The sequence below is a fragment of the Plecotus auritus genome (genome assembly GCF_963455305.1).
Source record: "Plecotus auritus genome assembly, chromosome: 12".
NCBI classification, from domain to species: domain Eukaryota; kingdom Metazoa; phylum Chordata; class Mammalia; order Chiroptera; family Vespertilionidae; genus Plecotus; species Plecotus auritus.
Genome location: NC_137778.1, coordinates 7,238,644 through 7,382,822, shown reverse-complemented (window position 1 = coordinate 7,382,822; position 144,179 = coordinate 7,238,644). Strand labels below are relative to the sequence as shown.

The window sequence follows — 144,179 nt, the reverse complement described above, 5'->3', positions numbered from 1 at the left end:
ACAGCATATAATTGGGTCATGTTTTTGTATCCATTCAACTACCCTATGTCTTTTGATTGGAGCATTTAATCCATTTACATTTAATATTATTATTGATAATTACTTATTTGTTGCCATTTTAATTCTGTATGCCTCTGTTTCTCTCTCTCTCTTTCTCTCTCTTCTCATTACAGCAGTCTCTTTAGCATTTCTTGCAGTGCTCTTGTGGTGGTGATAAATTCCTTTATCTTTTTTTTTTTAATTTCACCATCTATTTTGAATGATACCTTTGCTGGATATAGTAACATTGGTTTCAGATACTTGCTTTTCATTACCTTGAGTACTTCATGACATTCCTTTCTGGCCTGTAGAGTTTCTGATGAGAAATCAGCTGACAGCCTTATAGAAGCTCCTTTGTAAGTAACAAATTGCTTCTCTCTTGCTGCCTTTAAGATTCTCTCTTTGTCTTTAATTTTTGGCATTTTAATTATGATATGTCTGGATGTGGGCCTGTTTGGGGTTTTCTTGCTTGGGACTCTGTGTATCTTGAACTTGTTTGACTTTTTCCTTCACCAGGTTAAGGATGTTTTCTGCCATTATTTCTTCAAACACATTTTCTATCCCTTGCTCATTTTTTACCCCTTCGTGTAAATAAATTTTTCTTTATTTACACAAATATTATTACATTTTATGTTGTCCCACAGCTCCCTTAAGCTGTCCTCCTGTTTTTTAATTGCGTTTTTCCTTTTGGTTCTTTGATTGAGTGATCTTTTCTATCTTGTCTTATAATTCACTGATCCAACCTTCAGCTTCCCCTAATCTGCTGTGTATTCCTTCCAATGTGTTCTTTATTAGTGCTATGTCATTTTTTATTTCTGACTGTTCTTTTTTCATAATTACTCTATCTTTTCTCATGCTGTTAAGCATCTTTACCATCATTATTCTGAACTCTATATCAGATAAATTTCTTATCTTCATTTGATTTATCTCTTCTTCTGGAGAATTCTCTTGTTCCTTCATTTGGGGGTTATGTGTTTGTTTTTTGTCTCCCCATTTTTGGGTTTGTGTTTACACTGAGTGGCCAGATTATTATGATCTCTGACTGCATAATAATCTGGACACTCAGTGTATTTGTATCTCAAATTGGGTACCAAAAGTATTCTAGACTTTTGCTGGAGATCAACCACCTATTCGCCCTGAGCTTTCTATCAGCCAGTGCAAAGGGGAAAGCTGATTAGGTGCATCATTTATATTATCTTTGATATCAAATAAATGAGGTACTCAAGAGAAGTACACTGAGTGGCCAGATTATTATGTGTTCAGAGATCATAATAATCTGGCCACTCAGTGTATGTATTAGGTAGATCTGCTACAACTCCCAATCTCTAATGCAGGACATTAGAGATTGTTTCTGATTGACACTGAGTCCCCTGTTTGGGGCTATCAACAATCCACAGCTTGTGGCTCCCTCTGCTGGGGCTGGATGCCTTTGGAAAGGACAAGATATACACCAGGGTCTTCTTTTCCTAGCTCTAGGCTCAGATCAGACAAATACTCAAAGCCTCCAAAGGCTCAGAAGATCAGACAAAGACTCAAAGCCTCTGCCTGAACTCTGATTGTTATCAGCCTTGATTGGCCTTAGGCCATGGACCACAGGGTAGGGGAAGAGTTCTTCCAATAGGGTGTGGTAACTGCCTTTCCCCCAGGCCAAAACCACCTGGAAAGCAAAGGTCCATAGGAGAAAGATGTTCTCTGCAGCATGAGGGAATGACTCAGCGCAGGAAACCCAGGTAGCTGCCCTCCAAGCTCCAACCCTAGAGCCCCCAACCCTGGACTCTCCTCACACAGCTCCAGTTCACTCTGCCCTTTCTCTGCCAGAGCCCAAGGTGAGTGGCTGCACAAGAAATTTTGTGCATTGGCCCTTTAAAAGGGTACCTGCCTTTCTAGTTGTCTCTGGCTGGCTGACAGCAACCCTGCTGCTTTTCACAGCCCGGTGTCATGTGAGCTTCTTTCTCAGTTCTGGTTCTCTGGGTTGGGGTTTAGACCCCAGAGTTCCCAGTGGGAACCCCCCATAGATGAGATATCTCTCCGGACTGTCAGCTGCTGTCTGTGGGAGCTCAGCCACCCCTTTCAAGTCTCCACACTTCCTACCAGTCTCTATGCAGTCTCCGCTTTCGTCCTTGGTTATCAGCTTCTCCCCAGCTAGTCTTCAGTTGATTTTTCAGTGTGGTTTTCCTGTATTTTAATTGTATTTCCAGTTTGGTCCTGGGAGAGTGTCGGTGTAGCTTCCACTCACTCTGCCACCATTTTTAATCTGAGGTTCATTATTTTAATTACTCATGCCCACCTCCAGAAAATCAAGAGAATGATAGACACCAAATGAAAAAGTGACCACCACATGCCCGGCACTGTGACGAGCACCTTGCTTGCATTAATATCGTTTAGTTCTCCCAACAGCTCTATGAGGTGGTTCCTCATCTTACCTATGTTACTGCTGAGAAAAGGCTCAGAGATTAAGTAACTTGTCTAAGGTTGGATGGCTTATAAATAACAGACAGGGGATTTGAACCCAGGTCTCTCCAACCACAGAGCCAGAGTTCTGAATCAGTCTACTCTAGTTCCTTGAAAACAAAGATTTGCAAGCTTGAAAGCAGTTGTGACAAGGTTTGAAAACTATGGAATTTTTCCTTTATTTAAAAAGGAATTTTTCAATGTTGTATTACATTTGCAATTTTAAAAAGAGGCAACAAAATTCTAATGTTTAAAAATTCCTTTTTCTCAATATGCTGCTCTTAACTAGAAATGATGCTAAAAAGTCCTTCAAGTGGTTTATAATTAAGTGTCTTAGTCCTTATATAATTACATCATTAAAAGATGTTTAGAGTCACTTTTTAACCCAATGGAATGGTTTTATCATGGTTAGTGCCAAGGTAGGCAAATGGCTGGATGGCTGGATGGATGGCTGGATGGATGGATGGATGGATGGAGAAGAGGAGGCTATTGGACTTCCTCCATGTGCTTCATTTGGGACCATTGCCACAATTAATTGCTTTCTCTAGTGATTCCAGCTAGAATGTTTCACTGAAGCTTTCTAATCTATAAGCTTGGTTTTACAAACTACTCAATTATCTTAGCTTTTCCCTCTTTCCTGGACTGACTTCAGGTCAGCCTGCTTCACTGGTGTGACAACACAGGACTCCCTGTTCTTGGCTCCATACATGATCTCATGCAGCATGCAGCTCCACTTCCCCAGATGTCTCTGTGTCTCAGGGAATCACCTGGTGGTTAGGAACCATAACTATTCAGAGAGAAAGGAATTAATCTTGCTCCTTATCAGCTTTTGCAGGAAGAGTGCTCAGTAGACTTGCCAAAGAGCCTTCTAGAACTGTTGAAGAGAAGAGCTTCATTTGAGTTTTGTTTGAAGGGAGGAGCCAGCTGACAGTGGTTTTCCAGGATTTCTAAGATACTTTGGAAATTATTGCTGTATTTAATTGGTCAGTGCTCTGGGAGGCAACGTTTGGTGCACAGAAAAGGTCAGAGGCTGACCTTAACCCTGTTCCTTCCTAGAAGGAGTGGCATGGTATGGGTATTTCCCTTTCTCTAGCAGCTTATGCCAATAGACAGCAGGCTAGCAAACTTCATGGCTGCCATGTAGGATCATTTGAGGAATACCAGGAAACACCCCATAACCCTACCAAGGATGCTTCTCAAAGGAGCTATGGAGACTGCAGGACATGAGAAGTTCAGAGTCAGTCTAGGGAAGACCCCAGAAGGGGAGAGATCCCCACATATTGGCTTTGGGGTCTGGAAGGATGGCAGGAGCATCAGTGGAACTGACAAGAATCTGGGGAGGAAATCTTCAGATTATCCTCCAGACTCCAGTGCCCTGAACTGGATTTGAATTCTGGAGGAGACAGGGAGGTGGGGAACTTGGTGAAGACCTTAGAGTGGGCAATCTCAACACCAAAGACCAGGTAAGGGCCAGAAGGCACTTCCAGTGGGCGTCTGTCTTCACAGACCACACTGAGCCATGTCCCCAGCTCACCTCCATGGGCCTAAGTTACACAGCACATTCATCAGCTCAGGAAGGTGGCTGGCTGGCATGAATTCTTAGGGTAAAAATACTGGATAAAACCTGGGCCTGAATCTGAGCTAGAGCCACCTCACAGCCTAGTTTCCTTTTGTCCCCCCTCAACCCCTATAACCCCAACTCACAACAGAGCTGTCTGGTCGACTGGTTTGCTCAGTCTCCATATCAGATACCTGTCCCTGTGGGCTTCCTCATCTCACCAACTGGGTGTTTTTCCCAGTGCTTTCCCCAGACCAATTTTAGACTCTGTGATCAGTTCTCCTAGGAGATGTTTCAGAGTTGGGGGAAATTTTGTATTTTCATTTTATTTTTGTGGAGTTCTTTTTTTTTTTTTTACTTATTCAGATAAATGTGCTTACAATGGCTCCAAGTGGTCAAGAAATCTGGCCTGCCCTTCAGTAACCTGACCCTGTAGGTCTGTCTCAGGTTATAAGGACCTCTGGTCAGAGGCCGTGATGAGGATGACAATTGTCTGAGAAGTCAGAAGGCTTGGGCACCCCAGCACCAGGCACCTTCAGGCAGGTCACTTTGCGACATCTTGCCAAAAAGTGTCAGGAGAGTAGCAAGTCTTAGGGGCACGTTACCAATTCCATTACACTTCCCATGAAACATTGCCTCTGGGATAGACCAAGGCAAGGGCAACAGGAGAATCCTGGGTGACCACCATTTCCTGCCCCTCACCCCCATCATCTGTGACAAGCAGCACTCCCTTCCCTGTGGCGATGTGGGGCCCACCCTGAGACTGAAAAGGACCACATGCTTGTGGAAAACAGCTCTCCCCAAACAATCTCAGGTTGGCTGCACAATGAGGCCATCTCCCACTCTTAAATAGGAGGGTGTAACATGCCAAATATTAGTAATTTGTGTCCTTTGTCTTTTTCTCTAATTTAGGTTTATCAATTTTGCTGATCTCTCAAATATCATTGATTTTCTCTATAGATTTTGTGTTTGCAATTTCATTGCTTTCTGCCCTTTTTTTCTGCTTACTTTGAATTTAATTTGCTCTTCTTTTTCTTTTTTCTTTTTTTTAATATATTTTATTGATATTTTACAGAGAGGAAGGGAGAGGGATAGAGAAATAGAAACATCGATGAGAGAGAAACATCGATCAGTTGCCTCCTGCACACCTCCCACTGGGGATGTACCCGCAACCAAGGTATGTGCCCTTGACCAGAATTGAACCCGGGACCCTTCAGTCCGCAGGCTGACGCTCTATCCACTGAGCCAAACCGGCTTCGGCTGCTCTTCTTTTTCTAGTTTCTTTTTAAATTCTTTATTGTTTAAAGTATTACATAGAGTATTACATATGTCTCCTTTTTCTCCCCATTGACCTCTTCCCGCCCCCCCCCCCCACCTGCCCGGCACATGCCCTCAACCCCCTAGTGTCTGTGTCCATTGGTTATGCTTATATGCATGCATACAAGTCCCTTGGTTGATCTCTTACCTCCCCACCCCCCCCTTCCCTCTGAAGTTTGATGGTCTGTTCCATGCTTCTCTGTATCTGGATCTGTTTTTGTCCATCAGTTTAGATTATTGATTTTTAGGTATTTCTTTTCTAATATATGCATTCAATGCTATAAACTTCTTTGTAAATACTACTTTGCTGCATTCTACAAATTTTGATAATTTGTGTTTTCATTTTCATTTTGTTCAAATATTTTAAAAATTGTGTTGGGATTCCTTTCTTTAACCAGTTTGTTATTTAGAAGTGTGTTGTTTAATCTCCATTGGAGTCTCTGGTTATTTTTCTTTTATTGATTTCTAGTTTAATTCCACTGTGGTCTGAGAGCAGATATTGTATGACTCCTGTTCTTTTAAATATGTTAATGTGTATTTTATGGCCAGGAAGATGCTGTTTTGGTGAATGTTCCTTGTGAGCTTGAGGAAAAATGTGTATGCTGCTATTGTTGGATGAAGTACTCTATAGACGTTCCTTATACCCAGTTGATTGGTGGTGCTGTTGAGCTCCACTCTGTCCTTACTGATTTCCTGCCTGTTGGATCTGTCCATTTCTGATACAGAGGTGTTGAAATATGAAATTATCCTATAAAATAAAAGGTTAATATGCAAATCGACCGAACGGCGGAAGGATCGGTCGCTATGACATGCACTGACCACCAGGGGGCAGACGCTCAATGCAGGAACTGCCCCTTGGTGGTCAGTGCACTCCCATAGCGAGAGCGCCGGTCAGCCAGAAGCCGGGTTCATGGCTGGCGAGCCCAGCAGCAGTGGCGGGAGCCTCTCCCACCTCTGCGGCAGCACTAAGGACCCCTCAGGGGTCCCAGACTGCAAAAGGGTGCAGGCCAGACTGAGGGACTCCCCCCACCTCCCCCACCCCCGCAACCCTGCCAAGTGCACGAATGTTGTGAACTGGGCCTCTAGTAATAATAGATTTATCTGTTTCTCCTTACAGTTCTATCAGGTTTTGCCCACGTATTTAAAGCTCTGTTGTTAGGCACATACATGTTAAAGATTGTTAAGGATTGTTATGTCTTCTTAGAGAATTGATCCCTTTGTTATTGTGTAATGTCCCTTTTTTCTCTGATAGCTTCCCTTGCTTTGATGTCTGCTCTGTCTGAAATGAATATAGCTAATTTGTTTTCTTTTGATTAGTGCTAGCATGTTCTTTCTTTCTCCATCCATTTACTTTTAATCTATATGTGTCTTTATACTTAAAGTGGCTTTCTTGTTGACAACATACTGAGTCTTGTTGTTCTTTTAAAATATATTTTTTATTGATTTTAGAGAGGGAGAGAAAGAGAGAAAGAACATTAAGGATGAGAGAGAATGATTGGCTGCCCCTCACATGCGCCCCACTGGGGATGGAGCGTGCAACCCAAGCATATGCCCTGACTGGGAATTGAACAGTGACCTCCTAGTTCATAGGTCAATGCTCAACCACTGAGCCATGCCAGTCAGGCTGTTGAGTCTTGTTGTTAATCCACTCTAACAATCTCTGTCTTTTAGTTGTTTCATTTAGACCATTGATATTCAGCGTGATTATTGATGTAGTTGAATTAATATTTGTCATTTTTCTTACTATTTTCTATTTGTTATCCTTGCTCTTTGTTGCTATTATTGCCTTACACTCTTTTTCTGCCTCTAGTGGTTTTTTATTTTCCCTCCTTTCTTAGTATATTAGTTGTACATCTTTTTTTTTTTTTTTTTTTTTTTTTTTGGTTGCCTTAGATTTTGCAATATACATTTACAACCAATCCAAGCTCACTTATTGCTTCATGGGTAGTATGAGTACTTTATAATAAAAAAAACCCTAATTCCTTTCTCTTTTCCTTTATATCGTTACTGTCATATATTTCACTTATATACAAGCACAAATGAGCATATGTGTGTGTGTATATATATATGTGTACACTAAAGGCCCAGTGCATGAATTTGTGCACCAATGAGGTCCTTTGGCCTGGCCTGTGGGATTGGGCCAAAACCAGCTCTCTGACATCCCCCAAGGGGTCCAGGATTGTGAGAGGGCACAGGCCAGGCCAAGGGACCCCACCAGTGCACAATTGGGGCCAGGGAGGGATGCAGGAGGTTGGCCAGCTAGGTAGGGACCATGAGAGGGCTCCAGGGTGTGTCCGGCCCATCTCACTCAGCCCTGATTGGCTGGACCCCAGCAGTAAGCTAACCTACCAGTTGGAGTGTCTACCCCCTGGTGGTCAGTGCACGTCATAGCAACTGGTGGACCTGTCGACTGTCTGCCCCCTGATGGTCAATGCATGTCATAGCGAGCGGTTGAGCAGCCTTAGCATATCATTAGCATATTATGAAAATGGCTCCCACACCTTTGCTTTGATTGGTTGAACTGCCGACTGGACGACCAGACACTCAACTTATTAGGCTTTTATTATATAGGATATATATACATACATACATACATACATACATACATGATATATACATAAGCACACATAACTGAATACATTATTTCTATTTTTTAAACAATATGCTATATGTTAGATCAATGATGAGTAAGATAAATACAAGTTTTTATTTTACCTTTATTTATTCCTTTTCTGATGCTTTTCTTTTGTTTATGTAAATCTGAGTTTCTGATCTATATTACTAGTATTTTCCTTCTTCCTAAAAAACTTCTTGTAACATTTCCTGCAAGTCAGAACTACTGGCACTAAATTCCCTTAATTTTTGTTTGTCTAAGAAAGTCTTTATTTCTCTTATTATCCTGATCTCCTTATGGAGGCCCTTTTCGAGAGTGAGTTTGAGCTGTTAAAATGGACTTTAAAAACATTAGCCTGGTGCCCTAGCTGGTTTGACTCAGTGGATAGAGCATCAGCCTGTGGACTGAAGGGTCCCAGGTTTGATTGCGGTCAAGGGCACATGCCCAGGTTGGAGGCTCAGTCCCCAGTGGGGGGTGTGCAGGAGGCAACCGATCAATGATTCTCTCTCATCGTTGATGTTTCTATCTCTCTCTCCCTCTCCCTTCCTCTCTGAAATCCTATATAATAAAAGCCTAATATGCAAATTGTCTCATCAGGCAGTCATTTGACCAGGCGTTTGACCAGGAGACCGGGAGTTCAACCACTCGCTATGACATGCGCTGACCACCAGGGGACAGTGTGGAACATGGTGGGCATCGGCGATGCGGCAGTGGAGGTGCTGCTAGCCCCGATGGGTCCCGATGAGAGCAGGACCGTGGCAGGATGGTGGAGCAGGTGAGCGGACGGGTGCAGGCGGGGGCCTGATCACCTCCCCCGCAATCACCCTGCAGATGGTGACCAGCAGCAGCAGGGGGCAGGACTGCTGTCCAGCTCCCAGGTGCTGAGGGAGCCCGGTGGGGCTCTCAGCCCCGACCAATTGCCCCACAGGCGGGATGGTGGAGCAGGTGAGAGGGTGGCATCAGGCCAAGGTGGGGTGCCAAGCAGGGCTACAGGGCTATGAGGCTGGGGGTGCAAGCTGGGGCCCGATCTCTGCAGGCCACCCCAAGGGACCCCACCCATGCACGAATTCGTGCACCAGGCCTCTAGTAAATAATATATTTTATTAAAAAACAAAACAAAAAACACTAGCCTGGTCTTTTAAAGACTCCTTGTGAGCACCGTAATAACATCTTTCCAAGGTTTAATTCTTATAGCATAACTCATGGAAAAGCACATCACCTTTTTTTCTGTTACTTCTCCTCAACAAAAATTTAGACCCAAGCTCAAAAATAAAGGCAGTCCCTCCAAACAACCACAGAGCTCACTAAATTCTACCACATTGTATCCAGCAGGGAAGTTGGGTTTCTGACAACTGATCTGCCCTTGCCCACCCACCTCTCTATGGCTTTGACACCAGGACCTGCCTGCATGTAGGGGTGTTCTCTGAAATTACGGAACAAATCAGAAATAAGAGGTCCATTCACTCAATAAAGTTCAGTCATCCAAGTTTCACTTTGACCTACCTTACCCAAATTTGGGAGTGACCTGACGAAACTTCCTTTCCTTTGAACTCTAGGAAGAGTTACCGGTTAGAACTGCCCAGAAAACTTGGTGCCCCTTTGCTGGAGACAGCAAATAAGGGGAGCACGTTTCTGCAGTTGTACCAGGGTTTGGCCAAAGTTACCACACAGCTCTTTCCCGGCTTTATGGTCTAAGCATCTGACTCGAAGTTCTTGGGAACAACAAAGTGATTTAAGGCCTGAGGGGAATGAGCAATTCACAAGACACAGAAAGTCCCGTTAAGACAGGAAGCCTGTTGGTTCCAGATGCCTGATCTAGTCTGCAGAGGCAGGACTGCCTGGTAGAGTTCGCTTCTGCTGTGCCGTTTACAAGCAGCTGCCGCCCGGGCTCCTCTCATCAAGCTCCTTCCTTCTCTTCACTGATGGATCCCAAGGGGCTTCTCTCCTTGAACGTCCTGCTGTTTCTCTCCCTGGCTTTTGAACGGAGCTGTGGAACAGGTGAGTGTCCATGCGTGTGAGGGTTGGAGTCCTGGTATTACTTGCCATGGAGTCATCCAGCCCCGAGGATTGACAGGAGACGTGGTGGCTAGGGGCTGTGGTTCAGCTGCCTCTTCTTAGGGCTGGCTGGGAGTTTCACCAGCCTCTTTCAAACAGGAAGGAACATGGTGAGTTCCTGCACCCCTGGGTTCCGAGGAAAATGGGAGCTCTGAGCCAAAGGCACAGCTCACCTTCTAGACCAGCCTCTCCGGTGACGGGCTCTGGTCAGTCCTGGTTGAGTGGGTAGTTTTGTGTGGATGTCCTTCTGGCAAAGACCCAGGCTAAGAGCTTGAGATGGGGAGATGGGGAGATGGGAGAAAATGGTTCCCACACCCTTGCCCTGCAAGGGGTCAGAAACACGGTCCAACAACAAGGGAGGAAGGACTGCAGCGGGAAGAGAGAGTAGAAGTGAAAATCCCAGGCGTTTGGTTGAGAACAGAGTGGCCACAGTGTGGTTTTACTGGTGGCTACTTTCCTGGAAGAGAAGGTTCTAAGGCAGCAAGAGGGGAGAGGACAGGAGTTCTGGTTTTCTGGTTACAGTAAGTGGTCAGGGCAGCTTCAGCTCAGGCCAGTCACACGGAGGAGCACTTGGACTTGGCTCGGCTCCTGTCTGTCTTGCCTTCTGAAGGCTAGCTGATGTTCTCTGCTTGGTAGCATCAGGGCTATGGGAAAAGGTATTTGAGAAAGAAAAAGCCAAGCAAGAAGTGAACTTTGGGTTCACTGGGTATTGGGCTGAGAGTCTCATTTCAGCTTAAAGGCCTTGGGACTTTGATTAGAGTGTGGGAGGCAGCCTGAAGTGTGGGGGGGGGGGGGGCGGGGGGGGGGGAATCCAGAGGCTCTGTGTGTTTTGTGCGTGGGGTTTTCAAGACTGTAAATCCATTATGGACTTTTCCAGGAGAATCCCAGAGACATGCCTGGGAGACCAGAGGGGCTGCACAATGAGATCTACCCTCTGCCCGACTCCCAGGTGGAAAGACCTTCCTGGCCCCACTTTTCCTCAGAATTCAGCAGACCCGTGGCTCTTGCTGCCCGATGTCTGGGAGAGGAATAACTGAGCTCAAGGCCCAGAAAGCCAAACGGAGCCACTTTTAGCCATCACAGGAAGGGCCAGGCCTTCCTGGGTGCACCTTATTTTTAACTTCTCCCTTTTAGAACACCTCTCAGTGACTGTGAGGAGTGGAGGGGTTGAACAGGGTGCTGGGCTTTTTCATCTCCGCGCTTGCTTGCCTCCTGGCCCGTGACGTCTCAGATGCTGCTGACAGCTGTTCCACTGAAGACTGTGGAGGTCACTGGTTAGTGAGTAACAGCCCAGCCCCCATAGGGTGTGTCTACCCAATCGGCAGTGGCTCCCTTTCTTCCATTGTCTTCTCTGAAATAGGCACAAGACTTTTACAGTGTTTTTATTTTTAAGTACACACCCTTCTGTGAAAACCCAGACAGAAATGTTTTGCAAGTGGGACCGATCAGCCATGACAGAGTCACCCAACCAAGAAGCCCAATTCTTCTAAAATCAGTACCTTCTCCCCTTCCCATCTCTGTTCAGCTCACCTTCCAATTCCCAGTCAGAATTGTAAAAATTGAAAAGTTCACGTGGCTCAGTGGTTGAGCATCGACCTATGAACCAGGAGGTCACAGTTTAATTCCCGGTCAGGGCACATGCCAAGGTTGTGGACTTGGTCTCCAGTAGGGGGCGTGCAGGAGGCAGCCAATCAATGATTCTCTCTCATCATTGATGTTTCTTTCTCTTACTCTCCTTTCCTCTCTGAAATCTCCTTTCCTCTCCTTTCATATATATATATATATATATATATATATATATATATATATATATATATATATATAGTTTGTTTGTGTTTCTTTTTTTTCTTTTTTTTAAGTTCACATCTCTTCCCTCAATAAAGTGAATTTTCCATTCCCCCTATGGTACTTTTAAAAAAATAAACTTTATTTTTAGAGTAGTTTTGGATTCACAGAAAAATTGAGGCAGAAGTACAGAGATATCCACATGTGCAGCCTCCCTTATTATATCAGCATCCCCCACCAGAGTGGCACATTTGTTACAATTGATGAATCTACCCCAATAGCATTTTTTATTCCTTCATGCACGTCCTCTCCACCTCCTCTCCACACATGGGAGCGGGAGAGGTGAGGGACAAGTAAATGTGGGTTCTAGACTTGGTCCAACCCTGTGTATATAACAGGCTTGGGCCCATTTTATCTCAAGATGTAGATCTGGGCACTTTTATTTCTCAACAGCTTTAATAATGCCACCACCATCTCTGTCTCCAGCACTGGACTGGAAACCAAAACATCAGGACTATTTGTTTTATCATAGCTTGACCTTGGACCATCCTATTCAGCAGCCATGTAATTAGGATGCATGATGTGGCAGGCACGGTGACAGGTGTGCAGGGAGCAAAATGAGCAAACACAGCCTCTGCCAGCACCTGACACAGAGTCTGGTCCATGAGAGCTCTTCCACACATGTCTGTGGACTGAGTAAGGATAGCATGTGCAGCATGCTGACTACCTACCAGGCACTGTTCTAAATGCCTTATGTGTATCATTCATCTCATTCTCAGGCCAACCCTAAGAGATATGTTTTCATTGCGGCTACCATTATACTTTTATAAAAGAGGAAAGAGAGGCACAGAGTAGTCTAGCAGTTTCTCTAAGGTCACAGAGCCTGATTCCAGAGACCTCAATGAATAAAACTGGATGAACTTGTGTTTAGGGAGGGAAGGAAATGCAAGAATTTGTATCCAGGTCCCATGGTAAAAACTAGAATGTGCTATCTATAATTGAAGCATAGGAGTTGACTTGAATTGAATTGAAATGAATTGAAGTATAAGCATTTTCAAAAGATGAGGAAAGTTGATAAAATCATAGAAGGAAGTAGAGGGCATATGGAAGTATTTGATCTAGAATTTGGAAAGTGGGTAGAAACTTCTTTCATCATGTAAGTTTTCATTTAATAACTTGGTTAACTGGTTTGTCCATTGCAAGAGTATCACATGTATGTCTAAAAAACTTTGACAATACAATGGAGTATAAAATGGAGACAAATCTCCCTTCCATATCCCTCATGGAGGAACTCTATTACCAATTTCTTTTGTGTCCTTCTAAATATACTAGTACTAGAGGCCCGGTGCAGGAAATTCGTGCATGGCGGGGGGGTGTCCCTCAGCCCAGCCTGCACCCTCTCCAATCTGGGATCCCTCTCACAATTCAGGACTGCTGGCTCCCACCTGCTCGCCTGCTGCCTGCCTGATTGTCCCTAACCGCTTCTGCCTGCCAGCCTGATCACCCCCTAACCACTCCCCTGCCAGCCTGATTGATGCTTAACTGCTCCCCTACTGGCCCAATTGCCCCTAACTGCCCTCCCCTGACAGCCTGGTCACCCCTAACTGTCCTTCCCTGCAGGCTTGGTTGCCCCCAAATGCCCTCCCCTGCTGGCTTGGTCATCCCTAATTGTCCTCCCCTGCAGGCCTGGTAGCCCCCAACTGCCCTCCTCTGCCAGCCCTGTCACCCCTAACTGCCCTCCCCTGCAGGCCTGGTTCCCCCCAACTGCCCTCTTCTGCAGGGCTGGTCCCCCCAACTGCCCTCCCCTGCAGGCCTGGTCACCCCCACTGCCTTCCCCTGCTGGCCTGATCGCCCACAACTGCCCTCCCCTGCTGGCCATCTTGTGGCAGCCATCTTTGACCACATGGGGGCAGCCATCTTGTGTGTTGGAGTGATGGTCAATTTGCATATTACCTCTTTATTATATAGGATTATTATATAGGATATGTCTGGTAGGTTGGATTGTTGTAGGACTTGAGAAGAGTACTCTAGGTGAGGGCACTAATGTAGAAGTGAGGTGTGTGAGTGTTCAGAGAAAACGGTCAATGGCCTGTTGTCCCCGAAACCTAAGGTTCCTAGCTAAGGTACTTCCATCTCCTCACCTGGCAAGTGGGGAGAAGGGTCCCCATCATTTCTCTCCATTTTACATCTCTTAGGGATATTCTAAAGATGAAGAGAGTATATTCTTATTTTGGAGAGAGGAGAACTTAAACTCTTGTCATTTGTTCATTTATTCGTTCATTTAGCTCATTCAGCTGTTTCATTCTGGGGCTACAAGGATTTATTGAGCTCATACTCTGTCCCAGGTGAGTTAGGATTACAGCAGTGAACACGACCGTCACAGTCCCTATTCTTAGAAGCTTCTAACGGAGTCAAGATGATGGGCCTTGAACCAGAGTTAAAAGCATGATGGAGAGGGGCAGAGGGCACAGGAAGCACATGGCAGGAAACCCTGGGGTCAGAGGCAGAGGCAGGGGGGAAGGTGCTAGCCTGGCAAACACAGGGCAGTACCAGGCTTTCCGGCTGGGGAGGGGCAAGTACAGATTCTCCAGGACAGAAAGACCCACAGCACCAAGGACTGGGGACGGGAGGACGGGAGGACGGGGTGGGACTGGCGTTGAAAAAGCAGCCTTGGGCACGTTAACCTTTCCTTCTGGCCCTAGATTTGCCGTAGGAACTGTGAGGCTCTGTAACTCCTGCCTCTTCTCTACCTGAAAGAAGTGCTGTGGCAAGATGCTACCAGCGCGTGTGAACGTACTGGGTGGGGGTGGGGTGCTGGTCTCATTAGGCAGAACCCTGTCTGGTGAAAGGGTTGGTTCAATGCTATGATTCCAGGAAACTATCCATGGCCCCTGTGAATCACTCTAGTTTCTGAGTAGAGTGACCCTGGGAGGAAAGTGAGTTGGTGCTAACAGCTACACGTGTTCCTTCCAGACCCTCTTAGTAAACAGGAATGACTGAATCACAGACCCCCCGGAAAACACCCGTCAGGCAGCAGCTTCGGGAGCGGGGACTCCGCCGAAGGCCTGTATCACCCTCTTCAAAGCCCCACTTGTTTTCCACTCATGCTCAGATGGCGAGGATTTCAAGGCCCCCATCACTCACACACACAGCGTTGTTACCTCATCATTCTTTTGTGGTTGTGGGCTGTGAGGGTCTCTTCCTAACCAAGTTTTGATTCCACTTCCCATGACTGAGTGTGCACAAACCACTCAGCCTGTTTTTCTCATTTGCCCCCTCTTTTCTTTTCCACTTTCCCCTCCTACTTTCTTTCCTTAATTTTTTTTTTCTACTCCCTCTCTCCCCCTCGGTTCCCTCCTCCCCACTCTCCACCAATTCTGAGTTTTTACTGTAACCATGGTGCAGGGGGGTTGGGTTAGAGGGGGTAGGGGGCACACAGGAGATATGGGACGGGGGAGGGTTATGGTGTGAGAAGGGGAATCGTTTTCATTTCTTTTCTCTTCATATCCAAATTGGTCTAAACATACAGACAGCAAGATAGTGACTTTTAATCTCGTTTCGAAGTTCAGGCCCCTTTGAGAGATGACATTTATGGATGTGTTCCCAGAAAAAGGTCCATATGCTGATCTGCCCAACATTCTGTACATAATCTCAGGGGACTCCACAGGGTATTCTTCTTGCACATCTGGTTCTGATTTTCTACCCTCCCTTCGTCTGAAGCAGTTTACGTTCAGGATGCAAGAGGTTGCTTTCCTGGGCTCTGTACCTGCCACGATATCTGGACGGCCAGGCATTCGTTAGGGTGTTTGCAACATGCTTCACAAATTATCTTTGTAAAAACGTCAACACCAACATCAGCATTTCTCACCAGCATTCCTCAGCTGAACAACCTGGAGAGCATTCTGTTTTCGGAGTTAATATATTAGCAATATATATATATTTTTAAATGCCTAACTGCCTTTCTCACTTTTCGTTCATAAGTATGAGTCTCAGCCACTCTAATCCTGATGCTGGCCCAGGCAGACTGCTTTCTTTCCCCTCCTCTCCCCCGGCTCCCCAATCTCTAATCTCTAGTCTGATGTTATCTGGGCCCTCACAACATTAGGATTTCAGGATAGTTTGGTATCAAGAACATTTTGGCCAGTTTGTCCAATTTCCCAACCACCCATCTTAGTCACAAGTTAATTGTGTCTTTTCTAGGTGGCTACATCACTTAAGCAAACCGTTTTATTTTTATTTTCTGACTTTTCTTATCAACTAGAACAATCTATGCTCTCTCTGAGTCATGGGCTCCTTCTTTTATGAACATTAGCTATGGTTGCGTTATTAAGATCAGTTATATATTGGGCAAAGCTAAATAAGAAAAAGTTTAGTCAGATAACATGGCTTTTGGCATTCATAAATTGAACAGGCATTTATTAAAAGCCTACTGTGTGCCGACCACTGTTGTAGGTCCTAGGGACAAAGCAATGAACAAAATAAGATTCTTCCTCTTGAGGAGTTTGCATCCTAGTGGGAAAGACAAAAATAAAATAAACAAATATACAATCTAACATCAATTAAGCAACAAGGAGAGCATTCTGTTTTCAAAGTTGATATACTAACAATATTTAAAATAGTGATAAGTACAACAAGAAGGGGGATGCTATTTTGTTTATTTTTGGGGGGGATGCTATTTTAGACAGGGAGGTCAGAGTACGTCTCACAGAAAAGATCATGTTTTAGCAGAAACCTACAATAAAGTGTGGGAATGAGTTACCCAGATCCATAAAAGAAGCACTGAACGAGAGAAAGAGACAGAGACAGAGAGAGATGCAAAAGTTCCAAACCAGCAATGTTCTTGAGTAAAGAAACAGCCAGAGTCAGGATGTCCACAGTGCAGAGAGCACATCAGAGAGAGAGGGAAGGAGATGGAGTTGGAGCAGCATCAAGGGCTGGGTTATTCAGTCTTTAAAGCCAGAACAAGGCCTGTGCTAGAAAGCCCTGGAAGTTGAAAAGCAGTAGAAACAACATTGGACATAGTTTTAAAAGATTACCCAGTCCATCGTATGGATGTAGGAGATTAGTTGGAAGACAATGGCGGGGCCCAGGCCAATGATGATGGTGGTAGAAGCTAACGAGGTTCGAAGAGCTGGGATGCCACACGTATTTTGAGGGCACAGCCAACAGGAATTGCTGATAGACTGAAAGTGGAGTATGAGAAAGAAAGGAGTCAAGGATGATTCCAGTATCTTAGCCTGAGAATTTGCAGGAAATTGTGTAGTTGGAAGAAGGGGCTTTGGAATCAAGTTCATTTGGTAAGTTAGAGATGCCTTTAGACCTCTGAATACTGAGGAGTACAGTGAAGGGTGAGAGATATATCTCTAAGCATTCCAGAAACACGTTGAACTGTGTAACTGGATGAGTGTGGCTGGGAAAAAAGAAGAGGTCTGAGTGTAAGTCCTGGGATGCTTCAATACTTAGAGGTTTTTAAGAGCAGAAGGTTCCAGGCAAGAAGACTGAGAAGGAGCAGCCAATAAAATAGAAAGAAAATCAGGAGAGTGTGGTGTTCCAGAGGCCAAGGAAAGACGGCGCTTCAACGAGGGAGTGATGTACTGTGTCAGGTGCTCCTGAGAAAGCAAGAGGCGGCGGGGGCAGGGGGAGGGGAAGTGACCTGGTGTCATGGAATGTACACTCGCCTTGACAAGAGTGACTCCAGTAAGCAGTAGGGAAGAACGCCTGTTCGGAGTGGGTGCAGGAAAAAATGGGTCAGGAAATGGAGACAGAAAACAGATACACACTTATAAAAGGACTTTGTGATCATGAAAAATAGAGAAATGGGGAAATGGCTGGGGATAGACCTGGAATCAGGGGATGGTTTTTTAAGATTAATAAAATTACATGTTGGTATGTTGTGTTAATGGAAATAACCCACATATATCAAATCATAATAAAACCCATGATGAGAGGGGTGGGGCAACTGTAGGAACAAAGCCTTCAAGTAGCTGAGTGCTCCATGAACGAGGAAGCTAGCCTTCCTGGGAGCACAGGCAATCCATCCAGGTAGGTAGGTCAACTTGATGGTGCTAATTAATGGAAGTTCTCTTTTTATTTCTTCTATTCTTCAGTGAAATCGGAAGCAGGTCGTCAGCTGAGGTTGTGGGTTTGAGGAGAGGAGATGTGTTACATAGTCAACAGTGGGATCCCTTAAATTGGTTTGAAAGGTTTGGGGTTTCCACAGCTGTTGTTGGTTCTGCTTTTTGTTGTTGTGAATCCTCACCCGAGAATATTTTTTTCCATTGATTTTTTATTTTTTTTAAATTCTTTATTGTTTAAAGTATTACACGAGTCTCCTTTTCCCCCCTTTGACCTCTCCCTGGCTGCTCCCACCCCCCATCCATTGAGTTTTTTTAGAGAAAGTGGAAGTGGGGAGGGGAGAGAGAAGCATCAATGTGAGAGAGACACATCAGTTGGTTGCCTCCCCACATGTGCAATGAACAGGCCGGGAATCTAACCTGAAACTCAGGCACATGCCTTTGACTAGGAATTGAGCCACACTGGCCAGGACAGCTCCACTTTTTTTTGAAAAATAAAATAATTTCTTACCCTCAACGTGATTAACTATCTTCAGGGGTTTTGGAGGGCTAGGAAACCACAGTTTCAACATTGGGCTCAAAACCTCCCTGACTCCACCTTCCTCAGACTTTTCTCATTTCCATTGTCTGAAATGACACTCTTGTCACCTTGGTCTCCTGGGCTCACGAGCTCAGAATCACTTCCAGTTGCTCTCCATCCTTCAGAGTATATAGGGGTGAGAAGTCTGGTGGAGGAATTACCAGACCTGGACTCTAGTCCAGTTACCAGTTACGTGATTTTCAGGAAGTCATTTATCTTCTCTGTGCCTTAGGTGCCTTAACTATAACTCTCAGTTGATAGAATTCCCTCCCAGGTCAAAGAAACCCAGTGTCCTAGTTAGTCTATACAGCTCTATAATAAGTAACTTTAAAAATTCCAATGCAATATGACAAGTACAGCAGGACCCTCATGACAGTCTTTATAGACCACTAAGGCCTGGAAAGCCTGGTCTGTCATTCCTGACCCACACATCACTCTCCAAGCCCCACACCCTGGCCTAGCATTGTATCTTCCTGGGGGAAGAGGCAACTTTCTCTCATTTAAACAAAGGCTCTGGATAGAAAGTCACTTCACTGCAGAATTAAACTAGAGTCTAGTTTTTCTGAATCCACCCAGTGGTTTACTGAGCCTTTCTTATCCCAGCCCCTCTTCAAGGCACCCAGTTTGTATCTCTTAGGTTCCGAGGTTCCCTTGAATTCCCAGGGATCCTGACCACCATGTGATTCTCAAAGGCCCCCATAATAAGGGACTGTCTTCTCCTTCCTGCCACAGGTTGCCCAACAATCTTTGGGCGGTTGGGAAGCAGCGTGCTGCTGCCCCTGATATCTGAAGGGATAAGTAAGAGTATGAACAAGAGCATCCACATGTTCATCACAAAGGCAAAATCACCGGGAAACAGGTCCAAAAAGAAAATCGTGTCTCTTGATCTGCCAGAAGGAGGCTCTTCGCGCTACCTGGAAGATGGCTATAAGTTTTACCTGGAAAACTTGAACCTGGAGATCCTGGAAAGCAAAAAGGAGCATGAGGGCTGGTACACTATGACCCTGGAGGAAAAAGATTCAGTCCAGAACTTTTGCCTGCAGCTGAAGCTCTATGGTAATAATGGCTGCTTCTCCACACTGGAGGCCAAGATGGTCCCTTGCCTAAGAACTAAGGCCTCTCTCAGAGGCAAAGAATAGTCAGAATAGAGAGCACATGAAAGATCACCTAGTCTGGGGGTATTTAAACTGTGCTTTAGAAGGAAGTGTTAGGTTCGAAAATCTTTCTTGTCCAAATTGTACATTGGTGGTAGCTGATTAGCATAGTCCAGTGGTCGGCAAACCGCGGCTCGTGAGCCACATGCAGCTCTTTGGCCCCTTGAGTGTGGCTCTTCCACAAAATACCACGTTTTTAGCAAAGGCCAGCTTAGGAGTACCCTAATTAAGTTAATAACAATGTACCTACCTATATAGTTTAAGTTTAAAAAATTTGGCTCTCAAAAGAAATTTCAGTCGTTGTACTGTTGATATTTGGCTCTGTTGACTAATGAGTTTGCCGACCACTGGCTTAGTCAACCTTACCCCACTTTCCCAAAGTGCCGGGGCTGACCAGCAGACCCTGAGCAATGGATGAATGATTACTCTGACACACATTTCTGTGAAAGAGAGGGCTAAGGGACTGTCTGGCTAAAGGAGCCAGACAGCCTCGTTCACCTGACTCCTTAGGCTTTGATTGTAGCAACAGCTTGAACTAAAATTAACTTCTAGGTACTGTCAGCAGGGTAAGTATCCTTGAGAAAACACATACATCTGCAGCATTTAAGCAAGGATGTCTGAAGTCTAAACATAGATTCCAGTAAAACACTGGGGGCTCAGACTTGTTTGGAAAAGTCAAGGCGGGGTCTGCTGCTTTTGGCAAGGTTCTGCCAACCTTTCGGAGAATCCTCCTTACAGACTTTCCATCCAAGTCCTGTGCTTCCCAACACCAAAGGAAAAGAGCACAGCTACCTGTGGGCCGAAAGTCTCAATTTGCAAGTAAGATTTCGTTTTTTTAAAAAGGTGGCTTTTTCTCCCCCCTGATTTTTATAAGTTTGAATACCACTGATCAAGCTCCACCTCTCTCTCATAGATGAGGACTGAAATCCAGAGAAGTGGTTTGTACAAGCTTTCACACATCTGTGTGGGTAGTGGGAGAAGGAGAACTGAAACTCAGCCCACGCACCATCCCCTGGCCAAGCATTGCATTTTCCTGGGGGAAGAGGCAACTTTTTCTCATTTACACAAAAGCTCTGGTTATAAAGTCACTTAACTGCAGAATTACACTAGAACCTAGGTTCGTCTGAATCTGAGGCCAGTGCTTCACGGAGCCTTTTTAGTCCCAGCTCCTCTTGAAGGCACCCAGTTTGTATCTCAGGCTCAGAAGTTTCCTTGAATTCCCATGGATCTTACCACCATGTGGGCTGTCCTGCATCTTTGCCGTGGCTGCCTCATCTCTGAGGATGGGACAGGAAGCCCCACCTACTCCTCAGCATTTCTTTGAAATCCTCAGGTACCTCCAGGAGAGACAGACATACCTTCCTCACCCTTTCCCTGCCCTAGAATTCCTTTTCCTCCAAACAGTGTACGCAGAATTTCTACAGCCCTCCAGCAAGTACCAGGGAGTCCTGATCAGTCACATGCTGGTCCTGGCGCAGGCTGCTGTGAGCATGGAGACTCTATGTCATGCATTTTCCAGAACAGTTCACCCTGCCTTTGTGACATCTTGTCACATTTTGTGATCAAATTCTTACCTTGGAAAATAGGGTCTCTGCAATCATGATATTCTCAAATCAAAGGAAGAGGCTGGATTTTTTAGTCAGACAGACCTAGGTCCAGATCTCAGCTTGGCTGCCTATAAGCTGAGTGACATTATAAAGGTACTCCACTTCTCTGGGACTTAGTTTCCTCATCTGTAAAATGGGAATAAGTATAACTAGGGTTGTAATTTTAAGGAAGCTTTTAAGAAGGTTAAAGAATGTGATGAATGTAAATTGTCAGCATTGTGCCTGTCCTATAGTAGTTGCTAAATAGATAAAACATTTTCCTTTCCCTTGCCGATTGCATGGCATTAGAGTGAGATAGATCAATGAGGCCTCTATTTCAGACATTCTAAAGCACTGGACACACACACACACACACACACACACACACACACTAAAATTATACCATTGAAAAGTCATTCTTTTAGGTATTGGAGGTGATACTTTAGCCAATGACAATTAAACCTGTGGGGGATTTATTAACAGCAAACTCCACAGATAGAATACAGAGCAACCTAGATCAGGAACATCAGGGAAGGCCAGGGGATCAACTGAAAGACAATTTTTTTCTTCTCTATTTTATCCAAATGTGGTCCAGGCAAGGAGTATGTGGGGAGAGAGGGATGATGCAGAGCTGTAGGTCCCTACTAGAAATAAGTCACACTTTCAGACCCACTGGGAGGGAACATGGCATGAGGCTGAATTTTCTTCTAATAAAAAGATCAAGTCAGAATTTCAGGGGGTTCATGACAGTGATGACTCCCTTTCTCCCCTCATGACAGAGCAGGTCTCCACTCCAGAAATTACAGTGCTGAACTGGACCCTGGAGAATGGAAACTGCAGCTTGATGCTGACCTGCACAGTGGAGAAGGGGGACCACGTGGTTTACAACTGGAGCACGGAGGCAGGCACCCACCCGCTGAGTGTAGCAAATGTCTCCCACCCTCTGTACCTCACCCTCGGCCCTCAGCATGCTGACAATAACTACACCTGCACCGCGAGCAACCCCATCAGCAACCGTTCCCAGACCTTCATCCCGTGGTCCAGCTGCAGCTCCTATTCCCCAGGTGAGTAGTGGCTAGTGTGCCACCTTAATGCTATGGGCTCAGTCCCACCTGGACCAATCACTCTGCTTCTATAGCCACGGCCTTTACCTATACTACATTTTCTCTCTAGTTTATAAAAGCCTCCCATGTGTACTCAGGGAGTGCTCTCTGCCCATCATGACCAGGGTGGCATGATTACACTCAGTTCACAGTTCAGGAAACCAATGAGAAATGATGGCTGCAGACCCAGAGCCCTGGTCTCCAAGTCATGATTCTTCTTCCCTCTTCTCGCATTGGCTCCAGTCAGTAGGGGTGGCTGGGTGAGGGGGTGCGGGTGGCAGGTCCTGACTCCCACATCCCTGCTCCACCAATGGTGGGACAGTTCTATACCATCAGTAAGTACTTATCGATCACCTAGGCTGTAGGAAATCGGGAATACACATGACATATGATCTGCTCTCCAGCAACGTGTTATAAAGATAAGACATAAAACATTTGCTCAATAATGAAAAGCAGGAAGTAATGAAGGACCACTTTTATGGAATAGACTGTGGATCCCATAGCAAGTGAGAGGATTCAGGGAGTCAGCTCTCTGAGGAAGACCTGGACTGGGAAGTGTGGGTGTGGGGATAATGATAAATGGTCTTGCACTGCATCATTGCAAAGGCACTCTCCATGGTCTCTTTTGATCCTCACAAGAACCTTGCCAGCAGTTCACGTGGGAATACCCAGGTGAGTCTCTAACTGGAGATGCTATAATGAAGTGCATAAACTGGCTGGCTTTCCCTGACTCTCCATCCCTGGTCATTTGGAAATCCTTCCACATAAACTCCAAACCTACTGGGGTGGCTAGTGTGCCACTTTAATGCTATGGGCTCAGTCCCACCTGGACCAATCATCCTCATTTTGCAGACAAGGAACTTGAAGCTCATGGTATTTTACTACCTTTCTCAAGTTTCTTCAACTTATAAATGGCAGAGTCAGCACCTAAACTTAGATCTTCTGATTGCTCTCTCACTAGAAGGAAAGGCACCATTATTCTGTTTTCGAAAGGAATGGTGGGACGATGAAGCAAGCCCACCTAAGCACTGGGAGTTGGAAAGAAGATAAGCACTGATTCTTTTCCCCAACAAATGTTGTGTCCCTGTCTCGGGGACAGAGAACCAGGGTGCTGGCCTTGCAAGGCATTACTTATGCCCTCTGGGTATCCCCTGGGAGTCTCCAAGGAGACTCCTCCCACAGAAGGTTTAGAGTTTATGTGGAAGGATTTCCAAAATGACCAGGGATGGAGAGACAGGGAAAGCCAGCCAGTTTATGCACTTCATTATAGCATCTCCAATTAGAGACTCACCTGGGTATTCCCACATGAACTGCTGGGAAAATCCCACCTGGCTTCCAGTTCCTTGGTCAACTGAACCCACCACGTGTTGCCTCCCCAGCCATTCATGGCAAGTCAGTCATCTGCCTACCTAGAAATGTGTCTGGCTGCTTGCCCATCTTGCCCACAAACTACATTCAGAGGCTGTCTCCCAGTTCAGAACCCTCTCCCTGGCCACAGTCATTCCGAATGTGCTGGTGGGACCAAGACAGTGGAGTTTACAGGACATGGCCCCAGAGGTCCCAGATCCAACCCTGCCCTTTTTGCTTACAAAGATAAGTCAGTTAACCAAGACTTAGATTCTTTCTCTGAAATAATAACTGACAGGTCTTCATTGTTGACCATATGCCAGTTATGTAGCATCCTACTTAATCCTCACAGCAGTCAAGCAGTGTTAGTACCCCCAATTTACAGATGAGGAAATAAAAGTATAAAAAGATCACACAGAGCAAGTGACAGAGCTGAGCTGTCTGACCCTGAAACCCTCATAGGTACTAGTGGAAGAAATCGTACACTTAAAATACCTGATAAATCACAGTAAATGTGTTGCTGTTTTTCCTTGGGGCTGAGGAAGCAGCGGCTCTGAACCCTGCCCAGCCCTCTCTGGTCATAGCAGCCCTCTTTGGCCCATCTCAGAAAAGGGGAAGATCTCTTTTCACGCTTCTCGATGTGGTTGAATAGGAATTTTAGTGCATTCCAAAGTCCTGGCAGGCCATAGAGCTTTTACTCGGGCACTTGACCCAGGACAGTCCAAAAAAACGTAAAGATGCTCTTACCCATCTAAGCTAGTTTGAGGACTAAGTATGCACTTGCCTGAACCAGATTTATCGAGTATGAAGCAGGTTCCTGGAAGCGGTGGAGAGGTAGGCAAAGCAGAAGTAAGGCGCCATGAGAAAAGCCCTATCAGGATCTCAGCTCAGTCTTAGAGAACTACCCTGCATGGGGCAGCCATTTCACTTTCTTGGGACTCTGTTTTATCATCTGTAAAATGCAAAGGGTGAGCTAGTGAAGGTCGTTCTAGAGTTGATATTCTAATTCAGTTGGAATGTACATTAATAAGAAATGCTCATAAGGGTTACAAAGGTGAAGGTGTATTAGTTTGCTAGGGCTGCCATAACAATGTACCACAATCTTGTGGCTTAACCAGTAGGAATGTACGGTCTCACTGTTCTGGAGGCTGCAAGTCCAAAATCAAGGTGTTGGCACAGTTGGTCCCTTCTGAGGCCGTTAGGGAAGGATCTGTTGCAGAGCTCCCTCCTGGGCTAATAGCTGGCTGTCTTCTGATGTCTCTTTAATTGTCTTCCCTTCATGCATATCTCTGTTCTAATTGCCCCTTCTTATAAGGACTCTAGAGGCCCGGTGCATGAAATTCATGCACAGGTAGGGTCCCTAGGCCTGGACGGCGATCAGGGCCGATCAGAGCCTTCCGGCTGCCTGCCGGGGCCTTCCTCTCCTTGGCTTCTAGATGGCCACCTTTTTGCTATGTCTTCACATGGTCTTTCCTCTGTGCATGCACATCCCAGGACTCTCTTTGGGTGTCCAGATTCCTCTTCTTATAAGATCACTAGTACGATTGGCTTTGGGCCCACCCTACTGGCCTCATTTGAACATAATCACCTCTTTTAAGACCCTATCTCCAAATACAGTCACATTCTGAGGTACGGGGGGGCTAGGGCTTCAACATACACAATTCAGCCCATAACACCACCCCAATGACCTCATTTTAACTTGATTAATTCTGTAAAGACTATGTCTCCAAATAAAGTCACATTTTAAGGACTTCACCATACGCACTTTTGGGGAAACACAAGTCAATCCATAACATAACTAGGGATTCCCCTTCCCTGCCTGTAGGGACAGGGAACTACAGCATGTCAGAACTAGATCCCACATGCTGTTCCCAATGCACCAGGTTGACTAAATACGAACAAAAAAAAATGTTTTATTAATTCATTGATTTGTGTTTGCAAATGAATCCTACTAATTCCTAAAATACTGTGCTTAGTTCGACAAAACCTTTATTGAGGCTCTACTATGTTCCAGCATTGTGCTAGGTCCTTAAGGAGGGAGAGAGCTCTGTGGGTAACTAATTATCCTGGATTGTGGAGGGTGATAGGTGCAAAAACAGAGGTATGGGCAAGGTAGCAAAGAGGAGGGAATGATTATCACTGTCTCAGGAAAACGAAAGGAGCACCACAGAGGATGTGACAAACTGAGTTTGAAAAATAAATGGAAATTACCCACGCAGATTTTTTTAAAAAGACGTTGGCAGAGGAAAAAGCAGATACAGCTGGGTCTTATTCTGAATTATCCTGTAAGCAAAGGGAACTAATAAAGAGTTAGAGAAGAGTAACATGATCAGTTTGCATTTCAGAGAGAAAATTCAGTGGTGTGGAAAATAGAATGGGACAGAGAAGAGGAAGAAGAAGGAAATTAGTTATGGAGGAGGGGCCATTATTGCAGCAATCCATCAAGACATGGTGAGGCCCGAACCAAAGCAGTGGCAGTTTACCAGACTTCAGACTTGGGATGAAGTGATGGGGTATGAGGGTCCCTTCAGAATCTCTAATGAATACAGTAATTTTAAGACATTTTTCACTTTCATTCTGGAAAAATTCAAAATGGTTAATAGTGTGAGGAGACCAAGCGTGATGTAAAATCAGCACTGAAGCTAAATGGCAGAGAACATATTTGTCCCTCGGATCTTTTTTTCTAGTGACATTTGTCCAGGTGCCCAGTAATATATTCATCCTTATTCCAATTACCATCTCAGTGTTTTACGGTAAGAAACTTCTTAATGTCTATCATTCTAAAGGGTCTTTGTTGCAAAGTCCAAGTCCTGGTGTGCTACCAAGCACTCTCACTATGTCACACAAAGCATGTTGATGTGGGTCAACATTGAGCAGTGTGAGTTGCTGTCATCCTTCAGTACTGTGCTCTGACATAGTTGTGTCTATGCCACCATGAATAACAAAACCTACATAATTCCGCTAAAGGAAATGCTCATCTGGAAAAGAAGACCCTTTTCGGTAGATTGGCAAAAAGCTGGCTCAGCAAGTCTAGGTTAGTTCGGCAGCAGAAAAAGCTGACACCTGCCAGTGAGCTCCCAGGGCTCTCCCTTTCTACCAGGGCCATTTCTTCCAACAGAGGGCTCCCATTGTCACGGTCACCTAGATGTTTCATGCACAGGGCAGGTCCCTCACGTTCCTCCCAGTCCGGCAACCATGGCAACAATGGTGGAAGGGTGGAGCCTGGGCACCTCTCATGGACCAGAGCCTTGTCACATGGCCACACCTGCTAGAAAGGAAGCTGAGAAACATAGTCCTTACCTGGGCAGTCAAATGACAAGACAAGACTTGTCCATGGGAGGGGGGCGGGGAATGGCACTGGGGTCACAACTGAAGCCTCAGCAACACAATGCTGGGTGGGATAGGCAAGTGTAAGGAATTTTTTGGGAAGCTGTGAACTCTGTAAAATTTTTGATTTGGATGGTCTCAGATCTTAAATTAGTATATGGTCTGTAAGCACCCTTCCCCCACCCCCAGTTCTGAGTGGAAACTGCCACTGACAAGAAGACATATCTTGAGGATGGTTGACTTCTTTGAGTAGATGTACATGGTACAGGCAGCCTTGCTGACAGAACCACATGAAAGGCAGGAAAGAGATTTGGCATCCTCAGACCGTTACATTAGCATCGCATAGCTCCTGGGGTGAACTACAAGCCACCTTTGTTTCTCGGATTCATTTTTGTGTTCTTGTTTATCTCCCTTAAAGATTATGGTGTGGGGACCTGAGGAAAGAGAGGAGCTTTTGTGTTTCTGTGGCAGCAGACCTCCAGAGTTTGGGGGGAAGGCCCTCCAGCATTTTCTTGGAGGCATGGCTGCAGGCCAACTTATTGGTTTCAGCCACAGCCAATAGAGTAGAGACTCATGCAAAGTACTCTTCATAAGTCCTTCATGGCACAGGGGTTCTTGATCAGCCTGCTCAGCTCTCTCTCAGAGGCTCCAGGGCGTGTGTGTGCCGGGAATGTACCAAACCTGCTGTTTAAGAATCCTGAATATGATTCCTTTGTGAGTGAAGAATGAGGCCTGTGGACCCTGAACAACCTGGGTCTGATTTCTGAGCATCAACAGAGAGGCCTCGCTCCATTTATGAGCAAAAAAGAGGGAGAGCTGGAGTTTCTGCCACAGGAAATGGTGGTTTGAAAATGGGAACACAGGTGGTGCTGACAACATAGACACACACTTCCTCCTGGTTCCATGTGGTTATTGTCATGCCTATCCCACATTGGTCAGTGCTTGTCCCCTTCTATCTCTACCCTGGGCCATTCAGGAGGTGACACTACATTCTTCCAGAGACTTTCTGATAATTTTTAATAAAAAGGCACCTGCCAGGCTTCTCCCAGATTTTTTCTGTGGCCTCTCATTTAATTTAGTTCATCACATGTATCCTGAGTGCCCCTCCCCCCGCCCTACATTACATCAGATGGAATGGAGGATGTAAATAAACCATAAGGTACAGGGTCTACTTTCCAGTCATTGTCAATCTAGGTGGGACTTCTGTAGCTTGCTAGGTAGAAGATTATCATATTAAAGAAATGGCTAATAGAATTCCTCTTTGGAAGAGAACAGTGTTTGTTTAGGATAGTACCTTCATAAATGCTAGGTGAGACACCCCCCACACACACACACCCCCAAAGAATATGGTAGTTGGTTAGATGTTTTGGTATGAGAGAGGGGGAAGACATTGCTGATGTAGATGAAGGAAGAGAAAGCAAAGGTCTGAGCCTGTCTAATGGGGGAAGGCTGCCAGGTTCATAATGGAGTCTGCTCCCTGTGACCTTCAAGTCTGCAGTAGAAGGCTCAGACCCACAAAATTCTTAGTGTAGGGTTTTGGTTTTGGTTTGGAGTGTTTGTGTGTGTGTGTGTGTGTGTGTGTGTGTGTGTGTGTGTGTGTGTAAACAGATGAAGGCATCCAGAATAGCTTAGACTAGAGCACATGGAGCTGCAGAAGTAAAGACTTGGAACCACAAGGAAGTTTTTGCCAGAAATAACAGAAACTTTGGGAAGCCTGACCATACGCCATAAAAATAGCATTTTGTCTATCTTCACCCAAATTCATGAGGGCACAGAGTCCCTGACATATAGTTGCCATATAAATATCGTAATTAGATAGTCATATCAAATAGAGGAGCACCAAGTAAAATATACCTGGGCCTGCTAGACAGATCAGGAAGTGAAGTCATCAGCAAACAACTGGGTGGGGCTTGAGCATCTCTGGATATCAGTAAAGGAATGCCTCTGACTTGAAATCAAACCTCCCTCCTTGTTCTTTAATGAACCAGCAAGAAGTTCCCGAGGACCTACTACTATATGTGCCAAGTGCTGAGAGAGTTGCAAAAGAAGTACAGTAAACCCTCGAGTTTGGGGACCTAGATTTAATACACTTCAGATTGAATGGACAAAATTTTCCAGTCTGTATGTCTTATATGAAAACAAACACCCTGTTAATTTTTAAATGCTTTTTAAAAATTAAAGATTTGCTTGCAATGAAATTACAGGAGTTTTTCTGTTATGAATGCAGTTATTTTTAACAAATTTTCGTGAATAGGCCATATGTTAGAAAAAAAACAACACTGTAGTCATTACACCAAGAAAGAAATATTACATATCTTCAGCTATCAGCTACCTATTTAAATTCAAGAGTCACCGCTCAGAAACAGCGTTCAACGAATGCTTAGCACAAGATCACACCGCATCCGCTGGGGAATTGGCTCTGCTGTCGGTGGCATGACTTTCTGCAGCGGTTTTAACGCTGCCAGCAGATGTTCCCATGTGCACGAAGCCACACTCCAGCCAGTGCATTTGTTTACTTGGGTGAATGGTGAGTACACGCATTTACTAGACCTATTCAGTGTAAATTTAAAATTACAGTGACATATAGAAAACTCTTCTGTGAAATTAAACTTTTCATACATAATTTGAATTACACAAATGTGTCTACATAAGTAAAAATAGGTAAATTAACTAATTGGTCAATTTGTTAATATATGCATTTGGAAAACCTACTTTATTACCCAAATTAGTCCATTATATCAAGGTTTCAGTCTAAAGAGATGGTCTCTGGCCCCCAAGAACCTAGCAGCTAGTTGGGGAATTGAGGCTAGTGGAAGAGTTAACATTTATCACCAAGTGATGAATCCCAGTCATTGCTCTGGGTTCATCAGAACAAGGCTGTGCAGTTTGCAGATGAGGAAAGTGAGGCCCTGGAGGTGTGAGCAGCCTATATGGGGCCACGGAGCTATGAAGTGGTAGACCTAGAATTTGAATTCATCTGTCTGGCTCCAACCGCCTTCACTGCAAATGGTCTCCACAGCAAAGATCATGTCACAACTCAGGTTCTAAGATGCATGACATAAACCCAGGTGCTGCAGAGTTACAGGTAGAGGGGAAAATAGGGAGTAGAATGGTCAGGCAATTTGACACAGAGACAGTAAGATTGGCCTGGAAGTCAAGGCTGGGCAGGCCAGGTAGACAGCTAAAGGTACAGCAGGGGAAGGGGAGGGAAAAGGAAACTGGGGGAGTAGGAATGGGCAGGTGTTGGTTAGAAGATGGTGAAAGGGTGAGTTGGCACCTCAGAGTGCTTTTGCCTCACGAGGTCTCCCAGGCATTCCAGCCTGCTGCTGCTAAAACACAAACCATAAACTCTCATCCAGCTCTGCCATCAACTTTTTTTTTAATATATGTTTGGTTTTGTTTTTTTATTGATTTCAGAGAGGAAGAGAGAGGGAGAGAGAGATAGAAACATCAGTGATGAGAGAGAATCATTGGTCTCCTGCACAGCCCCTACTGGGGATTGAGCCTGCAACTCAGGCATGTGCCCTGACCGGGAATCAAACCAGGACATCTGGTTCATAGGTCAACACTCAACCACTGAGCCACACCAACCAAGCTGCCATCAACTTGTTCTGTGACTCTAGGTACACTTGTCTGTGTTTCAGTTTTCTCAACACAAAATTAGGGGGTCGGGTGAGATAAGCACCATAGTTCTTTTTAAGTTAAAAGTCTATGGTTCTGTACCTTAAATACTCCAGCAGGTTCACATCACCTCGGATCTAAAGACTAAGAGAAAAATGAAGACGTATGAGATCTCTTTCAGGACTATGGCCAGGTTGCCTCTCACATCTGGCTAGACTGGCAGAAGCTGGTCATTTATGTCATAGGACAAGGGGGAGCGGATAACTTCCATCCTCCTAAGACCCTGAAAAAGAAAGAGAGGGGAGGGATTTGGGGGACGGGGTGAAAGAGGTGAAGGGATTAAGAGGCACAAATTGGCAGTTACAAACTAGTCATGGGGATGTAAAGTACAGGATAGGGAATATAGTCACTAATCCTATGTAATAAAAGGCTAATATGCAAATCATCCCCTGGACCTGGAGTTCGACCAGGGGGTGGGGCCGGCCAGCCAACTGCCTGAGGACCCTCCCCCTTCCCCCCAGCCTGCCTGGCCCTATCTGAGGTAACACTTTGTAAAGTATGTGGTCATCTAACCATGATGCTGCACACCTGAAACCAATAGAAAATAATATTGAAAGTAAACTAATTTACAAATTTTTAAATTTAGAAATCCAAAAAAAAAAAAGGAGAAGAAAGAGCAGGCTGGAGTATTATGTCCTCTGGGCCTCAATAAAACGCCCCACTCATGGTTAGCTTACAGGGGTGGGTGGGTGGGCGGCAGAGCTGTCAGCAGCGGCCCCAGGAAAAAGGCTCAGTTGGCAGGTGTTACATCCGCTATTTTCTGGTTTGAGAGGCACCACTTTGTTTTATTTATTTTTATCGCAAATGAAATTTGAGAGAAATATTATCTTTCAACATGATTTAAATGGTTAGTGTTTGTTCTTAAATTAACTATAGTTTTAGAAGGTCCCCAAATATATGAGGGAAATCAAAAGAGGAAATAGTCTCACAATAGGAAGGGCTACTATAACAAGTCGCTGGTCAGCTCCGTGGGCTCAGGAGGCACGGTGGTGCGTAGGCTGCTGCCTCTGTTTCTTATCATAGGCTTTAGGCGGTTTCTCCACAGGTCCCTGGTGTTGGCAACATAAGCCCTGAATAATCAGTATCCCACTCATTCACACACACACACACACACACACACACACACACACACACACACCTGCACACATAGAGGGTTCTCAGCAACTGTAAGCCATTCAGAGTAGTCCTTCAGAGTGGAGCCGCTCACAGAGCAACTCCAGCCTCAGAAGTGAGTCCACGCTCAAATTTCATGCTTTATATAAAGTCAGGCGTCTTACTGTAACTTTCTGTTTGTCCCCTAGCTTTTTCATCAAGTCATATGACTGTGCTAACGTTGGTATTTGGAAGGGTTAAAACGTATTTAATTTGGGGAAGAGAATCTATAATCAAGATGTTTTCAAAGCCAGTTCAATGAGAATCCTTGGGATGACTTGCTGTCTAAAAGGCTAGGAAGAAAAAGAGAGAATCTTTTTAAAACCAGGAGGCAACTTTTAGTTAGCTGTCAGGCAGAAGGGCCACGTGGATCTCAGTGGAATGCCTTTTCTCAACTCGTTGAGACTTCAGTCTGTATCTTTAATCAACTCTGTAGACATCTGAGTTGTTCATTTGTTATCTAACTATTCCTTCCTTTCGACTTCTTCCCAACAAATTCATCCCAGGTTCAACAGCAGGCTTATTCCACAATCCTCCTGAGAAGTTACCCTTGCACATTAATATTAGCACCTGATAGTATACTACTTAGAACCTTAACGCTATTACTTTATGTAGAACCCGTGCTGCAAGTCGGCCCCCGCTGTTCATTACCTCGGTGTAACTTACCCAAGTCCATCATTCTCTTTGACGCTCCAAGAGATCTCTCTTCAGTATACTGCTGTGTTTCTACTCCTGGACCAAGCTCTAGTTCTTGAGTATCACCACACCTGCTTTCTTATCCACAAGATGGGAGTAATGAGAGTAGGATTGTTGTGAGGATTAAATACATTAATACAGATGATTCACTAAAAGAAGTGCCTGGCCTGTTGTAAATGCTCAGAATAGTCTGTTATCTTATTGAGCTAAATGTCTTGTTTACTGAGGCAACGGGTCTCAATCACTATTTTCCAAAAATGCTGCTTCTGGTTCAGAAGGATTTGATAACATGGGTAAAGGAGAAAAAGCAATAAAACTTGGCTCTGTGATTTTGAACCTGGGTGACTGGTACTTTAGAGCAAATATTAAACATGGGGATGATGGAGAAGAAAAGTACTTGCTTTCCTTTCAGTTCAGGTCTAGTGAATTCAATACAGTTATTTGCATGGACGTACAATAAAAGCACTAGTATGTTTCTTTTTTTTTTTTTTTTTTTAAGCAGGTCTTTCTCCTCTCAGCATTCTCATGAGAATGGTGTGGGAGTATGGGGACAGCACATGGAGCCGTCATGTTCCCTTTACCAAAATGGATACAGCCACATTCGAGATTTTAAAATAGAGAAACTGGGCAGAAAGGTTGACTTAAGAGAAATAAAGATAAGTTTGATTTTAGACATGGGATGTGGCAACTGAAGTAGAAATAGCACATTTGAGTAGAAAAAAAAAATCTTTACAGAAATCAGGACTACGAAAGCCAAATATGGTAAGAGAAATGAGGATAAGAAAACCAATGTGGAAATCTTCCATGGTCTAAAGCTGATCTCTAAAACGCAGAAAACAGATGTCTTCCTTGAGAGAAAACGTAGAAAGAGAACATGAGGCTCGTGTTCATCCTCCCCATATCTGTGTAGGATGTTCTCACGCTCACAGTACAGCTGAGATTGCCCTTTGACTTTTTTTTCAGTACCAGGACGATGGGGACTGTATGCTGGGCTGCTCTCAGGAGGCATCATTGGTGTTATCATGATTATCCCAGTGGTAATACTTCTGTTCAAAAGAAGAGGTAGGTGTCTAACAATAAAGAGATGCTTATCATAGTCTCTGTGGTAAGCGAGGGACCTCTCACCACAAGCACCAACTTGCTCTCTTCAATTTAGCTTTCCTCAGGGAGTACCTTTGCGAAAACACTGAGCAAACATATCCTGGGACCTTGTTCAGATCAGTCTAATTCAAAATGTCTCAATCCCCTATACTAGCCTATGGGGATAAAAAAGAGACATGAGCTTGAGGTATCTAACGTGGGAGACATTATACACCGTTAGTTTTAATTCAATATGACAAATACTGCTGAAGGGGTCCTGACCAGAGTTTTAATAGGAGCAGAATTCAGAGGACTCTGGGATCTCATTCAAGAAAAGTTGTAATTATTTACCAATAAAAGGACATTATAATAAGTTTTTGCTCAAGGGTCAAAATCTTTCTATAATTTCTCTTTATTCTTATGATATCCCTCTGAGAGAAGTAGGATGACTGTTTCTATGTGACTTAGCAATGGGCTAACAGAGGCACAGAGAGGCCAAGTGACTTGTCCAAGGTCACCCGGCTGGTTGGCAAGGAAATGAGAACTGTAACTGTGTCTCCCAGCCACCAGGGTGCATTCCACTGGGAAGGCCCACAGGTCATCAGAAAACAGCAGAGGGATCACTCTTTACTAAGATTTTTGCACAAATCCCGACTCACCTTGGGAAAGTGTGCAATTTGTGAGGTTGCTTAACACCAAACTAAATAATATAGAAAGTCACCCAGAGTAGACTAAAACCATTAAGGCCCAATGATTTCCTTGCAGTTTAAGTGCCTAGAAGTAGTTTCTCCTGCCCTCTCCTCCAAACAGTCCTATGCTTCAGTGTCTCAGGGCAGTGTGCTCCCCTCCACCACACTTTCCTACACTAGGGTCCAAGACCCGCCCGGCCTTCTCATGGTGAGGAGAGAACATATATTTATGCCATCAAGTTGATGGCTGAGCTCATTCGCAAGTAGATCTATCTTGCCCACATGTAACCTTTTCGGAAAAGCCCTTACCTCAGCACTCTGGTATTGGTTTTGCTTATATAAGAAAATCTAGATCACCACACAGCCACCTACTTTGTCTCATTTCCTCCATCTAAGAGTTCGCTGGGGAGGAGGTGGGGGGAGGGATGATTCAGACAGAACTCATAAGGACAGACTATGAGCATGGGGCAGGGCAACCACACTTGGCTTGGATAATAAGGAAACAGTGAGATACCATGGTTGAGAAAACAATTAACTCACCCACGTTAACCTCGTTAGTGGAAGGTGCTGGGAGTCTCACCCACATTCTTTCCTCAACTATATCCTACTCCTCATATAGTTGTGCTCTGAAGGGACTAGTACTCTTCATCCCACGACAATTTCCTACCACCATCCCCAACACACACATCCGTCCTCCTAGCCAGTCACCATGTATTCCTTGTCAGTCAGGAACACAAAACCCTGTCTCAAACATGTGGGAAACCTGTTCTTAATATCTGTCCCCTCCAAAGAGTGCCCTCAAGAGATCCTGTTGGCAGTTTCTAATGCTGCCATCTGCAGAATGCAGCTGGACTCTGAAGGTTTCCCAATGGACTCTGGCAACTTCATATCCAGAATACACTGATTGAGAACATGGGCTTTGACAGTAGACAAACTTACATTCGAATGCAGACATTGCCACTGACCAAGCAAATGATTTAACCTCCCCTCTGGAAAATGAGAATAATATTATGTACTTCACGTTATTGTCATGGGGATGCATGAGTTCATACACAGAAATCATAGGATACAGTGGCTTCTGTGGATAGATGTCAGAGATATAGATAGATAGATAGATAGATAGATAGATAGATAGATAGATAGACAGACAGACAGGCATAGCGCTTAATGTAGTGAGTTAAAACATCAATATTGAAGTCTATGGCCAGCAGAGGGCAGCACAGGAAGCATCTGGGAATAGTACCTTGTTTTAAAGACTTAAAGTACTTGAAGTCATGGTAGCTTTATGCTTCAGGAGAGAGCTGAAAAGGACATTAGACAGTCTACATCTTCATTTTAAAGGCATGGTAACAGAAGAGACCCAGTTAGCTGACATGTTTTTTTCAATGCTACACAGCTGATGAGGGCTAGTATGTAGATGCCCTAATTCTAAGGCCTTTTTCATGAGACCAGAAGGCTTCACTGACTTTGAGCAGAGTCAAGCTGGCTCCTGGAAACTTGTTCTTACACTGGGAACAAACTAGGAGACTGAATGATCTTGGTCCAGTGGTCTGTTTGAGAAGCAACTTTCAACCTTACTTCGTCCATCTGACCATTTAGGACTGTCCCCCACAACTCTAAATTTCAGCCTGAGCTGAGCTGTAAGACTGAAATTCCTTAAATACTGGGGTCTGTTCTTTATTTGTTCTCCTACAGCACCTAGGACAGTGCCAGGCAGGCACTTCTAACTTTTCAAACATTCATAGATTTGAACTGAAAGGATATATTAGAACTAACTTGCACCTCTTCTGTTACTGCCTCTGATCACCTCAACCCCTATCCTCCATTCTACATACATGTGCATGTGCATGCACGCGTGCACACACACGATCCTTAGCCACCATCAACCCTGACCAAAAAAGTGAAGCTGGAACCACCAAGCACTCCATGCTCAGACCCACACGAGAAAATCATACATTGACATTCCTTTAATTCTTTGAGCTTCTCCAATTGGCTGCCCATCATTTCCTCCCCAAGGATCACACCCTCTTTCTCTTCCAAAGAAAAGTATACCTCTCCTAAGTGGAATTCCCTCAGAGACATGCTCCTAGTTCTTTAAGACAATAAATTTGTTGGTGTTCAAATGAGGGTACCCTAAAAATTAATGTACCCTAAAGATTTTGTGTCATTTCCTCTGGGTCAGGTCTCCATAGCCTCTGCCAAATAGGCCTCCACGTTTTAGTGTACTTTCCCTCCATCCCTCTCACTGCTACATGATGCATGCAAAGAATGCCATGAAACATTAGAAAAAAATGAGGTAGGTGGGAAATATCCTCAACACATTGTAAGTGAAAAGGTTAAGAAAAGTGTGTATGGAATGACCCCATTTGCATACAAAATATTTATATAAATACAGCAAATGTCTAGGACTGCACTGTCCCATATGGTAGTCACTAGCCACGTGTGGCTTTTTAAATTTAAATTAATTAGAATAAAACTGAATTTATAATTCAGTCCCTGGGTTGCATTAATCACAGTTCAAATGCTCAATAGCCACTTGTGGCTTGTGGCTATCATATTAGACTGCAGACATGAAACATTTTCATCATCACAGGAAATTCTATTGCACAGAGCTGGTCCTGAAGGATATAAATGTAACTGTTAAAAGCGATTATTTCTGAGAATGAAATTGCACAGCTTAATGGGGTAGAGCAGTGGTCGGCAAACTCATTGGTCAACAGAGCCAAATATCAACAGTACAATGATTGAAATTTCTTTTGAGAGCCAAATTTTTTAAACTTAAACTATATAGGTAGGTACATCGTTATTAAATTAATTAGGGTACCCCTAAGCTGGCCTTTGCTAAAAACTCAAGGGGCCAAAGATCCGCATGTGGCTCACGAGCCGCAGTTTGCCGACCACTGGGGTAGAGGGATATAATTTTTATTCTATACCATTTTTAAAATATATTTTTATTGCTTTCAGAGAGGAAAGGAGAAGGAGAGAGAGAGAGATAGGAACATCAATGATGAGAGAGAATCATTGATCAGCTGCCTCCCGCATGCCCCCTACTGGTGATTGACCCTGCAACCTGGGCATGTGCCCTGACTGGGAATCCAACTGTGACCTCCTGGTTTATAGGTCGACATTCAGCCACTGAGCCACACCAGCAGGCTTACTCTATACAATTTTTATTTTTGTAACGAGAATGGATTATTTCTATAATTTTAAAAAGTTGTAAAATTAGTTAAAAATTAAAATGTTTTGCAACATTACTTTCCAGAAACCCTGGACTCTGAACAAAATTTCCTATTGGTAGGCAATAGAATGACATTATAACTTTATTTTCTAAGTAATCTCAGGTGGACTATCCTTAGAGTCCCTCCCCTTCACATACACATCAAGTCCCACTGAAACAGGGAGGCAAGAAAGCTGTGAGTGAAGCAGAGGTTATGAGCTGAAAAATACAAAAAAGGCATAAACAACTCACCCTGCCCTTTAAAAACTTAGAATCCTATTAAAAAACCAGATACACACATCAAAAAATAAAGATTAAAATAATTTATGACACTTAACAATTTACTATTTGCCAGGCACTACTCTAAACACTTCACAAGTTATGTCTCATGTTATCATCACAACAGCCCTGTGAGGCAGGTGTTTCAACCCATTTCACAGACAGGAAAATCGGCCCAGGGAGTTCAAGTAACTAACCTGATGCCAAATGACAGATGTGCAGGAGGTTGGGGGTGGGGAGGGTAGGGGGGGACCCAGTGCTTTGTTCCTATGGTGCTCTTAGGGAAAACTGGTACACAGTGGCGGGGAGGAGGGTTCATGCTGGGGACCAGAGGGAGATAACTCTATGGTTTCTTTTCTCCAGGTCACACAGACCATTACGAGCCAACAGTGGAAGCAAAAAGCCTTACTATCTATGCCCAAGTCCAGAAATCAGGTGTAAGTTCTATACTTCCTTTTTCTGGGGTGTTTCCTATGGCTTCCTGCCAGTTCGCCATGCATTTCTGACATTCACAGTTCTCCGTGGGTTCTGGAGCAGGGGAAGTTAAGGGAGCAGAAGTCAAGAGCAAGAGCCCTCCGAAAGGATATTAGCTTTAGTGTCAGATGGGACTATTTGTTAGCAAAATAACAGAAAATACCGGGTAATCTTCTGGTCATCTGTTTCTTCGTCAGAAAAAAAAAAAAAAAAGGAAGTTAGAAAGACATGACGTGTGACTCCTTCCAAGCTCGCACGCATTCTAGGAGTCTACCGTTCCAGGCTATGAAACTCTCTCCTTCTCTAGGGAAAAAGGTGCAGGTGTGAGGAGAGTGGAAAAGGTTTAGGAAAGCAATTGTGTGACAGGTTGGTCTGGTCCACGTTTAGAAGTTTGCAAAGTGCCAAGGAAGGGAGATCTTGAGGATTCTGGCTTGACAGTGGTGAAGAGATGGAAGATACGTAGGCTGAAAATGAAAGAAAGCAAAACTGTGATGGTTGGACTGAGACAGCAGAGAGGGACAAAGAAATTAGAGTTATGATGACGTTGAGCAGATGTTAAGAGGGAGATTAAAGGGATTATGATTAGCTATTATGATACTATAGTTTTTCAGACATGAAAACAGTTCTAGGTGATAGACCAGTATCTGGCCATTCAGAGTTTACCAGAAAGCAAATTCTGGAGTATGGGATATAAAGGCAAAGAGATCTTTGATTAGTATGTTGAGAAATTGCATCAGATGACAATAAATGCATTTCTGATAACCAGAGATTAACTTTTGTACTTCTGCTGTCCTCTAGTGGCCCGGAGGGTTTATTACACAGGCCATGACAACCACTGAGAACCATCCTCCACCTACCTAATCTACCTAATAAAAGAGTAACATGCTAATTGACCGTACCTTTGTGATGCCCATCAGCCAATCAGGAGTGAGTATACAAATTAACCCACCAAATATGGTGGGTTAATTTGCATACACAGGCACCGAGCAGCCAGGGGTGGGGCAGGATGCTTGCGTCATCGCCATGGCCATGACTCAGGTGTTCAACACCACCCTAGCCACCCTCGGCCTCTGGGAAGCATGGGAAGGCAGAAAGGCGGCTCCGGCCTGAGCGAAAGCAGTTCCGGCAGCCAGAGGAAGGAAGGCCCATTCTTGCACGAATCTTCATGCATTGGGCCTCTAGTATAAGTATATTAGAGTCCCAAGAGTAACCTCCACTCTTGCATTTATACATTTAGGTAACCAGGTTCAGCTTTATCATGGTCCTTTCCTATCTATTCCATGCAGTAAGCATTCCTCTTTTTACTGTATAAAGTATGGCATAGTTACCAAAAGTGCACAATGTATGTGTCAGCTCAATGAGTTACTCCATCTTAATATCTAGTAAAGAAAATCTTCCTATCTTGTTTTTCTTTAAGAGTTTTTGACCATTTATATGTATTTTAGAATCAATTTCTCAAGTATCACAAAAAGGAAAAAAAATTCCTACCAGGATTGCATTGAATCTACAGATCTATTTGAGGAGAAATTATATCTTGCAATATTGAGTCTCCCTAACACCATAAAACTATTACTTAGATAAAGGAACAGAACATTGGCAGCAACCCCCAGCCCTCCTGGTGCCCCTCCCAATCATTAACTTCTCACTCCTCCCCTAAGATAGCACTATCCTGACTTCTAAAACTATAATTTAGTTTTCTCTCTTTTTTCTTGATTTTATAAAAATGGAATCCTATAGTATCTTTCCTCTTGTTTGATTTCTTTTGCTCAACATTACCTTTATGATATTCATACATGTCTTTGAGCTTAGATATAATACATTCACTTTCCTTGTTTTATAGATGTCAGTGCATGACTATACTAGTTTATTTATCCAGTTGACTATTGATGAACATTTGGATTATTTCCACTGTGAGGCTACTATAAAAATGGCACTATGAACACTCATACATATGTCCCTCTCTTGGTAGACATGTGCACATATTTTTGTATGGTATATACCTAGAAGTAGAATTGCTGAATTATAGAGTATGCATATCTTCAAATTTACTAGATAAGGCCAAACTTTTTTTTTCAAAGTGAGTGTAACAACTTACTTTTCTATCAGATACATTGAGCAAATGTTAAGAGGGAGGACAAAGGGATTATGATTAGCTATTATGGTATTACTAGAGGCCTGGTGCATGGATTCATGCACGAGGGGGGGTGTGTCCCTCAGCCTGGCCTACAGGAATAGAGCCAAAACCAGCTCTCAGACATCCCCTGAGGGGTCCTGGATTGCTAGAGGGCACAGGCCAGGCCAAGGGACCCTACCAGTGCACGATCAGGGCCGGGGGTGAGGGCTCCAGGGTGTGTCCAGCCCGTCTTGCCCAGTCTCAATCAGCTGGACCCCAGCAGCAAGCTAACCTACCTGTCAGAGCGTCTGCCCCCTATGGTCAGTGCACATCATAGCGATTGGTCTAACGGTTGAATGAACTGTCGGACACTTAGCATATTAGGCTTTTATTATACAGGATAGTTATAAGAATTTCAGTTGCTAAACATTCTAATCAAAGCTTGGTATTATTAGTCTTTCAAATTTTAGTTATCCTGTTGGATGTGGATTTTTATAGTTTTATTTTACATTCCCCTCATTATAGGATGTATTTTCTTTTTGTTATTCTCTGGAAATGTTTGGGTACAATTTATGTTATTTTTCTCCTTAAATATTTGGCAGGATTCATGAGTGAAGCCAGGGGTGTCTTTGAGAGGATATTTAAATTATATTTTTATTTTTTAATTTGCCTATTAGATTAGCAATTAAACAAATTGTTTACCCTAGAAATAAGGAAATGCATCCTTGACTTATCAAAGTCTAATATTTATTTCCTTCCTGGGCAATACTTTAACTCCACCTTTATTTTTTTTAACTCCATCTTTAATTTCACCTCTTGATTTATGTGCCTTTTTGGTCATTATTTTAATGTCATCTATGTATTAAACATATAAGACAATTATTATTGTTTTCAATATGCATTTAGACTTACCCACATCTTTATTTTTTTGGTTCATATTTACAATGCCTATGTGATATTACATAAAGACTGTGATACCATGGACAATTATCCACATTTACTAATATTTTCTTTGTTCTTATTTTTAATGGCTTTTTAATACCTTCATAAAGGCTAGAATAACATAGAAAATTCTTTACCAAATAAATGTCTGCTGTCTGCTAGGGACTCTTCTAGGTTTTACCAGGGCTAGCACCTTGCACAGTTCCAGGGGGTAGCATTCATAAAGAAAGAGGGTATAATGCACCTGGAGTTTCTTGTAAATCATGCTTCCTGGGGTTGTGCCCTAACTGAAGGCTTCAAGATACAAAAAGGTACTAAGTTATTACACCCATGTTTAAAAGAATTCCTTAAGCCTAGATAAAAATCCTGAAGAGAAGTCTAACAACCTGCTAACCATATTGTGTTAAAGTGATAAAACTATGTGTTTCCACTGTACTTTTTTCTTCTTTCTAAACTTTTTAATGAGATGTGAAAATCTACGTCATTTGCCTTCTCCCCGTGCCTCTAAGTCAGGTCATAGAAATGCCCTCCCAGGCAGTCAGACAGGCAGGGGTTGCTTCTGTTGATAAAGGTTTCTAAAATAGTTTTACATTCTTCTTGTGCTTCTCATTATTGCAAGTAATTCTTCCTTAAATTCAAAACTTCTCCAAAATGTAGTATCTACAAATTGTATGGGATCTTGAAAGTCATCTATTGGAACCAGGCAATTACTGCTTGAATTACTTTCTACAACATTACTTTCAAAGTGTTAGCAATCTTCTTTTTACTAAAATATAGTTTCAGACCACATATTAGCAGCATCACCTGGGACCTTAGTAGAAATTCAGAATCCCAGGCCCCACCCCAGACCTTCTGAAATAGAACCAGCCTCCTAAGAAAATCCCTAAGTAGCCCTAGCCAGTTTGGCTCAGTGAATAGTGTCGGCCTGAGGACTGCTGGGTCCCAGGTTCGATTCTGGTCAAAGGCACATGCCTAGGTTGCGGGCTCGATCCCCAGTAGAGGGCGTGCAGAGGCAGCCCATCAATGATTCTCTCTCATCATTGATGTTTCTAACTCTCTCTCCCTCTCCCTTCCTCTCTGAAATCAATAAAAAGAAAAGAAAAGAAAGAAAGAAAATCCCCAGGTAAATCATAGGTACATTGAAGTATGAGGAGCCCTGAGCCACCCAAGCATTCTCAGTAGTGAGGGACTCACTGCCTCCCAATGCAATTCATCCCACATTTGAGCACCTTTTTTTAAAATACATATATATTTTATTGATTTTTTACAGAGAAAAAGGGAAAGGGATAGAGAGTTAGAAACATCGATGAGAGAGAAACATCAATCAGCTGCCTCCTGCACAGCCCCTACTGGGGATGTGCCTGCAACCAAGGTACATGCCCTTGACTGGAATCGAACCTGGGACCCTTCAGTCCGCAGGCCAATCCACTGAGCCAAACCGGTCAGGGCTGAGCTCCTTTTATTTTAGAAAAATCTTTATTACATTGCACAAAAGATTTCCCTAAAATTCCAACCTGAATTTAAACCTGAAAGACTCTACATTACAAACCTAATTTCTCTTCTACATGGCAACTCATCAAAATACATGAAGAGAAAGATCATGTTCCACCTGGAATCTTTTCTCCTTCAAGTAACCTCTTCCAATTCCTTACTGCTCCCACAAGGTGACAAGAGTCTAAGTTCTCTCCCATTAGAAACCATGTGCTTCAGTTTCGAGTCTTGCTCTATATCAGGAAAAGTGGAGAGTGGCATTACTCTACACCAGAGTACCCTACATCCTTGTTGAAAGGATGGCTTCCATGACATAAAATACGTCATCTCCATCTTACAGGGTTGTGGTCACAATGTACCCCCCCCCCCCGACTTCATCCTGGTATTGTAGATTGTAATTCATTCAAAGTGACACCAGCACGATTTTGTGGGGAATGCAGAGAAATGTAGCCGATTTCTCAAGGAATTGATCGTCTATTTGGAGAAACAATGTTTAAATAGGAGTGTGTTAAATTCAGCATACAGTTAAGTGCCATAGTGTGTGGACTAGATTTTAAATGACCGAGGAATTTAGGTCAAGGAGAGGTCAGTATAAGTTGGGCGACCAAAGGAGAAGGGTCTGATGGAAAGAGCATACACTTTACAAGTGCTTGGGAGGACTCCTGGCTTCAGTGCTTCTTGCATTGTTCATCGGTAAAATGTGAGTGACAGCAGTATTTAGCATACAGAGTGGTTGTGAGACAAATGAAAAGGCATGTGAAGAACTTTGTAAACTGTAACACACATGTATGTGGTTATTACTAAGTTCCATAGTTCGTACGGGAAACAGAAGTAAGGAAAAGCCATGTTAGAGTGTGGGGATGGCATGAAGTCTGCATGGCGTGGATGATATGAGTCAGGCTCAAATACCATGAGAAGGCCTTCTCTTCGGGGGTCCCAGTAAGGGCCACACGGATTTTGGTTCACTGTAAGGAAGGCCTTTCACACATCTGAGAAGCACAAATGACGAGGTAGGCTGACGCATGAGGTTGTGAGCGCTAAGGTGTCACTGTGGGGTCCAAGCAAAGACCCAAGAATTGAGTTCTTGAGAATTTGGGGGAGAATTTCCACCTGGGAAGGAGGCTGGACCAAATTATTCTAAGGAGTTTTCTAACTCAAAGCTTTTTGATTCTGTGCTTCTCAGTGGGGAATAACTCAATGGTAACGCCATGGATGAGAAATATTCAACTAACGTCCTGCTTTATTTGCTTCTCACTAGTCTGTTCAGAAGAAACCTGATCCCCTGCCCGCTCAGGACCCCTGCACTACCATTTATGTGGCTGCCACAGAGCCTGCCCCAGAGCCTGTTCAGGTGAGGCGTCTCTGTAGAGAGGGAACCGGAGGAGAGGAAAGGGTGGGACGCCGGCGGAGCTGGAATAAAACAGAGGCCTCAGTGGACAAGCAGGCCCTGCAAGGAGGTAGCAAGGAGCAGCTGCGGCCTTGGTTGCAGGGCTTCCGGGAACCCCTCACGGCTGCTCACATGGGTCACAGCTTCCTCTGCTCACTGTGTTTCTCAGAATCCGCTGGTATCTTTGTTAAAAAGGAAGATTCCTAGAGTTTTCCACCCAGGATTCAGTTCCATCAGAATGCCTATGGCAAGCAACCAGGCAGCTACACATCTAAAAACAACATCCCCCGGGGATCCAGATGCACCTTTAAGTTTGGGGATTGCGCCCTCGCCAGGTTGGCTCAGTGGATAGAGCGTCGGCCTGTGGACTGAAGGGTTCCAGGTTTGATTCTGGCCGAGGGCACATGCCTGGGTTGCGGGCTTGATCCCCAGTGGGGGGCGTGCAGGAGACAGCTGATCAATGATTATGTCTCATCATTGATGTTTCTCTCTCTCTCTACCTCTTCCTTCCTCCCTGAAATCAATAAAGAAATATATTTTCTTTAAAAAAGTTTGGGAATTGCAGTTTCAGTCCAGGAGTTCTCAAGTCCAGCTGCGTAACAGAATCATTTGTAAAATGCCTGTGTCTCGGCTCCGTCCGGCCCTATTTAATCAGAATATTTAGGGCTTGAGCGCTGCGTAGGTATGAAGCCTAGAAGAGAATGTGACGCGCAGCCCAGAATGACCCTCACCCATTCTACCCCATCGCAGAATCAGCCTTGGATTCATTTCTCTTGACAGCAATCTCTCCTTTTACTAAATGGACAGAAATAAATTCTGGGCTGGAATCTTGGCTCTGGCTGCGCTCTATTAAATAAATCACTTTAGGAGACGGTTGAGGGTTAGAAGGCCACAGAAATGCCTACATTCACCCCTCTTCCTCGAAGTTCTCACTGTACACATGCTCTGACTTCAAAATCTTTACAAAATCTTGTAAATTTATAATGAAGTTTTCTGGGGAAAGAAACACAGTGTATTCCACATTTCATAGAAAAACCTCCTGATTTTTCCCACTTCTGTCTCTTGCTCAGACGCTTGAATCTCCTCTCTCTGTAAAAGGTCTTTGTCCCAAATCCTCTGTCTCTCCTGCCTGAACCGCTAACCCTTTGTAAAGCTCAGGAACTTGGAATTCTCTTAGCTTCTCCAAACTGTGCCCATGAGAGCAAAACAAATGGTTTTCCTTATATGTCAGGAGAAGGGAAGAGAGCAAGGAGGGAGGGCAACAGGTTCTGGTCCTCAGATCACAGGTCTCCCCGTCTCCTGTCTCCTGACGGCAGGCATCCGCTTGGAAGGAGCCACAGTCCATCTTGCGGGCAGGACAGGCAGCTGGGGCTGAGTGCCACCTCTGCCAGCAGTGCCTGACTTTGACAGACAGGCCCTGAGCAAGTGTCTGTGCTACGGGATTTCTGAGGCCCCTCCCGTCTCCTAAGCCGTGCTGCCTCTATTCGTTCCTGTGAAGCTAGAGCCCGTCCCCCCACTCACAGACGCCCTCTGTTTTGCCCCCAGGAACCAAGCTCCATCACCGTCTATGCCAGTGTCACACTTCCAGAGAGCTGACACCACAGACCCCGGGTAGGGACTGGCGGAAGGAGCACGGAGGAGCCAACAGAAACACTGAACTTGGCCCCAGGTCTCAAGTTCTCACGATACTCTACACGCCGGCACTCATCGGATCAACTCCCTGGGGATGTCGCTTCCACACCCACCAGTGACAGGGACCAGAAAGGGAAGTTTCCCACGCACTTGGTCGGCTCTGCGGGGCCCAGGCCCAGGACAGTTTTCCGTCTCTGTGGTGCAGCAGACAGAATGCACGATGCAAACCCAGAGTCTAGGCCTTCGGGTGTCCTGCGCTTCGCTGGGAGTGGATAAGGAAAGCCACAGGCAGAAAGCCAGCGCATGGAGCTCCCAGCTCAGGCCCTGGCCCCCAGCGGAGCCTGGAACCCTTCCCACTCCGGCTGCCTGTACTTGGTTCTGGGAGCTGCTCCGGGTCACCACGCAGGCCCGGTCGAGGCCCGGTGCCTCAGGTTCTCTCTCTGGATGGGCAATGAAGGATGAGTTCCTTATTATATGTAAAACACTGTGACAAAAGAAGCTGAAGATCAATAAACTGAACACGTGGCTTTGAGGTCTCCGAGCTTTGAATAATGGAATGAAAATCATCTAAGATTCTTAAAAGTATAGTGTTAAGAATGTGCAAATGGTGCTCAGATTTAAAGAAAAGTGGCAAGAATTTGGTGATGCTGTTACAAAGGAATCTGCGATCATCAGAACTTATTTTAGGGTGGTTTTTCACTTCCCCAAATTATTTTTAAATTCTAGTTCTCTCTTTGCTCCGTTGAGCAATAAACCTGGAGCTTCAGCTAAGACTCGTCAACCTTATTCTGAACTCGTTTTACATTCGCAGCCTCACGTCGCCAGGGTCTCCAGCAGGAACTTCCTAACCCCTCGCGCTGCATCTATCCTGAAGTAGAAAATTAACATATTTTAGCCCCAGAGTTTCAAGGAATTGAATGCTTAATAAATTTCAGGCTGCAGACAGAGAGAGCTTCTTTTCATAAAGTCCTATTTTCTTCCTATTCTCTTGCTTTCAGACAGACCTTCCTCAGTGGAAGCTCTTCCTCTTTCTGATGGGCACTTGTATGACACTAAGAAAGCACCATGGTCTTCCAGCCGTGTAGCGAGGATCACCAGCTTCCCAGCTCGGAACTCTGAGGTCCTTATCACCTGGGACCTCCTCTGTTCAGTCCATTCATACTTTAGTTCTGTTGCTTGGTGTAGCTCCTTCCCCGGTAACGATTTGGGAATAGTGTTCTTAGCTGTAATCAACAGAAACTGGTCTGGATTTTGTTTTAATATATTTTTATTAATTTCAGAGAGGAGCGGAGAGGGAGAGAGAGAGAGAGAAACATCAATGATGAGAGAGAATCACTGATTGGCTGCCTTCCGGCAGGTATGTGCCCTTGACTGGAATCAAACCCGGGACCCTTCAGTCCTCAGGCCGACGCTCTACCCACTGAGTCAAACGGGCTAGGCCTGGATTTTATTTTATTTTTTTTTAATGTAGAAAAGGATTCTACTGAAAAGATATTGCTGGGGGGAGGTGGGGGGGTCTGTAAAACCATGCTTTGAAAATGAGCAGGAAACAGGAAGACATAGGCTGTGGCCAGGACCACAGCCCAAATCACAAACCCAGCTCAGGGATGGCAACGCTGAGCACCAGTTGCTCTGCCATTGTCCTCAGCACTGATCTGGGCTCCACCACCCCCTCCCTACCTCCTACCTGCTGTTGGCACTGTCTGAACCAAAGTGACTGCTCCAGGGTCCTTATTCATCTCTCCACCTCTATTTTCTAATCCAGAGTCTGAGACTGAGTGGCCCGTCGTAGGCCACTCACCCACGTTCTCTCCAGGGAGGCTGGGAATTGAATACCTGCCATTTTCTCCTTGCATAGTGGTAGGGGGGATCTGCCTCTTATGAGTCAGCAAATTCCCCAAACAGAAGCAGTGGAATTCATTGCTGGGCGGGGGAAAAAAGAAAAAATGTCCACCACATCACCTTTGTCTAACCTTGGGCTGTCGGAGCACTCTCTCCTTTACAGCTCAGATCGCCCCAGCAGCTCAGTTTTCAGCACTTGGGTTTTCCTCTGGCTGAATCCCACACGCTGGAAGGGCAGGCGCAAAGGGGGAAAGAAGGGGCTGATCCCTCAAAGTTTCCTGTCTCAGATCAAGACCTCACTGGGGAGGGTGGCCGTGTTTTGGAGTCTTTTGTGCCATCCTTCAAACGACCGGGAAAGCAGAGAGCCCCTCCGTGTTCCCCAAAGGCGCTGTGAGCCAGCTGGAGCGTTCCTTTGCCTTGGGCTTAAAAAATAAAAGTGAAACTGATATTTTAGAGTCTGATTTCCCCATGTTTCTTCTCTAACGTTGTTTTCTGAATGAGCACATCTGAATTTTGGAGAACTCAGGAGGAAAAGACTCATTTTCCATCTTACCGGGCATGCTCTCAAGCCTCTTTAGGACACTTTCTCTAGTTAAACCACCCGGATGTGATTGGTAAAGGGTGCAAACGCTGACTGAGAAACCACCCATTACAGGAAGTGACTTCTCTTCCTGCAGTTTCTGTTTCTACCTCCAGGAAATGAAGAAAACACAGACAGTTGGTCAAGGAACTTGTACCCGTGTCTTGTGCTACCAACAGGATTCATGGCATAGCAGGATGGGAACACACGCTTCGTGGCCTGTGTCTCTCTAGCTATAGTTGTGTAATCCCGAAGGTAGCTGCTTTGGTTGGGGGAGCTGTGAAATAGTCCCTTTCCTGGGGAGGAGCCCTCTCCACCAAAGTCAGGAGCCCCTTCCACATGCAGAAGAGAACTGTGTTGAAAGGATTGTTTCATTTCTGTCACTGCCAGAGTAATTGCCTTTCCCAAACTTCTCCAAATCCCCCCTGTGGAGCAATACAGAGCAGGGTTTCTCAACTGTAGCAGTGCGGACATTTTGGTCCAGATAATTGTTTTCATGGCTGCCCCGTGCATTGCATGATGTTTAGCAAATGCCAGTAGCACATCCCCTGTCCCTGATCACGGCAATCAAAAATGTCTCCAGCCATTGCCAGATGTTTCCTGGTGGGGAAAATCTCCCCACTGACTGAGACTCAAGAATCTAAAACCATACTGACTACCTAGTGATCTTTGTGTAGACTAACTATACTTCTATATACCAAGAAGTAGAGCTCTCAAAAATCACATTTTTAAAAAATATATATTGCCCTAACCGGTTTAGCTCAGTGGATAGAGCATCGGCCTGCGGACTGAAGGGTCCTAGGTTTGATTCCGGTCAAGGGCATGTACCTCGGTTGTGGGCACATCCCCAGTAGGGAGTGTGCAGGAGGCAGCTGAATCGATGTTTCTCTCTCATCGATGTTTCTAACTCTCTATCCCTCTCCCTTCCTCTCTGTAAAAAATCAATAAAATATATTTTTAAAAAAGAAACAAAAGACTCAGAAAGAAACTTTTAAAATATATATATATACATTGATTTCAGAGAGGAAGGATGGGAGAGAGAGATAGAAACATCAATGATGAGAGAGAATCATTGATCAGCTGCCTCCTGCACGCCCACACTGGGGATCAATTCCACAACCTGGCATGTGCTCTGACTGGGAATTAAACCATGACTTCTTGTTTCATAGGTCAATGCTCAACCAATGAGCCACGCCCACCTGGCCAAAAATAACATTTTTTAAATCCACACCCAAGGATATGTTTAGAGAGAGGAAGGGGAAGGGAGAGTGAAAGAGACGTAGATATGAGAGAGACGATGTTCCAACCAACTGAGCCACCTGGCCAAGGACAAAAATCACATTTTGGGGAAGTGGCCACCTGGTCACGTAAGCATGGCTTACACCTGCCAATATTCCCAAGGTTATCTAAATATTAGAGTTGCCAGATAACTTTTTAAAAATATCGATGCCCAAACCCTACCTCAAACCCAAATGAAATCTTGGTTGAGATCTAAATAGAACCACCAACTTAGAGGCCAACAACTTTCTCTAACCCCCTGGTTAAGCATTCTGCAAGCCCTCCCTGAAGTTCTGTCCCACAGCAGTTAGACATGTTCCATTGTTAAAAAGTTCCAGATGGAAAGTTATTGCACATTAAAATCCTCCTTCCTGAAACTTGCCTATTTTCATCCTAGTTCTTCTCTCTGAATAGTCTAATTCTTCTTCCACATGACGATTTTTCCAACGTATGAAAAGAACTGTCATTTCTATTTGACCTTTGATTGTGGACAAGTCCCTTGACCTCCCAGTTCTCATGTCTTCACTAGTTTAAGTGAAATTGTGGGAAAGTGAGCAAGATTATTTCAAAGGTCTCCTTTTCCTAAAATTGTATGGTTTCTAAGTCTCCTTTCCTTCAGTTATCTATCTTATGACATTCCCCTTACATGCCCCTCCACTGCCCTGCTGCTCTCCTCTGAACACAATAGGGTTTGCCAATTCCTTTTCAAAATTGATTTAAGTACAGTTGGTATACCATATTGTATTAGTTTCAGGTACAATATAGTGATTCAACATTTACTAGTATATGCCTTATGATGTAATCACTGCACTAAGTCTAGTAATCATCTGTCCCTGTGCTAAGTTATCACAATATTATCTACACTAATAAAAGAGAAAGATGTAAATTGATTGTACCTCCGCAACGCCCACCAACCAATCAGGAGTGAGTATGCAAATTAACCCGACAAAGATGGAGGGTTAATTTGCATACGCAGGCGCTCCAAGCCTGTAGGCCCGTGCGTAGGCCCTGAGCAGCCCGGGTCCCAGAACGCCCCCAGTCAGGAGTGGCCTACAGGCGCTGGCGCCAAGCAGCCCAGGTCCTGGGATAAGCAGCCGGGGCGCCAAGCAGGCTGGGTCCCGGAACAAGTGCCCGGGGGTGCCAAGCACAAGCAGCCATGGGGCGGGGAGGGAATGTTCCCATGCCAAGTGTCCAGGGTCCACGTCCCCCAGCCCGGTGGACACAGTGAACGCGGTCAGGGGACACACCCCTAGCCCAGTGGACACAACACAGGGGATCCTCTGTGTGTGGGCTGCAGAGGAAACACCTTTTCTTTTTCTTTTTTAATATATTTTATTGATTTTTTTTAAATTTAATAAATCTTGATTGTTCAGATTATTACAATTGTTCCTCTTTTTTCCCCCATAGCTCCCCTCCACCCGGTTCCCACCCCACCCTCTGCCCTTACCACCCCGCCACTGTCCTCATCCATAGGTGTACGACCTTTGTCCAGTCTCTTCCTACACCCTCCATACCCCTTTCCCCTGAGAATTGTCAGTCCACTCCCTTTCTATGCCCCTGATTCTATTATATTCACCAGATTATTCTGTTCCTCAGATTTTTTAATTCACTTGATTTTTAGATTCACTTGTTGATAGATATGTATTTGTTGTTCATAATTTTTATCTTTACCTTTTTCTTCTTCTTCCTCTTCTTAAAGAATACCTTTCAGCATTTCATATAATACTCGTTTGGTGGTGATGAACTCCTTTAGCTTCTTCTTATCTGTGAAGCTCTTTATCTGCCCTTCAATTCTGAATGATAGCTTTGCTGGGTAGAGTAATCTTGGTTGTAGGTTCTTGCTATTCATCACTTTGAATATTTCTTGCCACTCCCGTCTGGCCTGCATAGTTTCTGTTGAGAAATCAGCTGACAATCGTATGGGTGCTCCCTTGTAGGTAATTAACTGTTTTTCTCTTGCTGCTTTTAATGTTCTCTCTTTGTCTTTTGCTCTTGGCATTTTAATTATGATGTGTCTTGGTGTGGTCCTCTTTGGATTCCTTTGTTTGGGGTTCTGTGCACTTCCTGGACTTGTAAGTCTATTTCTTTCACCAGGTGGGGGAAGTTTTCTGTCATTATTTCTCCCAGTAGGTTTTCAGTATCTTGCTCTCTCTCTTCTTCTGGCACCCTCATAATTCGGATGTTGGTGCGCTTGAAGTTGTCCCAGAGGCTCCTTACACTATCTTCAAATTTTTGGATTCTTTTTTCTTTTTGCTTTTTTGGTTGAGTGTTTTTTGCTTCTTTGTATTTCAAATCTTTGACTTGATTCTTGCATTCCTCTAGTCTGCTGTTAGGTCTCTGTATAATATTTTTTATTTCAGTCAGTGTATGTTTAATTTCTAGTTGGTCCTTTTTCATATCCTCGAGGGTCTTGCTAAATTTATCAGCCTTTTCTAGGAAATTCTTGAAAAACCTTATAACCATGGTTTTGAACTCTATAACCAGTCGTTTGTTTTCCTCCATTTCTTTCGTTTGTGATCTGTTTCTTTGTCTCCGCATTTTCACTGCTTCCCTGAGTTGGTAGAGTAGCTTTGTGTGCTAGGTTTCCTATATGGCCCAGTGGCTCAGCCTCCCCAGTTACCTGAGGTGGACACTCTTGGTGCACCCCTTTGTGGACTGTGTGTACAACCTTGTTGTAGTTAAGTCTTGATTGTTGTTGATATCACTGGGAGGAATTGACCTCCAGGCCCATTGGCTGTGAGGATCAGCTGTGTCTACACTGGGAGAACTTCTGTGCTGGAGACAGCCTTATGAGACAAGACTTGCAAAATTGCAAAAGCCTCTGTGCTCAGCTTGGATGAGGCGGAGTCTCAGGGCTGAGCAGACAGCCTTGGATTCCCGTTAGCCCTGCCCTATGAGGCCCCTGGGTCTCAGTGTCCCTCAGTAATTGCTGCAAGCACCTCTGAGAGAAAGCCATCCTCAAGTTTCGCCCGCTGCCAGACAGTCCAGTTTCTCCCCCAATGAATCTGTATTCCCAGATTCTCACCCAGAACTGGAGTTCAGCACAGTCGGGAGCTTCTGTCTTCCTCCCGCTAGAGAAAGCCAGCAGCACACTCAGCAGTCAGTCCTCTCTGCGCACACTCGCGCGCGCACCTTCAGACCTCTGCCTTTCGCGGCTCCCCTGAGTTTCCATGCGCTCCTCTCTTTTTTTGTTGTTTTTTAATATATTTTATTGATTTTTTACAGAGAGGAAGGGAGAGGGATAGAGAGTTAGAAACATCAATGAGAAAGAAACATTGATCAGCTGCCTCCTGCACACTCCCTACTGGGTATGTGCCCACAACCAAGGTACATGCCCTTGACCGGAATCGAACCTGGAACCTTTGAGTCCACAGGCTGACGCTCTATCCACTGAGCCAAACCAGTTAGGGCACGCTCCTCTCTTTTCCCAACAGTCCAGACTCGCCCCGTATGAGTCTGGGTCCCCAAGGTCTCGCCCGAAACTGGGGTTCAGTGCAGTCGGAACTGGGGTTCAGTGCAGTCGGGAGCTTCCATCTCTCTCCCGCTAGAGAAAGCTAGCCAGGCACTCAGCCGCCTTTCTTCTCTGCGCACGTATCTCCTTACCTCAGCCTTTTGCAGTTCCTCTGAGTCTCCGTGTGCCCCTCTCTTTCCTTCTAGTTGTAGAATTTCCACTCAGCCAGCTTTCCTGTGGTTCTGGATGATGTCTGTTCTGTCTTTTAGCTGTAGTTTTGAAATTGTGCGAGGCAGCAGTTTAGGTGTTCACCTATGCCGCCATCTTGGTTTCTCCTATTTTATTGATTTTTTACAGAGAAGAGGGGAGAGGGATAGACTGTCAGAAACATCTATGAGAGAGAAACATTGATCAGCTGCCTCCTGCACACTCCCCACTGGGGATGTGCCCCCAGCCAAGGTACATGCCCTTAACAGGAATCAAACCTGGGACCCTTCAGTCTGCAGGCTGACGCTCTATCCACTGAGCTAAACCAGTTCTAGCGTAAACACCTTTTCTGACCGCTCATTCGCTAAGCTCCTGTATGCCGTCACTTGCAGTGTTCTTGGTAACTTGGGTAATAAGAATCCAAGAAGGTGGTCTAGGATTTTTCCACCACACTCCTGGAGGAAAAAACGAAGGTTCGCTGCTGGAGGGGCTAAGAAATGTCATATCCTGCCCTAGCCGGTTTGGCTCAGTGGATAGAGCCTCGGCCTCCCAACCGTAGGGTCCGGGTTTGATTCTGATCAAGGGCATGTACCTAGGTTACAGGCTCCTTCCTGGCTGGGGCCCAGGTCAGGGCTCATGCAGGAGGCAGCCAATCAAAGTGTCCCTCTCACACTGATGTATCTCTCTGTCTCTCCCTCTCTCTCTCTTCCACACTCTCTAAAAATCAATGGCAACATTTCCTCAGGTGAGGATAAGAAAGAAAGAAAGAAAGGAAGGAAGAAAGAAAGAAAGGAAGAAAGGAAGGAAGGAAGGAAGGAAGGAAGGAAGGAAGGAAGGAAGGAAGAAAGAAAGAAAGAAAGAAAGAAAGAAAGAAAGAAAGAAAGGAAGGAAGAAAGGAAGAAAGAAAGAAAGGTCATATCCTATGAAAGACACATCTTGAAAATGCCTAAAGAAAGTTGTCATTTTTTCACGGTGAAGGGACTGGAGTCCATGTTGATGAAAACACCTTGGTGGCTGCGGTGGCTGGCAGTGGCTGCAGCAGCGGGGTGATGGGGCTGGCGCCTTCCCCTGATCAACCCATCAGTAGGACATCCCCTGAGGGCTCCCAGTCTGTGAGGGGGCAGGCTGGGCTGAGGAACGCGCCCCCCCCCCCCCAGTGTACGAATTTCGTGCACCGGACCCCTAGTTGACTATATCCCTCTTGACCTTTTTCACCTCTCCCTACCCCTCCCCTCTGGCAACCATCAATTGAGAAAGATAAATACCATATGATTTCACTTATATGTGGAATCTGTAAAACAAAAATAGACTCATAGAAAGAGAGGTCAAATTGTCCATGCTTTTTGAAATCTGCTACTCAAGACTGAATTCTGCTTCAGATGTTAAATACACCAATGCAGACCAGGGTAGAATTCTATTCCATGATATGAGAAATACACAATCATTTTTGTTTTTAAGTTGGACTTCAGGGCCACAAAAATAGATTAATACAATTGATAGCATTCCCCTTGGTCCATGTTTCATTTTTATTTTATTCTTCTATTTTTCCCCTTCACAACACATCCCTATTCTCTTTCTGCTTCCCACTACCATGTCCTTGAGTAGACACATTCTCATCTATCTCATGTGTGCCCTTTTAGTCCATTGTCTATACATTTATTTTTTTTGTGTGTGGGGGGGTATGTTTAAAGGTACATATGGATATCTAGAATTGTTTTTCAAGTTACATACAGAGACATTCTGCTTCTCAGTTTTGTTTTGTGTTGGTTGCTCAATATTGTATTTTTCAGATCTTTCCAGGTTGATACTTGTAGCTTTAATTCAATTTTTCTGGCTACTCTATAGTATTACATCCTATAGATATGCTACATTTTAATTTGTCAATTTCCTTGTTGATAGATATTGAACTTTACAAACAATGCTATGATGAACAACATTGTATCTGTCTTTTTATACCTCTTTTGCTACCCATATAAGGGATTCTCTGAGTAGTTTTCAGGTTGGAATTTGCTGGAGTCATAAATTATGCAAATACTCAACTCTGTAAAAAGTATGTAACTGTTCTGAAAAATTTATACCCCCACTGACAGTACATTAGAGTTTCTTTTCTTTTTTTTTTTTAAAGATTTGATCCTTTTTTTTTTTTTAATATATTTTATTGATTTTTTACAGAGAGGAAGGAAGAGGGATAGATAGTCAGAAACATCGATGAGAGAGAAACATCGATCAACTGCCTCTTGCACACCTCCCACTGGGGATGTGCCCGCAACCAAGTTACATGCCCTTGACCAGAATCGAACCTGGGACCCTTCAGTCCGCAGGCTGACGCTCTATCCACTGAGCTAAACCGGTTTTGGCTAGAGTTTCTTTTTTTACCCCCTTCCTCTACAGCACTTGATATTACCTGATATTTTTGACCATTCAAGTATGTGACATAGCACAGTTGTTTTAATTTTTATTTCTCTTATTCCTGGAGGGATAGTGCATCTCTCCAGATGTTTATTTGCAGTTCCAGTTTCCACTTTTATGAATTGCTTATGCACATTATTGACTCATTTTCCCACTAGATAATCTGTTTGTTCTTGATAATATTCAGGTTTTTTTTCCTGTATATTTGGGATATTAAGTCTTAGTTGGTTATGTATACCACTTTTTTAAAAAATATATTTTTATTGATTTCAGAGAGGAAGGGAGAGGGGGAGAGAGAGCTAGAAACACCAATGATGAGAGAAACATCAATCATTGATTGGCTGCCTCCTGCATGCCTCCTTCTGGGGATCAAGCCTGCAACCCGGGCACATGTCCTGACCAGGAATTAAACCGTGAACTCCTGGTTCCTAGGTTGATGCTCAACCACTGAGCCATGCCGGCGGGGAACATATACCTCTCTTTTAACGATGGGCACAGTGTCTTTTACTAAGCAGAAAACTTAATTTGATGTAGTCATCATTTCTTCCCTTTATTATTTGTAAGGATTTTATATCTTGGTTTAAAAAGTTTTCTTACTCTCAAGGTTATAAAGATATCCTTCTATATCATTATCTAATAGTTTTAGCATATCAATTTATTTTTTTCACTTTACATTACATCTTGCAAATCTTTATTTTTTTGCCATTTAATCATTTTTTATTTTTCAATTACAGTTGGTATGCATTATTATATCAGTTTCAGGTGTACACCCCAGTAATTCGACATTATATAACTTACTACGTGATCATCCCAATAAACCTCACACCCATATGACACCCTACATAGTTATTAGAATATTATTGACTATATTCCCCATGCTGTACTTTACATCCCATAACTATTCTATAACAACTAATTTGTATTTCTTAATCCCTTCACCTTTTTCACACAGTCCCCTAACCCCTCCCATCTGGCAACCATCAAAATGTTCTCTGTATGGATCTACAAGTCTGTTTCTGTTGTGCTTGTTAGTTTATTTTGTTTTTTAGATTCAATTGTTAATAGATATGTATTTGTTGTTCATATTTTTTATCTTTTATGTTTCTTCTTTTTAAAGAAGACCCTTTAACATTTCATAACCTACTGGTTTGGTAGTGATGAAATTCTTTAGCTGTTTCTTGTCTGGGAAGCTCTTTATCTGTCCTACCATTCTAAACTAGAGGCCCAGTTCACGAATTCATGTACCAGTGGGGTCCCTCAGCCTGGCCTGTGGGATTGAGCTGAAACGGGCTCTCTGACATCCCCCAAGGGGTCCTGGATTGCGAGAAGGTGCAGACCAGGCTGAGGGACCCCACCAGTGCACGATCGATCGGGGCCAGGGAGGGATGCAGGAGATTGGCCAGCCAGGGAGGAACCACGGGAGGGCCTCAGGGTGTGTCCAGCCCATTTGCCTTAGTCCCGATGGGCCATACCCCAGCAGCAAGCTAACCTACTGGTTGAAGCATCTGCCCCCTAGTGGTCAGTACAAGCGGTTGAGTGGCCTTAACATATCCTTAACATATGCTTTGATTGGTTGAACGGACGACTGGATGACCCAACACTTAGCTATATAAGATGATAGCTTTGGTGGGTAGAGTAATCTTGGTTATAGGTCCTTGCTTTTCACCCCTTTGAATATTTCTTGCCACTCCCTTCTGTTGAGAAATCAATTGACAGTTATGGGTTCTCCCTTGTAGGTAACTAACTGCTTATCTCTTGCTGCTTTTAAGAATATCTCTTTGTCTTTACCCTTTTGCATTTGAATTATGATGTTTGGGTCTCTTTGGGTTCATCTTGTTTGGGACTTTCTGCCCTTCCTGGAATTGTATGTCTATTTCCTTCACCAGGTAAGGGAAATTTTCTGTCCAGTCCCTTCCTAGTGCCACTTTCTCAGCAAAATTCTGGAAAGAATGGACATTATTGGGCAAACAATTTGTTTTTGCTTCAGAAGCTCTTCTAGATTCCAGCCTGTCTTATCAGCCCATACTATCATGTACATTTCATCAACTTTGTCCTTCTTCTCAAGGTCTTTGTTTACAGCAGGCTCTCTCTTCTATTGGTCTGTACCCAGACCAGCCTCCTGCCCCAGGTCTTTTGTTTTATTTTTATTGTTAAAAGTATTACAGATGCCCCTTTGTTTCATTTTGTTTTTTGATTGACCCCTTCATTGCACACCTGTCCCTCCCAGGCCTTCACCACACAATTGCTGGTGTCCATGGGCTATACATTTTTTCATGTCTCTTTGCCTTCTGTGAATCCACTTTGGAGAAGTGTCTATTTAGTTCCTTTCCCCAGTTTTAAATTGGATTCTTTGTCTTCCTTTCATTAAGTTGTATGAGTTCCTTACATATATGAGAAATTAACCCCTTATCAGATGTATCATTGGCAAATATGTTCTCCCTTGCAGTGGGCTCTCTTTTCATTTTGTTGATGGTTTATTTTGCTGTGCAGAAGCTTTTTATTTTTATGTAGTCCCATTTATTTATTTTCTCCTTAGTTTCCTTTGACCTAGGTGATGTATCCGTAAACATATTGCTATAAGAGATGTCTGAGATTTTGCTGCCTATGGTTTCTTCTAAGATTCTTATGTTTCACAACTTACATGTAAGTCTTTTATCTATTTTGAGTTTATTCTTGTGTATGGTATAAGTTGGTGATCTAGTTTTATTTTTTCACATGTACATGTCCAGTTTTCCCAGCACCATTTATTGAACAGGCTGTCTTGACACCATTGTATGCTCTTGCCTCCTTTGTCAAATATCAATTGAGTGTAATGGCTTGGGTCAATTTCTTGGGTATCTGTTCTGTTCCATTGATCTATACACCTGTTCTTTTGCTAGTACCAAACTGTTTTGATTACAGGGGCGTTAACGCAAAAAACAAACAAAACACACACACACACACAAAAAAAAAAAAACACATTGAAATCTGTAAAGAATTTTTGTGAGTTTATTTGAGCCAAACTGTCAACATATTCCGGGAAGCAGAACCTCAACGAATTGAGATAATGCTCCGGAGAATGGCGGGTTACATTTGTATTTATACATTGCAATCAAAGGAGGGACGTCGGTGGGTTACATGAAATCCATTGGTGATAGATTAGAGAGGTGGGATTGGATAAAAAGTAAAATGATGGACACATACTTAGGTGGGTGCAAGAACAATTAACATGACAATGAAGGAATTTGTGGTATCTGTCCTGGTGCCCAGGACATTTGGTTGTGCCCCAGGGGCTCCAGAAAAAGGGAAGTTACAAGTTACCCAGACATTTCAAGGGTATGTTATCATAGATGCAAAAAGACAGATAGGCTCAGTTAAGGTAAAGGTTGACCTTGTCAGCGAAGATACTGGCCTAGGACGTAACTGCCCACTGTAACTGCTTTTAAAGTTTAATTTCAGACCATCCTTTGTGGTTATTTTAGGTCTCTGAGTTTGCAAGACTGCCATGCAGGCCTCCCCTGAGCTTGTCCAGTCAGCATGTGGTCCCTTTCGCCCACAGGGGCTTTGTGGTATAACTTGATATCTGGTATTGTGATTGCGCCAACATTGTTGTTCTTTCTCAAAATTGCTGTAGCTATTCAGGGCCTTTTTCGGTTTCATATAAATTTTTGGAGTATTGGTTCTAGATCTGTGAAATATGCTATTGGTATTTTAATAGGGATTGTGTTGAATATATAGATTGCTTTGGGTAGTATGGACATTTTAATGATGTTGATTCTACCAATCCATGAACAGAGTATATTTGTCCACTTGTTTATATCTTCCTCTATCTCCTTTTTCAACGACCTATAGTTTATTGATTTTTTTTGTATTTTTTTTTTTTTTTAGTCTCTATATCATTTATTTCTACTCTGATCTTTATTGTTTTCTTCCTTCTACTTACTCTGGGCTTTTATTTTTGTTCTCTTTCTAATTCTTTAAGTTGTAGAGTTAGTAGTTTATTAAAAGTTTTTCTTGTTTTTTGAAGTAGGCCTGTAATGCTATGAACTTCCCTGTCAGGACTGCTTTTGCTGTGTCCTAGAGATTTGGGGTTGTTGTATGACCATTTTCATTTGTTTCCAGGAAGTTCTTTTCTTTCTTGATCTCATTGATAACCTATTCATTTAACATGCTATTTAGCCTCCATGTGTTTGGAGGTTTTTGAGTGTTTTTACTGTAGTTGATTTCTAATTTCATTCCATTGTGGTCTGAAAAGATACTTGATATGATTCCAATCTTCTTGAACTTGTAGAGACTTGATTTGTGTCCTAACATGTGGTCTATCTTTGAGAATGACCCATGTGCACTTGAGAAGAATGTATATTATGCAGCTTTTGGGTGAAATGTCCTATAAATGTCAATTAAATCCATCTGTCGATCTTAATCACTCAAAAGTCTTTTAGGCAGGGAAGGCAGAGCTACTCCTCTGCGACTGGCCCAAAATATTTCTCTGCCCTTGGCTAGGCAGAGATCCTTGTATGCAATCCAGTGGGATCAGCTGGAAACCCTGAGTTCCTATCAGCTCTCCCATGCAGGGGAATTACCAGACTAGACTGGTGCCCAGGATAGTGGTGTGGAGGGTCCCTTTCCCAATCCAGTCACTGATGCTCCCTGAGACTGTTGAAACCCTCAAACCCATAGGCTTGGCTTCTGCTTCCGTTTCCTCTAAAAATGGACATTTAGGCTGTGGTAGGCATGGCTCCTGAGGGTAGAGTGGGCTGTATCACCTAGGGCGGGGTTTGGTTTCTCTGACCTGCCCTGTGGCTATTGGGAGGGGTTAGTTCCTCAAGACAAAAGGCCTTTTGGTTCGGGTGTATGTGACCAAGGACGGGACTCCAGGCTGCTGCTTTGCCACGCCACGTCTCCCTGGAATGCTTCCCACCCCAGCCTCTCCTTAGGCCCTGAAGTCCGCACTCTCTCCCTGCACCAAAGCCTCAGGTGAGCAGCTGCAAATGAAAACTGTGCTCTGGGTTTAGGAAAAAGAGAGAGAGAAAAAACACTAAACTGTTGCCTTCTCTCTGACCGGCACAGGCACCACGGTGGCCAGCAGCCCTGTCACCTTTCAAGGTGGGATGTCACCTGGGCCTCTGGTCTCGGCTCTGGTGCTCCAGGCTATGGAGCCCATCTGGGTCCGGGCCTCTGTCTTCTGAGGGAACAGCCTCCCATAGCCAGGAGCACCCTCCTCACTCTCAGCCTGCCAGCCGGCCGGCTGCTCCTGGACGCTGGGTCATTTCCTCTCCTGACCGCGCCCTTCCTGTCGGTCTCCAGGTGTTTTCTGTCCTTTCTTGATATAAGTCTCCTCCTTAACTGGACCTCAGTTGGTAATTGTGGGTGCATGTTCCCCACTTTAGTTTTATTTACAGTCTGGCCCTGGGAGGAGGTGCAAGAAAAGTCTGCCTATTTGCCACCACTTTCCCCTTCTCCCTGCCCCAGCTTTTGCGCTATTTGGCTCTCTGCTCATCTACAAAGGACACATTTCTCTCTAGAATTCAGTTCATCGAGGGTTTTTTTGCATATACCACTCATTGCATATTCCACAGATAAGTATGATTTTAATTTTAGTTTTCTTATTGTTACCATGGGATAGAAGAACTTGCATACCCTTCCACAACAGATCAAAGTAAGTCCTAAAACCTAGTATCTTCTAGATATGCAATATAAGGCTGAAAGATAGAGGTAAGACACTGGTCTAGGAATATGATGAAAACTAAAGGTCTTATCCAGGATAGGATATATCAAAAGTTGGACATCAAACAAATAATCTTCGACTAACAAGAGTTCGTTCATAATAGGTGACCAAATTACTTCAGTGAAGCCAGATTTAACCACTGTCCGACCTGACATTTTAGCCTATGGACATTAGCCATTTTCCTGTCTAATCTACAACTTGATGTGTGCAGTGTATTGGACTTACTGATTTTCGAGTCATTTTGAAGTGTCTGCCCTCCAACACATAATTATTCACTTGATACTATTTTTGTATATAATCTTGATCTTCATTTTAATACTGAAAACAAAACTCAACTTGTAAAGAAAAAGAGCTTGTTTTTTTCCAGGCATAATTAACTTTTATGATATCTTTACTTGGGTGCTTTCCTTTTGTAAACTGTAGAACTGATGCAGGCCCTTAAATTTTTGAAAGTCAAAAGCAACCAAACCAAAATATGTAAGTATAAATTTTTGGATTGTATTTCTCTAAAAAAAAGAGAGAGAGAGAGAGAGATTGGTCTAGGCTCAACAGGACTAAGATACTGTTAGGGTCGCCGAAGGAGGAACGCATGAGACCAAAAGGGGTAAAGAATTATAAATGTACTAGAGGCCCGATGCATGAAATTCGTGCAAGGGGCTTGGCCCTTGTAGCCTCAGCTTCGTCCGGAAGGTCGTCTGGAAGGACATCTGGAAGGTCGTTCGGCTGTCCAGTCTAATTAGCATATTATGCTTTTATTATTATAGACTATTACATCTGCTAGCAGAAGGGCTGAGACCAAAATGACATCAGCGGGGCAGAGTAGAGGGAGCAGGATATTTATGTCACTTGTAAGGGTCAGTCAGAGTGATGGGTCAGACCAGGTGCAGGTGGGGGTGAGGAGTAGGCGGTCCACTGGAAACTGGGTGAGGCGGTTTACTGGAAGCCAAAGGCTGTTAATCATGAAACCTACAAGGAGAATAACAAAATCGCCGGGAGGGGCAAGAGCCCCCTGCAAGGCATAATGTGCCTAAGATACCGTCTAAGAATGTGCCTAACAGTTACCATCTAAGATTTCTTAAGGCATAGACATGAGACCACGCAAGGGTTTCAGATAACAGGGGAAGAAAGAACATTCCTACAGAGAAAGAGGGAGGAAGGAAGAAATACAAAGTTAAGTTTTCAGCAGCTCTTGGCAACTTTATATTCTTTCTTCTTTTTTCCTTCTCTGTGAAACATGATGAATGTGTGTGTTTTCATGTGCAGTAATCACATATTTTAGGAAGACGTGCTAAAAGTGTGAAAGTAATATGGTTTAACCTTGTGAAATGAAATAATTAATTTGGGAAATTCCATTTTTCTTTTCAGTCCTTCTTTGGTCCCAAAAAGTTGCCTGGTTCACTATACCTACATAAAGGCACTCACCTGTGCTCTGCTGACCAATTGTATATTTAGAGAATGATGAGCAGGATGATACAGTAAATGACCTCAGAGGCTCAGGTTGCCTAGAAATGAAGGACTCTTCTCAGTGGCAAAGGCTATGCATAATCTTATCTCCTCCAGGTCTCAGGAGCTGGGTCCTCAGACTCCCCCCAAACAGCGGGGTTCCAGTTGAAATTGCTTAGCTTTGGGGCTCAAGTATTTATACCTATTATTTTAACTGGACAACCTAGGGGTCTGGGCTGCCTGCCAATACTTGAGGCAATTAAGCAGAGACCGGGTTGAATCATATATGAGTGTTTATTCCAGTAATGCCGACAGTACAGGAGAGCAGCAGGTCATCCACAAAAATCTGCTCTGCAACTAACCACTGCTTATATTGGGTAGGACAAAAATTACAAGGGGAAGTAGGCAATGCAGGCTGAAGTGGGACTCCATTGTTTGGGCAACAAGGTTAAGTCTTTCCATGATAATAGGCAGTTCTTGAATGAGAATGGACCACATTCCAATATTGACTCCCAGGTCCAAGGTTGATTCCCAGGTCCCAGCAGTGTACAACTCCCAGACAGGTTAGTATGTCCTTTCTTTCATCAGAACAAGGCAATCACAGTTAACAGAGCATGATTAATATTTCTTATAACTATAGCTAGTCCCCAATATTCTGTTTTTGGCCCTAACATTATTACCCCTGACACCCTACATACATAAAAGACCCCTGTTATCTTCTAACAGGGAGTGGTAAGCCTCGACAAAAGAATAGTCCTGTGTTTCATTTATCTCACTCATAATATAATTATATTAATTATATTATATACACTGAGTGACCAGATTATTATGATCTCTGAATGCATAATAATCTGGCCACTCAGTGTATATCCAATATAATAAAAAGCTAATATGCAAATTGTCTCCTCGACCAGGAGTTCGACCAGCAGGCAGGCCAGCCAACCACCCATGTCCCCTCCCCCTGGCCAGGCTGGCCGGACCCCACCCATGCACGAATTCATGCACCAGGCCTCTAATATATATATATATATATATATATATATATATATATATATATATATATATATACTGAGTGGCCAGATTATTATGCATTCAGAGATCATAATAATCTGGCCACTCAGTGTATATGATATATATAATTTATATAACATAATTATATCATATAAAATATATAATAACATATAGAATATCATCTATAATAATAAAAGCATAATATGCTAATTAGACCAGACATCCTTCTGAACAACCTTCTGGACGAAGCCGGGGCTGTGAGGGAAGCCCAGGTCCTGGGTGCGGTGCCAGCAGCCGGAAAAGGAAGGCCTACTCTTGCACAAATTTCATGCATCGGGCCTCTAATTATTATATAAAAGCAGAGGCCTGGTGCACGAAATTTGTGCACAGAGGGGGGTGTCCCTCAGCCCGGCCTGCACCCTCTCCAATCTGGGACGTCCTTCCCACAATACGTGATTGCTGGCTCCTAACCGCTTGCCTGCCTGTCTGCCTGATTGCCCCTAATCGCTTCTGTTTGCCAGCCTGATCACCCCCTAACTGTTCCCCTGCTGGCCTGATTGATATCTAACTGCTCCCCTGACTGCCCGATCACCCCCAACTGCCCTCCCCTGCTGGCCTGGTCACCACCAACTGCCCTCCTCTGCCAGCCTGGTCGCCCCCAACTGCCCTCCCCTGTCAGCCTGGTTGCCCCCAACTGCCCTCCCCTGCAGGCCTGGTCGCCCCCAACAGCTCTCCCCCGCAGGCCTGGTCAACCCCAGCTGCCCTCCCCTGCAGGCTTGATTGCCCCTAACTGCCCTCCCCTGTTGGCCTGGTTGCACCCAACTGCCCTCCCCTGCTGGCCATCTTGTGGTGGCCATCTTGGGACAACATGAGGGTGGCCATCTTGTGGCAGCCATTTTGTGATGATGTTGTGCATGACGCCACCTAGGCTTTTATTATATAAGACTAGAGGCCCGGTGCACGAAATTCGTGCACGGGGGTGTGTGTCCCTCACCCCAGCCTGCACCCTCTCCAATCTGGGACCCCTTGAGGGATGCCCGACTGCCTGTTTTAGCCCGATCCCGGTGGGATTGGGCCTAAACGGGCAGTCGGGCATCCCTCTCACAATCCAGGACTGCTGGCTCCCAACTGCTCACCTGCCTGCTTTCCTGATTGCCCCTAACCACTTCTGCCTGCCAGCCTGATCACCCCCTAACCACTCACCTGCCAGCCTGATTGATGCCTAACTGCTCCCCTGCCAGCCTGTTTGCCCCTAACTGCCCTCCCCTGCAGGCCTGGTCACCCCTAACTGCCCTCCCCTGCAGGCCTGGTCACCCCTAACTGCCCTCCCCTGCAGGCCTGGTCACTCCTAACTGCCCTCCCCTGCAGGCCTGGCACCCCCCAACTGCTCACCCCTGCAGGCATGGGTCCCTCCCAACTGCCTTTCCCTGCAGGCCTGGTCGCCCCCAACTTCCCTCCTCTGCTGGCTTGGTCACCCCTAACTGCCCTCCCCTGCAGGCTTGATCACCCACAACTGCCCTCTCTTGCAGGCCTGGTCCCTCCCAACTGCCCTCCCTTGCTGGCCATCTTGTGGTGGCCATCTTGTGTCCACATGGGGGCAGGCAGGATCTTTGACCACATGGGGGCAGCCATCTTGTGTGTTGGAGGGATGATCAATCTGCATATTACTCTTTTATTAGATAGGATAGAGGCCTGGTGCACGGGTGGGGGCCAGCTGGTTTGCCCTGAAGGGTGTCCCGGATCAGGGTGGGGGTTCCCTTGGGGTGTGAGGTGGCCTGGGTGAGGGGCCTGTGGTGGTTTGCAGGCCGGCCACGCCCCCTGGCGACCCAAGCGGAGGCCCTGGTATCTGGGGTTTATTTATCTTCTACAATTGAAACTTTGTAGCCTGGAGTGGAGCCAAGCCTTCTGCTTGCTCTGTGGCGGCAGCCATTTCTGTTGGGATTCATGTATCTTCTATAATTGAAACTTTGTAGCCTTAAGCGGAGGCCTGGGCCAGCCAGGCTGTGCGGAAAGCTTGGCTTCCTCCATTGCCGGGGGCAACCCTAGCCTCCTGCTCTTTCCAGCTCCATGGCTGCCGCCATTTCTGTTTGGTTTTATGTATCTTCTATCATTGAAACTTTGTAGCCTTGAGTGGAGGCCTCGGCCGGCAAGGGCAGGTGGAAAGCTTGGCTTCCTCCATCGCTGGGGAAACCCAAGCCTCCCTCCTGCTCTCTGTGTCTGTAGCCATCTTGGTTGGGTTTATTTGCATATTCACTCCTGATTGGCTTGTGGGTGTGGCTTGTGGGCGTGGCTTGTGGGTATAGCGGAGTGATGTTAATTTGCATATTACTCTTTTATTAGATAGGATAATTTGGAAAATTATTAAATTTGTATAAAATAGCCCTAGCCAGTTTGGCTCAATGGCTAGCGTCGACTGTGGACTAAAAGGTCCCAGGTTCGATTCTGGTCAAGGGCACATGCCCAGGTTGCGGGTTCGATCCCCAGGGGGAAGTGTGCAGGAGGCAGCTAATCAATGATTCTCTCTCATCAATGTTTCTATCTCTCCCTCTTCCTTCCTCTCTGAAATTAATAAAAAATATATTTAAATAAATTTGTATAAAATATGTTTTATTAATTACATATAATTGTATTATATATTAACATATAACTGTAGTTATATAGTTTTAGTTGCTACCATTTATTAAGCTCCTATCATGTGAACACATTCTTCCTATTCTCTACTCCCCACCACCATCTTTTGCCTAATGTTGCTAACTTACTTTTCAGATCCATCTCAGCTTGGTTGTCAGTTCCTACAGAAAGCTTTCCCCACATTCTCCTAGCCTGGGCCCTTCCCGTTCTCCATAATTTTCTCTGTTAAAACACTGTTTAATTGTTGATCTCCCCAACAAGGGGAGAGATCAATTGCTTTGTTGGTCTTTATACTGCCAGCACCCAGAATCGTGCCTGACACATAGTAGGCATTCAATAAATATTTGTTAAATAAATAATGAATTAATGCTAGGCACTTTATGTGATAATATAGGAAAAAAACAGCCAAAGACCATTGTTTCCGAAATCGTTGTCACACTTCCTTTCTTAAACGCAGCTATAAATAGCAAGAAAATTCGAGTGCAACGCTGTCTGCTAGAAGAGTGCCTTTCTTTTCACAATCAATGATCCTCTGGAAGATGGCCCAGCACTATTTATGGATCTTGCTCCTTTGCCTACAAACCTGTAAGTTTTTATCCTTGTTGATCCCTTCCTAGTTTTCTATTACGTTGTTTTTTTTTTAGGGATTGCCCTGAAGGAAGACATGGAAATGCCCTTCTGATAGGTTTCAACACAGATACCCTTGGTCTATAAGGAAAACAACCAGTAAGAGTCAAACCTGTTTTTCAGCTTTAGAGTTTGAATTTTTTTTGGTGGTGGGTCTCCAAAGAGCTGAGACAAACCCTTCTGCTCATGAGGCTCAGCACTTGGTAAACCTGGCCAGAAAGCCCAGAAAAAGAAGAAATAACCCAAAATCTTGAATAACTTAAAAGCTATTTCTTTTTGGGTATTATAATGTGTCGTATGGTTTTTGACAGAGAAATACTTTTCTCCATTTTATTTCATTGCCCTATCAGATTGGAGTTCATGACCATAATTGCCACTGTAAAAACTTGATCTCTGGACACCTGCTTCATTTGCAAAGCACATTCATAGCTATTACTCAGCTTTTATCTTCCAAAAACTCCCTAAAATAAATGGGAAGTGGCTATTATTCCTATTTTACATTACTTTCAAAGAATGAAGAACTGGAACTAAACATTACTTTCAAAAAATGAAGAACTGGCTCTAAGAACTCTGTTTTTCTTACTTATGCTCAACAGTAAATTAAAAGAGCATATGCATACTGTTTGTTGTCGGTACAAAGAAAACTATGTAACTTAACTTAGCTCTGGGTGTGTCTTGTCATTGCATATGTTGTTTAATTAAATCCAAATAATTGCCTTGTTTATATAAAAAGTGATTCTGTTTGCCATTTTAAAACTATTTATAGTATCTCTTACCAGCTCTAAAAATGCACCATCAAATTCCTGACATGAATGAGTGGGTTAAGATTTTTTGAAAAGGTAGAATAAATGCACCAGGGTCTCTCTGGTTCCCTTGACCGTTTAACATTGGGGCTCCTTCAATTTGAGCTTCATGGAGATTGCACCCTAAATTCCTCCTGCTGCTGTTCCCGGCAAAGGTGGTCCCTTACGTTTACCATTGGACTGTGTGAATCAACTGCTTTCCTGCTCTTTCCTGGAACTCAGATTAGGGAACAGCTGAAAAGCAGTGGAAGAGGAAGTTAGAAATCCCCATTTTTCTCTGGCAATCACTGAAATAAGTCTGAGTGTGTGAACTTATGACTCTTCCATGTCGGAAAGTTTTTCCCTGTGAGCCAAGACTCACAGGCTTATGTTCTGATCTCAACTTTCTCACCATGACTTGGGAACCCAATGACTCTGACTGTCCCTCCAAGTACCCTACCAGCCAGCCACCCTCTGTGGTGGAAGACAGGAGAGTCCAACACTTTTGCTCCACGTCCATTTCTCCCTACATGTTTTTTCCATGGAATTTTAATTCTTCCTTGTCTCTACACCTTTCTTGTTTCAGTTTCTTAACCCCCTCCCCTTGCTCCCTTCTCCTCTCTCTCATCAATAATAGTAATTACTGACTATTTATGGAGCAACCACTATGTGTCTGGCATTATGCAAAGTAGCCTACATTTATCATTTTATTTAATCCTCACAATACCCTATGAGATGAGTACTATTAATATCTCAAGTTTACAGGTGAAAGCATTGGCACAGGATTCTGGAGGTCATTTAGCCAAAAAGTGGAGAAAGTGGGATTTGACTTCCAATGTCTTTAGATTTAACCACTGAGAAATGCTGCCTTCATCCACTTCGATGCTGAAGTAGAATAAAATACTTTCCCTCCTATTAATTGTTATCACGTTTTGGGATTTGTCAGTGAAGAACAGTGATTTATTTCCAGCAAGACAGGATTATCTAGGGAGAGACTGGGCCTCGATCCCTAGTTCAAGGCACTTTTAACTAGCCACTCTGAGAAGCCCCAGCCTGTGGATCTATGCCAAAAAAAATTGTTTGCAAACATCACCAGGATTTTGGAGTGAAAAGAAGGTACCGTTAGCCAACTGCTCCTTCTTGTGTATCAGTTTATACCCTGAGGCTTCTACACCAAGACACAGGGACCAGTGAAGAGTTCTGTCTTGCCCTCACTCATTCTCTTGCTCTGAGTTTTTCTACCTTGCTTTATGTTGCTGGAAAAGGGGTGATTGGGTCAGCAGCCTAAAATTATTCATTCTCTCAACAAAAATGTGCGAGTCACCCACTCAGCCGTGGGCAAACTACGGCCCGCAGGCCGGATACGGCCCGTTCGGCTGTTCTATCCGGCTCGCGGAGCCGAAAGAGCGGAGGGTTCTCTTGCTCTCCCCTCCGCTCCTTTACTTTGAATTTATATTAGTTCACACAAACACTCCATCCATGCTTTTGTTCCAGCCCCCTGGTCCAGTTTAAGAACCCATTGTGGCCCTCGAGTCAAAAAGTTTGCCCACCCCTGCTAGGTGGTAGGGAAATAGTGGTGACCAAAACAGACAAGGACTCTGCATTCATGGCAGTTCCATCCTAAAGGAGCTGGGGCGTTGTTAGTGATGGCTGCTATGAAGTAAACTAAAGAAGGGCGAGGCAATGGAGAGTGATGGAGGGAACTGCTGCTTTAAGCATGGTGATCAGGAGAGCTCTCTGACGAGGTGACCTTGGAGCAGAGTTCCACAGTGACAGGGTGCTGCAGCGTGTTGTAGGAGAGGAAGTCAGCAAGCATGCCCTCCGTTTGAAGGAGGAAACCAGTGCTGAGGGAGGAAAAGAAGGGCTGGAGATGAGGAAGGAGGAGGGGCCAGAGCAAGTAGAGCTTAGGAGATAAAGGCAGAGTATAACAGACTAGGGAGTCTCCTACACCCCCAATTGTACATCATCTTTGTTTTTATTCGACTCTGAGAAGTTTTAGGTCTCAGTGCCCTCTGCATTGTCATAAATACTTTATGTGTCGAACTCTCTTTGGATTCCAACCCCCACTTCTTTAGTACGTTTCTCTTGCTCAGCTCTGAAGAATTTCCCCCTAGCCAGTTAAAGTCCTCCTACCCCATCAATATTTCTAACCAGAATAAGTTTCTGATTTTTTTTTTTAAATTATCTTTCTTTTTCTCATAATCTCTGTTGCCTTCTTCCAGTCAGTGGTTTTCGGCAGCTACTTTATCATGAACTGCACATGTGTCTAGTCCACCTATCCACATGGATTCATTCAGTGAAACAGGAGTTACCACCTAAAACACAGAAAGGTATATTAGGAGGGGAAAGACGCCCACCTTTCCTCCCAGGAGGGGAAGGCCACCTCCAATAAACAGCCTGTCTATAGTGCTCTCTGTCCAAGCTGGTGTCATCTTTCCCCTCGGGTTCCCTCTCACCATAACTACGTAGGGGGCACAATGAATGTAAGCCCTCACTTCAGGGTTCCAGCCTTTTCCTGCCTTTGCTTGTCCTTGAGAAGTTCTGCCTTTCTCCTACCCTTCCCTTCTGTGGTCTGGCATATGACAGTCAGGAAACCATCCTCACTGGGAGATGTGATAAATGTGGGTCACCTCTCCCCTGGGCTCCCAAGGATGCTCAGCGATCTTTTCATCCCCTTCATAAATCTTGGGTAGACTCCCAGGGTGTGCCCTAGAGTGGCAATTTCTCAAAATTTTTACATTCATCAAAACAATAATACAACTATGATTAGTATGTACCAGGCATTGTGCTAAGTGCTTTATCTTCATAATTGTATTTAACAGCTATCCACATTGTAGAGGTAAGGAAACTGGGGATCAGATCATGTCCAAAATGTTCTCATGGTGACACAGCTAGGTTCAAATCTACCAAGATTCAAAACCTGTGCCCCTAATCTTTTTACTTTCTAGCTGGTCCCATCCTTGCCTCTTCACTCTTACCAGATAGTCTCACCCCCTACATTACTAAAGAGGTGAAGGTCAACAAGCATGACTCTCTTCACATTTACCCACGCTACTCCAGAATGTCTACTCACAACCATCTATGAGGCAGGCATTATTATATTCCATCTTGTAGCCTCAGTAAGATAAGGGTCTCAGAAAATGTCAGACACTGAACCTGGCTCAGACCTGTGTTCCCTTCACCTCACCGAGAGGCCTTTCTTCTATCCCCACCCCCAACAGCACCTCAAAATAACCTGATCCTTTCACTCATCCTTTGCTTTTCCCTTCCACTTATGATGAAGCCACTTAAGATGAAGGCATGACCTTCCTCTGATTGAAAACCATATCGCTTCCATCTTTAGTGTCACGACAAGTATGAGTGGCCTTCGTATCCTGCATTGTGCTTGGTCGGGGGATATGAAGGCAAGGTCCCTGGACTCAAGTCATTCACAGTGTCTGGAAACAGACGCATGGGCTCACGACTGCCACACAATTTGGCAACTACTATGAGAGAGAAACCCAGAGCTGCAGAAAGCCAGTGCGTTGGAAGGCCTAACCCAGAACAAGGCCAACCAGGAAAATCTCTATATGCTCTGCCTCCCTACCAACCCTTCACCAACGATCTCTTCTATTTTCAAACAAAATGAAATAAATTAATTTCACTTGACTTTCTCACTGCTATTCTATTTTATCACTTTTTTTTTTTTCTGTTCTGATATCTGGCTGTACCCAAAGAAAGAACCTAAAATATCAAAAGTGGTGGCCTGAGTAATCTTGTAATAGCCCTTCACAGGCAACTGTTTCTCACCCAGCCTTGGAGTAAGAGTTGGAAAGCATCAGTTTCAGGATTTAGAGAGACTGTATTTTGTGTTTGATTGAGGGAAAATCCATAAACTTTAGGAATGTTAGACTGCCTTGGAGCGTGAAGGACGGCAGGCAGATTCAGGACTTTTTCAGGAAACAGTTGTAATAAACATCCTCTTTAAAACAGCAGGGTTGTCAGTTCCATTGGTAGAATAGTTCCCAAGGTCATCAGGGGTCCACACTTTTTCAATCTTCCTGCTTCACCATTCTTAGTACTTGGCTTCATCTTCTTGATCCCAATGTCCATCAGAGATCCATCTGAGATCCCGGAATTCTGCCTGCAAGAAGCATGAAAGAGATGAAGAAAGCAAAGTGCCCTCTTCTTCTTTCTTTTTTTTTATAAACTTTTTTAAAAAATATATTTCTTTATTGATTTCAGAGAGGAAGGGAGAAGGAGAGAGAGATAGAAACATCAGTGATGAGAGAATCACCGATTGGCCACCTCCCGCACAACCCCCACTGGGGATCGAGCCCACAACCCAGGCACGTGCCCTTGGCAGGAATCGAACCTGGGACCCTTCAATTCGCAGGCTGACGCTCTAGCCACTGAGCCAAGCCGGCTAGGCCCAAAGTGCCCTCTTCTTAAAGACACAGAAGTCATATACAACACTACCACTTTCATCCTATTGACCTGAACTTAGTCACATGAACAAACTTAGCTAGCAGAAAACCGGGCAATAAGTGACTCTATGCCCTTCTACACATTAAGGATTCTGTTACTATGAATGAAGCTCTGGGAGAACAAATATAGGAAAACAACTAGAAGATTCTACCATAGCCTCTCACAAATAATATTTAAGCCCATTCTCTCTCCTTATTTTCCATTTTCCAACTTCATACTTAGATGGTCCACCATCATCTCAAATTCAATATTTCTAAACCTGAACTCGTCTTCTGCTTTAGTTTCCTTCCATAATAAAATGAATTGGTTTTTCACTGACATAAAGTAGTCACTAAACATGTGTTATTGCCCTGGCCAGCGTGGCTCCGTTGGTTGCAATGTCATCACCTGCACTAGAAGGTCTCCGGTTCAATTCCCAGTCAGGGCACATGCCTGGGATGTGGGCTGGATCCCCAGTTGGGGCTCCAGGCAGGACGCAACAATAGATGTATGTCTCCCACATTGATGTTTCTTTCTCTCTCCCTCCACCCTCTCTGAGATCAATTATGTATGCATTTAATTGATTGGCAAAAGAAGGTTTATATAATACAAATAAATAGTACAATGATTAATTACTAAATAGTAATACAAGAATAAACTCTGTTTTGCATACTCACAACTGTAAACCTACTTTTGCCTAACCGTTTGTGTGTGTGTGTGTGTGTGTGTTTGAACAACTGAATTATATTAGATGTCCTTATTCCTTGCCTTTCTTTGTACTATCTCTCAAATTTAGCCCTTCCTTTCTATTCCCCCATCATCCTCTGGTTAATGCCCAGAAGGCTATAATAGTCTCCAAAATGGTCTTTCAAAGCCAGCTTCTCTTTCTTCTTACTTTTTCTATAATCATCACTATACTACTGTGACCCTAAAACATCATTTTAATCTTCATCCTCAAAAACTTTAATAGCTCCCCTCTGTGGTGTAGACATTAAACTCAAGGCTGTCCCAAATCTAAGCCATATATCTTCCTATCTCCTGCCTTACCTCTCTCTACTGTTATTCCAATCTATACTCATTTAAACTACATTACACATTCTCCTGCTTCTAAACTTTTATTAAGGAGCCCTTTGAGGGGTCCCACCTAAAGCACCCCTCCTGGGGATCAGTCACAGAAGGAAACAGTGATTCTGTTGCCATAGATCTTGGATTACAGATTACCAACTCCAATGGCAGCAGGAGGTGAGTCTTGGCAGTCCAAGCAGCAGCAGGGCTCTGTGGCTTCGTTTCTCTATTGGAAACAGATATGGAGATTCTTTAAATCAAAAAACAAAAACAAAAACAAAAAAACACACTGAAGTTTGTTGTTTTTTTATTGTTTAAAGTATTACATGTCTCCATTTCCCCTGATTAATACCCCCCGCCACTCCCACCCCTGAGGGCAAGGCCTCACCGCCCCAGTGTCTGTGTCCATTGGTCATGCTAATATGCATGCATACAAGTCCTTTGGTTGACCTCTAACCTCCCTCCCCGCTACCATTTGCCTCTGGATCTATTCTTGTTCATCAAATTATGTTGATCATTATATTCGACATATGGGTGAGATCATGTGGTATTAATCTTTCTCTGACTGGCTTAATTCGCTTAGCATAATGCTCTCTAGATCCACCCATGCTGTTGCAAATAGTAAAAGTTCCTTCTTTTTTATAGCAACGTAGTATTCCATTGTGTAGATCAGCCGTGGGCAAACTACGGCCCGCGGGCCGGATCCAGCCCGTTCGGCTTTCTATCCGGCCCGGGGAGCCGAAAGAGTGGAGGGTTCTCTTGCTCTCCCCTCCGCTCCTTCACCAGCAGCAGTGTTAACATGGCAACGTCGGGAAACACGGCCGCAGCTCCTTCTTCTGAGTGGGCAGATTTATATCTGCCCATTCAGTAGAAGGAACAACCTCTCAATCTTCCAGAGGCTCCTTGTAATGCCCGCGGACGGACTCTTCCCCGACATCACCCAGGGAATGCGTAGACACGTTATTGTGGTGATGTAGGGAGACACGCCCCTGGAGAGCACAGTATCAGAGCATTAGCTAAAAAGGAGACCAACAACACTGTTCCCACTGAAGTTGATATTTTAAAGACCAAAAACCTTTCAACCCAGTCTACATTGCCATCTACATCTACATCCCGGGCATAATTTGGAAGTTGCACTAAAGAAAATGTTTAATTTACTGTTTACACATTCTGTTCTTTTCTATTTGTTTTAGTTTTAAATTATTTTATTATATTTAAGTTTAATTTGAAAGGCTTTTGTACCTTTCCTTTGTTAGGCAATTTTATTTTGCCTTTGCCATCTTCAATATGAGGTATGTTATTGTGCTATGATTCCTCCATTTTTTGAAGTTTCAAATTATAATAATTAGTGTTTACATTCTTCTTGTTAAAATGTTTGAAATGAATAAAACTATGGAAATAAAAAAAAAAAAAGACCATACCCTTTTATGTAATGATGTTTACTTTGAATTTATATTAGTTCACACAAACACTCCATCCATGCTTTTGTTCCGGCCCTCCGGTCCAGCTTAAGAACCCATTGTGGCCCTCGAGTCAAAAAGTTTGCCCACCCCTGGTGTAGATGTACCACAGTTTTCTAATCCACTCAGCTGCTGATGGGCACTTAGGCTGTTTCCAGATCTTAGCTATTGTAAATTGTGCTGCTATGAACATAGGGGTGCATATAGCCTTTCTGATTAGTGTTTCTGGTTTCTTGGGATATAGTCCTAGAAGTTGTATTACTGGGTCAAATGGGAGCTCCATTTTTAATTTTTTGAGGAAACTCCATACTGTTCTCCACAGTGGCTTACCAGTCTGCATTCCCACCAGCAGTGCATGAGTCTGCCTTCCCATCGGCAGCACCTGTTTGTTGATTTATTGATGCTAGCCATTCTGACAGGTGTGAGATGCTACCTCATTGTTGTTTTGATTTGCATCTCTCAGATGATTAGTGACTCCGAGCATGTTTTCATGTATCTCCTCTGTATGTCCTCTTTTGAAAAGTGTCTACTTAGGTCCTTTGCCCATTTTTTGATTGGGTTGTTTATCTTCCTTTTGTTAAGTTGTATGAGTTCCCTGTAAATTTTGGAGATTAAACCCTTATCTGAAATAGCATTGGCAAATATGTTCTCCCATGCAGTGGGCTTTCTTGTTGTTTTGTTGATGGTTTCTTTTGCTGTGCAGAAGCTTTTTATTTGATGTAGTCCCATTGGTTTATTGTGGAAACCCCTTTCACGTCCCGTGTGATTCAGGGTTCCGGTTCAGGGTTCGGGTTCTGGAGAAGGCCGCGCACAAATGAAAAGAGACTAGAAAAGCACTAATTTGGGAAATGGGGGCCAGGCGGTAGTCCAACTCTAGTGGGAGGACTACTCCTCGATCTGGCTTTTCCATCCCTTTTATTAGGATTAAAATGATAGGATACACCCATATCCCCTAGGCAGGAAATGCCAATAAAAGCCAATCAGTGAATTTAGGACTAACAGGTAGGGGCTGCTTCAACTACCAATATCTAGTAATTAGCTCTGACCCTTTAGAGCAATTAAGGTTGACCAGCCCTCCGAATTCCCTGTCCACAGCTCTCTATTATCAAAACAATGATCGGCTTCTGGCAGTTTATTTTCCCTTTAGTTTCCATTGCCCTATGAGCTGTCTTGGTAAAGATATTGCTAAGACATATGTCTGATATTTTGCTGCCTATGGCGTCTTCTAAGATTTTTATGGTTTCCCATCTTACATTTAAGTCCTTTAACCATTTTGAGTTTGTTTTTGTGTATGGTGTAAGTTGGTGATCTAGTTTCATTTTTTTGCATGTATCTGATCAAATTTCCCAGCACCATTTATTGAAGAGACTGTCTTAACTCCATTGTATGCTCTTGCCTCCTTTGTCAAATATTAATTGAGCATAATGACTTGGGTCTATTTCTGGGTCCTCTGTTCTGTTCCATTGGTCTATATGTTTGTTCTTGTGCCAGTACCAGGCAGTTTTGAGAACCGTGGCTTTGTAACATAGTTTGATATCTGGTATTGTGATCCCTCCAACTTTGGTCTTCTTTCTCAGGATTGCTGTGGCTATTCAGGGTCTTTTTTTATTCCAGATGAATTTTTGGAGAGTTTGTTCTAGGTCTGTGAAATATGCCATTGGTTTTTAATGGGGATTGCATTAAATCTATAAATTGCTTTGGGTAGTATGAACATTTTAATGATGTTGATTCTACCAATCCATGAACACAGTATGTTCTTCTATTTGTTTATATCTTCCTCTATCTCTTTTTTCAATGTCCTGTAGTTTTCTGAGTACAGGTCTTTTACCTCCTTAGTTAAGTTTATTCCTAGGTATCTTAATTTTTTTGGTGCAATGGTTAACAGGATTGTTTTAACACTGAAGTTTTTAAGAGAAAAATAAAGTTCACCAAGTAAAGTGGTACCTAAAACGACCCCAGGGATTTACTTGAATTAGCCCTTAATAATGACTCTTTTTTTTAAATATATTTTATTGATTTTTTACAGAGAGGAAGAGAGAAGGATAGAAAGTTAGAAACATCGATGAGAGAGACATCGATCAGCTGCCTCCTGCACGCCACCTACTGGGGATGTGCCCGCAACCCAAGTACATGCCCTTGACCAGAATCGAACCCGGGACCCTTCAGTCCGCAGGCTGATGCTCTATCCACTGAGCCAAACCGGTCAGGGCAATAATGACTCTTTATACGTTCTTCAGTATGGGCCTGGTGTCACCGTGGCCATCATAGGGATAGACTAGGGAAGGCTTCAAGGGCATGTACCAATTATTAAGATGATAATAAAGAAGATGATGGCCTGGCCAGAGTGGCTCAGTGGTTATCAGCTTATGAACCAGGAGGTCTCGGTTTAATTCCTGGTGAGGGCACGTGCCCAGGTTGGGGCCTCGATCCCCAGTGTGGGGCGTGCAGAAGGCCGCCAACCGATGATTCTCTCATCATTGATATTTCTATCTCTTCCTCCCAATCCGTTCCTCTCTGAAATCAATGTTTTAAATTAATTAATTAATTAATTAATAAAAAAGAAGATGAGGATTCTCATCCTCATTGTCATTATTAACCTCAGAAATAACTAACATGTATTTGCCTTGATGGTTAGTGAAGCATTTTCACTCATATTATATGATTTGCTGACCACTAATTAGGTAGGGCAATTTTATAGCTATTATTTCCATTCTATGAATGAAGAAACTGAGACTCAGAAAGGTTTTGTGATTTTATAAGGTTGCCCAGCTCATACACGAAAGTACTAGTACCTACATCTTCAGCCTCCCTATCTTTCCGCTACATGCTAAGGTTTTGCAGCTGCCTCTCTCACATCACAGTTGGAACATTTGAAGGTGGCAGACTCTTTACGTTATGCCTGTGCAACCCCTATGCCATTTCTCAGCAAGCCCAGAATTCTCACCACACCAGAGCACAAATAGCAGCAGGACTTCCCCCAGCTCCTTCTATCTGCCACCCAGCCAGCACCACTTCCTGATGACTTGCCATGGAAGATAAGACATAACTACAAAAGCAGCACCCCACATCAACCATGTTGTGGCTGCCCAACTGCTCTAACGCTAAGAAGGACTCCACCTTAGCAAACTGCCTACACACTTCCTGGAATTTGATGAAAGAACCCACCAAAATGATGATGTAATGGCACCCACACTTCATCCATCTTCTCACACCTGATCTGAATCCAACGAGCAGAATGGCAATTAGGTACTGGGGGGCCTTATGTAAAAAAATAAATAAATAAATAAATAAAGCCTTAAGATCTGGCACCAGGACCAGTTGTATCATTTGTAGAACCCAGTACAGAATGAAATATGGTGCTCCTGCCCTAGATGGTTTGGCTCAGTGGATAGAGTGTCAGACTGCGGACTGAAGGTCCCAGGTTCAATTCCCATCAAGGGCACATGCCCAGGTGCGGGCTCCATCTCCAGTTGGGGGCATGCAGGAGGCAGCTGATGAATGATTCTCTCTCATCATTGATGTTTCTATCTCTCTCTCCCTCTCCCTTCCTCTCTGAAATCAATAAAAATACATTTTTTTAAAAAAAAGAAATATGGGGCTCCTTGTTCAAATACTATGAAGAATTTCAAGGTGGCACAGCATCTTTAAACCAAATTCAGGGTCTCTCTGAGCTCAAGGCTCTGTGTGACTGCACAAGTCACATAAACTATATCTGGGACATCCAGAGACTCAGGCTGGGACCCTCCGCATGTCCCTCTACCTGATGTCATTAGCCCAATGGAACAGTTTACCTGGAGAGAATTCATGTTCAAGAGAATGAATTTTGGTAAACTATGACTCCTGCCACTGAAAGCAACCTTAGCCTCTGCTTGGCCCCCAATGGTGTGTCCCTTGTGCTCTTACCACACATCACATTGAATGCAATACTTGTCTACACATCTGTCTTAACCAGGACTGCAGCCATGTCCTATTCATCCCTGCGTCCCTAACAGCATCTGGCACATAGATAGCACTTAATGTTTGTAAATGAGAGTCCTTAGTCTCTCGCGCCCCCTAGGGCCCTGTTATATATTCTACCCTAACTAAGTCATCAGGCCTTGCCTGCGGTGGTCTTCCTCAGGGGAAATGTTGGTTGGTCTGAAAGAAAAGAGGTTTATATTTGCAGGCCCCAGGTTCATTTAGGGACTGCTTACTGGCTGGAGGACAAAGGTGGCCTTAGTGAGACAGGTTAAAAATCCCTTTGCTTTTTTTATTTTTATTTTATTTTTTAAAGTATTACATATATTAGTACATATATCTCCTTTTTTTTCCCCATTGACCTTCCCCCAGCCTCCCCTACAAAATCCCTTTGCTTTTTATTTTTTTTTATTTTTTTAATTAATTTCTTTATTGATTAAGGTATCACATATTTGTCCTCATCCCCCCATTCCCATCCCAAACCCCTTCCCATGCATGCCCCCACCCCCCCTGTTGTCCGTGACCACTGGTTAGGCTTATATGCATGCATACAAGTCCTTTGGTTGATCTCCCCTCCTTACCTCCACCCTTCCCTACCTTCCCTTTGAGGTTTGACAGTCTGATCGATGCTTCCCTGTCTCTGGGTCTGTTTTTATTCATCAGTTTATGTTGTTCATTATTTGCCCTAGATGAGTGAGATCATGTGATACTAGAAATACACTTATAAGAACCGAAAATGAGACAAGCAATAATGGTTATGCTGAGAGGCAAATGAATCAGTCTGTAGTGAGTTTCTGGGCCAGCAGTTTTTTTGAGTCCCAATTTCAATGTCAAACAGTTCCTTATGTGTACATGTCAGCAATGATATTTCAGTTCTGGATGGTGGACAAATGGTGGTAATGCAGGTCCAACACTCTGGTTTGGTCCTGGACAACCTGCCGCGACGCACCGCTGCTGACTGCTAGTAGGGCAAGGCGTCGTCAGCGTCTTCCATCTCTGGACTGTTTCTCTTCTGTCTTCATGGCTGGAGCAGTCCTGTCAATTCCTCTCTGTTGCAGGAATCCACATGCTCTTGGAGGTGTTTTCTGAAAATATACAAACATATTCTCGACCAAAAGTTAATAAAGGAATCTTTTCTATAAATTTGACTTGGGATCCTTTTTCATTTTTTGCCCAAATGATTTTCCTTTGGCTTGTTTTGACACCATGTGTGTTTTTCATGGGTGTCTTGCTGTTAGCATTACAAATGAAAGTTAATTTTCTAAAGTAAAAATTTTCTAGATGTAATTTACTTACAGGATATTTTTCCTTACATGATATTCTTCTACTATCCCCCCTTTTATGATTTAAATATTAGGAGGCTTTTGGAAATTTTATAATGTAGTCTTTTTTTTTATTAAGGTATTATATGTGTACATATCTTACCATTGGCCCCCCCACACACACACGACTCCCATACATGCCCTCACCCCCCAATGTTTTGCATCCGTTGGTTATGCTTATATGCATGCATATAAGACCTTCGGTTGATCTCTTATTTCCCCCACCTCTCCCTAACCTTCCCACTGTAATTTGACAGTCTGTTTGATGCTTTACTGCCTCTGTATCTATCTTTTTGTTCATCAGTTTATAATGTTTTTTATTATCCACAAATGAGTGAGATCATGTGGTATTTTTCTTTTATTGACTGGCTTATTTCACTTAGCATAATGTTCTCCAATTCCATCCAGGTTGCTACAAATGGTAAGAATTCCTTCTTTTTGATGGCAGCATAGTATTCCATTGTGTAGATGTACCATAGTTTTCTGATCCAGTCATCTGCTGACGGGCACCTCGGCTGTTTCCAAATCTTAGCTATTGTAAATTGTGCTGCTATGAACATAGGGGTGCATATATCCTTTCTGATTGGTGTTTCTAGTTTCTTAGGATACATTCCTAGGAGTGGGATTACTGGGTCAAATGGGACTTCCATTTTCAGTTTTTTGAGGAAACTCCATACTGTTCTCCACAGTGGCTGCACCAGTCTGCATTCCCACCAGCAGTGCACGAGGGTTCCCTTTTCTCCGCATCCTCGCCGACACTTGTCGTTTGTTGATTTGTTGATGATAGCCATTCTGACAGGTGTGAGATGGTATCGCATTGTCGTTTTGATTTGCATCTCTCCGATAATTAGTGACTTTGAGCATGTTTTCATGTGTCTCTTGGCCTTCATTCTGTCTTCTTTCGAAAAGATTCTATTTAGGTCCATTGCCCATTTTTTTATTGGATCATTTATCTTCCTTTTATTAAGTTGTATAAGCTGCCTGTAGATGTTGGAGATTAAACCTTTATCAGTGATAACATTTGCAAATATGTTCTCCCATACAGTGGGGTTTCTTGTTGTTTTGTTGATGGTTTCTTTTGCTGTGCAAAAGCTTTTTATTTTGATGTAGTCCCATTTGTTTATTTTCTCTTTGGCTTCCATTGCCCTAGGGCAGCCGTGGGCAAACTACGGCCCATGGGCTGGATACAGCCCGTTCAGCTGTTCTATCCGGCCAGCGGAGCCGAAAGAGCGGAGGGTTCTCTTGCTCTCCCCTCCATTCCTTTACTTTGAATTTATATTAGTTCACACAAACACTCCATCCATGCTTTTGTTCCGGCCCTCCGGTCCAGTTTAAGAACCCATTGTGGCCCTCGAGTCAAAAAGTTTGCCCACCCCTGCCCTAGGGACAGTATCAGTGAAGAAGTTCTTTCGGCATATGTCTGAGATTTTGCTGCCTGTGGATTCCTCTAGTATTTTTATGGTTTCCCGTCTTATGTTTAAGTCCTGTATCCATTTTGAGTTTATTTTTGTGTATGGTGTAAGTTGGTGATCTAGTTTCATTTTTTTTGCATGTATCTGTCCAATTTTCCCAACACCATTTATTGAAGAGACTGTCTTGACTCCATTTTATGTTCATGCCTCCTTTGTCAAATATTAATTGCACATAGTGGTTTGGGTCAATATCTGGATTCTCTATTCTATTCCATTGGTCTATATGTCTGTTCTTGTGCTAGTACCAGACTGTTTTGAGAACAGTGGCTTTGTAATACAGCTTGATAACTGGTATTGAGATCCCTCCTACTTTATTCTTCTTTCTCAGGACTGCTGTGGCTATTCAGGGTCTTTTTTTATTCCAGATGAATTTGTGGAGAGTTCTTTCTAGGTCTGTGAAGTATGCCGTTGGTATTTTAATGGGGAGTGCATTGAATTTATAGATTGCTTTGGGTAGTGTGGACATTTTAATGATGTTGATTCTACCAATCCATGAACATGGTATGTTCTTCCATCTGTTTACGTCTTCCTCTATCTCTTTTTTCAGTGTCCTGTAGTTTTCCGCATATAGGTCTTTTACTTCCTTGGTTAAGTTTATTCCTAGGTATCTTAATTTTTTTGGTGCGATGGTAAATGGAATTGCTTTTTCAGTCTCTCTTTCTGTAAGTTCACTATTGGTGTATAGAAATGCCATAGATTTCTTGGCATTAATTTTGTATCCTGCTACATTGCAGAATTCATTTATTAAGTCTGTTAGTTTTTTGATGGAGTCTTTCGGGTTTTTTATGTACAATATCATGTTATCTGCAAATAAAGACAGCTTTACTTCTTCTTTTCCAATTTGAATGCTTTTTATTTCTTCTTCTTGTCTAATTGCAGTGGCTAATACTTCCAGTACTATGTCAAACAGGAGTGGTGACAGTGGGCATCCCTGTCTTGTTCCTGTTCTTAGGGGAAATGGTTTTAGTTTTTGCCCATTGAGTATGATGTTAGCTATGGGTTTATCATATATAGCTTTTATTATGTTGAGGTATGATCCTTCTATTCCCACCTTGCTGAGAGTTTTTATCAAGAAAGGGTGTTGGATTTTGTCAAATGCTTTTTCTGCATCAATTGATATGACTATGTGATTTTTATCTCTCAATTTGTTTATGTGATGTATCATGTTTATTGATTTGCGGATATTGTACCATCCTTGCATTCCTGGGATAAATCCTACTTGGTCATGGTGTATGATCTTTCTGATGTACTGCTGGATCCAATTTGCTAGAATTTTGTTGAGGATTTTGGCATCTATGTTCATGAGGGATATTGGCCTGTAATTCTCTTTCATTGTGTTGTCTTTATCTGGTTTTGGTATTAGGGTGATGCTGGCTTCATAGAAGGAGCTTGGAAGTGTTCCTTCCTCTTGAATTTTTTGGAATAGTCTGAGGAGGATAGGTTTTAGTTCTTCCTTGAATGTTTGGTAAAACTCCCCTGTGAAGCCATCTGGCCCTGGGCTTTTGTTTGCTGGAAGCTTTTTGATGACTGCTTCAATTTCTTCCATAGTTACTGGCATATTGAACTGTTTAGATTCTTCCTGATTGAGTTTTGGAAGGTTATATTTTTCTAGGAATATGTTCATTTCCTCCAGGTTGTCCAGATTGTTGGAACACAGTTGTTCATAGTATTTTTTAACAATCCTTTGTATTTTGGTGGGATCTGTTGTTATTTCACCTCTTTCATTTCTGATTTTATTTGGGTCCTCTCTCTTTGCTTCTTGTTGAGCCTGGCTAGAGGTTCATCAATCTTGCTTATCTTTTCAAAGAACCAGCTATTGGTTTTGTTGATCTTTTGTATTGTTTCTTTGGTCTCTATGTCGTTTATCTCCACTCTGATCTTTATTATTTCCTTCCTTCTGCTTACACTGGGCTTTTCTTGTTGCTCTTTTTCTAACTATTTGAGTTGTAGGGTTAGGTAATTTATTACCATTGTTTCTTGTTTTTTGCAGTATGCTTGTAGAGCTATGAACTTCCCTCTCAAGACTGCTTTTGCTGTGTCCCATAGATTTTGGACTGTTGTGTTTTCATTGTCATTTGTTGCCATGATGTTTTTTATTTCTTCCTTGATCTCTCTGGTAACCCAGTCATTGTTTAATAGCATGCTGTTTAGTCTCCATGTGTTTGATTTCTTTGGATTGTTTTTATTGTAGTTGATTTCCAGTTTTATGCCACTGTGGTCTGAGAAGATGCTTGATATGATTTCTATCTTCTTGAATTTGAAGAGACTTTGCCTATGACCCAACATATGGTCTATCTTTGAAAATGACCCATGTGCACTTGAGAAGAATGTATATTCTGTGGCTTTGGGGTGAAATGTTCTGAAGATGTCAATTAATTCAATCTGGTCTAGTGAGTCATTTAGGATTGATGTTTCTTTGCTGATTTTTTGTTTAGAGGATTTGTCCAATGGTGATAGTGGGGTATTAAAGTCTCCTACTATGATTGTATTGCTGTCAATCTCTCCCTTGATATCCTCCAGGAGATTTTTTATGTATTTGGGTGCTCCTATATTGGGTGCATATATGTTTACCAGAGTTATTTCTTCTTGTTGGATTGCTCCCTTTAGTATTATGAAGTGGCCTTCCTTATCTCTTGTTATGTCCTTCACTTTGAGATCTAATTTGTCAGATATAAGTATTGCTATCCCAGCTTTTTTTTCATTTCTATTCGCCTGGAAGACCTTTTTCCATCCCTTCACCCTCAGTCTGTGTGCGTCTTTTTTTCTGAGGTGGGTTTCTTGTAGACAGCAGATATATGGGTCTTATTTTCTTACCCAATTCGTTACCCTATGTCTTTTGATTGGGGCATTTAATCCATTTACATTTAAAGTTATTATTGATAGGTACTTATTTGTCGCCATTTTTATTCTTTACGCCTATGTTCCTTCTTTGCTTCCTATTTCTTTTTTTTTTTTTTACAGCAGACCCTTTAACATTTCTTTCCCTTTGTTTTTTAAAAAAATATATTTTTTAATTGATTTCAGAGAGGATGGGAGAAGGAGAGAAAGAAATAGGAACATCAATGATGAGAGAGAGCCCTGACCGGTTTGGCTCAGTGGATAGAGCGTTGGCCTGCAGACTGAGGAGTCCCAGGTTCAATTCCGGTCAAGGGCATGTACCTCGGTTGCAGGCACATCCCCAGTAGGAAGTGTGCAGGAGGCAGCTGAATCGATGTTTCTCTCTCATCGATGTTTCTAACTCTCTATCCCTCTCCCTTCCTTTCTATAAAAAATCAATAAAATATATTTTTTTCAAAAAATAATGAGAGAGAATCATTGATCGGCTGCCTCCTGCAGGCTCTCCACTGGAGATCGAGCTTGCAACGGGACATGTGCTCTGACCAGGAATTGAACCATGACCTCCTGGTTCATAAGTAGATGCTCAACCACTGAGCCACACTGGCCGGGCCCTTTGCTTTTATGACACTTCAAAATGACCTGTATTCTCAGTGACCCTTATTTTTTCGCTCTTTATGCCAAGCCCTGGATAAATTTTAGGATCAGCCTGAACCCACTTATGTGAAAAACTTATGTGCTGCTCTTTGGGGCTCACATGCAGCCAATATTCACCAGAAGAGAACTGTTCTTGTTTATGGCTGATACTCTTACTGATGGGTCAGGGCCTGTGTCTGTTGGTTTTTTAAACATTTGTAATATAATCTGTGGTGGCTCAAAACACTATTTCTTACTAAATAGAGCTCAGTGAGAATAAGAAAGTAATAAGAGAAGAGGAAAAGATGAAAAAAAAATCTTATAATTATATTGCTTTTCATTTCACAAATTATGTATTAAATCAATTTATTTTATTAGGTGATGGAGGGAAAGAATAATAAACCTTTAATTCTTTTTTTTTTCTCATGTTAGATTTTAAAAATACTCATTCTTGCTCTGACTGGTTTGGCTCAGTGGATAGAGCCTCAGCCTGTAGACCGAAAGGTCCGGTTTCGAATCTGATCAAGGGCACGTACTTCGGTTGCACGCTCCTCCCTGGCCTGGGCCCTGGTTGGGGCTCATACAGGAGGCATCCAATCAATGTGTTTCTCTCACATGGATATTTCTCTCTGTCTTTCCCTCTCTCTTCCACTCTCTCTAAAAATCAATGAAAAAATATCCTCGAGTGAGGAATAAGTAAATAAATACACTCATGCTTCAGCTTTTACTAGAAAGTGTTCCTAGATTCCCAAAACAGAACAAGTCCCTCCTGCTATTCTCTCTCGACCACCATAATACTTACTTGTTTTATATTTAACCTTTTGCGGTTACCTCCTCCACATTGGTCTCTTTATTTAACTGTTACATTCTGGAGAGCAGGAAATATATCTATTTTTGTTCACCATTGTATCCTCAACTCCTTATTACATTAGTTCTGTAATCTTCCATCAATAGTTTGTCTCCTGGCCTTGGTGTGTTTTTCCTAATGCTTAAAAGAGTAGTTTGCTCAACAAACATTCGTATTATAGATTACATAATAAATACCTGCCACGGTATCTGAAATAAAGCTGACCTTGAATAAATATATGCATTCATTCATAAATGTATGAATGAATAAATGAACTTTGCTTCAGAAGTTGTTCCAAGACATTCTAGGCAACACATAAGTGAAATCCATTTATCACTTTATCCCAGAAGTATTTACTAACCACCCACTGTGTGTCAGGTACTCTTCCTGGGACGGGAGATACAATAGTTAACAAAAAAGATCCCCCAAATTGTCAACTTAGGGAATATTTACTCCAGAGCACTGTACCTGCCAGGAATAGAGGCATAAATGTAACTTCCTTTTTGCAAAGACCACAGGAGCCATCCCAGGCTCTTGCCCCAACCCTTCCACTTCTTGGACATCTGATCTTGGGAAAGAAAGACATTCGATATCTCAGACCTCGTGGAGGCTTATGTTCCTTCTAGTTCTCAGAGTCTGTAAGTCTAGATAAACATGTTTTTACTTAAATGGATCCCTGGAAATTCACTGGGAAACTTCATTTTTGAATGCTAATCCTTTAGAAAATGTATCCATCATAACATATTAAATATGTCTAGGGTAGAATGCCAAAACAAAGGGACACCCTCAAGAAACTGGATGATCTGCATCCATGGGAGCTCCTAAGGGAGACTCCAGCCTGGGGAGACAGGGAGCTCTGGATGGTGCAACAGCCAAATGGCTACCAATTTCTATTTATGTCCTCAGGTCTGGAAGCAGCTGAAAGCAACACAAACATCCTCACGGTGAATGGGATTCTGGGGGAGCCAGTTACTTTCCCTTTAAATATCCAAGACATACAGCAAGTTACCAACATTAATTGGATGAGTTCCAAAACATCCGTTGCTGTTGTAGTGGCCCACTCAGACGCACCCCCCCAAGTCATTGTGACCCACCAAAATTATAAACAACGAATAAACGTCTCGAGTCAGAACTACGACCTGGAGATCAGCAATTTGAGGATGGAAGATGAAGCGATCTACAAAGCTGACATAAATACAAAAAACTCTGAAAAGGAGACACTCACCAGGACCTACAAACTTCAAGTTTATCGTAAGTCGTGGGAAGATAAAGGGCTTGTTTTTTATTTTTACTTTGCAAATTTGCTATTACAGAACAACTGTATTTCTGACTACTGGGTTCCCTTAATCATTTTATGCTTATAAATAAGCATAACTATATCAATACTTCTCAAGAGGGTGTGGCTTTGCTTGTTTTCAGCAATGTAACCTTCTATCAGCAGTTTGTCCCGTGGCCTTGTTTTTCTTCTCTATAAAATGTGAATAATCATACCATTCACTTCCCATGGTTATTGTGAGGACCACGTGAGATAGTGTATGCAAAGTACTTTAGAAAACTTTTTATTTTGAAATAATTACAGGTGCATAGAAAGGTGTAAAGACATGTTCAGGGAGGTTCTGTGTCCATTGTACCCAGACTCTCCCAATGGTAATATCTTATCATCTTATATAACTACTAGAGGCCTGGTGCACGAAAATCACGCATGGGGGTGGGGGTGGGGGAGAGGGTCCCCTCAGCCCAGCCTGCACCCTCTCTAATCCGGGACCCCTCAGGGGATGTCCAACTGACAGTCAGACATCCCTCTCACAATCCAGACCACTGGCTCCTAACTGCTCACCTGCCTGCCTGCCTGATCGCCCCCAACTGCCCCCCCTTCGTGTTGGCCTAGTCACCCCCAAATGCCCCCCTGCTGGCCTGGTCACCCCACACAACCTGCTGCTTGGTCGTTTGGTCACCCCTCACTAACCCCCATGCCAGCCTGGTCGCCCACGCAGCCTGCTGCTCAGTCGTTTGGTCACCCCTCACTGCCCCCCTGCAGGCCTGGTCACCCCCAACTGCCCCCCTGCCGTGGGCCTGGTCGCCCCACGCAGCCTGCTGCTCAGTTGTTTGGTTGTCCCTCACTAACCACCCTGACGGCCTGGTCGCCCCATGCAGCATGTTTGGTCATCCATTCAGTTGCGATGGTTGCTTAGGCTTTTATTATTATAGACTAGAGGGCCGGTGCACGAAATTTGTGCATGGGGGGAGGAGGGCATGGGGTCCCTCAGCCTGGCCTGCACCCTTTCCACCCTGCGAGATTGGGCCTAAACAGGTAGTCAGACATCCCTCTCGCAATCCGGGACCACTGGCTCCTAATTACTCACCTGCCTGCCTTCCTGATCTCCCCTAACCACCTCTGCCTGCTGACCTGATCACCCCTAACTGCTCCCCTGCTGGCCTGATCACACCCTAACTGCCCTCCCCTGCCAGACCTCTTGCCAGCTGTGTGACCTTGAGCAAGTTGTTTTATCCATCAAAATGGCCAAAATGAAAAACAGTGATAACCCTAAATGCTGGTGAGGATGTGGAGAAACTAGAACACTCATACATTGCTGGTGGGAATTTAAATAGATTGGCAATTTTTTTTAATGAAAAATTATTCTTAGAAGTTCTGTGATCTGGCGAGAGCTAAAAAGTCATGAACAAGCATGGAGGTAACTTAAACCATAGAAATAGTAAAGGATCAGTGGTTGCCAGGGTTTTGGGGAGGGAGGGATAAATAAGCAGAGCACAGAGGGTTTTTAGGGCAGTGAAACTCTACTGTCCTATGTAATAAAAGCCTGGTAAGCTAAATGTCCAGTTGTCTGTTCAACTAATAAAAGCATAATATGCAAATGATATGCTAAGTCAGGGGTCCTCAAACTTTTTAAACAGGGGGCCAGTTCACTGTCCCTCAGACCGTTGGAGGGCCGGACTATAGTTTAAAAAAAAACTATGAACAAACTCCTACGCACACTGCGGGCCCGGGACGAGTCGGCTGCTAAGCAGGACAGGCAGCGGCACCCGGCGTGCCGAATAAATGTCCTCGGCGGGCCGCATGTGGCCCGTGGGCCATAGTTTGAGGACGCCTGTCCACTCAACTGTTCGCTATGACGTGCACTGACCTCCAGGGCCAGATGCTCTGACCGGTAGGTTAGCTTGCTGCTGGGGTTCGGACGATTGGGACTGAGCGAGATGGGCCGGACACGCCTTGGAGCCCTCCTGCGGTCCATCCCCGACCCTGATCGTGCATCAGTGGGGTCCCTTGGCCTAGCCCGCACCCTCTCACAACCCAGGACCCCTCAGGGGATGTCAGAGAGCCGGTTTCAGCCCGGTGGCAGAACGACTGGTTGCTATGATGCACATTGACCACCAGGGGGCAGACAGTCAATGCAGGAGCTAGCCCCTGGTGGTCAGTGCACTCCCACGGGGGAAGCACCACTCAGCCAGAAGCTGTGCTTATGGCTGGCGAGCGCAGTGGTGGTAGTAGGAGCCTCTCCCGCCTCCGCAGCAGCGCTCAGCAGCCGTCAGTTGGACATCCCCCAAGGACTCCTGGACTGTGAGAGGGCACAGGCCGGGCTGAGGAACCCCCCCCCACCCCGAGTATACAAGTTTCATTCATTGGGCCTTTAGTAGGTGCAACAAAAATAAATAAATAAATAAATAAATAAATAAATAAATAAATAAATAAATAAAGGAAGGTTTCAACACTAGACTAGAAGAGGCTGAGGACTAAATCAGTGAGGTAAACAAACAGAAATGAAAAAAAAATAAAAAGCTGGGACAGCAATGCTTATATCTGACAAAATAGACCTCAAAGTGAAGGCCATAACAAGAGATAAGAAAGGCCACTTCATAATACCAAAGGGATTGATACAACAAGAGGATAAACAATGGTAAACGTATACGCACCCAATAAAGGAGCATCCAAATACATAAAAAAAATTCTGGCAGATATTAAGAGAGAGATCAACAGCAACACAATCATAAAAGGTGACTTTAATACCCTATTGATGTCACTGGATAAATCCTCAAGACAAAAAAAACAGCAAAGAAACAGTAATCCTAAATGACTCACTAGATCAGATAGAACTAATTGATATCTTCAGAACATTTCACCTCAAAACTACAGAATATATATCCTTCCCAAGTGCACATGGAATATTTTCAAAGATAGACCACATGCTAGGACATAGGCTAAGTCTCTACAAATTCTAGGAGGCTGAAATCATATCAAGCATCTTCTCCGATCACAATGGCATAAAATTAAAATCAACTATAATAAATACAATCATATACAATCAAACATATGGAAACTAAATAGCATGCTTTTAAATAATGAATGGGTTACCAAAGAGATCGAAGAAGAAATAAAAAGCATCCTGGAAACAAATGACAATGAAAGCACAACAATTCAAAATCTATGGGACAGCGATGCTTACTCTCACCACTCCTGTTCAACATAGTACTAGAAGTGCTAGCTGTAGCGATCAGACAAGAATAAAAGGCATCCAACTTAAAAAGGAGGAAGTAAAACTTTCACTATTCGCAGATGACATGATACTGTACACAGAAAATCCTAAAGACTCCATAAAAAAACTACTAGATTTAGTAAGTGAATTCGGCAATGAAGCAGGATATAAAATTAATACCCAGAAATCTATGGCATTTTTAGCTTATCTAATAAAAGAGTAATATGCAAATTGACCATCACTCCAACACACAAGATGGCTGCCCCCATGTGATCAAAGATGGCTGCCCCCATGTGGACACAAGATGGACACCACAAGATGGCCGGCAGGGGAGGGCACTTGGAGGAGACCAGGCCATCAGAGGAGGGCATTTGGGGGGGACCAGGCCTGCACGGGAGGGCAGTTGGGGGCAACTAAGCCTTCAAGGGAGGGTATTTGGGGATGACCGGGCCAGCAGGGGAAGGCAGTTGGGGCCGGCAGGGGAGCAGTTAGGGGCAATCGGGCCGGCAGGGGAGGGCAGTTAGGGGCAATTGGGCCGGCAGGGGAGCAGTTAGGGGTCGATCAGGCTGGCAGGGGAGCGGTTGGGGGGTGATCAGGCTGGCAGGTGGAAGTGGTTAGGGGCAATTAGGCAGACAGGCAGACGAGTGGTTGGGAGCCAGCAGTCCTGGATTGTGAGAGGGGTGTTCGACTGCCGAGCCTAAACAGGCAGTCAAACATCCCTTGAGGGGTCCCAGATTGAAGAGGGTGCAGGCTGGTCTGAGGGACACACATCCCCCGTGCACGAATTTTATGCACCGGGCCTCTAGTACGATATATAATGCTGAATACATGTCACTATATATTTGTCAAAACTCATAGAATATACACCAAGAGTGTATATCACCTGTGAACTTTGGGTGATCATGATATGCATCAATATACATTATCTATTGTATGTACCACTCTGGTGGGGATGTTGATAATGGAGGAGGCTGAGAGTGAATGGGGGCAGGGTACATATGGTAACTCCCTGTACTATCTACTCAGTTTTTCTAAGAACCTTAGACTGCTCTAAAAAATAGAATCTATTTTAAAGGGGCTGGGCGGGAGAGAAGTTCTCAGATAAATAGCGGTGATGTTTGCACAACAATGTGAATGTATTTAACTGTACAATTAAAAATGGTTAAAATACTAAATGTTATGTTATGTATATTTTCTCACAATACACTTTTTTAAATTAAAAAAATGGTTTTACATATGATTTCATTCTTGGGCATTTATCTCAGAGAAACAAAATCTTATTTCAGGCAGAAACTTGTGTACAAATATTCATAGCAGCTTATTGTAATAACTTTAAGATGTTTGTTTTCATCCCTTTATACATTTAGTTGCAACTTCTTCACTGAATTGGATAGTGCCTTTCAAATACTGGAAGAATATTTTCTAATTTTTTAAATTTTATTTTGTTCTTTTGCTATTCACAATGAAATGGCAATAGACACTTTTAAGTTTAATCTTCTTTAGTAACCTTTTCTCCTTTGCTTTCTTAAATCTAGAGCAACTATCAACAAGGCAATAAATCAAGTCCAAGTTTGTAGCATTTGCCAATTCCTATGGTATAAATACTCCCACTGTGGCTGATTTTTTAAATTAAATTTATTCAGGTGACATTGGTTAATAACATTATATAAATTTCAGGTGAACAACATCTGTATACAATTATTGTGTGTTCACATCCCAAAGTCTAGTTTCCTTCCATAATGTATTTGACCCCCTTTTCTCTGTCTTCCCCTTTGGTAACCTCCATTCTGATGTCTGTGTCTAAGTTTTTGTTTTGTTTTGATAGTTTGTTACTTTTTGTTTTATATTTCACATATGAGTGAAGTCATATGGTTTTTGTCCTTTTTCATCTGATTTATTAGCATCATACCTTCAAGATGCACCCATGGTGTCACAGATAGATCATTTTTAGACATGCAGAGTTGGAAAGACTTTGCACATCATTACAAAAGACAGATACATAGATATAAATAACATTTAGAGCATAAATAATGGTAAATTGTCAAGAAAATTAGAAAGTGATGAGTTTTGTATATTTATTCAGTTTATTTTTAATATGGTTTATTTTATTTTAAGATTTTTATACTTCGTTTTACATGATGGCTGTGTTTAATAAACATTTGAAAAAAATTTTAATATAGCAATTGGCCCTTACAAACTGGTATAGGCTAATGTGTTTCCCCCTCATAGGTAGGCTTGGGAAGCCGAAAATTACTCAGAGTTTAATGACATCTACGAACAGTACTTGTAATGTCACACTGACATGCTCTGTGGAGAAAGAAGAAAACAATGTGACATACAGGTGGAGTCCCATGGGGACAGAGGGTAGTGTTCTTCAAGTCTTCCAGACTCCTAACAACCAAGAGCTGACTTACACCTGTACAGCCTGGAACCCCGTCAGCAACAATTCTGACTCCATCTCTGCCCAGCAGCTCTGTGCAGGTAACCAGCTCTGTCCATCTTTCCTGGAGTCCTACACATCACTCTGGAGAGCTGTAAGGCCTGACTGTGGGCCTCGTTTTCCAGAGCAAAGTGCCTCCCTTATGCTAGGCCTGGTCCCCAGGTTAAATGGCTCCCAGGAAGGGATAATGTATCACCAGAGTGGTACATACAATAGATAATGTATGTACCTTACATTATCCTCCCAGGAAGCCCTGGAAACCAGTCCAAATCAGAGGGATGATCCCTGGTTCCCTTTCTAACCCTGACTTTCAATGGCAGAAAGTATAGTTTCCCTCAAAGCTCTGGGACTCCCCCTGGAGGGTCCCTGGTTTGGACAGTGCCCCTGGAATGTGGACAAGCCTGCCCAGCATCTGGGGCCTATTTTCTGAGAGTTGTCTCACTGCCTCTTCCATTTCCAGATAGCGCCATGGGCCTCCATATGCGCCATCCTGGGATGCTGAGCGGACTGGCTGTGCTCTTTCTGGTTATAGTCATCCTACCTGCAGTGCTTTTGTTCCTGTTTTGCAAGAGAGGACGAGGTAGGATTTCCCCGGTGTGGAAATGCACCTTCCTTCTCCCTAGGAAGGGAGTCATTTATCCAAGGTGGTGTGGAGAGGCTTTTGCTCCAAGGAATCAGCATTTCTACAATCCCCACTCCACCACCACACAATCTCCCAGACTGATGGCCCTGACTGTATGGTATCACTCTGAATGCTCTTCTGAATATGATCATGGGATCACCAGTATCTAGAGGGCCCAGAGCTTGGGTTCAAGTTTAGCACCCCCATTAATAAGCTGTGCTTCATTAGACATGTATCTTTACCTCTCCAGCCCAGTGTTCTTACATGTGAAATAAGGCTTGGATTAGAGGGTCATGAGGGTCACTTTCAATTCCATCATATTTTTTACTTTGGAGAGTCACTGAGGAACATGTACTAATTTGGTATTCCATTGTTGTCACTAGATTCTTCCAGATCCCTCTGGATTCTTCTGTATTTGTGCTATTTTCAACTCAGAAAACCTGACCTTAGCACCCCAGGGGGAAATTACACCATCCTATTCCTCCTAACCCCCTATCCACCCAAAATCTCCCCTTCGCTCAAATCATAATAAGAAACCTGAATGTGGAAAGGCTCTCCCTCTGCTTCCAGGTTCTTGACTCTCCTTTGGTCTGATTCCTCAGGTTCCTCCTTGAAGATCCTCAAGAGTAAGAAGAAACCTGGTAAGTTTTCAGCCACAAGTTTCTCTGGATGACTATTGGGAGAGACGAATTCACAGCAGAGTGGTTAAGGCTAAGCTTGTGCTTTGCAGACAGTCCGGGGCAAGCATGTCAAATTCTCAGCCCGCGTGCCGCATGCCTTGTTTATTTGGCCCGTGTTAGCCTTTGAGTTTGACATGCTTGGTCTGGGGTGAAGGTCCCAGCTTGACCACTTATCAGCTACCAGTTATTTTATCATTGTGAGTCTCAGTTTTCTCAATTATAAAATATGCATAGCAATGGGTTAAATGGAATCCCACATATAAAACACTTGTCTGGTGCCTGGCACATAGTAAGTACTCAGTCAATGTTAGCTACCATACTTCTCATTGATAGGCCCCACCTTGGCCTCATGATGAGAAGTCATGCAACCCGCTCAGGCCATAGGTGATCTTCAGGGTTCCTCAAAAAAAAGACATCTGTCTTCAATACCTTACAGCAAGCATGTCAAACTTGCAGCCCACGGGCCACATGTCTCATTTATTTGACTCATGTTATCCTTTGAGTTTGAAATGCTTGTCTTATAGTCTCTGGGAAGGAAGAAGGGCTGCTTTTTTTTTAATCTATAAGTGGGACAAGAGAACACTCAGTCTAGCTCACTCACCAAGTCTGAAGCAGGGGCTGGACAGGACTAAACTCTGAAATGTTGGATCCTTCTGAGATTGATCAACTCAGATCTGTTAAGTATGGATATATTAGTGCCCTTGAACATGAAGACTCTAAATTCTAGCTGTATCTTTTCAACTTGATCCTAAAATGTTCCATGTTAGGAGCAAAGAAAAGTGGTACACTGGGCTGAGTGCTTCCACCAGCCCATAATTTATTAAAAATAGAGACATGTCTCCCCTGTCTTTGCTTCTCTATAGCTTCACACCGAGTCTGGCACATAGAGGGAGCTTAATAAATGTTTGTCTGTGTGAGTCAATCAAGCAAGCCACAAATGTTTGTGGAGCATCTGCTCTGTGCTTAACATTGAGGCAATAACAGTAATGTATGTACCAGAGAGTCTCAATCAACACAGTATGTAACTAGAGAGTCTCAATCGAGTAGAAAAACCAAGACCGTCTCATTAAAAAACAACTAGCCATGCAAGGCAGTCAATGCTGAGTGCCAGAAACACTAAGAAGACCCTGGGTAGAAGAGCTATTTTAACTGCCCACGCAGAAATTGAAGAGTCTCTTTAGCCTAACGTGGACTCTAGAATAGAAAAGAATTCCTGCTGAGTTCTGGGTGAGGCTTGAGCCGGATGCCTCCCATAGCACATGGAATCCCTAGAAGAGGGAAAGACAGTCCAAACACCCAAGTACCCATCTCAAGAGGATGGGAGCCATTTAACCTCTTAGGGCTTCATTTCTTCATCTTAAAAAGAAAACTTTAGAGTAGACCATCTCTAAAAAGTCAGCCACCTTTTGCATACTGTGTTTCTATCTTTGTTTGTGACACAGACGCTGTCTCAAAGAACACAATATACACATGTGTCACGGCTCCAAGAGATCCTCAGCCAGCAGAGCTCAGAATCTACGATGAAATCTCCCTGTCCAAGGTGAGCTGATGCGACTCATGGATCTTCACCAGCACTCCCAGGACAGGGAGTCACTGGTGGCAGGCCTCTCTTTACTACTGCCTAGCCAGAAGCCACAGGCAAGAATCTGGAAATACCATATCAGGAAAATACCATATCAGGGAAATGACGCCAGGATTCTCTCTATGAGGACAGGAATGTGGTCAATTGTCACCCCATGGCAGCCTCCAGGGTGAGGCCCTAAACTTTCATGTGGGGGTCTGGCTCAAGGTTAGATGAGAATCATGATTAAGAGTGAAGCACCCTCTACAGGGGACAAGGTACAAGAGAGCCCCTGGTGTGAGGTGAGGGCTGTTCCATGTGAACAGGTTGCTAAGGGGGCTCCAAGGTCACAGAGCTGAGAGAGGTGCCCTTGAACTCGATTAACTTGCCTGGCTGCAGCAGCAACTTACGTTCCTCAGGCTCAGAGTCACTCTGTCCCACACCCGCTAACTCCCACCTGCCTTTTACCTATCTGCCCCTCCCTCACCTCCACCCTGAATCAGTATTTTACCTGGTATCACCTTTCTCTGTGCCTCTGCCAGGTTGCTCCCCTGAAGGGGGAAACTGAGGTCTGCCTGGTGAATCTAGCACTGTGTTTGAACTGATAGGGCAGCTGGGTCCATAAAGCCCATGGAAAGCTAATACCCTGACTAAGCAAAACTCAGTCTCCACCATGCAAACCCCTCTTCTTGATTTTTGTGCCCAAATGCTACCCACCCTCCCACCGCACCCTCATCTGACCCAGAACGTCTCCAAAGCTGGGTGGAAGCAGAGCTGAGGCCTGTAGACAAGTCCACCTGATGAAAATGCTACCAGGGAGGAGTGATGGGCAGGGGTAGAAGTAGGAAGGGGGACACATAGCATTGTGCTTGGGTCCCCTGACGAAGTGAATGACAGGTGTTGTACAGGTGCTCCCCACCTAGGAGAAGCCAGGAAACACAATGTATTCCACAGTGCAGTACTCTGATAATGCCAGTCCTTTCTAACGCTTTATCCCTGTTGTCATATCTGTTCCAACAATTCTGCTATTTCACCCTGTTCACTCAACAAGGGGCCAGCTGGTTTCCTTGGGACTCCTCTCTAGAGTTCCAGGACTACTGGCTGAGGGTTTTGGCCTAAGGTACTTCCACACAGGCACAGAGCCCTACTCCCCAGGTCAAAGGTTATCCACAGGCTGGCCTGTTTGGGGTGCTGATCCCACCCTTTAAGTGCAGCATCCCCTGAGCCCCGGATCGTAGTGTGGAAACCCCAGCCTCTGCAATACCCAGGGCCTCTGCTAGCTCACGGTGTGAAAATAAGAAAACAGGTGCCTCCCGGAGGCCCACACCAGGTACACAGACAGGCAAATAGAACACAGGTTCGTTTCCGTTCCCATTTGCTCCCTCAGCTGAGTTTTACAGGATGCAACCTGCACAACCATTTGTAGTGGTCTAGTGACAGTCACAAGTCCCTGTGCTTCAGTGTCCTTCTCTGGGGTATGCAGGGGAACAGTAAACCCTGTCCTTTAACAGAGCTTTCCATTTGGGGGATCTGTTGAGGGGCGGTCACTATCTGAGGGTCCTCATTTCTGCTACTGTCAGCAGGACAGCTTTGGGGTCTCCTGGTGAATCAAATGTTTTGAAAGTGTTCCTGTTTAATAGCTGAGCTAATACGCAAGAAGCCAATCATGAAAGATAAATTTGAACCCAGGAATCTAGAAAAATGAGAAAATAATGATAATAAATGAATGGTGGGAGGATATTGGGAACTTGGAGTGGAATGTAAATGAATCCATAACTAAAAATCAAGAGCTGATTCTTTAAGGCATCTGTGAGCCGGACAAGTAGGAAAGTTGTAGAGGTAAGCCAAGCGCCCTAGAGAAAGAGACAGAGGACCCCTTTTCCTCAGAGATCACGAAAGGGAAGGAAGGAGAAGGAAAAGAAGGAGGTGAGTGAGGCAAGAAGAGAAGGAAGAGAAAGGAAGAAGGAGAAGCAAGAAGTGAGGGGCAAGGTGCTCACACGTTTGAACCAGGATCTGAAGGAGAGTGGGAGGAAACAGGAGGAGCTGGTAGTGTAAAGAACTAGATTTGAAGAATTCATCGGGGAGTCCTGAATTGAGATATCGCAAAGTAAATCCTCTAGACAAGTTGAATGACGATTATTCATTGGTCAGTATGTGATTTAAGATCAAAGACTCCTCAAGCCAGTGGGAAGGCTGCCTGCAGTGTTCTAAACTGGAGCACGAGAGATGCTAGCAGCGGTGACTTGCCACTGTGAATAGGGGGCGGTACAGAAGGACCTGGGGCTCAGCTAGGAACAAGGAGGCAAGTGGCTTGAGCCTGGATGTTGCCTCAAGCCTGTGATCAAAATCAATGCAAGAACCCCCATTCCCTCCTGCTTTTTTCTGGGTGAAAAAGTTGATGCCCCAAAGGCTTCCAAATGGGGCTGCTGGAGTAGAGGTGAAAGACTCAGCAAAGGGCAAGGCCCTGCTACCCCAGATTTCCTCAGGGCATCTCCCTGCCCATTTGCACAACTCCCCGGGGCTCCTCATGGGACCTGGGATTTCCCAGCAGCACCTTTATGTTAACATGTCCTCTCTCTCCCTCTTGGGCACAGATGGACAAAACCATCAACACTCAGGACAGCAAACCTCCTGGGATTCCAAGCTATGTATCTGTGATCTAGGCTGCCAGACAGCATTCTCTCCATGGAAACTGAACTACAACCACAGATAACGGCAGATACCCTGGACCCAGACTTTCTCTGCCCAGATCTTACCTGAAGATTGCAGATCGCCACACCCCAAAATGAAAAACAGGAAGCCCTCTGCTGCTGGACACAGCTTGTGCTTAGATAGACAGATGGACATGTGCCCTTTCTGAAATGGGTGAATTGCCTTCTGGATGAATAAGGCAAGTCCCTTGGCACAGTGCTCTCCAATCTTCTTTACATCACAGCACATGTAGAAAATATTTTTATGGCACAATGACGTAAACAATCAAGATTGCTCATGTCTGGAGGCTGCCTGTGGCTAGAGGCCTCTTGTGATTACAGGTGATGACCCTTCCCAGCAACTCCAAACATAGAGAGGACCTGTATTGTTTGGAGGAACTGTAATATGCCGTGGCACACCAGCTAGGATGCTCTGCTTACACTCAATATACATGAGGAGCCCTGGTTCATGGCTTGGGAAAATTAGGCAAAGGCCCCCTTTTTCCTTAAGGCAGATGCAGCTCCTCACCCAAGTGCATGGCTTGGTCAGTAGAGTGTGAGCTGCATGCATTTCAGCCTCCACTTGCACCCTTTACCCAGGAACCTTTGTTTGTGCACAACTGGCTGGACCAGTGCAACCATACATGACTGTACAGCATGAGAAGTCGTCAGAGTCATGGCTCTCAGCAGTGCAGACACACTCCCCAAATATTGTGTTGGAAAATGCACTTTCTGTGGGGTTCTAGTGTGCTGGGGCATTTTTCTTCAGGCCCTACTTCAAAAGCTTCATAAGACTTTCTTCCCAGCCAAGCTTTCCTTCTGTATCACTCTGTGATGGTTAACTTTATGTGTCAACTTGGCGGGGCCAGGGGTGCACAGATATTTGGTTAAACTTTACTCAAATGCATCTGTGAGGGTGTTTCTAGATGAGATTAACATTTGATTTTGTAGACTAAGTAAAGCAGATTAATCCTGTTTTCCTGGTTGGGCATCACTAAATCCACTGAAAGCTTGAACAGAACAAAAAGGTGATGTAAGGGAGAATTCTCTCTCTCTTTCTCTCTCTCTCTTTCTCTCTCTCTCTCTCTGTCTTTGAGCTGGTACATTGGTCTTCTTCTGCCTTTACACTTGGACTTGGACTGGAACTTACACCATTAGCTCTCCTGGCTCTCAGGCCTCCAGACTCAGACTCAGACTGAAACTATATACCATCGCCGACTACAGATCTTGGGATTTCTCAATCTCCGTAACTACATGAGCCGATTCCTTACTATAACTAGTTCTCATTGTCTGCAGAACCAGACAAACACACAATGCAAGCAGCCTCAGCACCAAGAAGCCATGCCCTGTACCCCATTCTCCAAAAGGGAATGACAAGTTACATTTCTGGCACTTTAGGGGAACTAAGTGCAACCCAAGCATCAAAACAAGAGACCTGAAAGAAGCGAAGTCATTCTCGAGCAGGAACTTGAGAAAGACGATGTTGCAGATTATGCAGCTAGGCCCACCCAGTTCCCAAGGCTCCACCAAGAGAGTCACAGAGTTCAGCTCAAGGTTAGGTGCTCCTCCCTTTCCCCTTCCACGTCTGAGCGGAACACTCAAGTGAGTATTTGAAACATTGCTCCCCTATGAGCTAACAAATACAACCAGCTAAATCCTAAATGCCCACAAACAACCCCAGACTGCACAGCAAAAATAAACTGCATTTAGGCAGAATGAGGATGTTAGTCCTAGTGAAAGGACCCATAAACTCCCTAGCCCTGACTATCTTTAGCACTTTGTTGGGGCTGCAAGGCCCCCAAAGTATGAGATGAGTGTAATGTCTGCCCTGGGCTAACTGAGAAACCAATTCCAGCACAAACACTACAACTAAATCCTGAACTACATGTTACCTGGAGTGGCACCAGCTAGCACAGTCAGAAAAGACCTTATGGGGGAGGCAGAACTGAAACTGGGCCTTGAAGGATGAATGGGATTTGGCAGAGAGTGAAGAAGACCGAGGGCATCCACATGAGGAAAGCATAAACAAACAAAAACAGAGCCCTAGATCTGCATGATGTGTTTTGGGCACCTCCCAGACACCATGCATGGTCACGGTCCTTTGCCTATGTGTGGCATAGAGCCTCAGCGAGAATGTGTGCTCCACCCCTTACCCTCTACACATCGTGTGATACCCAGTCCTCTACGAAGCGTTTCCTGACATGACTAGTGAAATTAATTACGGCTATTTTTGCACTCCTTTCTTTCAGTCATTATAACTCATTCCATTCTGCCTTACAGTATAGACAATTATTTGTTTCCCTCTACATTATACATCACTCAAGGACAAGATCCATGACTTCCTGATCATGAAGAGGCGCACATAAGAGGTGATAGTTGTATTCATTTCTGCAGCCACCGCCAGGCAACCGTGCCTTGTACCCTGCTTGTGAGCAATAAATACTGTTGAAGAGAAGGTACTTCTCGGAAGTATTGACATATCACAGCCAATAAGCAGAGTGGAATCAAATTATGACATATATTAAATATCAGGATACAAATGGCAGAGGCTGTTTTGGAGGGAGAAGACTTTCAGAGTTAGGCCGGCCAAGAGGGCAGCTGAAGCCCGGAACCAGGTGTGAGCCGGTGAAAGGCAGTCACCCTAGGGAGGGACATGAAGGAGGAAATGAAGAGATTTGGTGATAAAGGACAGAAAAATTCCAACGTGACACTGAACAGGCTGTTTCTCCTAAAAAAAAAAAAAAAAAAAGTACTTCTCATCTTTACGTGAGTTGAGGGATCCCTCTTGAATATCCTCATTCTCTAAACGGCCCCTGCTACTCCCAGGTGTGCTCACTCATTCAAATTCTTAATGCCCTAATGCCCCAGTGAAAAGTGAGGAAAGAGATACAGAAAGAGAGAGAGAGAAAGGGAGGAAAGAAAGGAAGGAAGGGAGGGAGGGAGGAAGGAAGGAAGGAAAAAAGGAAGGAAGGGAGGGCAGAAAAAATCAGGCAAGAGTTTCTTAGGTCTTCCAGGAAAACAAACCCGAGGTGGAACCAGTGCCCAGGAATTCTGAAAGTGGTCTACTCTTTCTGTTCTGTGAATATTCTAATTTATTAGATTCTCCTTCTGTAAAATGAGTGTGTAAATATAAGCTGACAAAAGGAGACTTGACTTTGGGTGCTGAGTACACAATGCAATGTATAAATGATATGTTACAGAATTTTACAATTGAGATCTATATAATTTTATTAACCAATATGTGTTACCCTTCACAGCTTTCCAGATGAATTAAATTGTGACCAATAGGTCTATAAAATAAGAATATTCTTTCATGCCGAAACCGGTTTGGCTCAGTGGATAGAGCGTCGGCCTGCGGACTCAAGGGTCCCAGGTTCGATTCCGGTCAAGGGCATGTACTGTGGTTGCGGGCACATCCCCAGTGGGGGGTGTGCAGGAGGCAGCTGATCGATGTTTCTCTCTCATCGATGTTTCTAGCTTTCTATCCCTCTCCCTTCCTCTCTGTAAAATATCAATAAAATATATTTAAAAAAAAAAAAAAGAATATTCTTTCAGCCCTGACCAGCGTTGCTCAGTGGTTAGAGTGTCAGCCCGTGCAACAAAGGGTTACAGGTTCTATTCCCTGTCAAGGGCATGTATCTGAGTTTTAGGTTTATCAGGTGTACCAGTTAATAATGCAGATTTTTAATCAAAGAAAACACGGTCATTTCAAGAGAAACATCAAAAGTTTTAACTTAAAGCGTTTAAACCAGCTTTATTCAAAGTAATGTCCATGGCTAGCTACACATTTCCCCCATCTTTCAGGTAATTTGTGGATACTGTCCCAATAGAACTTTTCTTGTTTTGAGGCAAACCATTCAGAGACCCAATTTTCTACTTCTTCTTATGTTTTGAAGTGCTGCTCTGAAAGTGTGTGTGCCATCGATCGGAACAAGTGGTAATCTGAAGGAGCAAGGTCTGGTGAATATAGTGGGTGGGTTAATACTTCCCAGGCAAGATCTTTTAGTGTGTCTTTAACTGGTTTTGAAGTGTGTGATGGTGCATCATGATGAAGCAAAATTACTTTGCCATGTCTTCTGGCATATTCTGGTCATTTCACGATCAAAGCGTGGTTCAAATTGATTATTTGTTGTCGGTAGTGATCACTATTAACGGTTTCACTTGGTTTTAGAAGCTCATAATACAGCACACCTTCCTGATCCCACCAAACGCAGAGCATAGTCTTCATTCCAAAACGATTTGGCCTTGCAGTCGATGTTGATGGTTGACCTGGATCAACCCATGATTTTGTGCATTTGGGATTCTCAAAATAAATCCACTTTTCATCGCCAGTCACAATTTGATGCAAAAACGACTTTCTTTCGTGCCGCTGAAGCAACATTTTACTGATGACTTTTCAGTTTTCCAGTTGTCTTTCATTCAGTTGATATGGCACCCATTTTCCTTTCTTTAAAATCTTTCCCATTGCTTGTAAACGATCAGAAATTGTTTGCTGAGCAACGTTTAATCTTTCTGCAAGTTCTTTTTGAGTTTGACATGCATCTTCATCCAATAATGCTTGTAATTGTTGGTCTTCAAATTTTTCCAGTTGACCTGGACTTTCTTTGTCTTTCACATTGAAATCATCACTTTTAAAGCGTTTAAACCAGCGTTCACAAGTATCTTGAGATGGAGCATGTTCACCATAAGCTTCCCGAAGTATACGATAACTTTCGGCAGCACTCTTCTTCAAAATAAAGTAATGAATTAAAACTTCCCACAAATGATCTTTTTGTGGCACGAAATTTTTTAAGCGTAAAAATATCTATGTTAACACCTTCAGAAAATTTGTCATATGAAGTTTTGAAGCTTGCTGTCAATACAACAAAATAGCATACATATCAAATCACATAAATATCAACATATGTGAAACTCCAACTATTGAAAAAAATCCACATTATTAACAGGTACACCTGGTAATCCCCAGCCCAAGTCAGGAAATGTGTGGGAGGCAACCAATCAATGTGTCTCTCTCACATCTATTCTCTCTCTCTCTCTCTCTCTCTCTCTCTCTCTCTCTCTCTCTCTCTTCCCTCCCTCCCTTCCACTCTCTCCAAAAATCAATGGAAAAAAAATATTCTCAGATGAGGATTAACAGGGGAAAAAAAAAGAATTAAAAACCATTCTTTCAATAGAACAGGATTTTGTGTCAGACCAAAGATGTGCCAATTTTACACGTGACGTTGAAATCTCAGGGGCAGTCCTCTAGGGGAAAGCACCGGTGGTAAGCCAGGGTAGTAAAGCATGGGCTTTACCAGAGAACTGAGAAAATGAGAAAACGTTACAGCTCATGCTTCTCAGAAAAAGAAAGTGAAGTTGATTTAAAATGTGTGTGTTTTCCATTGGCAGTAAAATCTCTGCATTTCTCTTAGCAATATTTTTTTCTGATATATCTTTTCGGGCAGTGGAAACAAAAGAAAATATAAACAAAGGGGGTTACATCAAGCCAAAGAGCTTTGCTCAGCAAAGGAAACCATCAACAAAAGGAAATGACAACCCACTGAATATTTGCCAACGATACATCTGATAAGGGGTTAATACCCCAAATTCATAAAGAAGCCACACAACTCCACACCAAGAACAGCACACAACCCAATGTCTAAAAAGGGGCAAAAGACCTGAATAGACACTTCTCAAAAGAGGACATACAGAGGGCCAATAGACAGGTGAAAAGATGCTCAGCATCACTAGTCATCAGAGAAATGCAAGTCAAAACCACAATGAGATATCACCTCACACCTGTCAGAATGGCTATCAACAATAAATCAACACATGTTGGTGAGGATGTGGAGAAAAAGGAACACTAGCCCTTCCCTTTGGATATCCCATCTCCCATCCCCTTTCCTTAAATAAATTCAATTCTTCTTTTTAAATTTTTATAAGAATTTATTTGAGCCAAACTCATGACATAAGCTGTGGAATAAGATCTCAGATGTTCCTGAGAATAATAACAGTTCTGCAGCTTCTTTTATGCATTTGAAATTAAGGAGGGGATGTAAGAAAGATCGGGGAGCACATAATCTTGTTAACTATCCTATAATTATAGTTAACTGGAATATGTGCTCTCTTGAGGGTTTGAAGGGGAATATAAGACAATTGGGGACTAGCAATCTGAATCTGTGCCAGTAACCAGTATCCTAATGCACATTCTTGTTAGCCTATGAAGTCACTTCCCCTTCTTTAGGCAATAATCTGTTTTCCTAAATACTCCCAGTTTACAAGGGCCATAAACCAAGAATTTAACAGCTCAGCCAGAGGGGAGGTCACTGGCACCACCCAGGCCAGGCCTTTGGGTGAAATCTCACTTTTCCCACCCCAACCCACAGAGGGACGGCAAAGCCTGGGAAAAGTCCGAAAGCCTGGTCCGCATTTGGGGAGACAGAGAAACCAAAGGGATACAGGGGAGAGACCCTCCGCATTCGGTGCTCAGGCTTTGGACACCGACTCCCCTGAGTCACCGTCCTAGTACATCTGCAAATAAAGGGTTTTTCCTGAATCTTCTGAGCACCCACTGTGTGTTTTGCAGCCGCCTGGTAAATTCTGCCACAGGTTAACACCCCACTTCTGGCATTTCAAAGGTGTGTGAACCTAGATGCGCAAGGTTGGAGTGTGTCTTTTATTAGCTGTCCTTTCTAATAAAGAAAATCTCCAGCTGACAGTTGTTAGGCACATTCTTGTGCTCCATTATGTTCTGCTGGGGCTCTTGCCCCTCCCGGCGATTTTCCTGTTATTCTTGTAGGTTTCATGATTCACAGCCTTCGGCTTCCAGTAAACCACCTCACCCAGTTTCCAGTGGACCGCCTACACCTGGCCCCCACCTGCACCTGGTCTGACCCATTACTCTGACCCTTACAAGAGACATAAATATCCCGCCCCCTCTACTCTGCCCTGCTGACGCCAGTTTGGTCTCAGCCCTTCTAGCAGATGTAATAATACAGTTATAATTCTTTACCCCTTTTGGACTCATGGGTTCCTCCTTCAGCGACCCTAACAGTAGTCGGTGTTCTTTAAAGTCTCTATGTTCTGGGAGCTTCCTGATGGGAAGGAAGGAGCTGGTGGGTACAATGGACCCTTGCTTGTACCCAGCACCAGGTCCAGGTCCATAGGGTGGTCCTGGTTGGGCTTCTTTGGATTCCTGCTAGCTACCAAGTAAATGTTGAAGCCAAACCATTTCCTGGCTTCTGGAATCCCCTGGCATCGTCCCTGTGGCTTCCCCAGCCAGTACACGTAACCTCAGTTTTTCTTTATCCACCGTCTGAGATGGCTATTTAGCCTTCCCAGCACCACCATGTTAACCTTTCACTTCCCGTGCCTTACAAAGAGGCCCAGATGAGAGGCAGAAAATGCTTCTTGTGTCATACCAACGTGTTGGATTCAACTTAGGTCTTAGGTGAGACAACAGGAGTGCTGAGGCTGTGGCTGGGACTCAAAACAGGAAAATTCCTGACAGCACTCTGACTAAAAGAGTCCAGGCCTCATGCTCAGGAACCCCCATCCAGGCAGCAAGCAGGATCCCCGGTACTCACCCCAGAGGTGTCCCCCGCTTATTCAATCCTTCCCGAGTCACCAGTTAACAAAACTGGACAACCATTGGATCCAGACTGCCTGTCACCACTTGAGCCAATTAAGCAGAATCAGGGTTGAATCATATATGAGCCAACCCTGTGTTATTCCAGTAATGCCGGCAGTATGGGAGAGCAGCAGGTCACCCACGAATAGCTGCTCTGCCCCATCTCCTAGCCCCCATAACCAGCTGCTTATATTGGGTAGAAGGACAAAAGTACATGGGAAGTAGGCAAAAGGAATAAGAACTGGTATAATGGTTACAGGTTAGAGGCAATGCAGGCTGGGGCAGGCACCTCTGGGACGCTATTGTTTTAGCAACAAGGTTGTTCATCTTTCCATGATAGTAGACAGTTCTCAGATAAGGATAATAGACTTCATTCCAGGTTTACTCCTATGTCTTGGGCGTACAACTCTCAGCCAGGTTAGAATGTGCTTTCTCTAATCAAGAACAGAACAATCATGCTTAGCAGAACATGATTAATATTTCTTTTTAAAAATATATATTTTTATTAATTTCAGAGAGGAAGGAAGAGGGGGAGAGAGAGATAGAAACATCAATGATGAGAGAGAATCATTGACCAGCTGCCTCCTGCACGCCCCTACAGGGGATTAAGCCCACAACCCCGGCATGTGCCCCTGACTGGAATCAAACCTGGGACTCTTCAGTCCACAAGCTGATGGTCTATCCATTGAGCAAAACTGGCCAGGGCCATAATTAATATTTCTTATAACTATAGCTAACAATCATAGTTAACAGAGCATGATTATTATTTCTGCCCCTAACATAAAGAAGTTAGGGTTGAGAGATCGAAGATGACTGCCGACAGGAAGGCAGGTTGCAGGATAGTGTGTGAGTGAGAGAACAAAAGGAGAGTGTGTGGACGTACGGGGAGTGTCTATTTGTGAGTGAGGGACCGCTATATTCCAAGGGACTGTTGGGGACTGCCGGACTGGGCTCCCCTGACCGGGCAACCTCCACTGCTGCTGAAATCTCTCTCGGAGTGACCGGCTCTGCAGCAGAGACTGCGCCAACTTGAAGGGGAGAGCCCTGTGATCAGAAGCCTTGCCTCACCTTCAATTGGGAAGAATCGGATACCTCCCGGGACCCTACAACCACAACACCCAGGGAGCAGCTGTGAACCCACAAACACCGGGTCTCAAGCAGCATGAATACGCGGACTCGGATGAGCTCTGCACCTTCTCACAGAAAGGTCAGATTTCGCCCAGAGAAAGGTGAGGTCTGCGATCCAGGCTGAAGGGAGAAACGCGCGCAGTGAGAACTAGAGGTTCACAGGAAGTCTGCGCCCCACAAAATCCATGGACGTTGGGGCCAGCGTAGTCTGTGAATGTGGAAGGGGCTCCACAGGGCTGCTGACAGAAGGGAACTCTAGAAATCAACCCATAGCTGGGCTGGGCACAGAAAGGCAGCCTGAAGCTACACCAGTAAACTGGCTGCGCTGTGCCAGGGGGAAGATGTGCACAGAGACCTGAGCAGAGTTGCATGCAGTGCTGAGGTGAAAAAGTGGTGAGTTCGTGCATACAAGAGTCAGTTTGTGATTCAACTCCTGATTGGCAGTGTTTCTGTATTGACATCCGGGGCTATAAGTCCTCTCTACCCAGTATTTAGAATTTGTTTTCCCTGTTGCACTTAATACTGGTTTGGTGGTATGGACTTCCCTAGAGCTGGTTTTCTGATCATTTCTCCCTGCTCTGATCCCCAGGTTCCACAAAAACAACTTTCCCTTGCAGTCTCTGAGAGTGTTTTTAATTGGGTGATCCTATGTTCTGGACTTAGTAATCAAAAGCAAGGATTTAAAGAGAAAAAAATGATTATGAAAAAATACTATGAACAACTCTATTCCAACAAAATAGACAACCTATCAGGGGTGGGCAAACTTTTTGACTCGAGGGCCACAATGGATTCTTAAACTGGACTGGAGGGCCGGAACAAAAGCATGGATGGAGTGTTTGTGTGAACTAATATAAATTCAAAGTAAAGGAGCGGAGGGGAGAGCAAGAGAACCCTCCGCTCTTTCGACTTCGCGGGCCGGATAGAACAGCCGAACAAGCCAGATCCGGCCTGCGGGCCGTAGTTTGCCCACAGCTGACCTAGTTGAAAAGGACATATTCTTAGAAAAATACAAGCTCCCAAAACTCAACCAAGGAGAATCAAAAAACCTGAATAGGCTGATAACTACCAAAGAAATTGAAACAGCGATCAAAAATCTTCCAGCAGCCGAAATCGGTTTGGCTCAGTGGATAGAGTTGGCCTGCGGACTGAAGGGTCCCAGGTTCGATTCCGGTCAAGGGCATGTACCTTGGTTGCAGGCACATCCCCAGTAGGAGGTGTGCAGGAGGCAGCTGATCGATGTTTCTCTCTCATCGATGTTTCTAACTCTCTATTCCTCTCCCTTCCTCTCTGTAAAATATCAATAAAATATATTTAAAAAAATATATATTCCAGCAAACAAATGCCCTGGTCTGGACGGCTTTACAGGGAAGTTCTACCAAGCATTCAAAGAAGTACTAAAACCTATCCTCCTCAGACTATTCCAAAAAATTCAAGAGGAAGGCACACTTCCAAGCTCTTTCTATGAAGCCAGCATTACCCTAATCCCAAAACCAGATAAAGACACCACAAAAAAGAGAACTACAAGCCAATATCCTTGATGAACATAGATGCTAAAATCCTCAACAAAATTCTAGCAAATCAGATTCAGCAATACATTAGAAAGATCATACACCATGACCAAGTGGGATTTATTCCGGGGATGCAAGGATGGTACAATATCTGCAAATCAATAAATGTGATCCATCACATAAACAAATTGAGAGACAAAAATCACATAATCATATCAATTGATGCAGAAAAACCATTTGACAAAATCCAACACCCTTTCTTGATAAAAACTCTCAGCAAAGTGGGAATAGAGGGATCATACCTCAACATAATAAAAGCCCCATATGACAAACCTACAGCCAACATCATACTCAATGGACAAAAACTAATTTCCCCTAAGAACAGGAACAAGACAAGGATTCACACTTTCACCACTCCTGTTTGACATAGTACTAGAAGCACTAGCCATAGCGATCAGACAAGAAGAAGAAATAATAGGCATCCAAATTGGAAAAGAAGAAATAAAACTGTCCTTATCCACAGATGACACGATACTATACAGAGAAAACCCCAAAGACTCCATCAAAAAAACTACTAGACCTAATAAATGAATTTGGCAATGTAGCAGGATACAAAATTAACACCCAGAAATCTATGGCCTTTTTATACACCAATAATGAACTCACAGAAAGAGAAATGAAAAAAACAATCCCATTTACCATTGCACCAAAAAAATTAAGATACTTAGGAATAAACTTAACTAAGGACATAAAAGACCTGTACTCAGAAAACTACAGGACATTGAAAAAAGAGATAGAGGAAGACATAAACAAATGGAAGAACATACTGTGTTCATGGATTGGTAGAATCAACCTCATTAAAATGTCCATACTACCTGAAGCAATCTACAGATTCAATGCAATACCTATTAAAATACCAATGGCATATTTCAAAGATCTAGAACAAACGCTACAAAAATTCATCTGGAATAAAAAAGACCCTGAATAGCCACAGCTATCCTGAGAAAGAAGAACAAAGTTGGAGGGATCACAATACCAGACATCAAGCTATATCACCAAGCCACGGTTCTCAAAACTGCCTGGTACTGGCACAAGAACAGACATATAGACCAATGGAACAGAACAGAGAATCCAGAAATTGACCCAAGCCATTATACTCAGTTAATATTTGACAAAGGAAGCAAGAGCATACAATGGAGTCAAAATAGTCTCTTTAATAAATGGTGCTGGGAAATTTGGTCAGATACATGCAAAAAAAAAATGAAACTAGATCACCAACTTACACCATACACAAAAACAAACTCAAACTGGCTAAAGGACTTGAATGTAAGATGGGAAACCATAAAAACCCTACAAGACTCCAAAGGCAGCAAAATTGCAGACATATGTCATAGCAATATATTTACAGACACATATCCTAGGGCAAGAGAGACTAAGGAGAAAATAAACAAATGGGACTACATTGAAATAAAAAGATTCTGTACAGCAAAAGAAACCATCAACAAGAAAGCCCACCGAATGGGAGAACATATTTGCCAATGTTATTTCCAATAAGGGTTTAATCTCCAACATTTACAGGGAACTCATACAACTTAACAAAAGGAAGATAAACAATCCAATCAAAAAATGGGCAAAGAATCTAAATAGACACCTTTTGAAAGAGGACATTCTGAAAGCCAAGAGACATATGAAAACATGCTCAAAGTCACTAAACCATCCAAGAGATGCAAATCAAAACAACAACGAGGTACCACCTCACACTTGTCATTAACAAATCAACAAATGACAAGTGCTGGCAAGGATGTGGAGAAAAAGGAAACTTCTTGCACTGTTGATGGGAATGCAGACTGGTGCAGCCACTGTGGAAAACAGTATGGAGTTTCCTCAAAAAGTTAAAAATGGAACTCGCATTTGACCCAGTAATCCCACTTCTAGGACTATATCCCAAGAAACCAGAAACACCAATCAGAAAGGCTATCTGCACGCCTATGTTCATAACAGCATAATTTACAATAGCTAAGATTTGGAAACAGCCTAAATGCTCATCAGCAGGAGAGTGGATTAGAAAACTATGATACATCTACACCATGGAATACTACGCGGCTATAAAAAATAAGGAATTCTTACCATTTGCAGCAGCATGGATGGAACTGGAGAGCATTATGCTAAGTCAAATAAGCCAGGCAGTGAAAGAAAAATACCACATGATCTCACTCATTTATGGAAAATAAAGAACATTATAACCTGATGAACAAAAAGATAGATACAGAGGCAGAGAAGCATCAGACAGACTGTCAAATTACAGCGGGAAGGCCGGGGGGGTGGAGCGGGGAGGGCATGTGCCAAGGGATAGGGGAGGCCGGGGAAGGTCAATGGGGGAAGAAAAGGAGACATATGTACTACTATTTGTAATACTTTATTTTTTTTTTTTATCTTCACTCTCTTTAATGTTTAAAATACTTTACATTTTGCCCTAGCCGGTTTGGCTCAGTGGATAGAGCATCAGCCTGTGGACTGAAGGGTCCCAGGTTCGATTCCGGCCAAGGGCACATGCCTGGGTTGCAGGCTCGATCCCCAGTAGGGGGCGTGCAGGAGGCAGCCAATCCATGATTCTCTCTCATCATGGATGTTTCTATCTCCCTCTTCCTTCCTCTCTTTATCGGGGGGATCTCTGCCCTTCCCAGCTGCAAACTGTCTCACCAGCTGCGCCTCCTTCACCAATTCGGGCTGGATTCCACTCGTTTCAGCTGCTCCCTCTATTTGCTCCGGGACAAGGCTCAGGACACGTCCGTCTATTCCGCTGCCATTTTATCTCTTGTAATACTTTAAACAATAAAAAAAGAAGAAGAAGAAGTTAGGGTTGTGGGCTCTAGTGATTGGTTGGAGCCAAGGTAGGGTGTAGTTGATCATTGCATCTGGTCCTGCCATGGTGTCATTTCTGAGGTTGGTGGTTGAAACACAGCTGAGGCCCACATGTTATCTTTAGTTTGACTGAAAATCTGTTTCTGTGGTCAAAAGGCCTGAGGCTTTTATCTAAGATAGTTAGATGCTGACCAGAATCTGATGTCCTGAGGGCTTAATAATTAAGAAAGTGGATGTGCTGGGAAAGAGGGAGTCAGGCGAGTCATGGTACTATCAGACTGGATGAGGCCAATTTGAATCAAAAGGAAAGAAAGGAGAAAAGATCACATTAAGGAAATAAAGTTTCTGCATGGTTACACTGAGAACAAGAGACCAAATGGTGAAACAAATATGCTTCCTTTGCTCTAATGGCTTAGGACATTCCAAGAGTTTAGGGAGCTGTGAGCCAGAATGGTGGACAAAGACCAAATATACTTGAGAAATATATTTTATTCATCTGAATGGCCAAATATATATTTCTTATAAATCAAAATATCACAGGTAATGAAAATATTTTGGAAATTGATAATGTTAATGGTTGTACAACAGTGTGAATAATTAAAGCCACTGAATTGTATAGGTAAAACACTAAAATTTAGGTTATGCTATTATAATATGTAATTTGGGTTATTTTACCAAAATAAAAAATAAATATGAAAAAAGCATACAAATGGAAAGTGTCTATTATGTTTTCCAGAAAATTTCAACTCACATTGCACACTTAAAATTTTTGTACTTTGCTCAGGAAAAAAAATAGAATAATAATAATAATGAAATTAGGACTGTTAGTTTAGAGAACTGTACCAGGTGTCTGACTGGTGGTTTGGACCAGACCTGGGTTCAACAATCTTGGAACTTGAGTTCTAGCTAGGAAAGAATTCAGAGCCAAGACTCAAACTGTAAGAGAACATCCTATCTAATAAAGAGGGAATATTCTAATTGACCCTCATGCCATCACAAAGGTGGTGATGCCCACAGCCAATAAGGAGGGAATATGCTAATTGACTGCCCCGCCCTCAAAGATGGTGGTGCCCAGTCCCCTCAGCTCCCCCCACCAACTGCCCAGGGCCGGCCAAGGTGCAGGCAAGCCTTGGATGGTGGCTGCCCAGCTGCCCAGGACTGCCCAAGGCTCAGGTAACCAGGACTGGCCAAGGCTTGCGCTTCCGGCAGTGGCAACAGCAGAGGTATGATGGGGTGTCACCTTCCCCTGATTGCTGGGTCACCTCCCGCCCCTGACGGTTCCCAGACTGTGAGAGGGGGCAGGCTGGGCTGAGGGACACCCCCTCCATTGCATGAATTTTCATGCACCGGGCCTCTAGTCTATATATATAAAAAGCCAGTGACTGTAATGATGTAATGACAGGTATGACCAGTCACTATGACACCCACTATGGCCAGCAAACTGGCCTGACCAGGGGGTGGGGCTGGCCGGCCAATCTCCCATGGCCCTTCCCCCTGGCCGGCCTGCCCTAGATCTAGGTGGGAGAATCCAATCAGGGACAGGCTGCCAGCCAAACACTCCCCCACCCCGCCCTTTCCCCTGGCCAGCCCCACCCCTGATCTGCCCACCCTACCATAATAGGCCCAAAGGCCCTCCCCCCAGCTAGCCCTGCCACTGATCCACCCCCCACCCCAATAGGGGTGGGGCCAGCTGGCCAACCTCCTGCAGCCCCTCCCCCACACCCAGCCCCACCCCAGATCAGCCCCCCCATCCCAATCAGGGGCAGGGCTGGCTGGCCAACCACCCATGGCCCCTCCCCCAGGCCACTGGCCCCCAATCAACACCACCCACCCCATTCTGGGGAGAGGCCAGCTGGCCCACCACCCACAGCCCCTTCCTTCAATTGGCCCCTCAACCCCAATTGGGGGCAGGGCCTACTGGCCAATCGCCTGTGCCCCTCCCCCCAGCCAGCCAACCTCCCACCATCTTCTCCTCCTGACAGGCCCAGTCCCAATCTACCCCGATTGGGGCTGGGCCGGCCGGACCCCACCTGTTCACAAATTCATGCACTGGGCCTCTAGTTTATTTATAAAATCACAGAGGTAGAAGAAGTAATTCATAGAAGAAATGGGCTGAGAAAACAAGTTCTAGAAGCAAAAGAAGGGTCCATGGGGCTTGGGAGTGAGGAAAGTAATGGTAGCACCTGGGGGTCTGGGGGAGGGAAAGGTGTGGGTAGGGGTACTCCTGAAAGGGAGAGGGTGCTGGTGTTATGGAATATGGAATTTGTGTAATTGGTGCAGAAGAGACAGTTGGACACTCTGAGGTTTCAGGAAAAACCTTTATTTAAAGCAGTGCTGCTGGTTCAGGGGATTCTAAGATCCAGATCCTGAACAATTTAGACAATGAGATTTTCTCCTTATATATTTCTGAGTTTCTTTGTTTCCTAACTACCAAGCTTCGGTCGGGGACTCTCACAGTTCCCCGGCCCTGAGAATCAGTTAGAATGGTTAACTTAGATTGTAGCTAATGTCCATCCTGGATGGCGCCAGTGACCTCCCTCTAGTTAAGCTGTTAAATCCTTGGTTTATGGCCCTTGTAAATTGGGAGTATTTAGGTGAATAACTCTTGTGAGACCAGATAATTAAGGAAGGGTCAGTGACTTCAGGAATGTGCATTAGCGACATAGGTACGGAGTCCGGCTGCTCGTCTCCTACATTCTTTCACAAATGGAGTTAATTATCGGTTAGCAAGAGAGTGCAGTAGAAAGCAGGTTACTGGGACAAATTCAGATTGCTAGACCCCAACATATCTTATGCTCCTCATCACTACCTCTTCCATCCTAAGGGTTTTAAGGGTGGCGATTTTAGGGAGGATCCCAGGGGAAGACTTCAGTAGGATATTCAGCAGCTTTCTAGGTGTGTGCTTTCAGGGTTGGAAATGCGTCAGCACCAGGGCATGGGCTCCTTTCTCCTTGCAGCTTGTCCTCACGTCAGCCATTGCATTACTTGTCTGGTGTTCCTGCTTTTCTGGGCCTGAAATACCATTGAGGCCTAAATGTTATTTCTAGGGAGGAAAGGTCACCTTGAGGGTGAGGCCCCATCCTACAACTGTCCTTTGCTAGGCACCCAGGGCTTTGGGTCCTGGGTCCTTTGCTCTGTTCACCTCTGTCTATTTATGCCACGCCTCTAAGAGGAAGCGGAAGTTTCGCGTAAGAAGCACTTGCAGTTACGGCTGAATGATTCTGACTAGTGTGAAGTCTCCAGCACCAAGGCTAAGAGCATGATCTGGTTGCTCCAGTGTCTCGCACTTCTCTCCAGCCTTGGCTCAGGTAAATGCCTGTACAAACCCATGTAGTGACGGAGTGACTCCCTGGTTTTGTGCTGCTTGCTCTAAATCCCCGATGTATAGGTGTCTGTCTGTCTCTCTGCCAAGGCTCTGGGTGGGGCTCGCAATGCTATCTGATAAGCTGCTACCTCCTCTCAATGTTAAATGGCTCGGTTGCTAACTAAAGTTGTGTCTGCATCTAAGGGAATTGGCTCTGGGGGCACGGGAAATGAGCTTTTCTAAGACAAGACTCACCAGCATGTTGAAGAATGAGAAGCACTAAGATTAGGAAAAGAAATGCTTTTGCCCAATTAGCTTCTGTCTTGTTGCATAACGTCAGGTACATTACTTATTCTTCCGGAGCCTCACTATTCTCATCTAAAATATTGAAAACCTATGAGTCGGTTTAGCTAAAATTTCTGGGCCAAACAAAAAACACTAGACATAGTCCTCTTAGTTTCTGTTTGCTATAAAAATGAAAAATAAAAAGCTTTCTCCAGCTCGTTCTTCCTTTGAGGCAAATCAGGGGCTATGTGCTTCAGCAGTACCTAATATGGCAGAGAGAAAGAAATTAGCGGGTCCTGCCTGCTTCTTGTTTCCTGCTTTCGTTACCTGTAAAACAACGTTGTAAGTGATGTTTGGGCAACCACAAGGGGTCCATTGGAGCCAAAGTATAGGGTTAAGGGATATATGGAGCAGGAGACAAGGCAGGAGAGCTAAGCCAGAACTAGCCACGAGCTAATATTCACTAAGTGTCTATTCTGTTTTACAGGCATGGGACCAAGCAGTTACATGCATTATACACTGAGTGGCCAGATTATTATGATCTCTGAATGCGTAATAATCTGGCCACTCAGTGTATATCCTATATAATAAAAGGCTAATGTGCAAATTGTCCCCTAGACCAGCAGGCAGGCCGGCTGGCCAACCGCCCATGTCTCCTCCCCCTGGCCAGGCTGGCCGGACCCCACCCATGCATGAATTCATGCACCAGGCCTCTAATATATATATATGTATATACACACACACACACACACACACACACATATATATATATACACATACACACACACACACACACACTGAGTGGCCAGATTATTATGCATTCAGAGATCATAATAATAATCTGGCCACTCAGTGTATATGTACATAAGCCTGTGACAGTTGTATGAGTCTGTACCATTCCCATTTTTACATGTGGAATTATATAACTTGCCAAATTTCATTAGCTAGCAGGTGGTAGCCTCTTGTGATAGTTCTGAGAAATAATGACAGTTGAACAAACAGGGCAGCAGCACAAGAGAAAAAAGGACAGAAGCAAGAGTCACCACAGATGCAGAATTAACTGGCCGTGTGAATGAGGGGAAAGGTGAATTCATTAAGTCATCCAACAAATATTGAGTACTTACTGGATGGCTGACACTGTTCTAGTTTCTGGAGATCGATCATGAACAAAGCCACAACAATTTCTGCCCTCTTGGAGTTAACTGTTTTTTTTTAATATCTTTTTATTGATTTCAGAGAGGAAGGGAAAGGGAGAGAGAAAGAAACATCCGTGATCAGCGATGAGAGAGAATCATTGATCGGCTGCCTCCTGCATACCCACCACTGGGGACTGAGCCCGCAACCCCAAGCACAACCGGGGCCTGTGCCCTGACTGGGAATCAAATAGTAACCTCCTGGTTCATAGGTCGAAGCTCAACCACTGAGCCGTGCCCACCAGACAGAATAAACATTTTAGCAGGGGAGACAGACTATAAACAAGATAAATAAGTGAAATAGTATAGTGTATAGGAAGAAGGATGATTCAGAGTGGGGGCTGTGAGATTTCCGGCTCGGTAGCAAAAAAAGGTGACAGTTTCAGGGACAGGAAGCAGCCACGGGGAGGAAGATGATTAAATCAACCTTGAAAATAAGCATGAAGGAAGATGCTGCAAGCCGGCCCATATTCTCTTGAGTAGGTCGAACATCTTAACTTGATTCCTTTAGAAAATTTAGCCGGAAAGATAAACCGTGTTGAGAGATCATCCTAATAGGTTTAACTGGAGTCAGGCATCAGCAAGCCCTTGGGGAAAATGAGTCTCCTTTGTCTCTCTGTTATTCTTTCTAGATGGGGGCTTATCAAGTGTTAGTTAATATGCATACAAATTACAAGGGAATCTATTATAATATGGATTCTGGGAGGGAGGCTAAGATTTAGCTTCCAGGTAACCCTTCCTATTCCAAGGTCTAGATTTCATGGGACTTAAGTCACACTGGGACTAGAGGGAGGGAAACATGGGAACTAATTCTCTGAATGTGTTTGCAAGAAGCAGATACAGACAGATATCTGCTGCCCAGGGGAGAGCAGTGGTTGGAAATGCGGGCAGAGCCAATCCACGTGGGCTAGCCAAATGATTCTGTGGTTTTGAGTGAAAAACTTGCTGGCTCTTTGGCTAAGAGATTGTAATCCAATGACTATGCTTCCCCTGAGCAGCGTCATCTACTTACCAACTATCCATGCTTTCTAATGTTTATTCTTTTTTTTATTGATCTGAGAGAGAGAGAGAGAGAGAGAGAGAGAGAGAGAAACATGGATGTGAGAAACGTTGATTAGTTACGTCCCTCCCGCATGCACCCGAACCAGGGATCGAACCCACAACCTGGGTATTGTTGTGGAGCGAACGCGAATAAAGACCACTGGAGTCCAGACGAAATTAAAATTTAGGGAGCCTTTATTGCCGGCCGGCGACTGTCCCCTCTCCACTCAGGGAGATCAGAGAGCAGCCCCGACCCTTTGTGCAAGACCACTTTTAAGCACATTAACCACATCCTGTTTTTGCAGAGTAAGTAACCCAAGACAAAACAGTTTTTCCCAAATAATGTCAGGGCCATGCTATTGACGACCATGTTATTTACAGGGTTATCCTGTTCTTCAGAAAGCTGACAGTGTTCTATCTTGCAAGGCTATTTTGTGAGGTGCAAGGGGAAAGGGGCCATGAGACCATATCTCAAGGCCTGGCCTGGTGTCAGCACTGACCACCCTATCTGGGGCATAGTCCACGGCCTCTCCGGAGTGCTCAAAAATTCCCACTCTCTAACAGGTATGTGCCCTGACCAGGAATTGAACCCACCACCTTTTTGGTGTATGGGACGATGCTCCAACCAACTGAGCCACATCGGTCAGGGCATCTAATGTTTATTCTTGCTCACTACAGGCAGTGTTGTTTTACCTTTTGTCATTGTCCTCAAGGACAACTGTGTCTTTCCACCTCTCAGAATCTGCCATCTGTACCCATGTGACCTCCAGCTTTCCATGCCTTTCAGTTTTCCATCCACATCCAGCGTCAGGTGTGTCTCGATCCAAAGGCAGACTGTTTTTCTTTCTTTGTTTTTCATTAACGTGAAATATAAAAGACAAAACAATAATTTTAAAATGTGCAATTTAGTGGCATTTTATAAATTCACATTGTTGTGCCTCCACCACTTAACTTATGTCACTCCAAAACATTTTCATCACCCCAAAAAGGAAACCCTGTACTCATTATGGCAATCACTGCACATTTTCCCCTCCCCCCAGAACCCCAAAAATACCAGTCTGCTTTCCATCTCTATGGGTTTAGGTATTCTGGATATTTCATATAAGTGAAATCATATAGTATGTGGCCTTTTGTAGCTGACTTCTTTCACTTAGTACAGTGTCTACAAGGTTTGTTCATGTTGTATCATCTATCAGTAATTCCTTTTTATTGCTGAATAATATTCAATTGTATGTGTTACTACATTTTATTTATCCATTCATCTATTGATGGACATTTGTATTGTTTCCACCTTTTTACTTATGTGAATAACGCTGCTATGAAGATTTGTGTACAAGCATTTGTTTGATATCTGTTTTCAGTTCTTCTGGGTATATATCTAGGAATGGAATTACTGGGTCATACTATGTTTAATTTTTTGGGGGGGAATCACTAAATAGTTTTCTACATTGGCTGTACCAATGTATATTTCCACCAGCAATGTACAAGAGTTCTAATTTCTCCATATTCTACCAAAAATTTTTTTTCTGATTATCGTTACTACCATTTTAGTAGATGTAAAGGTATCTCATTGTGTTTTTGATTTGCATTTCTCTAATGACTGATAATGTTGAGCATCTTTGCACTGGTTTATTGACCACTTAAATTTATATCTTCTTTGGAGAAATATCTATTCAAGATCTTCACTCATTTTTAATTGTATTTTTTGTCTTTTTATTGTTAAGTTATAAGAGTCCTTTAAATAATCTGAACACTAAAACCTTTTTAGATATATGATTTACAAATATCTTCTCCCATTCTGTAGATTGTCTTTTCATTTCTTGATAATATCCTTTGATGAACAGAAGTTTTTAATTTTGATGAAGTCCAATTTATCTGTTTTTTTCTTTTGTTGCATGTGCTTTTGGTATCATATCTAAAAATCTATTGCCAAAGCCAAGGACAGGGAAATTTAAACTTATGTTTTCTTCTAAGAGTTTTATAATTTTAGCTCTCATGTTTAGGTCATTGAAACATGTTGAGTTAATTTTTATATAGGTCTGAGTTAGAGGGTCCAACCTCATTTTTTTTGCATGTAGGTAATCTAGTTGTCCCAGTACCATTTGTTGAAGCAACTTCTTTCCCCATAGAATGATCTTGCTACTATTGTCAAAAATTAATTGTCTGCAGCTTGGACTATTTTGCTTAGTAGTTAGAATCTCGGCCCTTGGACTGAAGGGTCATGGGTTAAATTCTGATCAAGGGCACATACCTCAATTGAAGGCTCAATCCCTGGCCCGGGTTGGGGAAGAATATAGAAATAACAAACATAATTCTTACCTCGAGATTATGGAATAGAAAGGGAGAAAACAGAGGAAAACCAAGATGGCCGTGTAGGTAAATACCAGTTCTTGCTGCCTCCCACAATCACATCAAAATTACAACTAAAATACAGAACAACCATCATTTAAATCAGAAATCTGGCTGATGGAAGTCCTACAACTACAGAAGTAAAGATGAAAGTATATTGAGACTGATAGAAGGGGCAGAGGCACAGACTGGGCTGGTCCAACAGCTGCATGTGGCGTTTTTCAATCAGTAAGGATATCTCAGTTACAAGGGCCTCCCATGAGAAGCAAGGGGTCCCAGCCCCACACCAGACGACCATCCCAGGGTTCCAGAGCTGGGAAGAGAAGTCCCTATAACTTTGGGCTGTAAAAAACCAGTGGGGGTTGTGGCTAAGTGATATGGAGGCTGCTGGAGCCCCAGGCAATTCCTCTTAAAGGCCCAAAGCATGAACATGGTACCATTTCCTCCAAGTTCTAGCATCAGGCAGTGGCTTTGGGGGATCCAGGGACATATGGTCAGGAACTGGATTGTCTGGCATTGGGGCAAGAACCCTGAGGTGGCTTTCTCCCAGACAGGGGTGCTCACAGGGGTCATTGTTCCTATGCTGAGACTTCCCCCATCACAGTGCTGACTGGCAGCCAAATATGAGCTTCCATCAGCCTGGCTCACACTGTTTACTCCACCCTGGTGATTCCCTACGACCCTGCCCCATCCAATTTTCAGCCCCACCCAGCTGTTTGCAGCAGCTTTTCCATATGATTGGCCTGTCCTAGCTCAGGCTTCAGACTTTCCTAAAATCCCTCAAACAAGCAGCAACTGGCATCAGCATTCCCCAAACCTATCAATAAGAGGCCCAAGACCCAACACTAGCACCCGCCTGCTTTGCTTTACATCTGTGCCTCCTCTGGGCACTTCCAAGCCCAATACAAATAGTAGCCACCTGCATATCTCTCTGTAGCCCCAGGCAATGGCTGACTTTGCACCTCCCAGGAGGCCCCAGAGCCAGTGCATCTGGTGGAGAGCTTCAGACCATACCAGATTACAACTCTACACATCCACAAGTGACACACTCAGAGAGCAGACTCAGTGAGCACCAAAGCCCCATTGAAGCAAGTTCTGCTCCATAGGGATGTTTCCTGCACAGCAGCTCTTCTGCTGTAGTCACAGCTGGTCCTCACAGCCAATTGGCCTGAAGGTCAATTCCTCCCAGTGATGCCAAGAGCAATCAAGGCTCAACTAAAACAAGACTGTGCACACAGCCCACGCAGGGGTGCACCTAGAGGGGCCAGCTCAGGTGACTGGGGAGGCTGAGACACTGGGCCCTACAGAACACCTTGGAAGGCCACTCTTCCAAGTCCAGGAAACATGGCAGATCTACCTAATACAGAAAAACAAGCACAGGGAAGCAACTCAAAGAAACATATCACAAATGAAAGAAATGGAAGCAAGCAAACTACTAAATACAAAGTTCAAAACAATTGTTATAAGGTTGCTCAAGGGTCTTAATTCAAGCTTCAGGGGATTTAATGACAGCTTCAAGGGAGTGAGTGAGACTTTCAAGAATCTTTGTGAGAATGTCAAAGACATGAAAAAAGGACCAGTCAGAAATTAAGCATATACTAACTGAAATAAAGAATAATCTACAGGGATTCAACAGTAGAGTAGATGATTTTGAGAATCAAATCAATGATTTGGAATATGAGAAAGCAAAAAACACCCAATCAGAACAGCAAAAAGAAAAAAGAATCCAAAAATATGATAGTGTAAGGAACCTCTGGGACAACTTCAAGGATACCAACATTCACATTATAGGGGTGCCAGAAGGAGAAGCTCTAGAGAGTGCAAGATATTTGAAGAAATAATGACAGAAAACTTCCCCTACCTGGTGAAGAAAATAGACTTACAAGTCCAGGAAGCACAGAGAGTCCCAAATAAGAGGAACCCAAAGAGGCTCACACCAAGACACATCATAATTAAAATGCCAAGGGTTAAAGACAAAGAGAATCTTAAAAGCAGCAAGAGAAAAGCAGTTAGTTACCTACAAGGGAACGCCCATACCACTGTCAGCTGATTTCTCAATAGAAACTTTGCAGGCCAGAAGAAAGTGGCAAGAAATATTCAAAGTGATGAATAGCAAGGACCCATAAACAAGAATACTCTACTCTCAAAGCTATCATTTAGAATTGAAGGTCAAATAAAGAACTTCCCAGACAAGAAAAAGCTAAAAGAGTTCATTACCACCAAACCAGTTTTACATGAAATGTTGAAGGGTATTCTTTTTTAAAAAAATATTTTTTTTATTGATTTTAGAGAGGAAGAGAGAGGGAGAGCGAAATAGGAACATCAATTGATTGGCTGCCTCCTGCACGACCTCCTGCACGACCCCCACTGGGGATCGAGCCCGAAACCCAGGCATGTACCCTTGACCAGAATCGAACCTGGGACCCTTCAGTCCGCAGGCCGATGCTCTATCCACTAAGCCAAACCGGTTAGGGCCAAAAGGGTATTCTTTAAAAAGCGGAAGAAGTGCCCGCTTCGGCAGCACATATACTAAAATTGGAACAATGCAGAGAAAATTAGCATGGCCCCTGCTCAAGGATGACAAGCAAATTCATGAAGCGTTCCATATTTTGCGCTGAGCTCTGACTGACTGCCGGATTTAGGCTTTGGAGACCTGCTCCAGGCCTGTGCCCAGGCCTTCCAGGACTCCCACCTAATCTTAAAAAAAAAAAAAAAAAAAAAAAGAAGAAGTGGAAGAAGGAGAAAATAAAAAGATAAAAAATATGAACAATAAAGACAATAAGTACATATCCATTAATAATTGAATCTAAAAATCAAAATAAACAAGAAATCTAATAAATAAAATTAACTGATGAATAAAATAGAATCAGAGGCATGGAAACATGGAACAGACTGATGAATCTCAGAGGGAAGGAGGAAGGGGGAAGGGGAGGCAGGAAGAGATTAACCTAACATCTTACATGCACATATGCATTACCTATGGACACTGACAATAGGGTGGTGACGGACTGGAGGAGGTTATGGTGCGGGGGGTGGGGGGGGTGCGGGAGAAGGAGGACATCTGTAATACTCTCAACAATAAAGATTTTAAAAAAAGAAAGGGGGTGAACAATCTCATAATTATAACAACTAGAAAGAAGTATTTGATATTGAGTGCACAGGGTGCAATTAGTGGTTCGAGGACAATGTGGAGGCAAGCTCTATCCTAGGTCAAGGTCTAACTCACTGCAGCATAACTACTGTCTACCAGTCAGGTTCCTCTACCACATGCAGAGCCCAGAGAACCAATATGTCTTATTCATATTTGTATTCCCAGTCTTTAGCCCAGAAACTGGTACATAAAAGGAATCTAATAAATATGGTCTGAATTCCATAATTTCTGAGGCTTTACTCACTAAATTGGCATAGAACTGAGTAAATACAAGAATGAACAATTTGTTAAATAAATGAATAATTGCTATCTATAAAAACAAAGGAACCTTAAAGAATGTGTTAGGTGAGATAGGAACAGTCCCTGGGGAGTCTTTCGGCCACAGGGTATGCCCAGACTCCTTGCAAAAAGGAATTGGTCTTTCATATCCTAGACAGAGAACCTCCAGAAGAAGGGATGAAGATGTGTTCTTTCACTCAACAAATATGCATTGAATACCTATTGTGTACCAAGCACTGTTCATAGGTGTTCACAACAATGGACAAGACAAATTCTTGCTTTCATGGAGCTTACTCTCTAGTGCAGTGGTTCTCAACCTTTCTAATGCCGCGACCCTTTAATACAGTTCCTCATGTTGTGGTGACCCCCCAACCATAAAATTATTTTCGTTGCTACTTCATAACTGTAATTTTGTTACTGTTAATGAGACATAATGTAAATATCTGTGTTTTCCGATGGTCTTAGGCAACCTTGCTAGCGGTTCTCAACCTGTGGGCCGCGACCCACAGGTTGAGAACCACTGCTATAGAGCCTAAGACCATCGGAAAACACAGATATTTACATTACGATTCATAACAGTAGCAAAATTACAGTTATGAAGTAGCAACGAAAATAATTTTATGGTTGGGGGTCACCACAACGTGAGGAACTGTATTAAAGGGTCGCGGCATTAGAAAGGTTGAGAACCACTGCTTTAGTGGAAGGAAAAAAGAATTTATAAAACCAAATACACAAATTATAAAGTATGCTAGATAGTAAGTATGATGGAGAAAATCAAATTCGAAGGCAGCTGAGTGTATAGGGTAAGGGCTAGTGATGAGGAAAGAGTGGCCACAGAAGGTCTCTGAGAGGGAATATTGGCATGAAGGACCCATGGAGACAAAGAGTGAGACACATGGACACCAGGGAGAAGCGCATTCCAGACAAAGACAATTGCAAGTGAACCAGGCCTGACCATCTCAAGGACTAGCCAAGCCAAAGTAGTTTGAGCAAAGTGAACACAGGGAACAGTTATGGGACATTAGGTAGAAGAGAGAAAAATAACCAGAACATTTTGGTCTGTATAGGTCATTGTTATTATTTTGTTTTTGTTTTAATATATTTTACTAAAATTTAACATACAGAGAGAAAACTGTACAAATCCTAAGTATCATCTCAATGTATAAAATGAATACATTTGCATATACAGACACAGGCCAAGAAATAGAACATTATCAGCTCCCCTCCCCTCAATTCTCCCTTTTGCTCCCTCCTACTTGTCATCCCTCCCACCTCCTCAAAGGTAACCACCATCTTGACTTCAAACAGCATAGATTTGTTTTGCCTGCTTTTTAACTTCAAAATAAATGGAATCATATCATGTATTCTGTTTATATCTGGGGATTTTTTCTCTCAAGATTTTACCTTGTGATGTTTTCTCATATGGTTTCAAGAGGGAAGAGTTAAGATGACAAATAACAGCATGTTCAAGTGCTGATGGGAAAGGTGTGGTAGGCAGGTAGTGCTGACGGTGGCAATGTTCATGTGCCTGGCATCCAGAAGACAATTTAGGAAAAAAAGAGCTCACCCAGGAGCTGAGTGTCAGGGTTCCTCCCCTGCTCAGATCCTCTACTGAGAATAAAGAAATCTCAAGAAGGAATAAGGTCATGGTTATAATTATTGATTGTTTGATTCATTCTCACAGATACTACTTTGTATCAGGCACAGTGCTGAAATGCAAAGATAATTAAAGCATGATTGGCTAGAGGGCTACAAAAGAGTGTTATAATTGTTGAAGTATTTATCTAAGTATTTGGCAAAGGATGTTAAGGAAGCATCTTCTTTAAGAATCTTTGTGCCTGACTGGTGGGGCTCAGTGGTTGAGAATTAACCTATGAACAAGGCAGTCACAGTTCGACTCCCGGTCAGGGCACATGCTCAGGTTGCAGGCTCAATCCCCAGGAGGGGGCATGCAAGAGACAGTCGATCAATGATTCTTTCTCTTCATTGATGTTTCTACCTCTCTCCCTCTCCCTTCTTCTCTAAAATCAGTAAATATATATATTTTTTAAAAGAATCTTTGTGACTATTTCACCTTTTTTGCTCAAACATCAATGGTTTGAGATAAGCTTATTAGAATATGGCCATTATATATTCCTTTTAAATGATATTTATTACTTGTATGTGTATCTCTTCTACTAAGTATAAACTTTTTGAGAGGATAAAAGATGACTTTTAGTATCCTGAAAAGAGCACAAAGTAGTTAGAGTCAAAGTAGTTGAGTTTGAATCCTGACTCATTCTTTAGCTATGTAACCCTGGGAAAATTACTAGTGAACTACTCTATGCCTCAGTTTTGTTATAAATTGAGATAATAGTATCCATCTACCTACCTCACAGAAATTGCTGTCACCATCAAATGAAGTAATGTATAAAAAGAACTGTAAGTTCTTATTATTCGTCCTCTAAATCTCACAAGCCCACTATGTTGGACACATAGTAGGTCATCAGTAAATGTTGAGTTTTAATGATAAATTATCAGCAAACACTTATGGTTTTGGAATCTGTGGAAGGGAGTTGATGTAGTTCCTTGTTCCCCTCTACCTTATGCCCAGAGAAAGAACTCAGAGACTGGAGTCAGATAGTGTGTATGGCCAAGGATAACCAGCCAGTGTGGGAGAGTAAACTGAGCCAGGATCATCTGGGCTAACAGCCCATTAACCTAGAGTGCCATACATTTTGTTGGGGTGGAGCCTTTTTGATAGTCCATTTCAACAGTTTCCCTTCTGTGTTTATAGGGAACACAGTTTCACAAACCAGAGCACCCCCATTGCCTGTGAACGGGGTGCTGGGGGAGTCAGTAACTCTCCCCCTGAAGTTTTCTGCAGAAGAAGAGATCCAGTCCATCATCTGGCTTCATAATGGAGTATCTATCATCTTCATACTGATAAAGCCACCACAAGTCCAGGTGACTGATCCAAAATGGAAAGATCGACTGAAAGTCATCCAGTCCTCCTCCTTACAGATCAACAACCTGACAATGGCAGACAGCGGACTTTACCGTGCCCAGATAACCACAGCCACCTCAGAGATTTGTGATTACAATCTGTCGATCTTCAGTGAGTCAAAGATTGGAGTTTAATTTTGTATAGACTAAGAAATATTACATATTTTAATTCTATGTGACTGCAAATATGTGCTATAGCCTAGTAGTAAAGAATATGGCACTAGGAGCCAGATTGAGGTCCGGTGGCAAAGCAATTCAAGAGCATTGCACATGGCCAGTTAGTTGACAGAACTGAGAACAGAACCTAAGTCTTGTGACTCCCAACCCAAAATCACCTCACTTCCCCTCACACCATAAAATGGTTCCTTTCAAACTACAAGTGTAGAGGAAGTGATGGAAGTGAAATATCTAGATTTTGTTGCCATGTGCATTACATGTATTTGTCATGTAATCCTCACAAAAGCTCCATGAGGTAGGTACTATTTTTACCCCTGAGGCACAGTGTCAGTTACAGCAACACCCTACAATCACAGAGATAGTAAGTGGGAGAGCTTCCCATTGAACTAGCTGGTGTGATGCCTCCCTTTATACAAAGGTTCATCTGACCCAGTGGTCAATATACAGAACAGTAGTCTATGTAGAAAATGTTCTATAAGGAAGAGTTGAAAAAGAGAAATGTATTTTCTAGTGAGGTTGTTTAATTAACAAAACAATATTTTCCCAGACAGCTCGGGTCCTCAACATAAACTGATGGAAATTATAATGACATAGTTTATGAATCAATGTCAGGAAAAGAAAGTCCTTCTAGCAATCAGTGATGCCATGAATGACAGGAACGCTTATCTCCCTTGGGGAACTATGGTCACATTACCTCTTCCTTGTGTTTTCTCCTCTTCTGTCTGTCTCAAATATCTCTGCTTTTCTCTTATAAGGACACTTACTGGATTTAGGGCCCACCTAGATAGATAATCCAGGATCATCTCATCCATCTGCAAAAGACCTTTTTTCCAAATAAGATTCTTAGAATTAGAATATCTATGTGTGTGTGGTGGGGGGTAGGAAGGGGGAGTCATCATTCAACCAACTCTAGGTAATCCCTGATCATCAAGACAGAGCTAGGGCCCTGGAGAGAGCAGACACAACCATTGGAAAGTCTGGGAACAGATCCCATATCAGGCTCCATCACACCTGTAGAGACAACATTCTTCTGCCACCACTCAGAAGACCAAGCATGACTTCTGCACTAACCACACTCCTGAGGTTCAATGTCCATCCCTTCTCAGGGTCTTTTAAAGTACCTCTCCTTCAAAGGCACATTCACAAAGAGATGTGCAAGCTACACCAACATGTCTTACAATAGTACAAAGGAATTTCAAGGTATGAACTATATAGTGTTTTAAAACACTGACCAGCCCTAGCTGGTTTGGGTTAGTCGGCCTATGGACCGAAGGGACCCATGTTTGATTCCAGTCAAGGGCACATGCCTGGGTTGTGGGTTCAATCCCCAGTGGGGGGCATGCAGGAGACAACCAATCAATGATTCTCTCTCATCATTGATGTTTCTATCTCTCTATCCCTCTCCCTTCCTGTCTGAAATCAATAAAAATATATTTTAAAAAAATAAAATAAAACATTAACCAATAACTTCATTTACCAGGCTAGGGATAGCAAAAATTTTATCTTACAGGCCATGATCAACTAATTGGGACTAACTTCCTAGAATTCATTGTTTTTATTTGTTTATTTGTTTGTTTAAATATGTTTTTATTTTTTTATTTTTTTATTTTAGAGAGAGGAAGGGAGAGGTATAGAGAGATAGAAACAGCAATGAGAGAGAAATATCATCGATCAGCTGCCTCCTGCATGCTCCCCACAGGGGATCGAGCCCACAACCCGGGCATGTGCCCAGACCAGGAATCGAACCACTAACCTGTTGGTTCCTGGGTCGATGCTCAACTGCTGAGCTACACCAGCTGGGCTAGAGTTCAATGTTAAAAAAAGACATTGAGGCCATGTTAAGTTTATTCATTGAGTTAACAATATTTGTTGACTATGGACAATGTACAAGAAACTGTTTTAGGCACTTGAAATGTATCAATGAGCAAAACAGACAAAGATCCCTGCCTTCATGGAGCTGATATTCTGGGTGGAGAGTAAGAGGAGGTAATAAACAATACATGTAATGTATAAACAAATGACACAGTATGTAAGAAAGCCATGAGTGCTGTGGAGAAAAAAAGAGATTAGAATAACATAAGAGCATCAGGAGTGCCGACAGGGAGTAGGGAGTAATTTTAATTAGAGGGTCATACTAAGCCTCATTGGGAAGATGACATTTGACCCAAGACCTGTTGGAGGTGAGGGAGTAAGCCATGAAGATATCTGGATGAAGAACATCCAGTACATGTACTCTCTTGTGCCTTGCATGTTCAAGGAACATCAAGAAGCAAAGTGAGGAGAGAGTAATAGGAAACAAGGTTCAGTAAGAAAATTGAGGGCCACATCATGTAAGGCTCCGAGAGCCAAAATAAGGACTTTTTGTTTTTAAGTATAATGCTTGGCATACAGTATGCATTTAATAAATGTCAGTTATTATATTGCCCATGAACGTAAGGACTTTTGATTCTAAATTTCAGTCAAGTTGAGAACCATTGGAGGGTTTTACAAAGAAGTAATATGATTTGACTTACTTGCTTAAAAGATCTCCTGGCTGCTCTGTTGCAAATAGATTGTAAGAAACAAAGGTGGAAGCCACTGGACCAATAAGGAGGCCATTGCGACAACCCAAGCAAGAGATGATGCTGGCTTGGACCAGGATGGTAGCAGGGGAAGTAATGAGAAGTGCCTGGATTCTGGGTATTCTTGGCTATCAGATGAAGTTGTTACTGAGTAAGATGGAGAAGGCTGTAGATGGAACAGGTTTTAGAGAGAAAAACGGGAGTTCTTTTGAACATGTTGAATTGGAAATACACGTTATGTCCAAGTGGAAATGTCAAGTAGATGGTTACAAATTCATCAAGTGGATAAAGGTAATAATATAGCGTTTTGGTCAGCCATGAACAAAGGCTGAGGGAGATGTGACATTTATGCCAAGTATTTGCCATTGCTGTGCTAGGCTCTGTCTTATTTAACCCTCAGAATGACCTAAGCAGTAAGTATTATTGCCCAGTTTTACAGATGCTTGAAACAATTAACAATGTAGTCATGGTCGAGTAGCCATTAAATAACTAAGTAATGATTCTAACCCAAGTCTTAACTCCAAATCTAACATTCTTGCTGCTACATAAAAGCTCCATTCTGGCAAGATAGATTCCACTAGTCCTACACAGTGAACTAAACTTAAAGCATTACTCTGTCTCTTCTAATCAGACAGTTGGAGTCATTCTGTTCTTTGCTGGGTCATCTTAGGCCAAGTCTAGGTCAGTGACCTTTTCTGTACTATTCTTATGTCCCCATTGATCCATAGCTACTGATATCTCACTAGTCAATATTTCTGATCTCTGCTTTCATAAATTTCTGCAGTAAATGCTTTCTCAAATGCCTAAATATATTGTACTTCTTTGCTGCCCAGAATAACGTGCTTGCTCTCTCAGTTTCTTCACTTCTTTCTTCCCTAATGTTTTGGTTCTCAACGTGTCCTTTTCTGTCCTGCTGACATTCTGCGTCAGGGTCTCTTTGTCACCACTGGAGCCAGCATCATATGCAATGAGGACCAGAATTCCTGTAGACTTGTGGGAAGTATAGTTCCTCCAGGAAGATCAGCTTCCATCTTCCATCCCAGCTAGGGATTTCTGATTATGGATGAAACAAGGCTCTTGTGGCTGGCTCTGTTTTCTAACCTGGCTAAGGTAGGGCTGACCCTCAGCTTACTCTCCAAATTGTTTTTACACAAGGGGTAAAAAATAAAGGCTATACAGGACTCCAGGAATGAACTGAAGTGCAGAAAAGTAAGGTGATCCACCTCTAATGACCCAACTAGTTGGTGGCAAACTCAGTCTTTCACTTTTCATTTCTCACACTGGCTTTTCTGTCTCATACTAATATCCCTCATCATTTGGTCACCCCAGGCCTTGACCCCATCAATTAGACAACATAAACAACGTTATTTACAGAGTATATAGATCATAACATACAGCAGAGCGTCAGGTAGAATACAGAAACGTTGAGGAGAAGGACATTTTTAACAGAGGGCTGAGCCAAACCATTTATCCTTAATCTGGGTCTTTTCTCTGCACACAGGACGACTGAGGAACTTACAAGTTGCTAATCACACTCAACTCTTTGAGAATGGGACCTGTGAGATCCAACTGACCTGCTCTGTGGAGCATCCAAATGACCATGTCTCATTCAGGTGGCAGGTCGCAGGAAACACAATTCTGGAGGAAGCAAACCTCACTATCTCTTGGGACCCCAAGAATTCCAGTGAAGAGACATACACTTGCATAGCTAAGAATCCTGTCAGCAATTTATCCTTCTCTTTCTCTGTCCAAGGTCTCTGCAAAGGTAACAGTCTGCCTCAGGTCTCTCTGAAAGCCTTGAGCAGCTGTAGGGTGTGGCGTGACCACATGACTGACATGATTCCCAAAACAGCAGCCCAATAGGAGGCAGCCAAAGATGCTGGGAGAAGACAGACACTCAATGCAATGTCTACCCCCAGAGGTCTCACCTTCCTCCCTCACCCCACCCCACCCCCAACCCTCCTGCAACACACTCAGAGCCCAAGAGCAACGTCCTTAGGAAGGCAGAATTGTTTCCTTCTCCTGGCTCTGCCCTGCCCCGTCTCCCATTCCCAGAAATCCTGCCCAGAGCCCCAGAGCTTCTGGGTATAGATGAACCCACCCTGCCCCCAAAAGTGGCCTAGAAGAGGTTAAGTGTAGGCTCTGAGAAGAACACGGAGCCTTACCCAATTGTCCTAAGTGCAACTTCTTTTTTTTTTTCTTTTCAGGTGTTTCTAACAAAAAAAATCAACACTGGCTTATCGTATGGAGCATACTAGTGCCTTCTTTGATCTGTATCATTGTGTTCTCATTTGTTTGGAGGAAAAAAGCAGGTTTTCCTTCTTCTTTCTTGTCTCTTCTCCAAGGTTTCAGAGACTTCGAGTCTGGGGTTCCCTTTACCTATCTTTTGGAAGACAGGGAAAGAGAGGGAGGATGCAAATACTGGTTCAGCTAGTCCACTACGACAGTGGTCGGCAAACTCATTAGTCAACAGAGCCAAATATCAACAGTACAACGATTGAAATTTCTTTTGAGAGCCAAATTTTTTAAACTTAAACTTCTTCTAACGCCACTTCTTCAACATAGACTCGCCCAGGCCTTGGTATTTTGTGGAAGAGCCATACTCAAGGAGCCAAAGAGCCGCATGTGGCTCGCAAGCCGCCGTTTGCCGACCACTGCACTAGGACAATACCTGGGGTATAACCCCACACCTGCTAATTTCCTGCCCTTCCCTTTCTGGTCTCCTCCCACCACATATTCTAGAGAGACACCTATGGGGCTAAAAGGGTGGAAGATCTCTCTCGTTACAGTCACAGGTTTCTATTTACTTGATTTTATTTTTCAGGTTCCTTATGCTTTTCTACTCAGCAAACCCAGAGTCCTGGTGAGCTTCTAGACTCCCAATCATAAAACAGCTGGGAATAGCCAAATTGAAGAAGAAGGGGGCCAGGCAGAGGGCTGGATCATTGGAGAGGATGGAATCAGAATGTCATTACTCAGATGGACCAGATGGCACAAGGGGAGAACCTATCATTGTGCACCTTTGTCCCCTGTGGGACCTACGGGGTCCTTTACAAGCATGTGGACCAGTCACTGACACAATTTCCTGGAGTGGGATTAGGGCCCTTCCCCACCCTGCTGATGGAAAACTAAGTGCCAGTGAAAGGGCTCATGACCTGTCCACTATCACCCAGCAAGTCCAGGGCAAGTGTAGGATGAGAGCATCAAAGGCCCAAAGACAAACTGCCTGACCCCATCACTCTGTTCATCCAGGGTGTGGGAATTGAGTAAAAACAATCAAAAAAGAAAATGTGACAGAGACACTGGAATGCAGACTCTGAACTCAGATTAGCACTGAGTCTCATTTCCTGGGGGAGAGATATAGGATGTTATGTGTAGAGGACATGTCATGAGATTTGGCGTCAGAAGGTATGCATTGAAGTTCCTTATTCAGTCACTTCCTGTATAATTTTGTGCCAAGTCAATTGAATTTTCTGAGCCTACAGTTCCTTATTTATAATAATAAAAGCATAATATTCTAATTAGACCAGATGTTCTTCCAGCTGAAGCCAGGGCTGCAAGGGAAGGAAGGCCTACTCTTGCACGAATTTCATGCATCGGGCCTCTAGTCTCTAATATAATCAAACCCAACTTAAGGACCTCTGAAAGGTTTAATCACAGGTATGTGAAATAATCCAGCTCCATTACACTGGCCAGTGGAGTTTGCTAGCTCATAAGTACATGGTACTATTTGGTCCTAGGAGCTTCCTTGCTCACATGTGAATTCAATGGGAGGCTAAATCTTTAGGGTATCTCAAGACTATGTGCCCCCAAGAGATGAGGTCAAAAATAGATCACAAGATTGAGAAGTTTCTGGTTCAACCCAGAATTTCAAAGACTGTCAAAAATGAATGAACCTTAAGGAATGGCAGTGCCTTGAACTGCATCTTCAGGGCCATAAAGTGTCCTGGGGAAGGCAAGGTCCTGGGAGAATGCTTCTGCAACTGACTGTGCCTCTCTGGGTTTTCAGCAGAGACCCCGAGGGACTCAGGGAATGATCCAATCTATCCAGACAACACTGTGTACGCTCAGGTCACTCATCCAGACATGGTGAGTCCTTTCAGCTTTATACTCCATCATTAGCATTATTTTTGTAGTCATTATTCAAAAACTTGTCACCACAATCATTTTACTAATCCAAATGATGTGCACCATGGAAGAGAGGAGAAGGCTACAGATAGCTACAAAGTTCTACGCAGGACCATTCCAGCCCCAACCGCTCTCATCCCAATGGAACGTTTATTCATACCCTTCGCTACACTGCTCTCTAACTGCTTAATGCGTCAGGAAGTCTGGTCCCTTCAGCTTAATTACAAGCTGCCTGAAAGTAAAAATTATGTCTTCCTCTCTCTTCCCCTATGTCTTAGCATGATGCTCAGTAAATATTTGCTGAGTGGATCAAAGTTCCATTAAGTTTGAGAGTTTCCAAAGGAGACAGATTGGTAGCAGGGAAAACAGCAGTGCTCAGAAGCAGTCTCTCAAGAGAAGAAGGACAAGAATTTGCAACCCCTTCACAGTAGAGGGCAATAAAGACATGAGCAGTGCCGAAACCGGTTTGGCTCAGTGGATAAAGCGTCAGCCTTCGGACTGAAAGGTCCCAGGTTCGATTCCGGTCAAGGGCACGTACCTTGGTTGCAGGCACATCCCCAGTAGGAGGTGTGCAGGAGGCAGCTGATCGATGTTTCTAATTCTCTATCCCTCTCCCTTCCTCTCTGTAAAAAATAATAAAATACATTTAAAAAAAAAAAAAAAAAAAGACATGAGTAGTCCTCAATCCTCCCCACCCCTCTAACAACATAACCAGAAGGCCTTGGTCAGGCATCAACAATTCCCCACCACCTGCAAGAGGTAGAATTCTAAAGAACACATCCTGGCAGGCCAGTTTCTATGTCATCTGAAAACAAGTCCAGAGACTCATCATTCTCCAACTGACGGAAGCAATAGTCTAGCTAGAAATCTCTGATCCCCTCACACAGCCCCTCACAGGTATTGGTAAAGCAGGCTCCTTGCAGAAAGGGAACATGAAGGGAAACTTGTTCAGATATTTCTTGTTGGTTTTGTTTTATTCTTAATCCTCACCTGAGGGTATTTTTGCATTGATTTTTAGAGAGAGTGGAAGAGAGAGGGAAAGACAGAGAGAAACATCGATGTGAGAGAAACACATCAATTGCTTGCCTCCTGCACGAGCCCTGACCAGGGCCCGGGCCAGGAGGAGCCTGCAACCGAGGTACATGCCCTTGATGGGAATCCAACCTAGGACCCTTTGGTCTGCAGGCTGACATTCTATCCAGTGAGCCAAATCAGCTAGGGCTTGTTCAGATATTTCTATTGTCCTTCGCATTTCCTCTTGAAGAAAAGATGAATCACTCTCAAGAAACTAATCTGCAAATTTAACTTTTTCTTTAATGTAAAATTGTACTCTGAAGCGTTTTGGAGGTCTTGAAAATACCCTATATATTTCTTAATTAATTTTAAATGTCAAAACCTCTGAGCACAGGGGACTTCTGTTATTGCTATGTTTTGTATTTCAAGCAGAGCCACTCTTAATACCAGATGTTTCTCCTACCGGTTCCCTCTGCTTGAGGAGAACCCAATGACTTGATGACCAGGCAGTTAGAACCACAGGGATAAAATAGAGCAGGCAGCACCATCCAAGTGTAGCCAGCAAAGATCTGAGACAAAAGCTAGTAGAGTTGGGTTCAGGACAAGAATGTTTCCTTTTCTTCACAACACTTGCTAAGAAAGTCACCCTTCTGTCTTTGGTTCTTGGTCCCACTGGTTTGCTGGGGTGTGCTTCTGTTTGGGGGTCAGAAAATGCCACTAAACCAGGGGTGGGCAAACTTTTTGACTCCAGGGCCACAATGGGTTCTTAAACTGGACCGGAGGGCCGGAACAAAAGCATGGATGGAGGGTTTGTGTGAACTAATATAAATTCAAAGTAAACATCATTACATAAAAGGGTACGGTCTTTTTTTTTTATTTCCATAGTTTTATTCATTTCAAACATTTTAACAAGAAGAATGTAAACACTAATTATTATAATTTGAAATTTCAAAAAATGGAGGAATCATAGCACAATAACATACCTTATATTGAAGATGGCAAAGGCAAAATAAAATTGCCTAACAAAGGAAAGGTACAAAAGCCTTTCAAATTAAACTTAAATATAATAAAATAATTTAAAACTAAAACAAATAGAAAAGAACAAAATGTGTAAACAGTAAATTAAACATTTTCTTTAGTGCAACTTCCAAATTATGCCCAGGACGTAGATGTAGATGGCAATGTAGACTGGGTTGAAAGGTTTTTGGTCTTTAAAACATCAACTTCAGTGGGAACAGTGTTGTTGGTCTCCTTTTTAGCTAATGCTTTGATACTGTGCTCTCCAGGGGCGTGTCTCCCTACATCACCACGTGTCTACGCATTCCCAGGGTGATGTCGGGGGACGTGTCCGCAGGCCATTACAAGGAGCCTCTGGAAGATTGAGAGGTTGTTCCTTCTACTGAATGGGCGGATTTATATCAGAAGAAGGAGCTGTGGCCGTGTTTCCCGACGTTGCCATGTTAACACTGCTGCTGGTGAAGGAGCGGAGGGGAGAGCAAGAGAACCCTCCGCTCTTTCGGCTCCGCGGGCCGGATAGAACAGCCAAACGGGCCGGATCCGTCCTGCGGGCCGTAGTTTGCCCACGGCTGTACTAAACTCACAGATTTGAGAGCTGGTGGTGTTTGGTCTCTAGCTCCCCTTGCTAAGCACTCCCTAGCCTTCCTCCTGGAGAACTCTGTCACACTTCCCTTCTCTGGGAATATATCTTTGCATGAGTATCTCTTTGTGTGTGTGAGCCAAATGAGTATGATTCCTTTTTCTAGAAAACGGAAATCCCAGTACCTATGAAAAATAATGATTCCTCTACAATTTACTCCACAATTTGTCAACCCAAACAGGTAAGCCCATGATCGCCCCATGTTCTTACATTCTTACCTTTCTCATCAGACCTATGACTTTGCAAAGAAAGCAAAAGTTAAGGAGCCATTTTTGCCCTTGCTGGTTTGGCTCAGTGGATGACGTCGGCCTGCAGACTGAAGGGTCCCAGGTTCGATTCCAAAGGCACATGCCCTGGTTGTGGGCTCCATCCCCAGTAGGGGGCATGCAAGAGGCAGCCAACCAGTGATTCTCTCTCATCATTGATGTTTCTATCTTTCCCTCTCCCTTTTTCTCTGAATTCAATTTTATATATATATATATATATATATATATATATATATATATATATATCATATTTTTTTAAGTTAAGGAGCCATTTTATAGATGAATAATTCCAGCAGAATATAAAAAGTCTCAGGACATCACCAAAACATATCCAAAAAGTTTTGTTTTATTAGGATTACCATGCATATCTACATTTTCAGCCTACTTGTGTTTTAATTCTGCTTATGCTATCCATCAATATTCCTATCTGCCTTCTAATGCTCTCCAAACCTCCTCTGTAGCCATGGGGTCTGGCCTGGGGCTCTGGTCCTTATTAACCTACTTCATTTTCCTCTTTTTCCCCATTAAAGTAAGCCCATTCCTTCCAGGGCAACTATTCTTGACAACATCGTCTGAGTTGCTGAAATGTCTCAAAGGAATTCAGAAATGACACATCTTCTCCTGATCCCATGGGAGACAACAGATCAGGATTTCTGCCTGAAAACAGAATTTGAATATCTAGGATTATCACTTACAGTCCTTCATACTTGAACCTGCTTACCTAGGTCAAACACCAGTTAACTGCCACGTGTCCAAATTTGCAATGGATATTATAAAAATAAGTATATTGATGCATATTAGCATAACCAATGGACAGAGACACTGGGGCGGTGGGGGCTTGCCTGGGGTTGTTCTGGACTCCCACGTTCCCTCTACGCCAGGCGAGTCCCCCTGATTTAGGACCTGATGGTCAGCCTTTTATGGTCTATGTCCCATTTTCAACCGGTGACTTATACAACTGGAAGAACCAAAACCCATCGTTCTCCCAGAATCCCCAAGGTTTGATTTCACTCCTAGAGTTGGTCTTTTTCACCCACCAGCCAACCTGGAACAACTGCCAGCAGCTACTTCAGACCCTTTTCACCTGAAAAGAGAGAGGAAGAATAAAAGGGGAAGGGAGGAAGTTAGTCCTTGGGCCAGATGGCCAACCCACCACAGACCCAGGGAGGATCGAGGCTGTTTTTCCATCCGGAAGGCCACAATGGGATCACAACACTGATCGGGGAGGGGAGGCTCTCGACAGGTATCGCCAGACTCTCCTGAGGGGCATCCGAGCGGCAGCTCGGAAGCCCACCAACCTTTCCAAGGTAACAGAAACAGTCCGGGGACCAAACAGGAGCCCCACCGCCTTCTTCGAGAGGCTCTGTGAGGCATATCAGGTGTACACCCCAATAGACCCTGATGCCTCAGAGAATCGGCGGGCTATCAATGTAGCGTTTGTGTCCCAGTCGGCCCCAGATATTAAAAAAAAAAATTACAGAACTTAGAAGGCTTTGAGGGGAAGTCACTTTCAGAACTGGTCGAGGTCGCCCAGAAGGTCTTTAACAACCGAGAAGATCAGACTGCTAACCTAAACGCCAGAATGGCAAAGGTCCTTCTAGCCATAAATGAAGTGAAGGGACAGCAAAGAGGGACGGGAAGAAAAGAATGAGAGAAGAGAGGACAGAACCAAAAGACCCGGCTGGGGAAAAACCAGTGTGCCTACTGTAAGAAAGAAGGACACTGGAAATGGGAGTGTCCTGAGCGGCCAGGGAATAAGGCAGTCCCGGTGTTAGTGGCCAAAGGGGTCCTAACACAAGCTCTGGGGCCCTGGAAGAGGCCAGTTGCCTACTTGTCTAAGAGGTTGGACCCAGGGCCGCAGGATGGCCGGGCTGTCTGAAGGCTATAGCAGCCACGGCCATACTGGTTAAGGAAGCCTCTAAACCAGCCTTGGGCAAACTACGGCCCGCGGGCCAGATCCGGCTGTTCTATCCGGTTCTCTTGCTCTCCCCTCTGCTCCTTTACTTTGAATTTATATTAGTTCACACAAACACTCCATCCATGCTTTTGTTCCGGCCCTCCGGTCCAGTTTAAGAACCCATTGTGGCCCTCGAGTCAAAAAGTTTGCCCACCCCTGCTCTAAACTGACTTTTGGCCAAGACTTACAAGTGGTTGCGCCCCACGCAGTAGAAACCCTACTGCACAGCCCACCTGAGCGCTGGTTATCAAATGCTGGTATTACCCAGTACCAGGTGCTCCTGCTAGACCCCCCGAGGGTAAGCTTCTTGAAGACTACAGCCCTAAACCCGGCCACTCTCCTCCCCGATGAAGAAGCTGAAACTCCCCTCCACAACTGTGAAGAGACCCTGACTACCCTAACCTCCTTGAGGGCCGACCTGAGAGACCAGCCCATCTCCAACCCTGAGGAGACCCTGTCCACTGACGGGAGCAGCTTTGTGGAGGACGGTGTCAGGTATGCCGGGGCAGCTGTCGTTACACAAGAAGGAGTCGGATGGGCACAATCCCTAGGACCTGGGACTGCAGCACCAAAGGCAGAACTCATAGCCCTCACCCAGGCCTCACAGTGGGGAAAGGACAAGAGAATCAATATCTACACGAACAGTAGACATGCCTTTGCCACAGTGCATGTACATGGAGCCTTATATCAGGAGAGGGGCCTCCTAACCTCAGGGGGGAAGGATATTAAAAATGCTCCAGAGATACTAAACCTTCTTTCAGCCATTTGGGGCCCTAAAGAAGCTGCAGTCATCCACTGCCAAGGGCATCCAAAGGACAATTCCCCTGTGACGAAGGGGAACCAATTTGCCGACTAAATGGCTAAAGAGACTGCAGAAAGACCAGTAGGGCCCCTAGAAGTGCTGGCAGCCATACCTACTCAGAATCTGGAGCCCAACCCCAGGTTCACCCCCGAGGAAGAGGATACAGCCAGGAGATGCCAAATCTGCGCACAAGTGAACCCAGCACCTCCGATAACCACCCCGCCAGGAACCCGGTTTCGAGGTTCAAGCCCTGGTGAACGCTGGGAAGTCGACTTTACTGAATTGCCCAGCGGATTGGGAGGATACCGATATCTCCTAGTATTTGTGGACACCTTCTCCGTTGGCCAGAGGCATACCCGACCAGGGCTGAAACAGCACAGGTAGTAGTTAAGAAACTCCTCTCTGAAATTCTCCCCCAGTTTGGCCTACCTTTATTCATGGGGTCCGACAATGGCCCAGCGTTCATCGCTAAGGTAACCCAATCTTTAGTTAAGGCCCTTAAGGTCACATGGAAATTACATTGTGTTTTTAGACCTCAGAGTTCTGGACAGGTAGAAAGAATGAATCGGACACTTAAGGAAACCCTAACTGAACTAAAATTAGAGACTGGCGAGAACTGGGTAAGTCTCCTTCCCTTTGCCCTACTCAGGGCTCGCTGCACCCCATATGTAAAAGGGCTGACTCCTTTTAAAATCGTGTTTGGCCGTCTGCCACCTCTTCTCCCGCGACTAAGTGGGGAAGAGCTAGCTGTGTTACCTAATAGAAATCTCAAGTCTCTGCAGGCGCTCCAGAGCAGCACAGCGGCTGCAAGGCGAATCGTCAGGGCAGCACGCCAGGAAGCCCACCCACCGGACCCGGATAGCCCACCTGTGTGTCCTCCTGGGGACCTAGTCCTGGGTGAAGAGGCACGAAGAACACAGGCTGTAAAGCTCATGGTCCTCCACAACCATTACCAGCAAATCCCCGGGGAAGAAGGGGAGGGATCTGCCTGGAGGCAGGGTGCCTTAAGACAGAGGGAGGTGCCGTAGGTCAGCGAACAATGGGTCGGTTGGAGTCTGGAGGGAGGTGGTGGTTCACGCTCCGGCCAAGCGTGCCCAGGCGTTGCACCTGTGCCCTGAGTCTCTTGGGAACGGCTGAAATGGCTTTTGTAACCTTTGGGTTGTCATTGTAACTGTCCTAACTCCCTCTTGTGGTTCCCCAGTATAAATTTGCTGTAACACCTGTGGTCTGTACTGCAGTTCGGCCTTTGCTGCCGTGAAGTGCTGCAACTGTAGTCGCTGGCCAGCTTAATAAAGGCTCATAAATTTTGATCTCAGTCTCCGGTGGTCGTCTCTTGTGGGTCGCCCCATAACAGGGTAAGAATGGCTGGGGAGAGGGGGTCAATTGGGGAAAAAGAAGACATGTAAAACTTGAGACAATAAAAAAATAATAATAATAAAATTATATATATACTTGTGACCTGGTGCACGAAATTCATGCACATTAAAAGGGGATTGATTAGAGAAAATAATTTAATATTGCTATTTGCCCTTTCTCTATAATAGAAGTGTCAGAGATGAAAGAAAATTAGTAAAATGTATATGAAAACCTTCCTCCTGTCAAGAGTCTGGGGCTCACCACGGGACCCAGAGTCAAGTTCCCAGCCACCCACATGCGCCTCAAAATCACGTGAAACCCAGACCCGGCCAGCCCCCCCTCATTGGGCTAGATCCAGTCCCAACCTTGTCAAGCCCTGCTGGGCAGGGGGCGTAGCCTCAGGTCCCCTGGCCCGGTGCCAGGACGGGGGGCATGGCCTGAGGTCCCCAGCCCAGACTGGGGTGGGGGGTGTGCCTTGAGGTCCTCCCTCAAGCCCTGCCAGGTGGGGGACACGACCTGAGATCCCCTGTCAAGGCCTGCTGGATGGAGTGCATGGCCTGAGGTTCCCCGTCAAGACCCGCCAGGTGCGGGGGGGGGAGGGGGGCCGCAGTCTTAGGTTCCCTGGCCCAGCACCGGGAGAGGGGCGCAGCCTCAGGTCCCCTGTCAAGCCCTGCTGGGCAGGGGTGCGACCTGAGTTCTCCCGACCCAGCACTGGGGGTGCACCTTGAGGTCCCCTGTCAAGCCCCGCTGGGCGGGAGGCACAGCCTGAGGTCTCCTGTCAAGCCCCACCTGGTGGGGGCGCGGCCTGAGGTCCCCCGGTCTGGCGCTGGGGCAGGGGGAGCAGCCTGAGGTACCTAGCCCAGCACCAGGACGGGAAGTGCACCTTCAGGTCCCCTGTCAAGCCCTGCCGGGTCGGGGGTGCGGCCTGAGATCCTCTGTCAAGTCCTGCTGGTGGGGGACACAGCCTGAGGTCCCCTGTCAAGCCCCACAGCCGCATGGGAGGGCATAGCCTCAGGTCCCTGCTGATTGCTCGTTAAGGCTCCTTATGGGAACTTGGCCTCAGCTGTGGGTGCAGCCATCTTTGTGACGGAGTGATGGTCAATTAGCATATTCCCTCTTTATTAGATAGGATATATATATATATATATATATATATATATATATATCTCATAATTCGGGTGTTCTTGAATATTTTAAGCTGAAAATTCTCACGAAAAATGATTTTAAAGTTGGTCAGGGCTGCCACTTAGGGAAAACATGTTTTCTTTATAGACGCACATGGCGTGTGGGGAACGTCCACCGCCTGCGTCTGCAGACACTTATGACACACAGTGGGTTAAGGAATAACATCATTTGCAGCCTGTGATCAAAATAACAATTTCTAATCTGCTCCAGGACAAAACATGCTTCAGATAACATGCCTGAATATTGACTTTCCCTTTGGTAACTAAGCAAATGAAGTTATGGTTGGTGGAGAGACTCTAATCCAGAAGACAGCCGCTTCTCTCCTTTAAAAAAAAAAATATTTTATTGATTTTTTTACAGAGAGGAAGGAAGAGAGAGAGTTAGAAACATCGATCAGCTGCCTCCTGCACCCTCCCCACTGGGGATGTGCCTGCAACCAAGGTACATGCCCTTGACCGGAATCGAACCTGGGACCCTTGAGTCCGCAGGCCGACGCTCTATCCACTGAGCCAAACCGGTTAGGGCCGCTTCTCTCCTTTTAGAAAGCAGCAGAATTGTGACACATGAGTATCGCTTTGTCTGTGTGAGCCCAATGCGTGTGGTTACTTTGGGAGAAAATACAATGTGTTGATTATGTGTGTTGTGTTTGGAATTGCATAGACTCATGCTCACATCATGTACTAGACATATCTCCTGGAACATGCTACCTAAGCTCTTAGCGCTTTGGTCTCCTAGACCAGTGGTCGGCAAACCGCGGCTCGTGAGCCACATGCGGCTCGCGAGCCGCGGTTTGCCGCTCTGTTGACCACTGGACTAGACTAAATGTTACCATGTAGTTGGAAGCTGTGAGGATTAGGCAACTGAGGCATATTGGGTGCAAAGAGGTAAAGGGTAGTGTATGACAGTGGTCGGCAAACTCATTAGTCAACAGAGCGGCAAACCACGGCTCGCGAGCCGCATGTGGCTCACAAGCCGCGGTTTGCCGACCACTGTCCTAGACTGAAAAAGGAGGATGGTAATACATCAGCCCTATTACTCAAACCAGGAGCCTGAGTTATCTTTGACTCCAGCTTCTCTGTCACCAGGCCCTTTGGACCCTACCTCCAAATACAGATCTGAACCTTACCCACTTCTTCACAAATCTTCAACCAGCATCCTGTATCCAATTATTATCATCTCTAACCTGGAATGCTGCAATAAACTCTGAACAACTCTCCCCAGTTTGGCTCTTACCTCCCTCTACCCCATTTTCCAAAAGACAGCCAGAGTAGTATTTTTAATATAAATCAGATCTTTCACTTGTCTGCTTAAAACTCTGCAGTATTTCTCCATGCACTCAGAATGAAATTGCATCTCCATGACCCTGGATGGTCTCTGGCCCATCTCCAGCCTCAGCTATTATCACTCTCCCACCGCTGTCTGTGTTTATCCTCCCTGATCGTCTTTCAGCTCCTCCATTAAAGGAAAGAGTTCTTTTTTTTTAATTTTTTTTTAATATATTTTATTGATTTTTCACAGAGAGAAAGGGAGAGGGATAGAGAGTTAGAAACATCGATGAGAGAGAAACATCGACCAGCTGCCTCCTGCACACCTCCCACTGGGGATGTGCCCACAACCAAGGTACATGCCCTCGACCGGAATCGAACCCAGGACCCCCCAGTCCGCAGGCCGACGCTCTATCCACTGAGCCAAACCGGTTTCGGCAGGAAAGAGTTCTTTAAGGTAGAATTATTCACATCTGCCTTAAGGCTCTTCCTCTGCCTGCTCGGCTCCTCCTCATTCTTTAGGTCTCAGCTTATATATGTCACCTTCTAAAAGAACCTTCTCAGACCCGTTTTTCTGTCACACTGCCATGTCATTTATCATATGTCAAAACATATTTATTTATATTGGTTTACTAGTAATGTGAGTTTCTCCTACTATACCATAAACTTTCCAGGAATAGGGACCATAATAATTTTATTGATCACTGTTTCCCTAGCACCTAACACAGTATCTAGCACATAGAAAAGGTTCAACAAACATTTTAAATAAATGAATGAATGTGTTATAAAATTGTGTGAGAATTAAATAAGATAATGTACTGAAGTCTTCAGCATGGTGCTTAGCTCATAAAAGTGCTCAATAAATGTTAGCTACTGTTGTTGCTAAATTACATTTTCCTGAACTGACAGATTTTCTCACAAACCTTCAAAAAATACGAAAGAAGAGAAGATACATTGTCTGAGCCCTGCTTTCTTATCATTTCCTGCCTTTTCTCTGCTCCAATTCTCATATTCCCTTCTTTTACCCCATTTGATAAATAATGCTCTTCTTCCCCTCGGAAGACTGTCATGATATTTTGTGGGTTCAATATATTTTAATGTCTTTTTTTAAAGAAACTCTTTATTGAGGTGTAATTAACATGCCAAAATTACACATTTAATGCATACAACTGATGCGTTTTTAGATAAGTATACATTCCTGAAACCACAACCACAATCAGTACCGTAAACATATCCATGCCCTCTGAAAGTTTCCTCTACACTTTTTTTTAATTTGTAATTTTTGTGTGTGTGATAAGAATACTTAACATAAGATCTACCCTCCTAGCAAATTTTTAAGTATAGGATACAATATTGTTAACTATAGACACTATGCTGTACAATAGATCTCTGGGACTTATTCCTCTTACATAACTGAAATTTTATATCCTTTGACCAAGACCATCTGTATTCTCCCCCACCCTCACTAATCCCCTGGTAACCCCTCTTCACTCTCTGCTTCTATAAGTTTAACTTTTATTTTTTTTTTTTTTTTTATATATTTTATTGATTTTTTTACAGAGAGGAAGGGAGAGGGATAGAGAGTTAGAAACATCAATGAGAGAGAAACATCGATCAGCTGCCTTCTGCGCACCTCCCACTGGAGATGTGCCCGCAACCAAGGTACATGCCCTTGACCGGAATCGAACCCAGGACCCTTCAGTCCGCAGGCTGACGCTCTATCCACTGAGCCAAACCGGTTTCGGCAAGTTTAACTTTTAGATTTCTCATATAAGTAGGATCATATATTATTTGGTGTGTGTG

At 43.9% G+C, this 144,179-nt stretch overlaps 3 protein-coding genes across 3 annotated transcripts; all 3 read left to right on the top strand.

Annotated features, from left to right (window-relative positions):
• Window positions 1-9,815: 9,815 nt before the first annotated feature.
• Window positions 9,816-45,787, top strand: SLAMF1 (signaling lymphocytic activation molecule family member 1; the record flags this gene model as incomplete). Its single annotated transcript, XM_080647790.1, has 7 exons — window positions 9,816-9,977; window positions 19,206-19,529; window positions 21,993-22,277; window positions 33,483-33,581; window positions 38,148-38,221; window positions 44,063-44,155; window positions 45,737-45,787. The coding sequence occupies exons 1-7, from the start codon at window positions 9,902-9,904 to the stop codon at window positions 45,785-45,787; spliced, it is 1,002 nt and encodes a 333-aa protein (XP_080503916.1). The 5' UTR covers window positions 9,816-9,901.
• Window positions 45,788-60,404: 14,617 nt separating this feature from the next.
• CD84 (CD84 molecule) lies at window positions 60,405-99,288 on the top strand. Its single transcript, XM_080647748.1, has 8 exons — window positions 60,405-60,546; window positions 66,840-66,967; window positions 86,738-87,082; window positions 92,551-92,802; window positions 93,222-93,341; window positions 93,986-94,024; window positions 95,506-95,603; window positions 98,219-99,288. The coding sequence occupies exons 2-8, from the start codon at window positions 66,907-66,909 to the stop codon at window positions 98,285-98,287; spliced, it is 984 nt and encodes a 327-aa protein (XP_080503874.1). The 5' UTR covers window positions 60,405-60,546; window positions 66,840-66,906; the 3' UTR covers window positions 98,288-99,288.
• A 15,330-nt stretch (window positions 99,289-114,618) lies between these two features.
• SLAMF6 (SLAM family member 6) lies at window positions 114,619-137,274 on the top strand. The gene is made up of 8 exons (XM_080648905.1): window positions 114,619-114,729; window positions 125,800-126,120; window positions 130,248-130,511; window positions 130,954-131,058; window positions 131,571-131,609; window positions 132,756-132,835; window positions 135,652-135,726; window positions 136,360-137,274. Exons 1-8 carry the CDS (start codon window positions 114,681-114,683, stop codon window positions 136,372-136,374), a joined length of 948 nt encoding a protein of 315 aa, XP_080505031.1. The 5' UTR covers window positions 114,619-114,680; the 3' UTR covers window positions 136,375-137,274.
• Window positions 137,275-144,179: the final 6,905 nt, after the last annotated feature.

Bases quoted from the DNA above. Each gene is read 5' to 3' on its own strand.
- SLAMF6 (XM_080648905.1), top strand. From the start codon at position 114,681: ATGATCTGGTTGCTCCAGTGTCTCGCACTTCTCTCCAGCCTTGGCTCA. The intron at 114,730-125,799 runs GTAAATGCCTGT...CTGTGTTTATAG, and splicing joins TCTCTCCAGCCTTGGCTCAG to GGAACACAGTTTCACAAACC. The intron at 126,121-130,247 runs GTGAGTCAAAGA...CTCTGCACACAG, and splicing joins TTACAATCTGTCGATCTTCA to GACGACTGAGGAACTTACAA.
- CD84 (XM_080647748.1), top strand. From the start codon at position 66,907: ATGATCCTCTGGAAGATGGCCCAGCACTATTTATGGATCTTGCTCCTT. The intron at 92,803-93,221 runs GTAACCAGCTCT...TTCCATTTCCAG, and splicing joins TGCCCAGCAGCTCTGTGCAG to ATAGCGCCATGGGCCTCCAT. The intron at 95,604-98,218 runs GTGAGCTGATGC...TCTTGGGCACAG, and splicing joins ATGAAATCTCCCTGTCCAAG to ATGGACAAAACCATCAACAC.